The sequence below is a fragment of the Medicago sativa genome, chromosome 4 (genome assembly GCF_051527215.1).
Source record: "Medicago sativa cultivar Bolivia chromosome 4, Bolivia_mono, whole genome shotgun sequence".
Classification (NCBI taxonomy): domain Eukaryota; kingdom Viridiplantae; phylum Streptophyta; class Magnoliopsida; order Fabales; family Fabaceae; genus Medicago; species Medicago sativa.
Window position 1 is genome coordinate 60,333,944 of NC_140752.1, and position 144,179 is coordinate 60,478,122.

General features: G+C 32.9%; 11 protein-coding genes, 4 long non-coding RNA genes, 1 other non-coding gene and 1 pseudogene across 43 annotated transcripts; 10 read left to right on the plus strand and 7 right to left on the minus strand.

Annotated features, from left to right (window-relative positions):
- Nucleotides 1-6,527: 6,527 nt before the first annotated feature.
- On the minus strand, nucleotides 6,528-12,613 carry LOC146930328 (uncharacterized). 8 transcript variants are annotated; one of them, XR_015006330.1, is made up of 12 exons: nucleotides 12,187-12,613; nucleotides 12,020-12,086; nucleotides 11,584-11,616; nucleotides 11,416-11,449; nucleotides 11,208-11,267; nucleotides 10,562-10,645; nucleotides 10,088-10,136; nucleotides 8,624-8,679; nucleotides 8,422-8,486; nucleotides 8,290-8,347; nucleotides 8,132-8,209; nucleotides 6,528-8,040 (listed from the first exon to the last, which is right to left on the minus strand). It is a non-coding gene; the product is annotated as an uncharacterized LOC146930328 (long non-coding RNA). The 8 variants fall into 8 exon arrangements; XR_015006331.1 differs by lacking the exon at nucleotides 8,422-8,486; XR_015006329.1 differs by lacking the exon at nucleotides 8,422-8,486 and having other exon boundaries at nucleotides 6,528-8,029; nucleotides 8,290-8,421.
- A 7,680-nt stretch (nucleotides 12,614-20,293) lies between these two features.
- LOC146930329 (ABC transporter F family member 1) lies at nucleotides 20,294-24,753 on the plus strand. Of its 2 annotated transcripts, XM_085701897.1 has the most exons (6): nucleotides 20,294-20,630; nucleotides 21,290-21,396; nucleotides 21,506-21,579; nucleotides 21,702-21,912; nucleotides 22,000-22,234; nucleotides 23,252-24,753. In XM_085701897.1, exons 4-6 carry the CDS (start codon nucleotides 21,763-21,765, stop codon nucleotides 24,307-24,309), a joined length of 1,443 nt encoding a protein of 480 aa, XP_085558023.1. In that variant the 5' UTR covers nucleotides 20,294-20,630; nucleotides 21,290-21,396; nucleotides 21,506-21,579; nucleotides 21,702-21,762; the 3' UTR covers nucleotides 24,310-24,753. The 2 variants fall into 2 exon arrangements, with proteins under 2 accessions (XP_085558023.1, XP_085558022.1); XM_085701896.1 differs by lacking the exon at nucleotides 21,290-21,396.
- On the minus strand, nucleotides 22,152-22,554 carry LOC146930330 (uncharacterized). The gene is made up of 2 exons (XR_015006352.1): nucleotides 22,346-22,554; nucleotides 22,152-22,290 (listed from the first exon to the last, which is right to left on the minus strand). It is a non-coding gene; the product is annotated as an uncharacterized LOC146930330 (long non-coding RNA).
- A 3,578-nt stretch (nucleotides 24,754-28,331) lies between the features above and the next one.
- LOC146930331 (auxin-responsive protein SAUR21-like) lies at nucleotides 28,332-28,736 on the minus strand. The gene has a single exon (XM_085707530.1). The coding sequence runs from the start codon at nucleotides 28,734-28,736 to the stop codon at nucleotides 28,332-28,334; it is 405 nt and encodes a 134-aa protein (XP_085563656.1).
- Nucleotides 28,737-37,174: 8,438 nt separating this feature from the next.
- Nucleotides 37,175-38,230, plus strand: LOC146930332 (uncharacterized). Its single transcript, XM_085707532.1, has one exon. It carries the CDS (start codon nucleotides 37,175-37,177, stop codon nucleotides 38,228-38,230), a length of 1,056 nt encoding a protein of 351 aa, XP_085563658.1.
- A 7,448-nt stretch (nucleotides 38,231-45,678) lies between these two features.
- On the minus strand, nucleotides 45,679-46,032 carry LOC146930333 (auxin-induced protein 15A-like). The gene has a single exon (XM_085707533.1). The coding sequence runs from the start codon at nucleotides 46,030-46,032 to the stop codon at nucleotides 45,679-45,681; it is 354 nt and encodes a 117-aa protein (XP_085563659.1).
- Nucleotides 46,033-58,968: 12,936 nt separating this feature from the next.
- Nucleotides 58,969-59,075, plus strand: LOC146930334 (small nucleolar RNA R71). The gene has a single exon (XR_015009202.1). It is a non-coding gene; the product is annotated as a small nucleolar RNA R71 (small nucleolar RNA).
- A 6,303-nt stretch (nucleotides 59,076-65,378) lies between these two features.
- Nucleotides 65,379-65,732, minus strand: LOC146930335 (auxin-responsive protein SAUR50-like). Its single transcript, XM_085707534.1, has one exon. The coding sequence runs from the start codon at nucleotides 65,730-65,732 to the stop codon at nucleotides 65,379-65,381; it is 354 nt and encodes a 117-aa protein (XP_085563660.1).
- Nucleotides 65,733-69,008: 3,276 nt separating this feature from the next.
- Nucleotides 69,009-73,927, plus strand: LOC146930336 (uncharacterized). 19 transcript variants are annotated; one of them, XR_015006334.1, is made up of 10 exons: nucleotides 69,009-69,450; nucleotides 69,700-69,739; nucleotides 70,326-70,403; nucleotides 70,726-70,809; nucleotides 71,392-71,503; nucleotides 72,035-72,100; nucleotides 72,228-72,313; nucleotides 72,740-72,873; nucleotides 73,082-73,265; nucleotides 73,669-73,927. XR_015006334.1 is itself a non-coding variant. In XM_085701891.1 (8 exons), exons 3-8 carry the CDS (start codon nucleotides 70,386-70,388, stop codon nucleotides 73,675-73,677), a joined length of 375 nt encoding a protein of 124 aa, XP_085558017.1. In that variant the 5' UTR covers nucleotides 69,009-69,450; nucleotides 69,700-69,739; nucleotides 70,326-70,385; the 3' UTR covers nucleotides 73,678-73,927. The 19 variants fall into 19 exon arrangements, 3 of the variants coding, with proteins under 3 accessions (XP_085558017.1, XP_085558018.1, XP_085558019.1); XR_015006337.1 differs by having other exon boundaries at nucleotides 72,243-72,313; XR_015006346.1 differs by having other exon boundaries at nucleotides 70,743-70,809.
- On the minus strand, nucleotides 72,455-72,754 carry LOC146930337 (uncharacterized). Its single transcript, XR_015006350.1, has 2 exons — nucleotides 72,657-72,754; nucleotides 72,455-72,604 (listed from the first exon to the last, which is right to left on the minus strand). It is a non-coding gene; the product is annotated as an uncharacterized LOC146930337 (long non-coding RNA).
- A 9,909-nt stretch (nucleotides 73,928-83,836) lies between the features above and the next one.
- LOC146930338 (uncharacterized) lies at nucleotides 83,837-84,744 on the plus strand (annotated as a pseudogene). Its single transcript, XR_015007992.1, has 2 exons — nucleotides 83,837-84,058; nucleotides 84,154-84,744. The product of XR_015007992.1 is annotated as an uncharacterized LOC146930338 (transcript).
- Nucleotides 84,745-84,963: 219 nt separating this feature from the next.
- LOC146930339 (uncharacterized) lies at nucleotides 84,964-89,474 on the plus strand. Its single transcript, XM_085707536.1, has 2 exons — nucleotides 84,964-84,994; nucleotides 89,077-89,474. The coding sequence occupies exons 1-2, from the start codon at nucleotides 84,964-84,966 to the stop codon at nucleotides 89,472-89,474; spliced, it is 429 nt and encodes a 142-aa protein (XP_085563662.1).
- Nucleotides 89,475-94,888: 5,414 nt separating this feature from the next.
- LOC146930340 (protein MAINTENANCE OF MERISTEMS-like) lies at nucleotides 94,889-96,128 on the plus strand. Its single transcript, XM_085707537.1, has 3 exons — nucleotides 94,889-95,392; nucleotides 95,469-95,561; nucleotides 95,889-96,128. The coding sequence occupies exons 1-3, from the start codon at nucleotides 94,889-94,891 to the stop codon at nucleotides 96,126-96,128; spliced, it is 837 nt and encodes a 278-aa protein (XP_085563663.1).
- Nucleotides 96,129-96,800: 672 nt separating this feature from the next.
- Nucleotides 96,801-98,591, plus strand: LOC146930341 (F-box/kelch-repeat protein At3g06240-like). Its single transcript, XM_085701895.1, has 2 exons — nucleotides 96,801-96,906; nucleotides 97,008-98,591. Exon 2 carries the CDS (start codon nucleotides 97,226-97,228, stop codon nucleotides 98,435-98,437), a length of 1,212 nt encoding a protein of 403 aa, XP_085558021.1. The 5' UTR covers nucleotides 96,801-96,906; nucleotides 97,008-97,225; the 3' UTR covers nucleotides 98,438-98,591.
- Nucleotides 98,592-105,568: 6,977 nt separating this feature from the next.
- Nucleotides 105,569-106,401, plus strand: LOC146930342 (ribonuclease 1-like). The gene is made up of 2 exons (XM_085708298.1): nucleotides 105,569-105,812; nucleotides 105,941-106,401. The coding sequence occupies exons 1-2, from the start codon at nucleotides 105,585-105,587 to the stop codon at nucleotides 106,337-106,339; spliced, it is 627 nt and encodes a 208-aa protein (XP_085564424.1). The 5' UTR covers nucleotides 105,569-105,584; the 3' UTR covers nucleotides 106,340-106,401.
- An 18,961-nt stretch (nucleotides 106,402-125,362) lies between these two features.
- Nucleotides 125,363-128,989, minus strand: LOC146930343 (uncharacterized). The gene is made up of 7 exons (XR_015006351.1): nucleotides 128,632-128,989; nucleotides 127,940-128,078; nucleotides 127,795-127,857; nucleotides 127,371-127,510; nucleotides 127,228-127,284; nucleotides 126,405-126,481; nucleotides 125,363-125,779 (listed from the first exon to the last, which is right to left on the minus strand). It is a non-coding gene; the product is annotated as an uncharacterized LOC146930343 (long non-coding RNA).
- Nucleotides 128,990-133,216: 4,227 nt separating this feature from the next.
- Nucleotides 133,217-136,466, plus strand: LOC146930344 (uncharacterized). Its single transcript, XM_085701898.1, has 4 exons — nucleotides 133,217-133,378; nucleotides 134,726-134,874; nucleotides 135,852-136,000; nucleotides 136,075-136,466. Exons 1-4 carry the CDS (start codon nucleotides 133,330-133,332, stop codon nucleotides 136,160-136,162), a joined length of 435 nt encoding a protein of 144 aa, XP_085558024.1. The 5' UTR covers nucleotides 133,217-133,329; the 3' UTR covers nucleotides 136,163-136,466.
- The last annotated feature ends 7,713 nt before the right edge of the window (nucleotides 136,467-144,179 follow it).

The window sequence follows — 144,179 nt, forward strand, 5'->3', positions numbered from 1 at the left end:
ATTGGATACATGTTTTTAGGATCAACGGATTTGAGAATCAGACATGACTTTTATCTTAGAAATTAGACGATGGAAAAGAAACACAATTATATAGAGATGGCCCTCTTCCATAAAGTTTTCAAATAATTTAAGAAAAGAAACACCATAAATGTCATGATTTTTTTTATTCTCTTCTTATGATTGTGATTTTAATTAACCAAATAGGCAAGTGCATAAACAAATGTTGGTCCTTTTCTTTAGAGGGTACAATTATTTTTGTGCCAAGGGTACCACGGACTAAATTCAAGCATTCCTCAAGTTGGTTTTTACATGCATCATCACCAATCGAAACCCTGGACCAAATCTCTATTGTTAAATTTATATAATGTTGAAGGAATCTTAGAGTTTGATTAATTAAATGTGATTGTTAGTCTATCTTCTCATATGCTCAAACTTGTCAAAATATTATCGGATTCTTGCTTTCGATAATGTATTCTCGGATAAAATACATTATTGGAAGCAAACTTCTTGCAAAATGCCGCATTTTAGGCTTTGTTTGCGAGTTTGGAGGGGAAGGGAGGGGAAGACTTGGAAAAAAAGGAATAAGTAAGTGGAAGAAATAGAGGAAAATGGGAGAGGAGGGCTTTGGGGGTGTTGTGAAAGTGACTCAAAATTGGAGTTTGGAGGCCAAAATTGATGTTTGCTGAAAGTACAAATCGGTGGCCGATTTGGAAAATCGGTGGCCGATTTTGGCTGCCTTTTGGGAGGCTTTCTGTTCGGGAAAAATCGGTGGCCGATTTGGAAAATCGGTGGCCGATTTCGCGTGCTGTTATTTTTCAGAAACGTATTTTTGGGCCAGATTTGTTACAATTTTATGGGAGTTTCTTTTACTATAAATATAGGCCTTGTATCAGACTATTGAGAGAGAGAGGGGGCTGAAACAAGGGTTTAGAAATCAAACTAGGGTTTGTATAGAGTTTGTCTCTTGGCAACAAACTAGGGTTTGAAGGTTGATTCACCTTGGGAAACACTATTAGGATTGAGTCTCTTGATTACGGGAAGAGGCTGGGATTTGGGTAGAATTAGGCGGGAGACTTATTCTTGTAACCCATTGAAATCTCTTTTGTAACGTTACTCATCATATAGTGGAACGGAGGGCTGCTCTCTCCCCCAGACTAGGTCAATTTGGACCGAACTGGGTAAACAGATTCTTTTGTGTTCTCTCTGCTTTTCTCTCGCTGTTTTTCTACTTTTGCTTGTTTAATTGCAATTCACTTTGATTTTGGTTGCTTAATTATCCCTTGCTCCACACATCAAGTTTGTTATTGGTGTGTTTTCTCATCGAATCCGCAACAATTGGCGCCCACCGTGGGGCAAAGGTCAAAGGATAATCAAGTATCATGGGTTCAAAGTGGGATATTGAGAAGTTTACCGGCGATAACGATTTTGGGTTATGGAAGGTAAAGATGGAAGCGGTGTTAATACAACAGAAGTGTGAGAAAGCTTTGAAGGGTGAAGGTTCGTTACCAGTCACCATGACACGAGCGGAGAAGACCGAGATGGTGGACAAGGCCAGGAGTGCCATTGTCTTGTGCCTCGGAGATAAAGTTTTGAGAGAAGTAGCAAAGGAACCAACCGCGGCATCGATGTGGGCAAAGTTGGAATCTTTGTATATGACAAAGTCTTTGGCTCATCGGCAATTCCTAAAGCAACAACTCTACTCATTCAAGATGGTGGAGTCAAAGGCATCATGGAGCAACTTACGGAGTTCAACAAAATCCTTGATGACTTGGAGAATATTGAGGTGAATCTTGAGGATGAAGATAAAGCTATACTCTTGTTGTGTGCTCTACCTAGATCTTTTGAATCGTTTAAAGATACCATGCTCTATGGAAAAGAAGGCACTGTTACCTTGGAAGAAGTTCAAGCGGCTTTGAGAACCAAGGAGTTGACTAAGTCGAAAGACTTGAGAGTTGATGAAAACGGGGAAGGCCTAAGTGTTTCAAGAGGGAATGGTGGAGGTAGAGGTAACCGGGGAAAGAGTAGTAACAAGACAAAGTTTAAATGCTTTAAGTGTAACAAGATGGGTCACTTCAAGAAGGATTGTCCGGAGATTAATGGTAATTCCGTACAAATTGTCTCTGAGGGTTATGAGGATGCAGGTGCTTTGATGGTGTGTTGTTTAGAGGATGAAGGTGATGTTTCTCACCTTGGGGGTGATGCCTGGTAGAGCGGTGGTCGTCTGGAGAGACGTTAAACACTCAACATCAGCCTGGAGAGGCGGTGGTAAGAATACTCATGATCTACCGGTTGAGGTGGAGGTTCAAGGAAGACATAGTGGGATGTACTCATTTGCTAGTTGAGAGGTTGGAAGCTCAGCTTTAGGTGGAGTTGAACACACCGGGAGTGGTACGACTATGGAGGACCTTGGGTGCTATGCTCTAGTGGTGAGCAAGGGTTTTCTTCATGAAGACGGAAGGCATTCCGGAGGTTGAAGAATGTATAGCACGGCTTGTGGAATTACCCTAAAAGTCCAAGGGTGATTGGATGCAAGGTGATCTTCAAGGAAGCGGGAGATGTCTCGTATTGAAGAGGTATGGTGTAGTCTTGTAGAACTACCTGAAATTCCTAGTGTAGTTTGGATACAAGGATCTTCGAGAAGGCGGAAGACATTCCGATGGCTGAAGAGGTTAAGGTGTGTACTTGTGGAACTACCTAAAATTCCTTGAGTAGTTTGGACACAAGGATCTTCAAAGGGGCGGAAGGCATTCCGATGATTGAAGAGATTAAGGTGTAAACTTGTGGAGCTACTTGGTGTAGTGGGAAGCAAGGGAAAGAGCAGCAAGGTGTTGATGTTAAATGGGCATCATCACTAATTTGGAGTCAAGGTGGAGATTGTTGTGAAAGTGACTCAAAATTGGAGTTTGGAGGCCAAAATTGATGTTTGCTGAAAGTACAAATCGGTGGCCGATTTGGAAAATCGGTGGCCGATTTTGGCTGCCTTTTGGGAGGCTTTCTGTTCGGGAAAAATCGGTGGCCGATTTGGAAAATCGGTGGCCGATTTCGCGTGCTGTTATTTTTCAGAAACGTATTTTTGGGCCAGATTTGTTACAATTTTATGGGAGTTTCTTTTACTATAAATATAGGCCTTGTATCAGACTATTGAGAGAGAGAGAGGGGGCTGAAACAAGGGTTTAGAAATCAAACTAGGGTTTGTATAGAGTTTGTCTCTTGGCAACAAACTAGGGTTTGAAGGTTGATTCACCTTGGGAAACACTATTAGGATTGAGTCTCTTGGTTACGGGAAGAGGCTGGGATTTGGGTAGAATTAGGCGGGAGACTTATTCTTGTAACCCATTGAAATCTCTTTTGTAACGTTACTCATCATATAGTGGAACGGAGGGCTGCTCTCTCCCCCAGACTAGGTCAATTTGGACCGAACTGGGTAAACAGATTCTTTTGTGTTCTCTCTGCTTTTCTCTCGCTGTTTTTCTACTTTTGCTTGTTTAATTGCAATTCACTTTGATTTTGGTTGCTTAATTATCCCTTGCTCCACACATCAAGTTTGTTATTGGTGTGTTTTCTCATCGAATCCGCAACAGGGGGGTTAACTTTTCTTCATAATACAAAACTCTCCTTATTTTGAGGAACTAAAAAATTGTATTGGAGGAGGGTTTTGGGGGGTTTTGGAGGGTTAATAAGAATTCTTCAAATTTAATTTATGTTGTTATAATATTTTTAAAATTAAAAGTAAAGTAATCATATGCATTAATTTATCATTCTCTAAAAAACTACTTTTTAAATTTTTTTGAAAGATTTCTCTATTTTTCCTCGTATTTTGCATCCCTCAAAGCATTTCCTTTCCTTCCCCTCCAAACTCCCAAACAAAGCCTTAGGAGGGTTGGATGAACAATCTCCTTAATTTAATGGTTAATATTCCATTGAGATCAAGTTAAAGAAGGATGGACCAAAACACAATGTGGCCTAAGCCTTTTAAAATGAGGTCTAAACGCAGTATTAATAATGTGAAATTTTGTAAAAAACAAAAGATACATGGAGCTCATTGTATGGAATTTTTATTTTTTTTTTTGAGAAAACTATTGTTATTTATTTGGACACAAAAAAAAAAGATATGGAGAAAAAAAAATTAGATGTTATTTATTTGGAGAAAATCTTAACACTTAGGCTAAATTCTATAATTTAAAAATTTAGCGTCTGAACTAACTTGAAACATTTTTAGATTCGACACAAATGTTTTCAATTACATCAACAAAAATAAAAAATCATGATTTTCTTCCTACATATCAAGTTAAAAATGCACGGGTTTTAAAATCTTAAACTTGGTACCTAAAATATTAAACCAGATATGGATCTTCTTCTTCACTTTTCTCTCCGGACTTTAAATCTCTCTTTAACTCACACCCTCTCTGTTAAAAAATAAAAATATAATTAAGAGAGCGTGAACTTAAAAGAAAGATAAATAATTAGGACAAAGAATAAGAGAATCCGATTTAATCTATATAAGCTACTCTTGGTGAGCCATAACCTTTGAGACTTATTTATCCACTTTAACTATTTTGATTCTTTGACCCAACATAATATTTTGATTCATTTACCCAACAAAAGAAAAGAAAAACTAATTTTGATTGAACAAGTTTATATATTTATTGAGGAAAATGACACAATCATATCACTATTTCACATTACATTAAAATATCCTCACAAATTAAATCCTTAATATCCTAGTGCGTCATTTTAAAAACTTCTCACAGGTTACTGTACATAAAATTAAATCCTTAATGTTTTAGTGCTTCATATTAAAAACCCAACTATTAGTCGAGCTGTGTCACGCCAGCTTGTTACTCAAGTGAGGGCAATAAATTGATGGAGCATTGCTTTAGCTAAGCTGTCATGGGTTACATATGGCGCATCTGCACTAGGGTTAGAATTCTGCTCTTCACCCAACTATTTTTGCTCGCTCCCAACTGAAAAGACGAAATTGTCTCTGCATGAGTTAAGTAAATATTTTTGTTTTTATGCATAGACAACTTTCTCTTGCCTTGATACTCACTTCTTAAGGCAAGAAAAAACAAGTTCTTCACTTTGTAAACAAGTTCTCTTGCCTTGGACGCGGATATAACATAGACAACTTTTGAACCATCACTTTAAAGAAAAAACAGAAAAACCCCACTGTTCATGGTAATGTAATTTTCTCCGAGAGTGAGATGATCTCACTTTTTCAAAGTAAAGGAGAGTTCAATTTATCAAACATAGACACGGGTGGGGTATTGGTCTAACCAATTTTTTTTTTTAAATATCTAAAAAAAATGGGTTTGACCAATACCTTTTTTTTTTTTTAAGGAGGGTTTGACCAATATCTTATTTGTGTCTTCTCTTATCAATTGAGTTCTCCATTTTTTTTAAGAAAGTGAGAGGATATTGACCCGTACACAGTGGCGGAGCCAGGATTTTTATAAAGTCCGAGCGAAAAAAAATTTGCAATACATTTATAGGGGTTTACATAAGAAATTGCAAGCAAATAATAAAAAATTTAAAGAAATTGCTCAATTTATAGGGGGTTTATAAAGAAATTCAAGGGGATTTACATAATAAATTGCAAAAAATTTGGGCCGGAGCCCGGGCTTGCCGGGCCTTAGAACCGCCCCTGCCCGTACAAATATATGCAGTAGGGCTTACATTTGCTAAAACATCAACAATAAAATTCTTTACTTGTCAAAAAAAAAAACAATAAAATTCTTTAAATGTTGTCAACAAAGGTTGGATATAGTTGAAGAGTTTAGACTCTCATAACTTGACGAACCAATGTTTAAATTTCGGTTGAGAGATAAATTCACATTTAATGTTTGATTAGCTTCAAATAAGACCTCTAGTGTAATTTCCCTAATATTTAAGGATATGATCGATCTTGTTTAAAGAAAATTATTTTTTTAAGAGACGGATTGGTATTTCATAACTACTATACCGAAGAATGTTAACTTATTTTCTACTTTAGGATTTAATTGCAATTTTAAATAGGCATTTATAAGTTGAATATTTTTGAAACATACATTTAGTTCTTATTCTAATCATACACACTAAACATGTTTATAAGGTTTGAGCTTAGTGGTAAGAGTTTAAACATATATAATTAGAACAAAAAAAAATCTTCTAAAAACTTATTTATTATGTGTTTATCATTGTTTGTCTTATTTTCTATGTTTTGTTGGTATATCAAGTGTGAGTAAATGTCCTACAACAGATGGAAAAATGAATCTTAAATACTTTATAAATGAGAGTACCTGTAAACCTAATGTCTCAAGGTTTTAGGTTAAAGTGTGGTCTCTCTCACTTGTATGATTGTTCAAGGCCTTTGGTTTGACATGAATGTATATAACACTAGTATTTCCACCCGTGCAACGCACGGGCGAACAAAGATTTTTTATGGCATTAACAAATTATTACTCTGAACGTACCACCAAAATAAAAACATATAATGCACTCGTTAGACAAATCAGATTATGTTGTCATCATCAAAATAAAAGATGTCATCATTTGACATATAGTTCAATTTAATTTAAAGCAATTACATAACCCTGACCAATAATGATTAATGACTACATACATTATAAGTGACACAAAAAAGTAGTCGAAACTTGGAAGAGCAATTAATCAAAAAAAAAATCCTTCTTGAAGATAGATGCATCATCGTTTGATAGCTCGAAAGTAATCTACAAAATAAAACAAAGGTTTTTGCGTGTGATTAATGTATATTGGATAAATAGTAACATAAACTAAATACCTATAGCCCCATGTTTGAAGAATATGAAATTTTGGACTTAAATCACATACTTATAGCCTCCCATATTTAGAGAAATATAAAATTTCGAACTACCATCAAATACTTATAGCCCCCCATGTATAGGAAATATTGATTTGTTTGAGGTTAGCATTGAATATGTTTAGAGAATATTCGATATGATTTGTGTCACATACAGAGAGAGAAGAAGAAGAAAGAAAGAGTGAGAGATTGAAAGTGTAAATATTTGAATTTTGAGTTCGAATTGTGGGTGAAGTTTGTCATGTAATTTAATTGAATTTTGAACTAAAGGCATGTTTACAACTACTATCTTTTTGGATTAATGGACTAAAAAATAAGGAGTAGGAGCAAAATATTGCTTTGTCTTATAAAACTTTAGTCTTAAATCAAATACCTATATCCCGTGTTTAAAGATGTGTTTGACTAATTCTTATAGAATGTATTGTAGATTATCTATATATCCCCGTGTTTAAAGAATAATAATGTTTGACTAATTCTTATAGAATGTATTGTAGATTATCTATATATCCCCGTGTTTAAAGAATAATAATGTGTTTGACTAATTCTTATAAAATGCATTGTAGATTATTGGAACAATTTTAAATTGTTATCGGTTAGTTTTTGAAATATGGTCCAATTTCATTAAAAAGAAAGTAGTGAAAAATTTTAAATTTTCAAATTGTGTGTATGTAGCAGTCTGAACATTTGTAATTGTGATTGCACAGTGATTTCATATACAATAACCTTTCATTTACCTTGCTTCAAAAAAAAAAACTTTTCATTTACCCTTTGTATTACAGTTATTATATAATACCAATAAGTACAATGTGAAAAATGAGCAAAACAAAAAGTAGAAATTAACAGTGTAATGAATCACTTAATAATAATAGTTAAATAAATAAACAAAACACTTCAATTGATGTTTGGTTTGATTATGACATAGCCATATGCATCAATTTTATTGAAAATAAATTTGCGGGTAACTGCCCCTCAACAAAAAAAAAACTTTGAATGTGATAAAAAAAATGTACTCATCCAAAATATCTTTGTGACGGTTCAATTTCTGTTGAGAACATGGAACATGAAATTAAAGTCATACAATTCAACAAAGACATTTTTTGTCACTTGGTAAAAATCAGAACATGAAATTTCAGAATTTGACAAAAATCTTAGACTAACATACTTAAACCCCAATATTAATGCTCCTTTCAGCTCCTTCCAAATTGAATGCTCCTGCCAACGACCTGAAAATTATAGTAGAACGAATAAGTGATCCTCAATAATAGGTCTTCAAAATCAATGCATATAGTCCTCAACATATGAAACTAAAATTACCTCAGAATCTGAAGAATAACATTGCAAACCTGATCCAAGCAGGCCTTCCTGATTCACAGGATTTAAGCTCTAGATATGCTACAGAGAAAGAAAAAGAAATCACCGAGTGTCTCACACATATCTAATAAACCAAAGTGTCAAAGAGATGGTGAACCTACATCCTTGAAGCATAATTAGTTGGGCAAAAGTTGGTGAGAAACCAATGTCATTGCTTTCCTGTCACAAAATTAGTTGGCTAAAGCTTACGCATCACAACCAATATAAAATGCATCAACAATCTCACAACTAACCTGTTTTGGACAAAAACAATTTCAATGTTATTTAAAACCTTCAAACAGTTTCCACTATTAAGCACCTGAACATATACATAGCAAGTTTTAATAATGAACATATACAGAGCAGCTTTTGACAACAACAAAGAATGGTTCTATAAATTGAACACGAACATGGATCAAGAATCAAAAAACGAAAAAATGGATTTGGAATTTTTACCTCCGCCGCATGTTGGGATAGCTTCCTCATTCATTCCCGTCGCTACGTTTGTCTACCTGTATAAGAACACCAATATATAAAAAACAAAGAAAACATAAAGGTATTGATTAACAGAGAGCAAAACGTGACAGAAGAAAAAATTGAGGGAGAGAAACGTTTACCGTTGGAACACGATGGAAAATTTCTATATGATATTTCTATATGATAATCAATACCTAAAGTTTTATGAGATATTCTATATGATAATTTCTTAGAAAAGCAAAAGGGGTAAATTTTGAGTTTCAAAATTCAAATCATCTAACCAATGCAGTCTAGATGAAGTGAGTTATGTCCCTATCCTGATTTAATCTGCAGAAAAATGATGAAAAAATTCATTGAAACTGGTGGCATTCTACAAAAGTTTGTCAGTATTGTTTTGGCATGTATTGTGTGTTGGTTGACTTTAAAAGTTCTAATTTCTCATGATTTAGCAACAAAAGCTAGCTTCTTCTAATACAACTGATTTGAAATTAACAACTTAAGTGTTCGTGGCATAAAATGTGCAGATCAAAAGAAACTATATCGTATAACACAATGTCAAATATGATTGCAAGTTCTTTTTAAACTATTAAAAAGAATTATAAGAAAATATATTCATAATAAGTCCATCTTGTATCTTATCATTCAGTTAGTTCTATTTTCATCAATTACCACACTTCAATTATGAATAATTAGTAATCAGTAACTACACTACACTTGATTAGAAGATATTCTTTATGGTAAATTCATCAAACAAACAAACAAATCTTTTAAGTTCACTCTAATCAATAATAGTGGCATGAGCTAATCAAAACAAAAACACATTAAAATGGCCATATTCAATATTTTTCTTGTCTTCCTATTAATATTGAGTTCCAAACAAAAACACACTGTTTTTTTAAGTTCACTCCCTTTCAATATTTTTTTCTCTTCCTATTAATATTGAGATTTCAGAACTAATTGCTACTTCATATTCATCCCTACTCCCTAAAATGAAGCTAAAAGACTACTTCAATTTTTCTTTTTAGTATTCAGTCTTTGATATAGAGAACAGGAAAGATATATAATTATAAGACTCACTATTAAATCAGTTTTGCAAAAACACTTTGATCTTATGGCTTATACCAACAAAAGAAACCTTTTAACCATCTCAAGAAATAGCATACCAAATTCTTTCTCCTCCTCAAAAGTAAAAACTAAAAGGAAAACAGAAGCAATCCTTTTTTATATAGTTCTAAATTGACAAAACACCCAGAATTGTTTGTTTAAATAATTCAAGACTTCAACAAAATCAAATAAACACTTAAAAAGGATGTTGGCTTCTGACATACTCTTAAAAATTTCAACCCAATACAGATAGTGAAACCTGGAACCTTACGAATAAAAAAAACCAGCCATTCAAATATATCAAATATTCATAAGAGATATAACAGGACAGAGTGAAACCTGAAACTGTTGAGATGTGAGATTCTGAAATTACATCCACATTTGTCTTCTGCAAAAATCAAAACACAAATTGTTTTATATCAATACTAAAACTAACAATATCATTCATTTTCTTATTTAGACGTATTCTCAAACACCTTGAGTGCTCAATTTCACAAAAAAAAAAAATTCAAATTCAGAACAATGTAAAAATAAAACAAATTCAATAAAATTAAAATTTTTGACTTCATTAGATCACAATAACTCAAACAAAAACCATTTCTTTAACAAAAGTCATAAACAAAAAGAAACATAAGTTGGACAAAAGAATAGACCACACCAATTTGAATAACATGAACAAAAGAAACAGAAACATGTGGCCAAATTCATGAAGAAGTTGGACATATTTAACTTATATTTTCTCTACAAATTCATACAAACATAAAGATAAAATCTAACAATGTAAATTTGAGTTCTTAATTCTCTTGGCCTTACCAATCAAACTAAAGCTCTCCTAAAACAAACCTTGAAATCCAGCTTCTGTCTTTTGGCCTTATTCACCTCAATCAAGAAATTTGCCTGCTCATTAAGCAAGCAATTACAATTCATTATCAGTGCATCCAGAAAATGTCACCACTACTATAATTTCTACCAAAACAACAACCAACAAAACTATAGTAGCATTTAGTTTTATTACTCCAAAAAAATCATAAAAGTTACCTTAATAGCATGAAATCCTCATGCAGATTATTGTTGTCCTGGAAAATGATTCTTAGAAAGGGGTTGATTCACAAAGCATAAGAACCAAATGGATAGGGAAATTTTTAGGTCATATACACAATATGACAGCAAAATATATCATTAAGAGACATCAAATTAAGGTTATGAGAATCAAATTAAGGTTATGATCAACTTTCTCATATATAATCCAAAACCCCAAATCAGTCCCTATTATAAACTCAATCCTATGTAACCCAAACCCCAAATCAGTCCCAATTATCATGTAACAAAACATAGTAGCATAAGCATACATGATGACAAAGTCACAAAGAATTGTTTCCATTTCAATAAAGCTAATTCATATGGTCATCAATATATCTATTTTCATAAAACCTATAAAACAAATTAGAGAACAACCTACCTCATTTCATCATTGACTTGAAATCATTTTTGTCAAAACCATCTTCATCATCTTTCTCTCCTAATAAACCAAAAAAACAAATAGTTCAATCAATCAAATTAAAATAGGTAGATAAAAACTCATTGTAATTTAAAAAACAAAAACAATAATCAATTAAAATTTTGCAGTTCGAATAGAAAACTAAATCTGGCATTGTTACATGTCATACCTATTTCTTCAATTTCATCAGTAGCAATTTTTGACTACACATGCAAATAAAAACATGATGTGAGTAGTTTTCCAGATAAATAGAATTTAACTTATAATTTTTTTTTGTCAAATTTCAAAACATAATGGATCTAATGAAATCTGAAAATAAAAATGGATGAATCATTACCTCTGTCATGGAAGTGTGCATTGCTGTCTCATTCTGTAAATTTATGGGAAACAATATCATACATCAGTTAGCAACATATTCAAAATTCAAACTGCAAAACCAAACAATATCAATACTCAGAGATGAATAATATGATAATTAAATAAAAAATGAAAACAAATTTCATCACAGAGATGGGTATTTTCGGATCTGATAAAAAAACAGGTTAAGGTTTTGAAATTCAAATATCAACTTGCTTATTCTTCTTCTTTGATTTCTTCTTGAAAGAAGCTGTACACAAACAAATTAACTCAAAACATCATAAACTAAATGCGAAAAAGGAAGAAGAATAACTATCGATTAAAATCCAAATAAAAAATTGATAGTTGCGAAATTAATAGAACATCTAAAATCATAAATGAAAATCCAGAGAATAATGCAGGAGTGTACGTGGTACCTTATAGACCCAGTTCTGTTGAAGGCAGGCAGAGAAAGAACTATCTATTTGATGTCTCGTTTTCGAACTGTACCAAAAACAAACCAGAGAGTGAGAGTAGTTCTATAATCTTAACATAACATTAGAACAGGAATAGAAAAAACGAAAAAAGGATTTGGAACTCTTACTTCCGCCGCCTGTTATATTGCTTCGTCATTCTTTCCCGGCACGGCCGCGGCGAATTCCGGTACGGTGGTCGACGGTGCTGTTGTTCCGATCAAGGAATAAATGAGTGGGTTTTGTAAAGGATGAGGAGAGGAAGATGATGGTGGTTTTATTTTTTTGTGAGGCGGCCGGAGTTGACCGGAAATGAAGAAAGATGGTAGAGGGAAAAGGGTTTCATGGAGGGAGGGTGAGAGAAACGTGAGTGAGTGTGAGGAAGAAAGAGAAAGTTATGTTGAGTTTGTGTGTGAGATAGAAAGTGAGGAAAAAAAGGAAAGAAGTTTAGAGTGGATGAGAGATAAAGGATATAGAAACTAATGTTTGTTGGGATAAGAGAAAAAGTAGGAGGGAAAGAATGATTTGAAAAATTTTGAAATTTGAATTTTAAATTGGAGAGGGAAAATGTATAATAATGATATTTTATTGTTTGTATTGTGTAAATGCTTAAAATGGCAAAAGTAAAATTATTTTTTAATGATGATGTGACATGTAGTGGATTGAGAATGTGACACATTGGATTGATGCAAAAATTTTTGCTATTTGTTGCTTGACATTTGTATATTATTAAGATGTAGAAACTGAAAGGGATGCACATAAGATGTGGAATAACTTACAAGAGTTGTATGAACCGAAGAACGTGAAAAATAAATTATTTTTTTATTTATTTGAAAGTTACTACCTCCGTCCCGGTATAATTGACCTACTTTGGTTTTTCACACAGATTAAGAAAAGTGTATAAATAAAGGGGAAAGTGGAATATATTGTATTGGGAATGATAAAAGTAGTATTATTTAGTGTTATATTGTATTGGGAATGATGAAAGTTGTATTGAAAATTGAAATGGGTCAGTTATTTTGGGACACTTTTTTTTAGAAAATGAATCAGTTATTCCGGGATGGAGGGAGTAGTTAACATGAAATACAAAGATTGTGGGTCAATGGCAGAGCATATGAGTGTGTTTCAGAACACTGTGAATCAACTGACATCTCTTGATATGAAATTGGATAATGAATTAAAAACGTTATTATTACTTACTTTCTTGCCTGATAACTAGGAAGTTCTTGTTTTTACACTTACTAATTCAGCACCAAATGGGGGTAATGTCAGTAGGTAAAGAGAACATGCTAAATGGAGAGACTAGAAGAAAAGAGTGTGGTTTGATTGTTACTTCTTTCTTCTTTTTTATTTTTTGTCAAGAGTTTGATTGTTACTTCTACTTGGTCAAAAGCTCTAGTTACATTACATAATCACGGGAGAGAAGCCAAATTAGGAATTTTCATAAGTGCGACGAGTCTGAGAATCGCAAAAAGTCTCGAATTAGAAAAAGAAAAAAAAGGCGAAAAGGATTAAAAGTAAAAGAATTATGTGGCATGTATTTTTAGTACTTGGCTAAGCCCGTGTTGCTATGCGAGAATGAAAAGAGATTATTAAATGGTTTTTACTTTACCCACCTGATGCGTTTCTCACGCATTATATTTTTTTCTTCCCAAAATACATTTTGTTTGGATTATAGAATCTGAACCATATTTCAGATTTTATAATCCGAACAATGTGAAAATTGAAGGTAAGACTAGAACTATAGTGATGTTTGTACAATGCTTGTAAATATATGATTCGACACCTATAATTTGAACACCTTTTGGATAATATAATCTAAAATCCGTCAAACCCCCCAACATACCATTTTATAGGCAAATCATAGTATTTAAATTGACACATTTCATATTATAAATCTGAAGTGTGTCAACAAAGGAACATAATAATCACAAAATTTGTGTTGTTTAGCTGACACCTTTATTTATTTATTTTGGCAAAATGACGACTCCGGATTGATTTGAACATGCATACAAGCAAATTATAATAATAAAAAAAAAAACTTAAACCATATGAAACAACTCAAATGAAACATAGATTAAACAGAGTAGTACCAATATCCATAGATTACGTCTAAATTTACAAACACAATTTCAAAACAAAAATTGTTCAAATTCTACATTAACAACATAAAAGTACTTGGTAGCCCTACCACCCCTACCATGCCTACGATGATAAATCTTCCCTTCTTGAACCTCTTGCAGAATCACATTCAAACTCTCCCAAGTTGCACTCCTCTGCTCCCCACACCATCGCCCATGATGCCTAAGACATGGTCTCAGATGCACCCTAATCGTCCGATCATGAACACCTCTAAAATTTCTCAAAGAGCTTCATTATCATTTGTCAGCATAAATCCATAATAGTATAAAATACACTTCCCTCATACCCAGTAACATGAAAACCTTTTAGCACTTGTCAATAAAATATGATACGTTAATTATTAAAAATCACACAAAACCAAATTTGACGTCCCAAACATGAAATTTTCATGATGAAATCGATATTATATTATAAAATCTAAATACAAATTCATGTTAGCTTCAATCTGAAACACCAAAAAGTAGATATTTGGTCTCTAGGAAAGAGTAGATATTCTATGTTTTACATATTCCCTCCGTGATTTACGTTTTACTTCTAAGTTTTGTATTTTGGCTAATGAAATGTTCGGGGTGAAAATGAAAGCGTTGAGTTAGGGGTGTGAAAATGAATTGTTATTGGGTTGTAAAAAAAATGGTGAAACGGTTGATGGCTTGAATTCTAGTAAATCTTCAGGCCCTCTTTGCACTTGTTGCTATATATACCCCATTTTACCCAAATAATGCTACATACGCCCCCTCCATAAAATTATTTACGGGCGCCCTACGGCCATGGACCCTAGGCCGTCGCACCCCAAGCCTATGCTTAGGGCCTGCCCTGATACTAGTTAAGCTGATATGACAAACTCCCACAAAATGGTATACACTTATCTACCATCACAATACAACTTTCAATAAAAGTAGAGGAAAACTGGGACACCAAGGAAAAAACAAATTATGGGAGAAAAAGGGTATAATGACAGTGTGCGAGAGAAGAAAAACCTTGGTGTTGGGAAGTGGGAATAGATGCGGAAATTACACACACGCATGTCTTAGAAAGATAAATGAATGACAATTTTAAAAGAAAACAAGATATCAACCATCGATTCATATCTAATGGTTAACATTTAAAGCTCTCACCCCTCACAATAACACTTCTGCATAGAGAATGGCATACAAGTATTAAACATATTGTCTAAAATAAACTTAAATAATGTCCTATTTGTTATTTTAGTTTCAATTATATATGATATCATGTCTTAATATTAGCTACGTCATATTTATCATATATTGATTTAAGAGTTATGTGGTGACATCAATCAAAGTCCAACTCTTTCTATACTTTCATCAAAAAGTCATTCATCATAAGACGTAGGTAGTGTTATTCTTTAGATCATATTAAAGTGTCATACACATATAGATATTGTTCATTTAAAAATAATTATTCAATTATGTACCAGTATATAGCTAGGTCTTTTATATTATTTTGATTTTCAATGTGCAAAAAAATAAATAATGATGACGTTAAATTTGTAGTTGCCGCAAGCATCAAATTTTTTCTAAGAAATGAAAAAAATGTCTAATGATGATAGAAAGAACATATATAAGACTCTATTGGAAAAACATGTTGGAGTCAAAAAAAAATTTTAAAAAAAAGGATGACTAAAGAATTGAAATCACAATTATTAGTTTCTATAAGTATTGTTCAACACTTCAACATATGTGAAAATAATGGGGAAATGATTGTATATATGTTAATATGTCTCATAAAATGTCAAAAATTTATGTTCACAAAAGAATTGAACTTGGTTTAGATCAAAATCGTGAAATTTCATTGTCTCAAAATACAACTATTAGATCCCTCTTTTGTCCATTAAACACGAGTATATTGCATATGCGTCTTATACAATCGAAAACACTTAAAATAATCTTTAAAGAAAGATACTAAAGAGCCAAATTGAAAATTTGTATGTTAATACTTGGTAGGATTAGCTTTCTGCATGACCCTTTTCTTTTTTTTATGCACACCATTATTCATAACAATGAAAATTGATTTTATATGACAAAGAAGATCGAGAATAACTACTTGCTACAAGATGAGGAATATCCGATAAGCACGTGTAGAAACAAATAATTCATCGGTAAAGTCATATTTTTAATTGCAAAAGCTAGTCCAAAGTTTGATATGCAACCAAAAAAAGTCTTCTTTAAAAAAATTGGTGTATTTCTCTTCATTACATAAGACCCACCTGAAAGGGATAACATGGGTAAAAACATAGAAATATTAGAAACCAAACTCATTACTTTCACGAACAATCAACTTTTAAATACATATTTGTTTGATGAAGTCTTACTTGCCATCAAGTCACAATGATCAAGCGACGATATATGCTTTTAAATGTTTGTTCAACGAGAAATGCAAAAATATAAATTGATTATCATGATCTTGATTTCCTACAAATGTTAATTAACAAAAAAAATATGAATTACACTAGTAATGATTGTGTGTTTTCGTCAATTTGTTTATTTGAATATTATAATATTTTTTGTGATAACTTAGGGCAAATCGTGTTTTTCGTTTCTTTGGTCGTCGTAGTAACATTGTTGTTTTATATATGTCAACCACCATACTCTCTATATTTAAATGTTTTTATCTCAGTTTTTTAGTGCAATTCTATCATTGCAATATAAGCAACCGCCTAATTTAATTGATGATTGTATCACCCTTGAATTTTGATACTAGTTAAGTTGATACGACAAACTTCCACAAAATTATGTACACTTATCCAAAACTACACAAAGTAGTGGGGTGATAGTTTTTAAAAACGATTTTTTACAACCCACCCATATATACATTTGAAAATATCTAAAACTGAAAGATAATATTATTCATTGTTGTTAAAAACAATGTACGGGTACGTACAAAACACAAAATCTAACATACCAAAAATATTCGTACCCACCAAACTAGTTAAATATACCTCCCATCACAAAATTGTTATTGGTTTTTCTATACACTAACTCCTAGTCCAATACGTAACTATAGCAATAGCCCAATACACCATTGCGGCGATGAGAAACCTAAACAAGAATGACATAGGTAGTATAGGTTTGACAACTTCTCAGAAGGAATGAGAATATAATATGTAAAAATTAAAAAACTTTTATAGTAGATGAAAAATATCAAAAGAATTTATTAATTCGATGATATTAACTATCAAAATCAAAACATGAAGAGGAAACAACATTATATCAGTAAGAAAAAGGAAAAAAAATTATATGTAGTTTTTGGCTATTGTACGCGACGTTCCCATTTTTCTTTTCACGTGATTTATATATATGTTGTTAGCTAATTAGGTTATTAGACATATATAATAATGGTAAGACTCAACTTGTATTTGAATTGGATATATACATATATGCTAAGCCCCACCTCCTAACTTACATTCTTCAATTTTATTTTTAAACAATTCTAGCTTTAATTTTCCTTAAAGAAATTAAGTTAACCGATACTTAAATAAATTATTAAAGCAAACACATAAATGAAAACACAGAGAAATCTATCACATAACAATCAACACATTTATAATAATACTTTATCACAATATCAAAAAGATATACTTGAAATTTAGGATGTTACAAAAGAGTGAAAAACTTTTTGCTGTGAATAGATGCAAAAATCAAACGCTTGTTGGAGAAAGATGCATGAATTGCAGTTTTAAAAGAAAACAATATCTCAACTGTTCATTTATATCTAATATATTGGTTAATTATCATTTAAAGCTCTCGTCTCTCACAATAACACCTTCTCTCATTTGATACACACACAAATTTGCTAGAATACACCCATTAATTTTTATAAACGAATATTTTAGCGTCATGTTAATAAAAGTTCAAATCCTCATTATTTCAAAAAGTAAAAGTTCATATTGTTAAAAAAAAAGTTCATATCCTCGTAATTCTTCAACAAACTTATTTTCTTATGACTTAATTAGACAATAATTTCTCTGTGGAAAATGACATACAAATAGAAGACATATTGTCTGAAACATATTTAAATAATGATATATGTTCATTATTTTAGTGTTTATTGTATATTATATCATTACTCAAGATTAATTACGTAATTATCTATCATATTTTAAGAGTTTCATAGTGACATCAATTAAAATCCAACTCATTTTATATGCCAGAATTAATCCAAAAGTCATTTATCATATGACTCGGGTAAGTTGTAATCTTTTGACCATGTTAAAGTGTCACACACACATCTATATATATATATATATATATATATATATATATATATATATATATATATATCATGCATTCAAAAATAGTTATATCATTATGTACCATTATATAACTAGGTCTTTTATATTATTTTGACTTTCAATATGCAGAAAAATGCTACCAATAACATGATAAATTTGTAATTGTTGCAAGCACCAACAAATTTTCTTAGAAATAAAAATATGTCTAATGAAGATAAAGTGGTCATATGCAAGACTCTATTTGGAAAATATGTTGGAGTTAAATTGAAAAAAGAGTAGATTAAATAATTGGAATCACAATTATTAGTTTCCACACATATTGTTCAACACTTCAACACATATGAAAACAAAGTGGAAATGATTGTGTGTGTATGCTAATATATCTCATAAAATGACAAAAGTGTATGGTCACAAAAGAATCGAACTTATTTTGATCAAAATCATGATACTTCTATCTCAAAAAACAACTATTAGATATCTCTTTTGTGCATTGAACATGAGTACAACAATATAATATGTGTCTTATACAACATACAGAGACTCGAAGACATTCAAATGCGATCAAACGTTCTTTAAAGAAAGATAGCAAAGAGTCAAATTGCAATTTTGTACGTTAGTGCATGATCCAATTTTTTCATGGATGTACAACATTATTCATATAGATTTGAAGTAATTTTATTTGACAAAGAAGATTAAGAATGACTACTTGCTACAAGATGAGGAAAAACCAAAACCAACTTGTAGAGGCAAACATTTCATCGACAAAGTCATGTTTTTAATTGAAAAAGCTAGCTGTCCAAAGTTTTGGTATGCAACAAATTGAAGTCTTCTTAGAAAAAAATCGATGCATTTCTCTTCGTCACAAAAGACCTACCTGAAAGGACTAGTATTAATAGAAATATAGGAACATCAGAAACCAAACCCATTACTTTCACGAACAAACAACTTATGAATACATATTTGCTTGATGAAGTTTTACATGCCATCATGTAATAATGACTAAGTAAGGATATATGTTTTTTAAATATTTATTCAACGAGACAATGCAAACATATACATTTATTGCGACAATCTTGAACTTTTTGACTAACTTCACAAGTTGGATATATTTTTTCAACGTGTCAATCACCATACTCTACGTATTTAAATATTTCATATCTTGAATTTTTTAATGCAATTCAATCATTGCAATTTAAGAAACCAACTAAATCAGTTGATGATCGTAATACACCATAATACTAGTTAAACTCATACGACAAACTTCCACACAATAGTAGACTTCTCCAAATTAAGATGAATGAAATAAATGAAATAAGATTTTTCAAAAACCATTTCTACATCTAAATGTACTCCTTAAAAGAATAAAAAACCAACGCCTCTTGCTATAAAAAATGCTTGAATTATAGAACACAAACCCAACTCAAATCATTGAAAATCCATCATAGAAGGCCCATGATAGAAAACCCGTCACTACACCTCCCATCAAATCGACATGAAAATTGCTGTTTCCACATTAAAGGAGTCTAGGAAACACCACAAAAATACTAAAATAACCTCATCAACAGTTAACTGCCAATTGATTTTAACTGCCGATTGATTTTAACCGAAGGTAGTTAACTGCCGATTACAATTGAGGTTAAATTTACCATTTTATAGTGTTTCTTAGCTTTATGCAAAGTGGAAACAGTAATTTTCAACCGACATTACAAAATTATTGACTTTTCCACCCACAAACTCCTAGTCCAATACGTAACCACAACAAAAGCCCAATACAAACAACTTTAACCAAACTTCACTTTTTCTCATTCTCTCTCCATATATATATTCCATACCAAACTTCACCACTCATACTCCATCTTCCTCTTTCAAACCACAACCCTAATCTCAACCCTTCGTTCGGCTCCATCTTTTCATCGGAACCGACTTAGGCCAGATCTATCTTCTCTCTCACTCTTTTCCTCCCTTAGGGTTTGTGTTTGAATTTCGAAGATGGTTTCCGACGCTAGCAAGAAGAAAGCTGCTCAGAAGAAAGCCGCCGCCGCCGCTAAACGTGGTGGTAAGGCCGCAGCCGCTGCTTCTTCCAAAGCAGCTGATAAGGTCGCTGATAAAATCAGTGATATGAAGATTTCGGATCGGACTTGTACTGGTGTTCTTTGTTCTCATCCTCTCTCTAGAGATATTCGGGTTAGTAACAAAATTCAATTTCTTAGTAATTATCGTTTTATTTTTATTATTATTATTATTATTATTATTATTATTTTGTTTATAATCGTTGCTCTGTAGTGAATAATTTATTTGAGCATGTTGTTTAAATCTGAAGTTAATGGTGATTATGTATTGGATTAGATTAGTTTTAATTATAATTTAGTTTGAGTTAGTTATTAGTTATAAATCATTGTAAAATTGTATTGTTTAGCATCGTTTTTCAGTCAAATTAATATTTTGATCAATATGCAGATTTATATGTATAAATTTGGTTTCCAACTTTATAGATCTTAATCATTTTGATTGATGGATTTGTAATATAAGTTGATATATGATTGAATCGGTGGCCTTTGATGATGACGAAATTATAACGAAACCCAAAAGCTTAAGTTTTTTGCTACTGGTTAAATAAGTTGTCAAAGAGCATAATTTTCAGCTTAATGATTTGCCCTTTTGGCCAATTAAGAAAATTTCTACCTTGGTTTTGCGCGGTTCAACCTAAGAAGAAAGAACTCAAGTGTGATAAGTATGTGATTTTTTTTTTTTGGAAATGTTTAGTATTTAGCGGTTTAGTGAGTCTTGCTTCTGGCTTAATGTTGCTGGTTTGGTGAGTCTTACTTTTAGTTTATTGTTGTTAGCATGGGTGCATGTGTTTGAGCGTCTAGCCGAGCTGATGGGTACGTAGCATGGGAATTCTACCATGTTGTGAATGTAACCATTACTCGCCTATTCCAATTTTTTGGAGGTAGGTTGTATCATGCAGTAAACGACAATTATGGCGTATTGATTATAACTAATTGTTGTTAATTCTAAAAATGATTTTGTATTAATTCGTTTTGATGTTTTTATTGCAGATAGAGTCTTTATCGGTTACTTTTCATGGACATGATCTCATTGTTGATTCTGAATTGGAGTTAAATTATGGAAGGTTCGTTGTCGTTACTGAATAAAGTCTATGTCGTTACCGAGTACAGCCAAATTTTATTATGTACTTTTATTTAAACCTGGAACTCTTACCAATGATTGCGATTTGCTTTGATTTTCTTCCAGACGTTATGGTTTACTTGGATTAAATGGTTGTGGAAAGTCTACCCTGCTTACTGCAATAGGAATGCGGGAACTTCCGATTCCTGAGCACATGGATATTCATCACCTTAGCAGGGAAATTGAAGCCTCTGACATGTCTGCATTGGAAGCTGTCATAACCTGTGATGAAGAAAGGTTGCAATTGGAGAAAGAAGCTGAAACTTTGGCTGCTCAGGTTTGTTTAAGTAATAAAACATGTGTTTTTTAGCAGTTTATTTATTTATTTTTATGGTTTGCTAACTTTGAATAAATTTGGTTACAGGATGATGGAGGTGGTGAAGCCCTTGAACGTATTTATGAACGTTTGGACGCCCTAGATGCATCAACCGCAGAAAAGCGTGCTGCTGAAATCTTAGATGGTCTTGGTTTTGACAAGCAGATGCAGGCAAAGAAGACTCGTGATTTTTCTGGAGGATGGAGAATGAGAATTTCATTAGCACGAGCTTTATTTATGAACCCCACCATTCTTCTACTTGATGAACCAACTAATCATCTTGGTAACTTCTCTTCCCTGGAAAGAACTCCTCTTGTTTGTCTGAAATTTATTCATCACCTTGTCCTGTTTTTTGGGCACACATTAGTTTTGGTAGTTTTCTTTGTTGTATCACAGTATCGAAACGAACTGTGTATGCTTTTAGTTGAATTTTAATTACTAAGAGCTCGTTATAGTTTTTTTGCTTTTCATGTTTATGCTTTTGGTAGTTTTTTTTGCTCCTAGTCTTTTTTCTTTGTTTATGCTTGTCATGTTTATGCTTTTAAATGTTTTCATCCATTTGTTACTCTGTTTTTTACTGAGAATCTGAAAAAAAACAAGAAATTGTTTTAAATGAAAGCTGTTTTGAGTAGCTTCTCTAGAACATCATTTTTTGCATAACTATTTTTTTAATGATTTGAGTTATGGTACTAACACAACAGTTTTTGTTTTTTAGTAAAATATCTAAAACTGATTGAATATCAAAGACACCTTTTTTATAATCTGTTACAAATGGCCCTAAATCCTTTTGAACAAAATATTTTGCCATTACTTTGAATAATTTAGTGGGTGCTTCATATCGACATGTTTGATGCTATTATTAATGCCAGACACAATCATTTGCATGTAGTCATTGTATATATGCTTTATTATGTCTTGTTTTGTGAACATGTAGTCATTGTATATGCTTTAACTATGTTTTTTTTTGGTGAAGATGTAGTCATTGTCTCTATGCTTTACTATGTCTTTTTTGGTGAAATATGCTTTATTATTTTTTGTTATATCATTTATGACATTTCTTTATCTTCCCCTTTTATGTCTGTATTATGCACTATCATTTTATTTTATGCGGGGGCATGTTTCTTCTAGCACAATGATGCAATATTTCCATGACTGGTTGGGGATGTTTCTTGTTTCACTTTCAAATTTCTTATGTTTTAAGTTGACTTTTGCAGTTTGTTCTATCATCATCATTATTTCTCTTGTCGACATCTCTCAGATTATCCTATACATTTATCAACTAACTATTGTTTGTTTACAGATTTGGAAGCTTGTGTGTGGCTCGAAGAGAGTTTGAAGAAGTTTGAACGTATTTTGGTTGTGATATCACATTCCCAGGATTTCCTTAATGGTGTCTGCACAAATATTATCCACATGCAAAGTAAGAAGCTGAAGATTTACACTGGCAACTATGATCAATATGTTCAGACTCGTGGTGACTTGGAAGAGAACCAGATGAAGCAGTACAAGTGGGAACAGGAGCAGATTGCCAACATGAAGGAATATATTGCTCGATTTGGTCATGGTTCAGCAAAACTAGCTCGCCAGGCACAGAGCAAGGAAAAAACACTAGCAAAAATGGAACGAGGTGGACTCACAGAGAAGGTAGTCAGAGATCAAGTTTTAGTATTCCGCTTCACTGATGTGGGAAAACTCCCCCCTCCTGTTCTCCAGTTTTCTGAAGTAAGTTTTGGTTACACTCCTGAGAATCTCATCTACAAAAACATCGACTTTGGGGTTGACTTAGACTCTAGGATTGCTCTGGTTGGACCAAATGGTGCTGGAAAGAGTACACTGCTGAAGCTAATGACAGGTGATTTGTTTCCTAGTGATGGCATGGTCAAGCGTCATAACCATCTTCGAATTGCTCAATATCATCAGCACTTGGCTGAGAAATTGGACTTGGATGTGCCTGCCCTTCAGTTTATGATGAGTGAATACCCTGGAAATGAGGAAGAGAAGATGAGGGCTGCTATTGGGAGGTTTGGACTGACAGGTAAAGCCCAGGTGATGCCTATGAAGAATTTGTCTGATGGGCAAAAGAGTCGAGTAATCTTTGCATGGTTAGCTTATAGACAGCCTCAATTGCTACTTCTGGATGAGCCAACTAATCATTTGGATATTGAGACAATTGACTCCTTGGCCGAGGCATTGAATGAGTGGGATGGCGGCATGGTGCTTGTTAGCCATGACTTTAGGCTCATTAATCAGGTGGCGCATGAGATATGGGTGTGTGCTGATCAGAAAGTGACCAAATGGGAGGGTGACATTATGGATTTCAAGAAGCATCTGAAAGCGAAGGCGGGGATATTGGACTGAAGCTGTTAGTGATGAGATATAGGGATAGAACTAGGCCAAACCACCACCCTTTGGAGACTTATGGCCTTGCTTACATCAGGTTTATCTAATAAATCAGGTTTGCTTCGATATTGGCTGTTACCATAATACTAGCTAAGAACTTCAGTACAACCAATATCTTGGTGGGTGCCTCCATTTTTTTCAATGGTGGTGATTGTTGAGTTCAATGGCAGAGTCGGAAGTGCTATCATTTTTGTTTGGATTGAGATAACTTGGTGGACTTAAAACATATATTTTTTTTTTTTACCGTTATTATTTGTTGTGCTTATTATTTAATTGCTTGGTTCTTGACCAGCAAGATGGATAATGGGACATCCTAAACTGAACCTTAAATGATGCTTATTCTATCAATTTGTTGTACCGACAATACTATATTTATGATATTAGTGACTAGTATTATTATCAGTTTCTTTTGGGACTTAATTATTAATCTAGATAAAATATGACCAATAGTACGGTCCCCTATCTATAGACAGAAAAATCAGTGTCTTTTGGGTATAGACACAAACAATGAATCAAGACCAACTGCAAAAAGCTGAACAACATTCCCTTTATTAGCAACGAATAGAAGTTTCTGAAGTGAGAAGATAGAGAAGAGAAATGTCCTCGTCAAGAGGCTGAAGAATATGCTTGGGGAATGCCTCAGCTGTGTTTTTTACTCAAAAGAATACCTAACCTTGTAGACTGGCCTTGTTTCTCTGTTGGCTTGTAGCCTTAATACGGTATCTGTTTAGAAAAAGAATGAGTGAACTTGGGAATCACGATATTACAAATGTGGAATCTCTAACATAATCCAATCAAGAGTTAGGTTCTGAGCCAATTGATTCTCTTGTATATCTTACCATGCGAATCTCTATGTAGACCATCGCAAGCAGAGTTTACCTAAAGCAGTACCAATGTGAGAATGATACAACAACAACCATACTGTTCTATCAAAGATCATATTTGGATCCGATTCATTGACCTCTAAATCTTTTCTAATGGTTTCTCTAATGGTTTTCTTAGGTCTTCCTCTCCCTCTTTTAACCTGACTCTCCTCCATTTGATATTCTCTTCTTACAACGGCATCTACGGGTCTTCTCTCTACATGTCTAAATAAGCATATTTTCTACCAACTTTTCTACTATAGGTGCTACCCCCACTCTCTCTCTAATGGTGTCATTCCTAATCCTATTCTGTCTAGTCTTACCACTCATCCAACGCAACATCCTCATCTCCGCTACGCTTACTTTACTCTCGTGTTGGCTCTTAACTGCCCAACACTCCGTACCATACAACATTGCCGGTCTGAATGTTGTCTGATAGAACTTTCCTTTCAGCTTAAGTGGTACTTTCTTATCGCACAAAACACCTGAGGCTCTTCTCCATTTCAACCACCCGGCTTGAATACGATGATGTACATCAGCTTCTATTTCTCCGTCATTTTGTACTATGGACCCAAGATATCTAAACCGTGTAACTTGGGGTATGATATGATCTCCAACTTTCACCTCCAAGGTAGACCCACTTCTCCTTTTGCTGAAGTTACATTCCATGTACTCCGTCTTGCTTCTACTCAGGCGGAAACCATACGCTTCTAAGGCTTGCCTCCAAGTCTCTAGCTTCCCGTTTAACTCCTCCCTCGACTCACCAAGCAAGACTACATCATCTGCAAAAAGCATACATCTCGGTGCTAACTCTTGGATGTGTTCCGTCAGCACATCCAAAACTAAAGTAAAAAAATAAGGACTTAGGGTTGACCCTTGGTGCAGTCCTATTGTTATGGGAAAATCTACGGTATCCCCATCCTGCGTCCTCACACTAGTCGAAGCCCCCTCATACATATCCTGGATAGCTCTTATATAGGCAATCCTCACCCCTTTCTTCTCCAGGGCTTTCCACAAAATCTCTCTAGGTACTCTATCATACGCCTTCTCCAAATCAATGAAAACTAAGTGTAAGTCTTTTTTATCCGTCCGGTATCACTCGATCACCAATGTGAGAATGATATGATGATTAATATTACTTATTAGGCTGGTTCATTCGATGAACAATGAACTGAACTTGATTTTGAAATATGGTAGAAAAGTTGTCTCAATCATAAAGGAATTTTTTTCTTCTCGGATCTCATAGAAAGCCACATCCATCCAATTATTTTCATCTCAACCAATATTAAGGTATTCCAATCAAGCTTATTATACTAACCCAAATCTTGTTTGCAATTTGACAAGAGTTAATTTCCACGAGGAGTAGGCTACTTCTAGACAGAGACTTCTGATGCTACAATAAATAAGCAGATTTCAAGGAGAAAAACTATCCGCAGCTAGGATGCTTCAGGCCAATTCCAATTAAAGTGGATGTTTTACAGGAAATTTAGTCCATGATTACATTTAAAAACTACACTAACAAAACACTGTCACCGATACTTTATCAAACTCACATTGATTCCAAATATGTTCTTAACTCACATGCTTGAATAAAATTGATTAGGTGATTAGTAAGCATGTCAATACGTGGGAATCATAATCTTCTAAAAAACGAGTATTAGAGCCATTTCTAACAACCAGATGTTTAGGCCTCACTTCATCCTTAGAATGCACATTAGCTCGCCAGCCAAGTACTAGGATAATTGGTCTCTGTGTTTCATTGTTAGGAACAAGGTTTAAGACACAAATACACAATAGAATTAGCCTTTAGGGTAGCACTAATAAATTAAGTTACATTTTCTTCTATTGCTATATAATCTTAGATAAAAAATCTCTCAATCTTTTCTTCAAAAAAAAAAAAAAACTCTCAATTTTTTAGTTACATCTCCAACTGATACATGGATCAAAGATGTTAATTAAAGAGGTGTGAGCGAGGGTGACCCTCGATGTAAAAGAAAGTGTAGTAGCAAACCTGAAAGCTTCATTTTCATTTTATCTAAGAGAAAAGCAAAAACCTGGTGAAATATCTCAATAAGTATAAATTTTTTACATAGAACTATTGATATTTCAACATCTGTATAAACAAATTTTCATTTCGAAAAAAATTGAATTTCTTAAAGATATTAGTTATAATACAATACAATTATAAGTTATAAATTATTTTAATCAATTTATCAAAGATATATTCAAATTATTTGTTTTATTATTTTTTTTAGATTTATTTTTTTGACAAATATTATTGTGGAAGATTTGCCCATTTTATTAAATCCACACTAATCCATAGAGTTTAAGTATAGCACAACGTGGAGAAACCGACACTACTAGAAAACAAATTTAAGGTTTAAGTTCAATTTCGATCTACTAATATTTTTTTTTTTTTCAAATTGGATCTACTAATTATTTTCATTCACAATTTTGAACACTCAAAAAATAAATTTAAGGTTTTTTTTGAGGAAAAAAAATAAATTTAAGAGGAAGTCTTACTAATTTTTTCCAAAGGTTTCGATCTACTAATTATTCCCTTTCACAATTTTGAACACTCATTTTTAAATACACAATTTAAGAGGAACTCTTACTTAGACATAAGCACAAATAATAATAAAAAAATAGGCATATTCACATAATAGAGAAAAATAAATGAAAGAATTTAGTCACATTATACAATTGTTTTCTCTTTTAATTTTTTCATTTATAAATGTGTCTAAATTTTTTTTATTTATATTTGTGACTCCTTTATTTATCAAATTATTACATGATTTTAATTAATCCATTAAAGTGACATCCAATATGTAACAATTATGTATTCAATAGTTCTACTACCACATGCATCAACATCTTCATGTCTGAACCATGTGTAACAGCCACATTAATACATACTAATGCCCACACCCTCCATCCCCACTTCAGGCAATTTGAGAAATAAAGAGGCAAGAGAAATCACATATTTAAAAGAAAAAGGACCAAAACTGCATTTAACTAGCAAGAGAAATTTAGAAAAGAAAAATATAAAACCCTTAAATAAATTTAACCACAAAACTAAGTGACAAAAGAAATATCGAGGAATTTATTTTCTCTAATTTATACAATTTGCTTTAACTTAAAATATCCACTAGGTCGTCTTTGGTAACATTTAAACATGACTTGATCAGAGCAATAGCTTCCTTCTTCCTGCAATTGCTGCACCAATAACATCTGAAGTTCATTAGGTCGACAAGGAACAGTTAGTGCACCATCTCCATTAAATCCATACTTTTCAGCTGCTTGTTCTAATAGCCTCACAAATATTGGATTTGTTAAACAACTCAATGGCACAATAAATCTCTTTGCTTCATCTTCATCCTTAGCAATCACAACAAAATGTCCTTTTTTCACATCCTTTGCCACATACCTTGATTTATAATCATTTCTTCCCATTAATAGGGTTTTTTGGAGTTTTTTGAAGACATTATTCTTGAGCTTCAAAATTCCACCTACAGCAACCATTTTGATTTCGAGTTTTTTTTTAAGATCTATATGAGTATAAATAGATATGTTTTTGATGATTTGATCGATTTAATATGCTTAATATTTATAGTGTGGTTCTTAACAAATTAAGACACAAATAATTTGGGCACTATATCAAGTTAGAACACACCGAACATAAATGAAAGCGAAATATCGAATTGGAGTTCATAATATAGCAATTCATGTATGTGACCGGTGCAATGTTTTCGAACGAACATTTTTGTTGCTGTCTGTAATTTAACATAAAACTGAAATCACAGCTCAATTTTATTAATTCAATATGATTTTGTCAATTTGCATTAACATCATCTTCTGTTTTTATCAAAATAATAATAATTCATCTTCGGATAAAAGCCAAATATACATTGAATAAATCCTATAATATCAATACTACGGAGAACTAATGCAAACATATTGGAAAACAACTAAAGCTGACTATGTAGTATAAGAAGAAAAAAATAAGACCGCGAGAGCGATCTCATATCCAAACTTATATGAAATACAAGTTGATGTGAGGCAATCCACTTAATCATATTAATCCCCCCAACCACTAATACAAAGGTCTCTGTTGACCATCGTTCTACCTCTCACAAATACCGTAAAACAACTTTGAGGATATTATGAATGATTAAGTAACATTGAAACCATGTCATCATAACCCTCCTCAAAGAAAAATAAGTAACAAAATGGAAGAAGAGGTCGGGGGATACTATGAATGACTAACATTGGCACAATTTAGATTATGTAATCCAAACTACTCATTTACATGAATTTTTTGTGCTCCACATTGCACCAACAATTAATGTGATCCATAATGCAAAAAACCTTCTATAAATTTGTCTGTTTGGTTGATTTGCAATTCACGCCGCCACTAAACGATGAACCATTATTCAATATAAATGAACATTAAGCTACCTTTAATGTGTTACAATTAGGAGAAACTGAATCTGTTTAGGGCCTGTGTTGATGTCACACTGTCTCGCTTCAAGGATCAATTGGACAAAATTAATGGTCATCTCAACCACGGAGACACAAAAAGGGTGGACATTGTTGAGTATTGCAGTTCGTTAATCGACTCAGATATTGGAATTATTCAGTTCATCATGCGAAGCTACAAAATGACGATGTTAGAATCATGTTCTCTATATTTCGTCAATATAGTTTGAAGGGACCAATCGAGTTAGACCCTTCCTTGTTGAGCTATTTTCATGATATTTGGGAAAGTTTGATTAGATGGAAAACATACGAAGAAATCAAGGCTTGTATGTATGGATTGACAAGGCTTGTATGGATAGACCTGATGAAGAAATTAATTTGACTTATTCATGATTGTGTTTAATTATGTTGTTGCAATTATTATTGTTATTGTTTTACGTTGTTGGATTATGTTGTTGAAATTGTTGTGATTTAATGACATTTTTTCTCTCTCTCTCTCTCTCTTTCCGTGTTCTAAGACTTGAGATTATATAATCCAAAAACCATTTTAGATTATATAATCCGAACGGGAACAAAATGATCAAATTGAGAGGTGTATGAGAGAAGACTAGGATGAGATAAGAAATGGTCCAAATATTATTCATAGAGAGTTCCCATTAAGCAAAGCATACAAGCCAAGACTAAATAATTTACTCAATTGGTTGGGCTTAATACTGGTAGACAAAATGACATGCAAATATCACATTCTCTATGCATGATGGTTTCAAAGTTGCATAAACATCAAGGGACTAAGAAATTATTATTCTCCCCATATGCCTCTTTCATTACTCATTCTTAAGCATTTGACATTAATTATTTCGATAGGAAAGTCTTAAACCTGTCAAGATTAGGCCACTTGTATTTAACTTTGATTGAGGAACTTCAGACTCAGACTTTTGATGCTTTAACGCTTTAACATTAAATAAGCAAATTTCTAGTTGAAAAATAAGCTATTATTATTACTAGGCTAACAACTTAATTGTGGCTAGCAAGGTTCAAAATAGCAATTATATCACAAATCTCATGCCTCATGCTAAAGATAACGTTAACGTTGGATGACATACCAATTCCAATTGCTTATTAGCTTGGACACTATATTAACATTAATTTTACTTCTTTTGTATATATATATATATATTTTACTTTGGATAACTTTTTTTTTGGGTAGAGTAGCTTATTTAAAAATTCACGTTTTAAGGTGAATAAGTGGAGAATCTAGATTTGGACCTCGTCCCATGTGTATTACAATATAAATACTAACTGAGATATGCTCACGAGGACGATAATTTTTTTTAACATAACTAATATAAAATTTTACATCAACTCAATAATATTTCAACATCTTAACAAACAAATATACATTTAAAAAAGGTTCATTGAAAAAACATACATTTAAAAAAGGCAACTTTTGAAAATTATTTTTATTAATTTACCGTAGAAAGTTACATGTTTGTTTTTTCTCATTTTTTTTTAAATGGATCAATATTAGTAACTAGTTGTTGGATTAATTTTTTCTCCTACAAAATTGAAAATGACCTCAATCCCATTAACCCTTATCTCAAATCAGTTGAGCTATCTAAACTTCCATTGATCTCTTATTTTTAAATATCCAATTAGGTCTCTATTTCATATTGCATGAATTTTATTCATAACTAAATTTGACATCCAATTTTACTACTACCACAATGACCATTGTGTGATGTATGGCATGTCGTATAAACATGATTGACATGTTTTCTTTTGTTGCAGAAAGTTAGAAGCAGTGTGGGAAGCAGAGGGGTTGTGGCATGTCACAAAGAGAATCTGGAAGTTGTGGATGCTTTTGTATCACTGTTCTTTCAACTACTCAAACAAGTACCTCATCAACAAATTTGATGTTTGTAACACTACAAGAAACATTACCTTTTGCCAGGGGCAAAATCCCTGAGAAAAGGACAGAATCCCTGGCAAACTGGACGTTTGTGAAGGAATTTTCCAGGGGCAGAAGCACTCGCAAAAGCAATCGTCGCTAACCTTTTGCCAGGGGTTACACCCCTGGGAAAAAAACGAGGGGCTAAACCCCTGGTATATGGCCTGGCTTTTTCCCTGTCATAACCCCTGGCATATTCCCTCACTTTTTTCTGCAACTGTGCAGTCTGCTCTGACTGCTGATTGACGCACTGACTGACTGATGGAAGGTTAAATCAGATCAGTATATACCAGGGACTTGCGAGGGGTTTAACCCCTGGCAAACGGCATATTATTTTTTTTAAAAAAATGTTTTATTTATTAAACCGTTTTTTATTAATTAATTAGATATTTTAAAAATAATTTTAATTAATAAAATGTATTTATATTAATTATAAAATTGATTTTTTTTTTCAGGAAAAATCGATTTTTTTTTTAAAGTTGTTTTTGAGATGCAATTAAATGTTTCAAATAAAAGGGCTTATTAGTATATTGCTTTTTTATTATTAATTTTAATTAAAAACTCTTTTTAGTTTATTAAAAAACAGATTTTAATTTAACAAAAATAATTGTAACATAGTTTTAATTTAAATAAACAACTTTCTTGTACTATACTATTCTTAAGTCGCTCCTTTTTAAACAATAGGCATTATTATATTATATTGTTTTGAAAGAAATTATTATATTATATTGTTTTATTTTATAAATTGATAAAATATAATAACAGATTTTAATATATTAAAAAAACCGATTTTAACATAGTTTTAATTTTAAAAAAAACTGATTTTTAATACACTATTTTTAAAAATTGTTTTCCAACAATAACCCTTTTTAGCATATTATTTTTTATGAAGTATTTTTTTTAAAACCAGTTTTTAAAATTAGAAAAATTAAAAAAAAAACAAATTTTTAACAAACACATTTTATTTTTTTGACAGAAACAAACACATTTTAAACAAACAGATTTTATTACACAAATTTAAACAGATTTTAAAAAACAGTTTTGTTATACAGATTTTATTAAAAACAGTTTAAACTACTATAACAAAACAATTATTTCTTCTACAAAAAAAAATCGAAATATATTTTAACAAACTAAAAACAGATCTTGCAAAAATTATAACGTCATATATATTCATAAAAAGGAGTAGAGAAGTGAAGAGAAACAGATTAGAAAAATAAGTAGTAAAAAATAAAAACAGAAAAATATAATAAGTGAAGAGAAATTTACCAAAAGTAGAGAAGTGTATTGCTGTTAGTAGAGAAGTGTATTGATGTTTAAGAGTGGAATGCATAGATGAAATAAAGGAGTAGATTTGTACAGCAAAAAAACTATGAAATAAAGGAATGCATAGATGAAATAAAGGAGTAGATTTGTACACGGTAGAGGAATATATAGGCAGAAAAAATGCCACGGCAAAACCGAGGGGTTTACCCCTGTCATGTCAGATTTGTACACTTTTGTGCAGTTGACTAAACAACTAACTGCCAAATGCAGAGATTCTCTGCTGCTTTATGCTATGCGAGGGGCAGACCGTGTTATAAGCCCTGGTTTTTTGCTCTATACACCTCCAGCAACTGCTGTTCCTGTCAGCCAAATTTGAATCCATTTTCCCGCTCAAATGAAGCCAGGGCGTGTGGTTATTTGTGAGGGGTTAACCCCTGTCAAAATGAATGTGGTCCCAGATTCTCCAATGTCCATTTCTCAGGGATTTTCCTTGGCTTAGGCCGTGGGATATTTCCCAAGGGTTTCATGACCCTGTCAAAATCCCTGGCAAAATGTAATGTTTCTTGTAGTGTAATGAATTCACGGTGCATATGGAAGAGAAGAAATGAGAACCTTTTGAGTCATATATATACGAATCTTCGCATGTCTGTACATATGGTGTACGCAACTTTGCAGGAATCATAGCATGTACGTGAACACGCAACCCGTCGGGAAGCAGGAGTGAGTAACTCCAACAAAGCAACAAGCCATAACCATGGCTCTTGTGAATTCGGATAAAAACTCACATCGATACAATGATTGTGAAGAAAATTAGCAACAACTAAAATCAAAGTGATTAAACAAGGACAAAAAATATAATAAGATAAAAGGAGAATGAAAAGAACAACACAACAATATTTGTTTACCCAATTCGGTCTAAATTGACATACTATGGGAGAGAGAACACCTATTTGTTCCACTAATCTAGAGAGTAACTTTACATAAAGATGCAAGGGTTACAAGGAATGAACCATCAACTTACTCTCTGAGAGCAAACCCTAATTACTACCCTTTTCCCGAATCTCTTTCTGTGACCAAGAGACTCAATGATATATCACACCCAAGGTGATTGAATTGTGTTTCCAAACCCTAAAAATTATCTCAAAAGCCATCAACTTTTAGCCTATTATTTTCCAATAGATTCCCTCTTTTGTTCTCTTTAGGTTTGCCTTTTTCCACTCTCTAAAAACCTAAACCCGAGCAACCTATTTTTAGGATTCAATCAGTCCTTAAAACTTGGCGACTAAAAAAAATAGAAAATCGTGCATCCGCACAGGTCCATCATCCGCTTCACGAGCCAGACAGTAGATTGGCTCCCTGCAATCCCTCCAACATCTGCCTCACGGGTTTTTCCAAAGATCGCGAGGTAGATAGAACTCAGACTTGTAATTTTGAACAATGACAGATGGATCAAACCAGATACGAGAGATGTCAAGTGCAATATCGATCCACCAATCCTCAAGGAACATGGTTGCTATTGAATATGAATGTGTATCTGAGGAGTCCCCAGACCCAGACAGTTCATAAAGGAAAAAGAAACTTGGTTTATGGGAGTACCATAACCACATGAAGCAGAGGCAAGGGGACTAAAGGAGGCGATAAAATGGCATGATAATATGGGTATATCTATGCTGTCTATCGAACTTGATAGCAAGCAATTGGCGACATAGCTAGGAGACTCAACACCAGTTTCATGTTTGGCGCTATTGTTGATTTTTATAAAGCTTCACTTAAAATATACCAAAAATTTAAGATAATTTTTTATTGGAAGACGAACAAGTAGCGTTGTCTATCTGCTAGCAAGGGCGTATTAACTTATGTTAGTTTCCACGTTGATGATCATATACCACCTTATATTGAGACTGTCTTATTAATGACATGACTTAAGTTTTGTAAAAAAAAAAAAAAAATAATCCTATACACATCGGCCTCCACATATGCCCCATGTGTATCAACGACGTCAACACATATGTTTACGCCAGCTCCACATGTACCTAACTTAAATGTGATTATTGTTGTATATTTGCAATTATTTCAAAAGTTATTATTATTATTTTTATAATTATTATTATTATTATGATTAGTTATTAAAGAGAAGGAAAAGAAACGTGGCTGTAGTGTGAATTTTCATTCCTAGTTTATCTCAAGGCAAGTTACCACATTGACTACCATTTTTCATATTTAAATTAAATTTGTGTAACAGTCAAAATGATCCGTTACCTACTTACTTGCAGCTGAGATATTACCAAGAGTATTGCCACTTTTTTAGCAACTATTCTTGGTCAATCTCCACTTACCTAATTAATAGCACTGCATTTGAGTGGAACAAAAAACGTGGTTAAAGCTTTCTCTCAATAGTACCTTATAAATGAATCAAAATTTCAGTACGTATAACAAAAAAAGTTACAAACCATTTTCTTCATAACTACTTCTTTCAGTGTTACAAAAATACCAAGAACCTAAGTGATTGAGTTTGTATTTTTTCTCGTGTCTTGATAGCCTCGGTACGCTTACCGCCGAGAAGAACCTGTTGTACTCTGGGGGAGTTGCGCAATTCTGCGGATAATTCCTTAGTTCAGTGACATAGTCACGCCTCAGTTTTTACTTTTTATTTTCTTGTTTTGCAGGTTGTGATCCTTCAGTCATCCGCGAACAACAATTATTTCACTACATCATCATGCAAATTGAAGAGAGTTTTTTCTTCTTCTTCTTCTTCTTATTAAAAAGTATAACCGACACTATTTCTGAAAAATAGAAAATGTATTTATAAAGTATACACATCCTTCTTGACCAAATAAAAAAAAGTAAAACTAACACATCTTTATTATCTGTCTCTAATTTTGATCACTAATTTAATTTTTTCTCTAATAATCTCTAGATGTAATATGCTTTAAATTGAAATATCCACTAGGTCGTCTTTGGTAACATTTAAACATGACTTGATCAGAGAAATAGCTTCCTTCATCCTGCAATTGCTGCACTAATATCATTTGAAGTTCATTAGGTCGACAAGGAACTGTAACTGCACCATTTCCATTAAATCCATATTTTTCAGCTGCTTGTTCTAATAGACTCACAAATATTGGATTTGTTAAACAACTCAATGGCACAATAAATCTTTTTGCTTCATCTTCATCCTTAGCAATCACAACAAAATGTCCCTTTTTCACATCTTGTGCCGCATACCTTGATTTATGAACATTTCTTCCCATTAATAGGGTTTTTTGGAGCTTTTTGAAGACATTATTCTTGAGCTTCAAAATTCCACCTACAATAACCATTTTGATTTCTAGTTGTTTTTAAGATGTATATGTGTACAAGATAGATTTGTTTTTTTTGATGATTTGATCAATTTAATATACTTTATATTTATAGTGTGCTTCTTAACAAAGACACTAATAATTTGGGTACTATATAAAGTTAGAATATACCGAACATAAGTGAAATACTGAATTGCAGTTCATAATATAGCAATTCATGTATGTGTTCGGTACAGTGTTTTCGAACGAACATTTTTTTTGGTTGTACTTTAACTTGAAAGCGAGAACACAACACAATTTTATTAATTTCACATGATTTTATAATCAATTTACAATAATATCATAATTGGATAAAATTTAGACATACATTGAATAAATCCTATAATATCAATGCCATGGAGGACTGCTGCGAAAATATTAAAAAACAATTAAAGTTAAATTTGTAGTATAAGGAGAAAAAGGAAGAAGGTGGCAACAATTTCAAATCCAAACTGATATGACATACAAGTTGGAGCAATTCTTGCATGGTTACAACCACAATTTATTTGGTTTAGACACACATACAATGGAAATAAGTAAAAAGAGAAAAAAAAAATTAATTTATTGTTATTATTATTGAAAATATTGGTTAATGTGTATCGTGTTATGTGTTGTTACTTGCACCCCAAGTTATGTACCTTTGCCTATATATAGGCTAACTCACAGTGGAATAATACAATGAGTATTTTGCAAACTCAACAAGTGGTATCAGGAGCTTAGAAGGGCCCTGTTTTTTACTCTCACTTCAAAAGAAAAACGCAGTTTTGTTTGAAGGGAGAGGGGGAGAGAGAGAGAGAGAGAAAAGAGAAAACAAGTTAGTTATGGTGGTTCTAATTTGTTTCTACGGCAGAGGAAGTTAGTTACGGTGGTTCTACGGTGGCACCGATCGTTTTCTTGCATCAATCTTCATTTTCTTCGCATCTTCAACGATGACAGAGTCTTCATCTTCATTTCTTCAACCTGCAATTCCCAAATTCGACGGTTTCTACGATCATTGGTCCATGTTGATGGAGAATCTTCTTCGCTCCAAAGAATACTGGAATCTCATTGAACATGGAGTCACCATTGCACCTGCAAATGCAACACCAGAACAGAGAAGACTTGCAGAAGAAAGCAAGCTTCGTGATCTCAAAGCCAAGAACTATCTGTTTCAATCCATTGATCGTTCTATTATGGAGACAATTCTTGTTCGTGATACATCAAAGGATATTTGGGATTCCATGCGTAGAAAATACCAGGGCTCAACAAAGGTTAAAAGAGCTCAATTGCAAGCTCTTCGTCGTGAATTTGAAGTTCTTTCCATGAAAGAAGGTGAATCTGTGAATGATTACATTGGAAGAACTCTTGCAATTGCAAATCGCATGGCATCACATGGTGAAAAATTGGAACAAACTGTGATTGTGGAAAAGGTTCTGCGTTCTATGACTTCAAAGTTCAATTACGTAGTGTGCTCTATAGAGGAATCCAATGATGTAACTACTCTGAGTGTAGATGAATTACAGAGTAGCCTTCTTGTTCATGAACAAAGAATGCAAGCACAACAATCAAAAGAGGAAGAACAAGCTTTGAAGATTTCTCAATCTGCAAGAGGCTATGGGAGAGGCAGAGGAGCAAGAACTGGTCAAAGAGGCCGTGGAGGCCGTGGTAGAGGAAGAGTGAACAAAGACCAAATTGAATGCTTCAAGTGCCACAAACTTGGTCATTATCAGAGTGAGTGTCCCACTTGGGAGGAAAATGATGCTAACTATGCTGAATTTGATGATAGTGAAGAGATGTTGCTGATGACAAAGCAAGAATTCACAAATGCAGCTGCAGATGAGGTATGGTTTCTTGATTCTGGCTGTAGCAATCATATGGTAGGAACAAATGAATGGTTGTTTGATTTTGATGATAGTTTTAGATCATCAGTAAAATTAGGAAATGATTCAAAGATGCAAGTTATGGGAAAAGGGAATCTGAAGTTGTTTATTGGAGGAATTACATAAGTTATTACTGATGTTCATTATTTGCCTGGACTTAGTAATAATTTGTTGAGTATAGGGCAACTTCAACAGAAAAATCTCACAATAATGTTTCAGAAAGATATGTGCAAAGTGTTTCATGAAGAAAGATGGTTAATCATGTCAACACAAATGTCTGCTAATAGAATGTACATCATCCATGCTCCTGTGATCATTCCAAAGTGTTTGAAGGTTTCAAGTGAAAGTGAAACTCAATTATGGCATGATAGATATGGGCATTTGAGTTACAAAGGCTTGAAAACTCTTGTAAAGAAAGAAATGGTGAAGGGTCTGCCTGAATTGAAGGAAGTATCTGACATATGCTCAAAGTGTATGGTGGGAAAGCAGCATAGGGAACCAATTTCAAAAATTGCAAAATGGAGGGCCACTATGAAACTGGAACTGATACATAGTGATGTGTGTGGACCTGTCAATCCACAATCCAATGGTGGAAACAGGTATTTCATCACATTTACTGATGATTTTAGTAGAAAAACTTGGGTTTAATTCTTGCAAGATAAGGCAAGTGTCTTTCAAACATTCAAAAAATACAAAGCTGTAGTTGAAAGAGAGTCTGGATGCAAGATTCAATGCTTAAGAACTGATAGAGGAGGTGAATTTACATCTAATGCTTTTAATGAATTCTGCAGCAATGAAGGAATTAAGAGACAATTGACAACTGCCTACACACCCCAGCAAAATGGTGTGTCTGAAAGAAAGAACAGAACCATTATGAACATGGTGAGGTGCCTGCTTGCAGGAAGAAATGTCCCAAAAACTTTTTGGCCTGAAGCTGTTAAATGGGCCACCTATGTACTAAACAGAAGTCCTACCTTATCAGTCAAAGATGTCACTCCTGAGGAAGCATGATGTGATAAAAAACCCTCAGTAAAACACTTCAGAGTGTTTGGATGCATTGCTTATGTACATATCCCATATGTTCATAGGAAAAAGTTGGATGACAAGAGTAAAAAATGTGTTCATCTTGGTATAAGTGAAGAATCCAAGGCTTACAAGCTTTATGATCCTATTGATGACAAAATTATTGTGAGCAGAGATGTTGTTTTTGAAGATAATAAAGGTTGGGAGTGGAGTGAGAAATCCACACCAGAAGTTATAGCAATTGAAGCAGAAGATGGTAATAGTGAACAAAATGAAGATATTGGTGAAATTGCTGAAAATAGCACCAGTGATGCCTCAGATAATGAACATGAAGATGAGGACAATGATGAGTCAGACAATAATGATGAGACACCTCCTGCAAGATTAAGAAGGAAACCCAGCTATCTGGATGATTATGTGACTAGCCAGGAAACAGAAGAAGAAGCTGAGTCACATAGTTTTGTTGTCTTCAGTACCAGCAATGATCCAATTACATATGAAGAGGCCATCAAACATGAAGAGTGGAGAAAGGCTATGGATCAAGAAATTACTGCAATTGAGAAAAACAATACCTGGGAACTCATCATCTTACCTTCAAAAGCTAAGAAGATAGGTGTAAAATGGATTTACAAGACCAAATTGAAGATAATAAAGGTTGGGAGTGGAGTGAGAAATCCACACCAGAAGTTATAGCAATTGAAGCAGAAGATGGTAATAGCGAACAAAATGAAGATATTGGTGAAATTGCTGAAAATAGCACCAATGATGCCTCATATATTGAACATGAAGATGATGACAATGATGAGTCAGACAATAATGATGAGACACCTCCTACAAGATTAAGAAGGAAACCCAGCTATCTGGATGATTATGTGACTGGCCAGGAAACAGAAGAAGAAGCTGAGTCACATAGTTTTGTTGTCTTCAGTACCAGCAATGATCCAATTACATATGAAGAGGCCATCAAACATGAAGAGTGGAGAAAGGCTATGGATCAAGAAATTACTGCAATTGAGAAAAACAATACCTGGGAACTCACCATCTTACCTTCAAAAGCTAAGAAGATAGGTGTAAAATGGATTTACAAGACCAAATTGAATGAAAAAGGAGAAGTAGAGAAATACAAAGCAAGTCTGATAGCTTAAGGGCACTCTCAGCAATATGGTATTGACTATAATGAAGTATTTACCCCTGTAGCAAGATGGGATACTACAAGAACCATTCTATCACTTGCAGCTTGTAAAGGATGGAATGTGTATCAGTTAGATGTGAAGAGTGCTTTCCTGCATGGAGAACTGGTTGAGGATGTCTATATTGAACAACCTATGGGATATCAAATGGGAGACAACAATAGTGTCTACAAACTGAAGAAGGTACTATATGGACTAAAACAGGCACCAAGAGCATGGTATAGTAAAATAGAAGCTTACTTCTACAGAGAAAATTTTGAAAAATGCCCTCGTGAACACACTCTATTTGTGAAGCATGCTGAAAACAAGATCCTAATTGTTAGTTTATATGTGGATGATCTGATATTTACTGGAAATTGTGAAGTATTAATTGATGATTTCAAGTGTTCTATGAAGAAGAACTTTGCCATGACTGATCTGGGAAAAATGAGATACTTTCTTGGTGTGGAAGTTACTCAAGAAACTAGAGGAATTTTCATTGCTAAGCAAAAATATGCTAAAGAAATTCTTTCAAGGTTTGGTATGGAACAATGTAATATGGTATGCAATCCTATTGTTCCTGGTAACAGGCTCTCTAAAGATAAAAGTGGAAAAAGGATTGATACTACCAATTTCAAGCAAATGGTAGGATGCTTGATGTACCTTCTTGCTACAAGACCTGACCTTGCCTATGTTGTATGTCTCATAGCCAGATACATGGAAAGGCCAACAGAAATGCATTTTGCTGCAGCAAAACGCATTTTGAGATACCTGAAAGGTTCCTTGCAGTATGGGATTTTATATAGAAAAGGAGAGTTGAACTGTGAATTAGAAGGATGGTTTGATTCTGATTATGCAGAAGATTTGGATGATAGGAAAAGCACATCAGGTTATGTGTATAGACTTGGCTCTGGAGCTATATCTTGGAGTTGTAAAAAACAAGCTATAATTACACTCTCAACCACTGAAGCAGAGTTTATGGCAGCCTCTTCATGTGTTTGTCAAGGAATTTGGCTCCGAAAGATACTTCATCATCTCTGTCAAACTCGAAGAAGCTGCACCAAAATCTATTGTGACAATAGTTCATCTATTAAGCTGTCCAAGAATCCTATCTTGCTTGGAAGATGCAAACACATAGATGTCAGATTTCATTTTCTGAGGGATCTTACAAAAGATGGAACAATTGAGTTGGTGCATTGTTTTTCAGAAAATCAAATGGCTGACATCTTCACTAAACCTCTGAAGCTTGAAAGTTTCTGCAAGTTGAGGGCAAAGCTTGGGGTTTGTGAAATGAAGAAGACAGACTTTTAATCTTTGTAATTCTGTTCTTTGTTGTTTCTGATTGTTTTTAGTTTTGTTGTTATTCTGAGTTTTGCCTGTTGTATGCTCAGATTAGGGGAGTGTTTGTTATGTGTTGTTACTTGCACTCCAAGTTATGTACCTTTGCCTATATATAGGCTAACTCACAGTGGAATAATACAATGAGTATTTTGCAAACTCAACATATTGTTGTGTGTGCGCCTAAATGATTTGAATTTGTGTTTGTGACACTATCTAAGAATTTCCATACAAATTGATGTGAGATAACACATTTTAGCTTATTATGCTAACCCCACAACCACTCGTACTGCCCCCACAAATACCACGAAGCAGCTTTGGGGATAATATGATGACTAACAGTAAAACTATGTAATCATAACTACCCAAAAAGAAAATAAGAAACAAAACGGAAGAAGGAAAGATGAGTTTTAAACTGTAAAGAATGGAAGAATGTAAGGCTATTTATAGCCACACCACCATCTTAGGCTGTAACTATAGTTAATAGATAGATACATACATGTAAAATGATGAAATCGACCAATATGCATTAAACACACTACCAACCATCCAAATCTTATTGGTAATGCCACCGTTCATAGTTTGAATGTTTTTAGATTATATAATTCCAAAACAATTTATATTGGTTCATATTATATAATCTGAAACATGCACAAACTGTTGAAAAACTTGTGCATTAGGTGTTTGACACAATTAAGATTATGTAATCCGAACAAGTCATATACATTTCGTTGGTCCACATTGCACCGATAATTTCAACACTATTACGAAGTGGAATGTTTGGTTGATTTTCAACCCACACCACACAACCATGACCACTTATACAATATATATAAATGACCATTAAGCTAGCTGCAATCTATTACAACTAGGGGGCCTAATCTTTTTAGGGTCCATGTTGATGTCGCACTGTCTGACTTGAAGAATCACATTGACCAAATTAATGGTCGTTCAAACTACGGAGACACAAGAAGATGAACAATGTTAAGTATCATTGTCTGTCGATCAAGTCGGATGGAAGCATTCCAGTTTATCGATATGAAGTTCTGAAACGATGACGTGAGAGTCATGTTCTCTATATTTGGTCAATATAGTTTGAAGAGACCGATCGAGTTAGATCATTCCTTGTTGACATCTTTACATGGAACTCGATAAAGTTTGATTAGATCCAGAACTTCTGAAGAAATCAGGACTTGTATGGTTAGATCTGATGTAGAGTTTAGTTTGACTGATCCATGATTGTGTTAAATTATGTTGTTGTAACAATTGTTGTTGTTGTTTTATGTTGTTGCATTATGTCATTGAAAATTATGCTTCTGAAATCGTTGTGATTTAATGATAGATTTTTCTCTTCTCTATATTCTAATTTGTTGGGGATTATATAACCTTTTCGACTTATATAATCCAATCAGGGACAAAATAGTCAATTCAAAAGGCATGCGAGAGAATAGTAGGTGGAAATGGAAATTGCCCAAATATTATTTGCAGAGAATTCCCATTAAACAAAGCATATGATAAGCACCGATATCAAAATATAAACTAAATAGTAAATTTATCACAAAACTTACGGGAAACTTGATGCTTGATGACAAGCTAATTCCAATTAAAGTAGATATGGCTTACAGCAACAGGGAAATTTAGCACATGATCTGATTGAAGAAAAATTTGGTGAAATCATGAGAATTTTTTTGAAAAAAAAAATGATATATATTAACAAAAATGATTTACCCTGCATTAGGCGTGCAAAAGGGAAACCACACAAGAGTATTTACAGAAACTAGGGGCTAACCAAATCAAAACACCACCGAAGCAACAAAACAAAGAAAAGATTACAAGTGGACGCCCATACAATACAAAGGAGCGGTTGCTTCCACCAGTCATGATAGCTGTAAGTAAATGTTGTCTGTTTTGACTTTAACCATAAAAAAGATGTCAGTTGAACCTTTTCAATAAGGGCGGTGTCAATGCCATGTTTTTGAACACACATTCATTTCTTTCCTTCCAAAGAACCCAGATAGAGGTAAAACAAACGATTCTGAAAAACATATGTGTGAATCTAGGCAAACCCGCCATAGTAATAAATTGGTTGAAGTGTTGATGAAGATCACCAAACGAAACTGAAGAGATACCCAACCAAAGCCAAACATGAGACCAGAGGGATCCGAAGACGTCACAACCCAAAAATAAATGCGTTGCTGTTTCTCGACTCCCACATCCAGACACGCACACAACATCTTCATGAGAAAGGACATTCCGCCGCACCAAATTATCCTTGGTTGGAAGTCTGTTGCGAAGTAGGCGCCACATGAACACATACACCTTAGAAAGGGATATGCTTGTGCCAAAAGTCGACAACTTGGGAGCTACCCACCAACTCGCCTGATGTAGTAAGACTCTCCCCCCCGCACCGAATATCCATGAATTGGATCTAACAGCCACCTCCAAGTATCTTCAACATTTTCCTGTAAAACATTGGTATGAAGTAACACAGAACACTCCCTCACACTCTCCTCCTCCCACACCACCAAACGACGACACCACAACCTCTCCCACCCCTCAACCGCCCCTAAACCCCTCCCCATCTTCTCCATCGAACACTCCTTATCGACGGACAAATCAAAAAGGCGAGGAAATTTAAGTTTCAACGGAATTTCCCCAACCCAAATGTCATACCAGAAAGAAGTGCCCCTTCCGTTACCAACTACCCTACGAGTGTTATTATCAAGCCAGCTGCCTACTCCCTCTCCAACCCCTTCACGAATCCTACTCAAGGACGGCCACCAAGCCGAACAATGGCTACCACCCTCTTTCAACCGACCTCCCTCCTCGTCGTAACGAGCTTTCAAAACACGGTACCACAATCCCTCCTTATCAACCATCATCCTCCAACACCATTTACCCATTAAAGATAATTTAAAGGCTCCCACCCTCTTAATCCCTAGCCCTCCTTCCTCCTTTGGAGTACATATCGACTCCCAGTTTAATTTGACTTTAATAAAGACTACACTAACAAAATTACAGTGTCATCCTGAATTTATCAAACTCATGGTAATTTTAAACGTGTTCTTAACGCACATACTTGAGAAAAATTCAAAATTTCGAAAAGATTAGTTTTAAATACGAATATTATTATTATAAATTATTTTTAGCAAAGTTTTTCTTCAAATTATTTACTATAATTTTTTAGATTTGTTGTATTGTGAAAGATTTGTCTATTTTTATTAAATCCACACTAATCAATCAACATTGAGTATAACACAATGGGTCAAATTTCTAAGATGTCGAAACCTACACTACTAGAAAACAACTTTAAGGTTTAAATTCATTTTGTTCTCCTATTTATTCTCATTCACGGTTTTAAATACTCATTTCTATTTATCAAACCAAGGACCACAAGATTTGAGGGACAAGCTTTCAACCAAGGGACAACCCATGAAACGGGCCTATACTCAGTTGTTCTATTACCACATCAACATCTTCTTGTCGGGTCTGTATGTAACTAACAACCACATAAACACATAATGATCATGTCAGCTCCACATGTATCAAACTTATATGCAATCACTTCACTACCAAGTCGTGCAATTTGATAAAGAGAGGCAAGAGAAATCGCATTTTTTTTCTGAGGTTTGAACTTCGGACCTTGCATATATTATGCATTGTTTCTACAAACTGAGTTAAGCTTCTGAGAATAGAGAAATCACATATTTAAAAATAGGAAAATGTTTCTCTTAAGAAAATAAAAAATAAATATGAAAATGCTAACAAATGCCCTAGTATAGTTAATGAAATAAATTTAGTGTGAGTATTTTGAAACATGTGTATTCAAATTGTTAAAAGTGTTAAAAATAACATTAGTATGAACTTTCAAAATAAAAAGATCAAAACTACATTTAACTAGCAAGAGAAATTTAGTTAGCATTAAACTTAAAAATAAAAGCATCAAAACTGCATTTGACAAAAGAAATATTTAGAAATTTATATATTTCTCTATGTTTTATCACTAATTTTAATTTTTCTAATAATGTTGAGATACAATTTGCTTTAACTTGAAATATCCACTAGGTCGTCTATGGCTTCATCTTGCATTTTCTGCTCCAATATCATTTGAAATTCATTAGGTCGACAAGGAACAGTAATTGCACCATCTCCATTAAATCCATATTTTTCAGCTGCTTCTTCCAAAAGCCTCACAAATATTGGGTTTGTTAAACAACTCAATGGCACAACAAATCTCTTTGCTTCATCTTCATCCTTAGCAATCACAACAAAATGTCCTTTTTTCACATCTTTTGCAACATACCTTGATTTATTATCATTTCTTCTCATTAATAGGGTTTTTTGGAGTTTTTTGAAGACATTATTCTTGAGCTTCAAAATTCCACCTACAACAACCATTTTGATTTCTAGTTGTTTTGAAGATGTATATGTGTACAAGATAGATTTGTTTTTTGATGATTTGATCAATTTAATATGCTTTATATTTATAGTGTGCTTCTTCTTAACAAAGACACTAATAATTTCGGTACTATATAAAGTTAGAATGTGCCGAACATAAGTGAAATACTGAATTGCAGTTCATAATATAGCAATTCATGTATGTGTTTGGTACAGTGTTTTCGAACGAACATTTTTTTTTTGGTTGTACTTTAACATGAAAGCGAGAACACAACACAATTTTATTAATTCAACATGATTTTATAATCAATTTACAATAATATCATCATCGGATAAAATTTAGACATACATTGAATAAATCCTATAATATGATGACTACAGCTACTGCGAAAATATTAAGAAACAATTAAAGTTAAATCTGTACTATAAGGAGAAAAAGGAAGAAGCTTTGGGATAACACATTTTAGCTAATTATGCTAACCCCACAACACAACCACTTGTACTACCCCACAAATACCACGAAGCAGCATTAGGGATAATATGTTGACTAACAGTGAAACAATGTAATCATAACTGCCCCAAAAAGAAAATAAGAAACAAAACAAAAGAAGGAAAGATGAATTTTAGAATGTAAAGAATTGAAAAATGCAAGACTATTTATAGTCACACCACCATCAATGGTTGTAACTATAGTTAATAGATACGTGTAAAATTATCAAACCGACCAAAATGCATTAAACACACCGCTAGGCATATACATGATTTTTCTTTGGACGTTTTTAGATTATATAATTCCAAAACAATTTATATTGGTTTAGATTAAACTAGTATGGATACCCGTGCCAAGCACGGGCTAGAATTCAACCATACTTAAGTAAAAAAAATGTTGTATGTATTAAGTGTAAGTTACATTTCAACATTGAATAAAAGAGTGGAGGTTGGACAACATATAAGTTGGAAGACTCATATACTTAATACCTTAAATATTCGGTGAAAATGTAATATCATTCTCACTTGGATGATTGCTCTAGCTCCAATGGATCGATCCACACCACCGTGAGTTCCCCCATAAATTCCAATGGTCGTAACAAAACTCGGTTCGACTTTGTAGCGGAAGCGCGAGTGGGAGAGTTGTTATTGTGTCAAATGTGAGTAAAAGTTCAACATTTGAATTCAAGAGTAGATGTTGAGCAACATAATATATCTAATGTCTTAAGATTTAAGGTGAAGATGTGGTGTCAATATCACTTATGTGGTTTCTTTTAGTCTAAAGTGATGATTAAACTAAATGTATGATCCCCGGTAGTAAAAAAATTATGAACTATTTTTTTTAAGTTTTTAGATGTCATGTATTTCTTTCAAACATTAATTTTAAATGAAACATGTATTAAATTTGTATGAATAAAAGCTCTCGCCAATTTGAGATTTTGAATGAGTCGCTTATACACATTACTCATTTATCTTTTAATAATAATACTTAATAAGAATGTAAATTCTTCAACAAATGAGTTCCACAAATAACTATATTGTTATATTCCAACAACGCTTATTTATTTTAAAATAATTTATTTAATTAGATCTGTATAAAAGTGAAGAGAGTCGTTTCATAAACATTATTCTCTATTAGGCCCACCACTGTTTATTATGGTGTTAACCCTATGGCTTTAAAGGTAAAGGGGTCCTATAAATCTTAAATTAAGTCGGGAGGTTAGTAAAGTTTGACCATTAACTGTTCCACCTAGAATCAAACTCATGTTCTCCATAATAATTCGTCGTTGATGGAGCTAATTAACCACATGAACAAAATTTCTTGTTTTATTTATTTAATATTTTAATTTAACATCGTGGTGATTTTGTTTGAATCTACAACAATTAATAATCAACATTTATTTATCCTCTAAAAAAATTAACATTTATTTATTCAATATTGGTATTAGCATCTTCTTTCTATTTTCATAAACTCCTAAAACATACAACACTCATGACATTCATATTTAAAAATGGTTTTTATAATATATCATTTCCATTATTTTTTTGGAGAGAATATCCTTTCCATTTATATAAATTAGAGCAATTAGAAAAATATACTCATGAGATATTTTGTATTTTTTTCTCTCAAGTACTCCAGCGGTTAAATTCACACAATGAGGGGTATAAGTTTGAACATTGACACATGCATATCAATTTCAACGGAGCTTCCAACCGAGTTGCAATTATAGGACTGTAAAATTTATTTGAGCATTAATATGAATTATGAAATTAGAATTATTTGAAATATTTTTACTAAAAAAGCATTGATTGTAATGGGATTGAACTCAAGTGGTTAGTGAATTCCAAATTAATCAGGAAACCCGAGTTTTATTTTTCAGTAGAACAATCTTTCGATCAAACTCCGGTAAAAAATTAATTACTTCACAAATGTTTATAATTTAAATTTAATTTCAATTGAATACTGGTATTAATCATATTTATGTGGTTAAAGGTCACTGCATGAAATATATTAACAATATAAATATAAATTCCATATTAATAAAAAATGGGAATACAATCTTGGTTTAATTTCAAAGTAACTTTTTAAAAATTAGCAACAAATTTGCTTAATTTTTTTTTAGCAATTCTCATGGTCCAAGACAAAAAATTGTAAATTATAATAAGTGATGATGATGCTATGAATAAGAAACATCTATAATAAGCTGAAAAAATTTAATGTAGATAGTATAATATTTAAGGCTTTAGTAAAAAAATTAAGGCATTTTTTTTACCAAAGTTTAAGGCATTGTTGTATACTTAGAAATATTTTATCACAAATAAATTTTAGCATATGTGGTCATATCAATGAACAAAGTTCATTTGATTAAATGTCATAATATTTTCAAATGAAATTCAAGATGATAAAAACAACAATTGGGACAAAGACTATCACTGAAATGAATAGAAAAGACCGTGTTGGCTCTTTTTTTGGATTCGATTTATGTCCCTAATTTTTTATCGGGTTAGATTTACATCCCCTACTTTTTTTTTCTCCATAAATTTTATTTTTATCTTAAAAAAACTTGTTAGTGTAGATCCTTAAAATGTCAATTATTTTCTATTTTTAATTTGCAAAATGTCTTTTTTTAGGGAATTAGCAAAATGTCTTGAATAATATTTAAAATGAAAGACATAAGATTTTATTGATTATCATAGTTTAAAAGTTATATATTTAATTAAGAAAAAAGATATCGTATAAAACAAATGCTTTTTTAATGTCAAATGTTAGTAATTAGTTGTTAGATTTTTTTTCTTTCCCAAAACAAAATTAATTGTTTTCTTCTTCATCCAATTTTGTACCAAAAACCTATAACATCATGGAAAAACACATTTAAACGAAACCAATAAATACATTGAATTAGAAAATTGATATAACATTAAATGCTTGCATGATTTTGCATCTTTTGTAGAAAAATAAAAGAAAAAAATGTCATGTCCACATGCTATGTTATGGTTGAAAGTTGAGTGGAAAAACAAATATTTTGCTTGTTATACGAATTATATTTGTTGGAAAAAAATTATATTTAACTTATTGTTAAAAAATACGTGTATGATTGAAACCTTTCATGATTTTGTTAAATCTAATTGGTCAAAAATTAAGACAAAGGGTGCATGAATCCATTTGATTGGTTGAGAAATCAAACAATGATAATAATTTGATGGTTGTCATTGAAACATGTTTTTTTTTTGAGGAGGCAAAGTGCCATTGAAAGATATTAATAAGAAATCAAAAATTCATTTAGTTTTGTTATTATAAGACTTTTGCAACTTTCCACTTATAAATAAGGTAATTAATAAAAATATTAATGCAGTTTTAAAGCATATGTGATTATTAATTTTAATAATAGAATGAATGATGGATACAAAAATATGACGTTGAATAAAACATAATATTTTTTCATTTAAAAAACATAATAATTTCTAGAAAACTTGATAGACGTTTTCTAGAGAATTAGAGAACAAAAATGAAAGAAATATGAAATTGACATGCAAAATATACACAAAAATGGTGTATTAAAAAAAAAAAAAGAAATTGAATGATGAAAAAGGGACAAAACATTGAAAATCCGAGTAACTTCAAAACTCGATTGTCCCTAAATGTTAAAAATATTCTCTAGTACCTTTGCATTGATTGTTATTTCAAAAGGTGAATGATCGAAGGATTGAATTTTGTGCTTTGATTTCCGTAGGAATGCCTAACTCAAATTTTGTGTAGCCTACTTATCCAAATATATCCCACCTTTCACCTAAGCCCCGTTATAACCCTAAAGACCTCAAAAGTGTGTAATGATATTGACTTTGATTGATATCTAGAAACTTTTCAAGCGTATGGTAATATGTAGACCTGCATGTCGACTGGTAGAACCCTATTTCATATTGTTGCGTGGAGTTGTGAATTGGTGGATGCGAACAAGTCAAACTAGCTCATCTTTAGCTAGAAGGAGAATGAACTTTTGGGTACTATCGTTTTGTCAGGTAACTGTTATTTTACTGTCGTTTGTCACTGTTGCAAGCAAATTCCTTGAGGACAAGGAATGGTTTAAGTTTGGGGTTGTGATGACATCCTGTCATTACGTAATATTAGGGACTTATTGTGACATTTTGATAGAGTTCTCATGCAATTTATACTGTTCTGGAGTGCAAAAAGCTTAAAATTTGAAGTCTGTTCGAAGGAAATCGCGCCACGCCAATTTCAAGCCGTGCTGCGATTTTTGAAGCAAAAATACACACTTCCTGTAAAGGGGAAATCGCGGCACGCCAATTAACAAGGCGCGGCGCGATTTTGATGGGTCAGGCCCATGACTTCTATAAATACTGCACTCAATCTGAAGAACAAGGGTTACGATTTTGGAGAGCAAAGTGCGATTTTGAGACATCAGAGACGGCTAGAAGGGAGATTTCTTCAACCTTTTACCAATTCATGTATGTTTTAATTATTTCATTGATTATGCTATTTGTAAACTCGATTATGAGTAGCTAAATCTCTTAGAGATTAGATCCGAGATGAATCTTTGTAACCCTAATTGACACATGTTGCTGTGAAACTCTATTTTGTTTATGAATTCAATTCTAGTTTATTCAATTCAATTGTTCTTAATGCTTTTTATATCTTGATCACATATAACTTGATTTCGTGAGAACGAATGACCACTGACCATGGCTTTCGACTTAGACCTAATTGAATTGTTCTAATAAACAGGGTTAGTCTAGGAATAGATAATCGTTTGTTAGTGATAATAGGTTAACGTTCGGTAAAACCTTCAAGAATTATTATACCACCTAAGGAATTAGGGGCTGTAGTTTAAGAAGAGGGTCCTAACTCAAGGGATTGATTAGGGCTAATTTGTTAATCATCGTAAACTAGAAGAGGGTTCATAACAAATAGGTGCAGTAGACCAATTAGGGGAACTTAGAGGATTCGACGGATCTGATCTCATCTTTCTCTCATATTTTCTTAATCAAATCTAATTTCTTTTATTTGATTTCATAAAATCAAACCAAATCTTCTGCCTAGTGGCAAACTAAAAATAAACTTTACACATCCTAATTATATAACGAAATTGAATTATTGAAGTTAAAAACAGTCCTCGTGGGATCGATATTTTTACTACTTCGATAGTATTTGGTGCACTTGCCAAACGTCTATCAAGTTTTAAACATAATATTTTTTCAAAAGTGATAATTCTCTGGCAAGTGCACCAAATACTATCGAAGTAGTAAAAATATCGTTCCCACGAGGACTGTTTTTAACTTCAATAATTCAATTTCGTTATAAAAGTAGGATGTATAAAAGTTTATTTTGTTTTGCCACTAGGCAGTAGATTTGGTTTGATTTTAAGAAATCAAATAAAATAGTAAAGATTTGATTAAGAAAATAGGAGAGAGATGAGATCAGGTCTTCGAATCCTCTATGTTTCCCCTAATTGGTTACTGCACCTATTATTACTAATGATTCTCTAGTTTCACGATAGTTAACAAATTAGCCCTAATCAATCCCTTGAGTTAGGACCCTCTTTTTAAACTACAGCCCCTAATTCCTTAGGTGGTCTAATAATCATCAAAGGTTTAAGCACGTTAACCTAATATCACTAACAAACGATTATCCATTCCTAGACTAACCATGTTTATTAGAACAATTCAATTAGGTCTAAGTCGAAAGCTATGGTCAGTAGTCATTCGATCTCACAAAATCATGTTTATATTTGATCAGGATATAAAAAGCAGTAAGAACAATTGAATTGAATGAAAACTAGAATATCATTAATAAGTAATAGAGTTTCACAGCAACATATGATCAATTAGGGTTACATAGGTTCATCTCCGACCTAATCTCTAAGAGATTTAGCTACTCATAATTGAGTTTACAAATAGCATAATCAATGAAAGAATTAAAACATACATAAACTGGGTTAGAGATGATGAAATCCTCTCCGCTGCAGCCTTCTGGGTGTTAAAATCGCACTTTCGTTCTCCAAAATCGTAACCCTTGTTCTTCAGATTGAGTGCAGTATTTATAGAAGTCATGGGCCTGACCCATCAAAATCGCGCCGCGCCTTGTTAATTGGCGTGCCGCGATTTCCCCTTTACAGGAAGTGTGTATTTTTGCTTCAAAAATCGCAGCACGGCTTGAAATTGGCGTGGCGCGATTTCCTTCGAACAGACTTCAAATTTTAAGCTTTTTGCACTCCAGAACAGTATAAATTGCATGAGAACTCTATCAAAATGTCACAATAAGTCCCTAATATTACGTAATGACAGAATGTCATCACAACCCCAAACTTAAACCATTCCTTGTCCTCAAGGAATTTGCTTGCAACAGTGACAAACGACAGTAAAATAACAGTTACCTGACAAAACGATAGTACCCAAAAGTTCATTCTCCTTCTAGCTAAAGATGAGCTAGTTTGACTTGTTCGCATCCACCAATTCACAACTCCACGCAACAATATGAAATAGGGTTCTACCAGTCGACATGTAGGTCTACATATTACCATACGCTTGAAAAGTTTCTAAATATCAATCAAAGTCAATATCATTACACACTTTTGAGGTCTTTAGGGTTATAACGGGGCTTAGGTGAAAGGTGGGATATATTTGGATAAGTAGGCTACACAAAATTTGAGTTAGGCATTCCTACGGAAATTAAAGCACAAAATTCAATCCTTCGATCATTCACCTTTTGAAATAACAATCAATGCAAAGGTACTAGAGAATATTTTTAACATTTAGGGACAATCGAGTTTGAAGTTACTCGGATTTTCAATGTTTTGTCCCTTTTTCATCATTCAATTTCTTTTTTTTTTTTTTAATACACCATTTTTGTGTATATTTTGCATAACAATTTCATATTTCTTTTAATTTTTGTTCTCTTATTCTCTAGTACCCCCACCCCAAACTTAGTTGGTTGCAAATTCCAATAGCAACCCCAAACTTAATCTTTAGCAACATTCTACAATGCCTTAACTCAGAAAATACATTAAGGGACAAGTCCTAAAAGTCTCTAGGCTTGTAATGTAGTTTGTCACCGAACAAAAAGTTCTAATCCTACCGGCTCACAATTGGTTAAGAAAGGATAAATTCAACAAATTAAAACAGGGTAGGCTTCAAAAAGGCTCACAGGACCAAGCACTTTTGCCTCAGTGTGTAATTGACAAAGACCAATCAATAATAGAGAAACAATGCAAGTTCTAGAAATGTAGTTGCATGGAAAACTAATCTAAATATAAGTAAATTGAAAAACAAGATTTGGCAATGAACCTTATGGCTGAGATTTCTGGGAGTATGTGACTACCTAGCAACGCCGTACACTTCGCCTTTGAATCAAGTCACCCCTCCTTGAGAACTTTTGGAATACCGTTTCATCAAACAACTGTTACTAAACTGTAATAGGTCACATGAAACAAAACAAATTCATTAATAATAAACAAGTGCAGGAGCAATTACAATAGGGAAATAAGTTCAATGGACTTCGACATTAAAAAGAAGATAAAAAAAAACTGAATGTATTGAAAAACAAAGTAAATCTAGTGGGTTGCCTCCCACCCAGCGCTTCTTTATCGTCACTAGCTTGACTGCTAAGGATCCTCAAAGGTCCTTCCGAATGAGTGCCACCCTTCCTTTAGGTAGGTCGCCACCTAGGTATGGTTTAACTCTTTGTCCATTTACTTTGAAACTTCGATCTCCTTCAGGTGTCACTAGTTCAACAGCTCCATATGGTGACACACTTTTGACCAAGAATGGTCCGGACCATTTTGACTTGAGCTTCCCAGGAAACAGCTTCAACCTGGAATTATACAACAAAACTAGTTGTCCACAGTTAATATCCCTAGGCACTAAGTTTTTGTCATGATACCTTTTTGTCCTGGCTTTATAGATGAGTGCATTTTCATACGCTCTAAGCCTCATCTCCTCAAGTTCATTAAGTTTCAAAATTCTTTTCTTACCAGCGGCTACTTGATCAAAATTTAAGGCCTTAATGGCCCAATAAGCTTTATGTTCTAGCTCGACTGGAAGATGACATGCCTTCCCATATACTAACTGATAGGGTGAGAACCCAAGATGGGTCTTAAAGGCTGTCCTATATGCCCACAGTGCGTCATCTAACTTCCTGGACCAATCTTTCCTATTTGACGCAACTGTCTTCTCCAGAATCTGTTTCAGCTGTCGGTTTGAAACCTCTGCTTGACCACTAGTTTGTGGGTGATAGGGAGTTGCAACTTTGTGCTTAATGTTATACTTTTTGAGCACATTTTCAAGAAAATTATTGCAAAAATGCTTCCCCCCATCACTGATCAATACTCTAGGGGTTCCAAACCTAGTGAAAATATTCTTTTGAAGGAAATTGACAACCGTTTTGGCATCATTAGCAACACATGGTATCGCTTCAACCCACTTTGTGACATAATCAACACAGACTAGAATATGGAGATAAGAGTAAGAGGAAGGGAATGGTCCCATAAAATCAATACCCCAACAATCAAATGGTTCAACTTCAATGATTCCTTTTAGGGGCATTTCATTCCTCTTTGATATGTTACCTGTCCTTTGGCATCTGTCACATCTTGTGACAAAGTCGTGGCAATCTTTGAAAAGGGTGGGCCACCAGAATCCACTTTGCAAAATTTTTGCAGCTGTTCTTTCACCACTGTGGTGGCCTCCATAAGCTGAGCTATGGCAGTGCCACATGATACTATGTGCTTCCTCACCTGCAACACAACGTCTAATCAAACCGTCAGTACCTACCTTAAACAGATAAGGGTCATCCCACAAGTAGTGGTTCGCATCTTTGAAGAACTTTTTCCTCTGAGGATAGGTCATATCATCAGGAACTATGTTACCGGCCTTAAAGTTTGCCATGTCAGCAAACCAAGGTCTTTCTCCAATAGCAAACAGCTGTTCATCAGGGAACTCGGCCTTGATGGCCTTCTCCTTCTTTGTTACCTCATCATTTTCCAGCCTTGAGAGGTGGTCAGCTACCACGTTCTCGACTCCCTTCTTGTCACGAATTTCAAGATCAAATTCTTGCAATAATAGGATCCACCTCAACAGTCGAGGCTTTGAATCCCCTTTAGTTAAGAGATATTTGAGAGCTGCATGATCTGTAAAAACAATGACTTTGGAGCCTATTAGATAAGAACGAAATTTTTCCAATGCGAAGATTACAGCAAGCAATTCCTTTTCAGTTGTGGAATAGTTAACTTGATTTTCATTTAAAACCTTGCTTGCATAGTAAATTGCATGGAAAAATTTGTTCTTGCGTTGGCCTAGGACTGCACCAACAGCATAATCACTTGCATCACACATAAGTTCAAAAGGTAAATCCCAATTGGGTGCAATGATTATTGGTGCAGTCACCAACTTGTTTTTAATCAAAGAAAAAGCATTTAGACATTCCGAATCAAAATTAAACTCGTTTTCTTTGACCAAGAGGTTACAGAGGGGTTTGGAAATTTTAGAAAAGTCTTTTATGAACCGCCGATAGAACCCGGCATGCCCCAAGAAACTCCTCACTCCTTTAACATTGATTGGTGGAGGAAGTTTCTCTATAACCTCTATCTTAGCTTGGTCCACCTCAATGCCTTTAGCACTTATTTTATGTCCCAAAACTATACCTTCAGTTACCATAAAATGACATTTTTCCCAATTCAAAACAAGGTTAGTTTCGGTGCATCTTTTAAGTACAGCATTTAAATGGAACAAGCATTGATCAAAAGACTTACCAAAAACAGAAAAGTCGTCCATAAATACCTCAATGTTCTTCTCTATCATATCAGAGAAGATGGAAAGCATGCACCTTTGAAAGGTTGCCGGCGCATTACACAGCCCAAAGGGCATCCTTCGATAAGCAAACACACCGAATGGACAAGTGCAGGCAGTCTTTTCTTGATCTTCCGGAGCCACTGCAATTTGATTATACCCTGAATACCCATCCAAGAAGCAATAAAAGGCTTGGCCAGCCAATCTCTCAATCATTTGATCCATGAATGGTAATGGAAAGTGGTCTTTCCTTGTTGCGGTATTCAACCTCCGGTAGTCTATACACATTCTCCAACCAGTGACGGTGCGGGTAGGTATCAATTCATTTTTTTCATTTGCTACCACCGTCATTCCTCCTTTCTTGGGTACCACATGAACTGGACTTACCCATGAGCTATCTGAGATAGGATAGATCATACCTGCATCTAATAACTTCAGCACCTCTTTCTTTACCACTTCCTTCATGGTTGGGTTAAGTCTCCTTTGAGGTTGAACCACCGGTTTGTATTCAGCCTCCATGTGTATTTTATGCATACAATAAGCTGGACTAATACCCTTTAAATCAGAAATGTTCCACCCCAAAGCTCCTTGATTGTCTCTTAACACCCTCATTAATTTTTCTTCTTCCAAGGGTGTCAAGGTATTGCTGATGATTACTGGTTTAGAGGCATCCTTAGTGAGAAAAACATATTTCAAGTGAGAAGGGAGTTCTTTTAATTCTGGATTTTTCTCTCCTTCTCCACTCAAAATAGGAACATCTATGGAGTGCTTACCCATTAATTCTTCTATTTTTACCGGACCAACTCTTGCTTGCTTGCTGCTAGTTGCTTCACACAATCACTTACTTCAAGATCTTCATCATCTTCACCTTTTGCTATAGAATTCACAATTGCACGTTCAAGAGGGTGTGTTGGTTGATGTTCACAAGAGTCATCTTTAACTATTTCTTCAACAATGTCAATCCGGTAACACTTGGGATTTTCATCTTTGTGCTTCATGGCCTCAAATATATTAAACACTACTTGCTCCTTATGGAATCTCAACATTAGCTCTCCTTTCTCAATATCAATCAAAGCACGGCCAGTCGCAAGGAATGGTCTTCCTAGAATGAGTGGCATATCTTCATCTTCAGCCATATCTAAGATCACAAAATCTGCTGGAAATACCAAGTCATTAACCTTGACTAGCACATCTTCAAGTATACCGAAAGGATAAGAGATTGACCGATCAGCTAAAGTAATGGTCATTCTTGTTGGTTTAGGTTCCCCACACTTAAGCTTCTTCATCATTGAAAGTGGCATCAGATTTATACTTGCTCCCAAATCACATAAAGCTCTTCCAATGTCTACCGGTCCAATTGAACAAGGGATAGTAAAAGCACCAGGATCCTTCAGCTTAGGTGGCAGCTTCTTTTGAAGAATAGCACTACAATTTTCAGAAAGTGCTATGTTCTCATCATCCTTAGGCTTCCTTCGTTTAGTCAACAAGTCTTTCATGAACTTAGCATACAACGGCATTTGATCAAGAGCTTCACCGAAAGGAATATTCACCTGAAGTTGTGAGAAAAGTTGCATGAACTTCTTGAATTGGCCTTCATCCTTTTCTTTCTTCTTCGAAAGGTGAGGGTATGGAAGCTTCACATATGATGGAATAACCTGTGGTTTGTCTCCATCTTTCAAAATCTGACTCTTCGTCTTCCTCAAGATTGAATCTTCATCAATTAACTTCTCACTTTTTTCTCCCTCTATTTTTTTCTTCCTTTCGTTTTCAACTTTTCCATGATCATTTTCTTTTTCAACTACACCCTCATCATTTTTTTCAACTACATCATTCTCCTCTACCTCAACTACATCATCAACCTTCTTTGGAGCTTTTGGAACTAAAGGTGTCAAAACCTTTTTGCTCCTCAATTCAATAGCATTACAAGACTCATTCTTAGGGTTATCTTTAGTGTTACCTGAGAATCCGCCTTTGTTTTGTTCAGCCAACTGCTTAGCTAATTGCCCCAGTTGAGTTTCAAGCATCTTCCTAGAAGCTTCATTGTTCTTTCTTTCAGCTTCTTGACTCTTCTTCATCTCTTCAAAGTTGCCTTGAGTCATCTTCATGAAGTTCATCATAGTCTCCTCAAGAGCTGATGGCTTCCTTTGTTGTTGTTGAGGAGGAGTGAGCATCTGAGAGTTCAAAGCATTGTTATTTGAGTAGCTTAGATTTGGATGCTTATTAATGCCTGAATTGTAGTATTGATTCTGCCTTTGATATCCTCCCATGAAGTTAGCTTCTTCACTTGATCCTTCCGGAACACATTCACCGTTGGGATGTTCTTCACCACATAAGTCACACTTGATTGCTGCTACTTGTTGTTGCTTTTGAGCCAAAGTGAAGCCTTGAAACTCCTTAGTTAGAGCTTCGATCTGTTTGTTCATTGCTGCTTGGTTGGCAAGGATAGCAGTTTGTTCACTTACCCCAAACACTCCTCTTTCCTTCTTCTTAGCTTCAGCACGATACTCATTTCCAGCCATGTTTTCTATCAAAGCTTGGACTTCATGATCAGTTTTGCTCTTGAGACTACCTCCCGCGGAAGCATCTAAGAACATTCGAGTGTTTGGTGTTACCCCCTCAGTGAAGATTTGGAGGTATTGCTTCTCGGTGAACTCATGATTAGGGCATCTCTTGAGAAGCAAATTGAATCGCTCCCAAGCATCATACAATGATTCACCTTCTCCTTGCTTGAAGTTAGAGATCTCCATCTTCTTGTCCCAATACTTAGACATAGGGAAGTATTTCTCCAAGAACTTCAGCTCTAACTCTTCCCATGTTTGGACAGTCCCGTTTGGAATTGTTAGCAACCAATCTTTTGCTCTTCCCGTCAAGGTGAAAGGAAATAGCCTTAGCTTCTTTTGTGCTTCAGTCACGGTGGCTGGTTGCACACAAAACTCACAGGTTTCAGCAAAACGGCTCAAGTGTTCATGAGGACTCATAGCTTCAGTCCCATCGAATTGCTTGTCCCTCAAACCATTGAGGACAGTTGTCTTGATGTCGAACGCTACGGGGTTAGCTGGTTGAAAAGTGTGGGTCAGTTGACCGCGATGAGTGGCTAACCCGTAGTCTCCAAGCTTAGGTCTTGGTGGTACAACTCCTTCTCCTTCCATCGTTGCAGATTTAGGAGAAGAGATTGTTTCAGATTCACTTGAGAGTTGCTCCGGTACTTGTTCTCGAACACCCGGTGGAACGGATTGAGCTAACCTTTGCGATCGGACAGCTTTCCGAAGTGCTCTAGCAGTTCTTTCAATCTCCGGATCGTACTCTAAGTCGTCAGAGCTCTGTTTACCTCGCATAAACAGCAAAATACCTTAGTAGCACTGCACAACGCAAAGTAATCAAGTGAATATGAAAACAGAAAAATAAAAATTAAAAAACAGAAAATTAAATTGCAAAAACCCTAAATTATAACGTAATTGCCTTGTTGAAATAATTCAACAGTCCCCGGCAACGGCGCCAAAAACTTGATAATTCTCTGGCAAGTGCACCAAATACTATCGAAGTAGTAAAAATATCGTTCCCACGAGGACTGTTTTTAACTTCAATAATTCAATTTCGTTATAAAAGTAGGATGTATAAAAGTTTATTTTGTTTTGCCACTAGGCAGTAGATTTGGTTTGATTTTAAGAAATCAAATAAAATAGTAAAGATTTGATTAAGAAAATAGGAGAGAGATGAGATCAGGTCTTCGAATCCTCTATGTTTCCCCTAATTGGTTACTGCACCTATTATTACTAATGATTCTCTAGTTTCACGATAGTTAACAAATTAGCCCTAATCAATCCCTTGAGTTAGGACCCTCTTTTTAAACTACAGCCCCTAATTCCTTAGGTGGTCTAATAATCATCAAAGGTTTAAGCACGTTAACCTAATATCACTAACAAACGATTATCCATTCCTAGACTAACCATGTTTATTAGAACAATTCAATTAGGTCTAAGTCGAAAGCTATGGTCAGTAGTCATTCGATCTCACAAAATCATGTTTATATTTGATCAGGATATAAAAAGCAGTAAGAACAATTGAATTGAATGAAAACTAGAATATCATTAATAAGTAATAGAGTTTCACAGCAACATATGATCAATTAGGGTTACATAGGTTCATCTCCGACCTAATCTCTAAGAGATTTAGCTACTCATAATTGAGTTTACAAATAGCATAATCAATGAAAGAATTAAAACATACATAAACTGGGTTAGAGATGATGAAATCCTCTCCGCTGCAGCCTTCTGGGTGTTAAAATCGCACTTTCGTTCTCCAAAATCGTAACCCTTGTTCTTCAGATTGAGTGCAGTATTTATAGAAGTCATGGGCCTGACCCATCAAAATCGCGCCGCGCCTTGTTAATTGGCGTGCCGCGATTTCCCCTTTACAGGAAGTGTGTATTTTTGCTTCAAAAATCGCAGCACGGCTTGAAATTGGCGTGGCGCGATTTCCTTCGAACAGACTTCAAATTTTAAGCTTTTTGCACTCCAGAACAGTATAAATTGCATGAGAACTCTATCAAAATGTCACAATAAGTCCCTAATATTACGTAATGACAGAATGTCATCATTGAATAAAACATAATATTTTTTCATTTAAAAAACATAATAATTTAATAATCTTTAATTAGGATATTAATTTTAAAAATAGTATAAACTCATTTAAATATTTAATTAGGATGAAGGAAATAAAATATAAATGATTGTAAGGTTTACTATTTTTTTGAAAATGCACTTAAAATTTTAGGGTAGCACCTTGCTCCCTTTTAGTTAAAGAAAAAGGAACTTTTTGACTCAAAAAACAAAAATCAAAGGTGCCATAAAATCGATTTTCTAATATGTATTTCTTATTTTTTCACTCCAAAGTTATCGATTCAATCAATTTTTTGAAAATAGGATGTATTTCTTCTTGTCTATTGACTGGTTTCCATCTCAAGCATAAAGTAGCAAAAAAAAAAAAAATCAAAAACCAAAATAACATATAAAAGAGCAAGATATTAAAAGTAAAATAACAACATAAGAAACATAAGAAAAATTAAACAAAATAGAATAGATAGATAAAAAAATTGTGAGTATTGAGGGATTAAAATAAAACAAAAGGGGGATGAAAGTGATTATATTTGAACGTGGTAATAGAAATCCTTCGTATATATTCTAATTTATATGTGATCCATTTCTTCTTTTCTCTTGATTGGCTTCCACGTCCAAAATAAAGATCCGAACAAAAACAATGAACATATAAACACCAAAAGAAAATTGAAAAGAGAATATGAATAAGAAACATCAACCAAAGAAATCACATAAAAAGGAACATAACAATAAGAAATGTTAAATAAACAATAAAACAATAAAAAATAAAAAAATAAAACAAAAAGATAATGAGTTGAAAGCCGTGATTTTTTATGGGAGGAAGAGGTAGATGAAAATAATAAAAAATCAAATTGTCTATATATAGGGGGAAAATCATATCATGATCAATTTTGATTGGTTGGTGAAAAATAAGTGAGTCATGATTCAATTTTGATTGGCTAATAGAAAATGAATGAGTCAAGATCCATTTTGATTGGTTGATGGAAAAACATTCAGTGAAATGGGATGTATGAAGATGCCACGTGTACTTTTGCTCAAAGAAGTAAGCTTTTGTATTATATAAAGATAATCCGAAATATGTACAAATTGTTGAAAAACTTCTATATGTTTGACACAATTCAAATTATGTAATCCAAATCAGGCATATACATGATTTTACTTTGGTCTACATTGCATTGATAATTTCAACACTGCTATGAATTGGAATATTTGGTTGATGTTCAATCCACACCACAAAACCATGACGACATATAAAATATATAAATGAACATTAAGCTAGTTGCAATGTACTAGAACTAGGGGGACCTAATCTGTTTAGGATATGTGTTGATGTCGCACTGCCTGACTCGAAGGATCACGTGGATCAAATTAATGGTTGGCTCAACCACGGAGGCACAAGAAGGTGGACAATGTTAAGTATCACTGTCTGTCGATCGACTCAGATGGAAGCATTTCGGTTTACCCATATGAAGCTTCAGAACGATGACATGAGAGTCATGTTCTCTATATTTGGTCAATATAGTTCGAAGAGCCCGATCGAGTTAGACCATTCCTTGTTGATATGTTTTCATGGCATTCAAGAAGGTTTGATTAGATCCAGAACCTCTGAAGAAATCAGGACTTGCATGGTTAGATCTGATGAATAGTTTAGTTTGACTGATCCATGATTGTGTTTAAGTATGTTGTTGCAACTGTTGTTGTTGTTGTTGTTGTTGTTGCTGCTGCTGCTGCATTAAGTCGTTGAGATTATGTTTCTGAAATTGTTGTGATTTAATGATAGATTTTTCTTTTTCTTTTTTGGTACAAAAAGAGGGCAAAGCTCAAGAGAAAAGAAACTACGAAATTAACTGACATTCCTAGGCATGCAAGCCCCGAAAATATCATCAAACATGAGCTTTTGAAGTTCATTAGGTGGAGTCTCCAAAAGAATCAAATTCAAATGATTCACAGAAATGCTAAAATTAGCAAGCCAATCAGCACTTCTCTTTACTTCGCGCCAAGTATGTTTGATTTGCACATGTCAATCCATTCTTAGTAGCTTCCTGATACGATGAACTAAAATAGGGATATTCCCATTAAACTTGAACTTGTCAGAAATCATGTCGATCAATAGCTTCGAATCACTTTCCACTATAAGATGATCAAAATGCTCCCTCCAAGCCAACTCTATACCCAAATACAACTCCCACATCTCAGCATGTAAGGCATCACAAGCTCCAATCTTTTTAGTGTAGCCTTTAATCCTTTTACCATCTGCATCACGAAAAATACTACCACAACTGAAAATATGACCCAAATCCTTGCAGGCACCGTCGCTATTGAGCTTGATCCAACCTTCCTGAGGTCGTTTCCATCCTATGTAGATAGACTCCTTTACCTTAGGCCCTCTATGAAGGTGCTCCAAGTTGTAGCTTTCAATATCTCTAACGAATCTCTGGATTAATATATTTGGATTGTTCGGCCTTTGGAAATCAGCTTCAAAGATAGTTTTGTTCCTCCATTTCCACAAATACCAGAACATAGTCATGAAGGTGATCTGCCATCTAGATGTGCTCGTCCCAACCATTTTCCTCTTAAGGTTATTGAAAAACCAATCCCTACAGTTAAAGGAAAATAAGTTAGTTATAAAATCGGAGCGAACAATATGAAGCCATACCTGAGTTACATGAATGCAGTCACGAAGCACATGAAGGACAATTTCATCACCATTCCCACAACATGGGAAAGTAGGAGAAATCCCAACACCCCATTTACTTCTTCGCAAATTAGTAAGGATTCGCCCATGAATAGCCAACCAAATAAAAGTTTGAATGTGATGTGGGCCCTACCACTTCCAAAGAATCTTCCCGTCACCCTCCACCTAAACTATTTACCTGATTAAAACCTGTGTGTTGTAAAATTTCCTCGCAATGTTGAGTATCAACATTTTTGGAAAAATACACATGTGTTTTATTCCTATTAATCTTTTGACCAGAAGCTTGAGAAAAAGTATCAAGACAGTGCAAGACACAATAAGCCTGTTCAATAGAAGCTTCAGCAAAAAGAAGAAGATCATCAATAAAAAGTAAATGAGTGATTTGAGGACCATACCTGCATGCACGCATAGGAAGCCAGTAATTAGCTTCTACCTGATCAGCTATCATGTGAGACAATTTATCCATACAAATAACAAAAAGATAAGGGGAAAGAGGGTCCCCTTGCCTAATTCCTTTAGAAGGATAAAATGTATCAGTTTTTCATCGTTCCACATTATTTTGTACAACGGAGAAGAAATGCAATGATGAATGATTCGAAAAAGTATCAAATTTTTCTATTTTCTATATTCTAATGCGTTGTGAGAAGAGTAAGGTGGAAATGGAAATTGTCCAAATATTATTTGCAGAGAATTCCCATTAAACAAAGCATAAGATAGGAACCGATGTCAAAATATAAACAAAATAGTAAATTTATCACGAAACTTACGGGAAACTTGATGACAAGCCAATTCCAATTAAAGTAGACATGGCTTACAGTTACTGGGAAATTTTGTACATGATTGGATTGAAGAAAAATTATAGTAAATTATTTACTATAATTTTTTAGATTTGATGTATTGTGAAAGATTTGTTGTTTTTATTAAATCCACACTACTCAATCAACATTGAGTATATCACAATGGGTCAAATTTCCAAGATGTCGAGATCACACTACTAGAAAACAACTTTTAAGGTTTAAATTCATTTTGTTATTCTATTTCCTCTCATTCATAGTTTTAAATACTCATTTCTATTTATCAAACCAAGGACCACAAGATTTGAGAGACAAACTTTCAACCAAGGGACAACCCATGAAACGGGCCTATACTCAGTTGTTCTATTACCACATCAACATCTTCTTGTCTGTATCATGTGTACCTAACAACCATTTAAACACATAATGATCATGTCAGTTCCACATGTATCTAACTTATATGTCATCACTTCACTACCAAGTCGTGCAATTTGATAAAGAGAGGCAAGAGAAATCACATTTTTTTTGCTGGGGTTTGAACTTCGGACCTTGCATATATTATGTATTGTTTTTACAAACCGAGTTAAGCTCACGAGGACAGAGAAATCACATATTTAAAAATTGAAAAATGTTTCTCTTAAAAAAATAAAAAATAAATATGAAAATGCTAACAAATGCCCTAGTATACTAGTTAATGAAATAAATTTAGTGTGAATATTTTGAAACATGTGTATTCAAATTGTTAAAAGTGTTAAAAAATAACATTAGTATGAACTTTCAAAATAAAAAGATCAAAACTGCATTTAACTAGCAAGAGAAATTTAGTTAGCATTAAACTTAAAAATAAAAGCATCAAAACTGCATTTGACAAAAGAAATATTTAGAAATTTATATATTTCTCTATGTTTTATCACTGATTTTAATTTTTCTAATAATGTTGAGTTACAATTTGCTTTAACTTGAAATATCCACTAGGTCGTCTATGGCTTCATCTTGCATTTTCTGCTCCAATAACATCTGAAATTCATTAGGGCGACAAGGAACTGTAATTGCACCATCTCCATTAAATCCATACTTTTCAGCTGCTTGTTCTAATAGCCTCACAAATATTGGGTTTGTTAAACAACTCAATGGCACAACAAATCTCTTTGCTTCATCTTCATCCTTAGCAATCACAACAAAATGTCCTTTTTTCACATCTTTTGCAACATACCTTGATTTATTATCATTTCTTCCCATTAATAGGGTTTTTTGGAGCTTTTTGAAGATATTATTCTTGAGCTTCAAAATTCCACCTACAACAACCATTTTGATTTCAAGTTGTTTTTAAGATGTTTATGAGTACAAGATAGATTTGTTTTATGATGATTTGATCAATTTAATATGCTTAATATTTATAGTGTGCTTCTTAACAAAGACACAAATAATTTGGCCCCATATCAAATTAGAACATACCGAACATAAGTGAAAGCGAAATATAGCAATTCATGTATGTGATCGGTGCAGTGTTTTCGAACGAACATTTTATTTTCTTGACTCAATTTTTTGAAGGAACTTGCAATTTAGCATGAAACGTATTTTGAATGTGTTTGACTGTGTCATGTCTTGTCATGCCTGTTTTCAAATTATTGATGAAGCTGTTAATAAATCTTTTGCTAATTTTTTAATGCACATTTTTTTTTAGGAATTTTTTTAATGTATATGGTAGTTAATTGCTAACTAGTGTATTCATTTATTGGATTATATATGATCTCATTCATTAGATTTAAATTCTCACTTTTTTAAATATAAAAAAGTTTATGTGAGTTGAGCTTGATAGCTCGCCAAAGTCAATGTAATCTCAAAGTTTAAAGAGTGTTGAACTACTAACAAGCTAAGGTTTGATATTAGTAGTTGAAGTTGAACTTACACATTTACGAGATATGAGCCAACTTCTTCCTAAATTAACCAACCATCCACGGTTGGTCGATTTAAATGATTGCTCTTTCTTGCTTTTCCCTTGTTATTTTTAACTAAAAACAACACTTGAAATTGTTGTGAATTCAAACCCTTGTACAAAAGCAACAAGACAATGCATGCAGTAAATAACAATGATAATCAACAACCAAACAATCCAAGCAACAATAATCAACCAATAGCAAATCTAGTAACATAAATGTATAAAAAAATCCACAATCAAATCAAAGAACAAATATAAACAGTGTAGAGGAACTAATACACCAAAATTGTTTACCCAATTTGACTCAAATTAACTACCGTTTGGAGGAGAGCGTAACTATGCAATCCACTGTATGAATGAGTCTTTAAAAGAGATATATAGAAGTTACAAGAAATTAATATAAAAAATAAACCAATCCAGTTAGGTTGGTCTGGTGGTATTGGTTTGCGACGTTAAAGTATGCTTCTCTCAAAATTTCAACGGGAATTTCTCTAAACAAGACAAAAGAGAGCTTGAATTCATCCTCTAATAAAATCTCCTTATCCAAGGTGTTATGAATATATGTTTCTCAACCCTAGTTTTCCACTCAAAAGCTCTCAACCCTTAATTCTAAGTTTCCTAAAAGTTTCCTCTTTCGATGATGTTGTTGCTCATCCAAAAACCACACAAGAATCACTAAACACAAGAGCATATTCTTCTCTTTGTATTCCCTCTTTGTTTGCCTCTTGTTCTTGAAACCTAGTCACACTCCCAAAAGACCCAAACCCTTAGCCTTTAAGTTTCCTAAGGATTCCCTCTTTCCGGTAGTATCAAAAAGTTTCCTAAGGATTCCCTCTTTTTGGTGGTATCAAAAAGTGAGATATAAAATTCTATTTATAAGCAATTTATAAATAGGTTAAGTGAGTTTATTAGATTAGGATTTTAATAGATAAATCTTATTTAAAAAATCTTGTAGGTTTTAAAAGACTTTGTAAATTTTTAATGACTTTTATGATTTTAAAAGACTATGAAAATTTACAATTTGTATTTTCAAAGATTTATATCAAGAGATTTTAAAGGAAATGACTTTATATCATGAGATTTTAAATTACCTCGGTTTTTGGGTCAATGTTTCACCACAAATATTTTCTAAATGTACTTATTTTAATTGCTAATGTTAAGTAGAATTATTTTTAGTTAAAAGAAAAGAAAGACATAAAAAAAAAAGACTGATTTGGTTCCGTATTCATCTAATCTATTAACTCTGACTATTATTAAAAAAAATAAAAAATCTGACTTGTAGCATCACTCATTAATGTGCAGCTACTAGTGTACGAACCCGTGCAACGCACGGCTGGAATATCCTGTTAATTTTTATTTAAGTTCGAAAACGTGAGCAGACCAAATATATTCGGTTAAGAATAGATATTATCACTCAGCAACAGCAGCAATAATACAAAAACCACCAAAGCACACATACATAATATTAACCATCAAGGGGAAATCCACAGAGAAGAATACAATCTCTTTTTCTGTACTCTGTTGTGCTAAAGATGCATTGATAAAGAGCACATCCTTTCACATTATGTTTTTACTTTCTCTCTTGTTTGGTTTCAATGTCAATAACTAATGGTTGCGTCAAAAATTGTCACACAAATAGTTGTTCAAGCAACACACCTCATTTGAATAATCTCATAATTAATTTATGTAGAAAATCTTATTAATAGGGGTATTCAAAACTGAACCAATCTAAAAGAAAAACCGCAAACCGAACCAATTCAAAGTAAAACCGCAAAAAACCGCATTTGATGCAGATGTATTCGAATCTCATTTTTTTCCTCAACCACATGGTTTGGTTCAGTTTGCGGTTTTGATTTTACCGACCGAACCAAACCAAACCAAACCGCAATATAAGAAAAACACTAATTAAATATATATCATCTAAACAAACACTCATAGAAATTCAATGAAAACTTTAATAAAATGATATATTTTTTTCTCTTGTTAAGTTTCTTCTTTGCTTTTTACATAAAAAATGTATTTATGTGTTACTTGAACTCTTAGAGAATGATTATGATTACTTTTTGCCCACGTTTTAATTTGGTATATGTAGTTGAGAACATTTCTAGATGGAAATAAAATTATAATGTTGGATGAAATCTAAAACATTGCAGAAAATATGTTGCATTTTAGCTTTTTAATTTGATTTTAACGTTGAAAAAAAATGATTGTCTAAAAAAACCGCACTAATCGATCCAATCCAAACCACATTAGTTTGGTTTGGTTTGAATTTTATTTTAAAGGTCAACTGAACCAAACCATACTGCATACCTATTTATGTTATGGTTGAGATGACTTTTATCCTCAAAACCGAACCAAACTGCACAACGAACACAGCTAATAACTAACCATTTTGTCAAAGGGTTTGTAAAAAAAAAAACTATTTTGAGAGGAATGATTTATTATTATTTTTTTGTCAAGATTGAGGGAATGATTTAACTATTTTGTTGTGATAGAGATGCCCTTTAAACTATTTTATTTGTTGTGTAAATAAATTATTTATCTAAATATTTCAGAAAAAATAAAATAACACCCCCCCTATAATTTATCCAATTATTTTTCTGTCTCGATATACTATTTATTTTCTCTGTTTCCTTTACAATATCATTTCAATTTTTTTTTTCTCTCTCATCAATTAATACAGAACACACAGTTCTCTCTTCTTCCTCCTTCAAACCCTAGTTGCCATACATCTTTACGGCATCCCTCCGCCACACTACAACTTCATCTGATCGTGATGTCAGCACCATCTTCCTCCTCTATCCGATCTACATTTCTATCCGATTTGTTTTTCAAAACCATTAAGTTGTTGCCGAGACTCTTCCTGCGATGATCCATTACTGACAACCTTCGATCATCCGTTAAGTACTGGATCTACGATTCTCATCAAAGAAACCGTCTGATGGATTGGTTTATTTCGATATCTGAGTAAATATAGTTATTTTTCCAACCTATTCTTGTTTTATTTCGATTTAAAGTCTAAGTAAATATAGTTATTTTTCCAACCTATTTATCTTGGGCCTTCATGCACGGTCAAAACATTTTGGGGTAAGTGTTAAACCCTAATCGTAGTTTGATTTTGTTATGAAATTAGTCTTTTTGAGCTTTCAACTTAAGAAATTTTCTTTTTTGATCTGAGTTAGTATTTATTTTATTACGAATTTTTTCCTTATTCCTATTTTTTTCTTTTTTTTTCTTTTGTATATTATACCTTTTTTAGGGGTTTTGTAGAACCTACTTGTCTAATGTGAAATACATATGAACTATATTCTGATTTTGTGTTTTCTTATGATGCAGGGAAGTAGTTGGCTTAAATTGTGCAAAAAGCTTAATAATGGTAAAAATGAAATGTGACTGTTTTTTTTTTTTATCTTTAACTTTAATCTCCTTTATTATGTAATCCCCTCTTTTTGGTTAAAAAGAAAGTGGTTATAAAAAAAAACCTGATCTTGTATAGAAAAAAAGTTTTGATATTGCAGGAGTACTGCTTTTTTTTAAAATAAAAAATGTGAAGCTGTCAATTGTAAATATGAACACAAGTGGTATAGATAGATAATGAATTTGTATGATCGCTGTTTTAAAAAACTTGGTTTTTATTGGCTGAAGCTACTTTCCTAGTCTACACATAGCTGCAGGCTGTTTTCGTGACGGAAAATAAATGGATCAAGAAACAAATTTTTCCCACAAAGTTGTGATATACCCAATGCTAACATAGATTGTATTTGTTGCTCTCATTGGATTTGTGTAGACACCTTAACACTTTTTATATAACTATCACTTTTTGATATTTCTTAATTAGGACATTCAAGCAATCATGTCCTGTATGGAATTCATCATAGGATTAGCTACCCTTTATCAATCTTGATCTATAATTCATCATTTTTTTTATATCATATGTTTTTGTTTATTTGTCTGTTTGCTAGCAATGGATATGATTTTGAGTTTGGAGAGCTAGAAGAAGCAATTGTTATGCAAGGATTGAAATGATGAAACAAAAGCATGTGGGTTTTCCTCTTCTATCTATTACCTCTTTTTTATTTTTTTTCTTCTAAGATAAGTATAACCAACTCTTGCTAAAAAGATTTAAAAATGCAAAAGGTAATTGTTAGAGTGAATATGCTGAAAGAATGCATTGGGTGGTTTTTCCCCCTCTCGGATTGGATTGTTTTTCTTAAATCACTTGATAATTATCTATCAAAAAATTGACATATTTTTTTCACCTATGAATAACTTAAGAAAACTTATTGATCTTTTCAAAGTAGCTGAAATAGATAATATGTGCATGTTGTTCATTATTGTTTTTTTCTCATGTAAAGATGACAGTTATTCTTCCTTTTCAGCTATGGTGCACGGGTTACATCTCCGAAGTTTCAAGCCATTGGCAAACATGTTTCTGTTGCATCCATGGTACCTTTTCCACTCTTGCAAATTGTTCTGTTTTTTTTAGGAAATGTTTGTATTTGGTTATGTTTGATTTAAAGATTTAGTTTTGAAATTAATGTTAAATTTTATACTTAACAAATTCATATTCTGATGAATTTTGAATAAATTAGTTATAAATTGCCAATTTCTGTTTTGAACCCTATTATCAGGTATGGGTACCCGCAGGAACGGGTATAAGCAAACCACGTGGATATCCATTTAGCTACCGTGCCCGCGACGAATTTTATTCGTCCTTACCCACGTGCACCGTTTTTTTTTGCCATCCCTAGTCCAAAGAAAAGTTGCGTGCATATATCAAATGTTGAGGGATTAGTCTCTGCAGTTGAACACAAATATACTTAGTCTACACATTTTAACAACATAACGAAGAATAAAATACTTTTACTTTTTTAAAGAAAAAACACAAAGTAAAACATCTGATACATAATACTTTTACTTGGTAGTTTAAGTTCCAAAGCAAAATACTCACATTTTTAGCACTTGGTAAATCCTCTTTAGAAGTGACTTCTGAATGATATATTGCTTAAAATTGATGAAACAATACAGGAGGTCGTGTTGAAGATAATGAAGGATGACATAAAGGAGAGAAGATGGCACCTATTATTTCTGAAAATGGAGCATATCTTCCTGTTTGGAGATCAACTCCTACATAATCAAGGTAATCATACCCACCCAACATATCATATGTTGACCTTTTGTCCAATTCTATTGAATGTTATTGTAAATTGTCTTCAAAGCATCAAATAATGCAACAAAGATGTCTCTCTCCCTTTGGTGTTTGTAGCTTTGTATTATAACTAAGTTGCATTGAAATAAACTGAAGTCATTATCATATAAGTGTTTATTTTGCAAATCATGTCACAAGCTTATGAGAAATCAACTTTGTATTATTAGTTAGTTTTGAATGCAAAATTTGGATGCTGAAAAAGTATTACTTATTATTGGGACCCAAGCAATTATAAAAGAAAATAGAGAGCAAATTGATTAGTGTAAAAAGTATCAAGTGCCTTAGGTAAGTAGCAAGTATCATGCTGAAGTCTAAATGTAAAAAATATGAACATACTCCAAAATATAGAAATATACATATTAGTGTAAGTAAAAATATGATGCTACTTTCTTAATGCTACAACACAATTCCTTGATCTTCTCAATATGTTTCTAATGGCATGCTAATGAAATGAATTATCAGATTTTGTCACCTTAGCCAATGGGGTTCCTTTGGTGCACTCTGCCACTATCCCAATCACTAAAACCGGTATCAACTCTGCTAGGAGTCTTGATTTATATGCATTGATGATCTGTGTCTAGGCTTTTATATTTTTTAGTGCGTTTCCTTTGTCTTCACATTGATTTTTGTAATTTATTGTGCATTCACCTGACAGATTACATGTCTGCAGAAAATATTCAAAAGGAGTTGGAACCGGCACATGGAAGTCCATTGCAATGCCTTTGTACATGCTTAAGGAAGGTCTAGCTCCTCAACTTCTTTTAAGTACTTGTATTATGAACTTGTAGTATTAATTAGAGTTTATGGTATCCTTGGTCATGTGGTTTTTTTAACACTACTTTTATCCTATCGTTTATGATTTTTGTTTTTGTTATTTTTAACATTACTAATACATCTTGCTTTTTCAAAGTTAAGCTGAATTGCAAAGTCGTCAATCTTATAGGACTACTGAGTATATAGTATAACAACATAGACATACACCCCTTCACAGATTTAATTTCCAACTCTGTAACAACTAACAACTAACTCAACCTTACATGCAGATTTAATTTCCAACTCTGTAACAACTAACAACTAACTCAACCTTACATGCATATATGGCGTATATGTTTTAGTATTAAGCTTTTAATAGCTTCTTAATTTTTATTTATTTTGTTCGTTTCACAGCCAAGATAATCAATAGCATCATTCAGACCAAAACAAAGCAGCTATGGATTCGATAATTAGGATTGTGGGTGTTGTCGAAGTGTTGGTGCCAGCAATAGATTCTTACACTTTACTGTGTTCTTCAAATGAAATTGGTATACTTTCTAGAAGTAGTATAAGTTCAAGATTTTACATAAGAGTTACACTTTTTACATTTGTTGTTCTTTAATGAAAATTATTATAATTTCGAGTACTAATTATGGGAAACATTTTGTCATGAATTACATAGATCTTTAATTTAGATGTAAGAGCATGATAAAAATAATATTTCCCCTGGCTTCTCACTTTTTTCCCTCTTTGAAGTATTGATCTGCAAGAAGAGACAAATTCCTCATCAAAACTATGTGATGGATTTGGAGAAAACAACTTTTTAAAGAGACATAGGAGCAAAGGTAGTATAGCATATGTGGGTAGCCTGAAGAACTAACAGATAGAACACATGGACTTCTATTCTTGGAAGAAACATTACCTTACATCAGCCATGCAGGTACTATTATGTGTATTTTAGATTGTTTGTAATCTTTTGGCTAGCCTAAAAACAAATTGATTTATATATTTTTACGACCAAATCAATATATGATTTGATTTTTTTTGAAGAAAAATCAATATTTGATTTGAAAAGATGTTCAGAAAATCAATGTATTGGTTACATTTAATTGATGAATTGATAATATTTTTTTAACTCTGGATTCAACACTGTGATTATCTTTTACAAATTTTAAATTAAAAAAAATAATATCTTGTTTTAAAAAAAGCTTAGTTTTAGACAGATTGCCTAGAAACTTTAAATTCCAAACCTTCATTGCATAATCTTGAAAAGATGCATCTAATATTTACTTTCCTCTCTCCTGTTAATTGTCTCTGATTGTGATACACAATTATCTTTGTAGAAGGAATGATGGCTAAACTGAGCATTGTCATGGCATTTGGAGTAGCTTCTTCACAATTCATTCAAGATTCTTGAGAAATGCATAAACAACATGAAGGAAAAATAAACTATGGAGTCACTTGCGCCTGATAGAGAATATGAGAGATTTTATTAAATATGAAAGTGTCAAATACATGAGTAATGCAGGGTATAAATAGATGTTTTCCTTAGTAATACATCTTCATCCAATGCCAAATAAAGAAAGATATATTGCTATTAAATTATAAAGTTATGCACTAAATGCCAAAAAACAGCTAATCATATAGTATTAGTAGCCCTTAGCTCTTCAAAAAAAAAAAAAAAAAAAAAAAAAATATATATATATATATATATATATATAGAGTAGCCCTTTGTACTTTTATAGCATTGATAGTTTAACATCTACTATATTCAAAAAGGCTGCATCGAGTGTAGTGCCACATTGGTTGCTGTTAAAACTTTAATGGAAACCGTAATCAATTTGCTACCTAGGATAGGACTTTTACTAATTTTTAATTAACCTATAAATAGCTACCATTCCTACTAACTCCATTGGGCCATCCCCTATTAAAATGATTTTCCAACTAAAATAAATCAAAATTCTGAGAAAATCCCATTCTTGATGAACAGTATGAAACCAACAGTTGGATAGACAAGGGTTTTGATTATATGCAGATACTCTACGCAAATAATATTCTGTTATTGACTCAAGGGACTGCGTTCAATATGGTTATGGTTGGTAAGCAGGTTTGGAAGTTGGTTTCTTCTTCAGAGTCTCTAATCACTCGTTTACTCAAAGCTAAATATTTTCCTCGAAGTGACTATTTTGGAGTTAGTATAGGCCGTAATCCTAGTTATGTTTGGCGTAGTATTTGGAGTGCTAAAGATGTGATTCAGCGCGGTTTTCAGTGGAGTATAGGTACAGGTGAACACATATCAGTTTGGGATCACCCTTGGATCAATAATGTTGCACGAATTTTACCATCAACTAATTATCACTTGGAGTGGCCATCTATCACTGCTTTTGACTTGTTGGTTACACCCCAAAAACATTGGAATATGAAGCTAATTAATGTTTTTTTTTTGACAATGTTATTGCTAGAAATATTTTTAATACTCCGTTACTTCCTTCGGTAACTCATGATGTGCCTGTTTGGAAGTTCGAGAGGGATGGTATTTATTCAGTTAAAAGTGCTCATAAGGATATTTTGAATCATGATGTGGCAGTTGTACAACACCGTGTGCCGGGTAACTTGAATTGTATCTGGAGTTTAAAATTGCCCCCAAAAGTTAAGAATTTCCTTTGGCGAGCTTGCCGTAATTGTTTGCCCCCGAGAATCCGATTGCAATCGAAAGCAGTTCATTGTACTGATAGGTGTGCAATGTGTGATGACTTTGGTGAGGATAGTACTCATATGTTCTTTCTGTGTAGTAAAATTATGCTTTATTGGCAACATATTGGCTTATGGAGTCCTTTGATGGCTGTTTTTGATATTGATGCCAACTTTCCAACCAATGTGTTTGCTATCCTACAACACATGGATCAGCAACAAAAACAAATTTTCAGTGTGACTCTTTGGAGTATATGGAAGCATCGAAACAATAAGGAATGGAACAACGTTACTAAAACAACTCAAGCTATTTGTGCTCGTGCAGGTTCTCTTCTTACTAACTGGAAAAAAGCTCAAACTATTCGGCATCTTATCCATCAGAATCCTGATACCCCGAATGATTTGAAGTGGATTAAACCAAGTCCCGGTAGGTTCACTTGTAATGTTGATGCGTCCTTCTCTCAAGCTCGGAATCGGGTCAGTATTTGTGTTTGCATTCGAGATGATGAAAGTCGCTTTGTTTTAGTCAAGACTGAATGGATCCATGACTTCGCTCCTTGATGTGGATTTGGGTGAGGCTTTGGGTTTATTATCAGCAATGTACTGGGTTCGCGATCTGCAACTGGGTATTGTGGACTTTGAGCTTGACTCCAAAACTGTGGTAGATAGACTTTATGGTAGTAAAAGTGGCGTCTCTAATTTAGCGCAGTAATTAATGATTGTAGACGCCTGTTAGCTTCTGATTTAGTAACCTCTGATGTTAAGTTCATTCGGAAACAAGCCAACGAAGTCGCTCATAGCTTTGCTAGAGTGGCTTTGCATCATGCTAGTTTCCATATTCATATTAGGATTCCATCTTGCATCTCTACTATTATTATGAATGAAATGCAATAAGTTTATTCTTGTCCAAAAAAAAATTATGTTTATTGAGGTATTCAATTTTTTTTTTAAGGATCTATTATTATTTTTTAAATTCACAAAACAATCAGTTTTCTAAAAGAATGACGTAGAGATATTTAGCCTCACATAAAAAGTTATAGGTTAAATATGTTTTTGGTCTTTATAAATATACCAACTTTTCGTTTTAGTCCCTCTAAAAATTTCCTTAATTCAACTTTTAGTCCCTGTAAAATTTTCAAGGGAGATTAGTCACTTTAGTCCCTGAATAGGAAAAGAATCGTTACTTTAGTCCCTGAATGCAGATAAATTGCAAATTAGTCCCTGAATGTAGACTTTGTTAGTAAATTTAGTCCCTGAATGCAAACTCCCTTAGTCAATTTAGTCCCTGAATGTGGACTCCGTTAGTCACTTTAATTTCTCTGCATTCAGGGACTAAAGTGACTACTCCTTTCCGATTCAGGGACTAAAGTGATTAATTCCCTAATTTTCAATCACTACTTTTGGTCCATATTTTTAAGTTAATTTTTGTATTTATTTAATGAAATTGTGCAGAAATGTGTAGAATATTGTAAAAAAAATTCTCCCAAAAAATTAGAATTTTTTAACAAAACATATATTAATTATGAACTTTTAACCGTCAAACATATAAAAATTCATATTAAATTCATGTTTTGTATCATCCGTCGTAAGCTTTTCAAATTTTGAGAATACAAAAATGGTTCCGACAAACTTAAGAACCGAGTTTTTCAAAATTTCGACAAACTTAAAATTTGAAGTTTCCCAAACACATTTATATTTGTGCATATTCAAAATATTAGTCTGTCGGATCGATTTTTTATTTTAAAAAAGGGTAGTGTTAACTTGTGCCCTTAGGACACATGTTAAGAAACCCAAAAGAAGAAATGTTTTCTTAAATTTTGTGCATTCAATGCATTTAAAAGTTAAAGATTAAATAAAATGCACACATTCCAATAATTTATTTCTATGTTTGAATCATTAACTTGTGTCTTAAGGACACAAGTTAACATTTCCCTTTAAAAAATTGTTATTCTGACAAACTTAAGTTCAATTTTTCTAAACCTATTTCTATTTTGAAACACTTGAATTTTGAGCTTTTCAAAATATGAAAGTGTTTCGACTTTCGATAATTCAAAACTTGAATTTGTTGGAAAATTATTTTATCTCAAAGAAACTCAAATTAAAATTTGCAAGAACCTATTTTATTCAAGAAAACTTAAGTTTGAGTTAGCCGGCTATCAATGTATTTCGGAAAATTCAATATTTGTACTTTTCAAACAGATTTTTTATGTTACATTTTGTCCAAAAGAAAAAAAATCCTAGAACACTCAAATTTCACTTTGTCAAAATCTATCTCCATTATTACGATAAACTTGGATCTTGAATTTGTTGGAAAAAAAACAAGTTTTGATAATTAAAATTTGTAAAACATTTATGAACTGATGCGTTACTTTTTTTTTTGTTGGAAAATAGATATGTTTTCCCTACACTAATGTATAATTTTTCTTTGTAATCAAATTTTTTTTTTCGATAAGCAAGAAAAAAGAACATACATCAAGGGGAGACTCAGACATTCCAACTAGATAACCCCTCCAAGAAACCCCAATCTTATGGTGCCTGAAAAAAAAAATGGCCCTAAAGAAAAATGTGCTGCTTAATCACCCTTGGAATGAATGTTGTAGGTACTACCTTTATTGAATTGTTTTTTCTTCTTCTTAAGCATCTTTTTTCCATAGCTCTTGTTCGAAAAATGAGATAGATCGATCATTGTTTAAGAAATTGTTACTATATATTGGATGTGATGCAAAGTGTTATTTAATTTTTTTTAAGGAAGCAAAATGTTAATTGGTTTTTCTAAAATTGAATAAATAATACTGAGTTAGTAAGACATATATGAAAAAATGTTTTGGGTCAATCTTAAAAGACCACTTTTGCCCTCATTGATGGGTTATTTTTGTTTGTAATGTAAAAAATTGGACCATTATTGTCATAAAATTCTATCAGCAAAGAGGGAGATACACACTGATTTGTATACATTTATTTAATTATGTTATCTATTTTTTTTTATTGTGATAAAATGCAAATTAGCAAAAAGGAATTGTTATATATAATTTTAAATTAGGTCTCACAACGTATAATAAGAATATGTTTTTAAAAATAGGATTAAAAATATAACATCGAAAATCAAGTTGTGTGTGTGTGTGTATGTGTGAGTGTGGCGTGCGTGCGTGCATGCATGGCTGCGAGATAAAGATAAATGAAAATAAAAAATGAAGTGGATCGATCATATTTAAGAAATGAAGCAAAGTATTAGCTGGTCTTCCTAAAATTGAATAACTAGAGTTAGTAAGACATATATGAATAAAAGTTGATCATTTAAAGTGTAATAATAACAAAACACCCCTTTTAAAACTTGTTGATGTATTTATCTTTATGTGTGTGGAGAGCTGTTTAGAAAGTCCTAATAGAATAAAACTTGATAGGTTTAGGCCAAAACACTCCCCTTTTTTAGCATGATCATTTAATGATAAAGCTAGTACAGTAGTTAAGTAGCTCCTATAAATTCAGCATTTCGAAATGTAATAACACAATTAAGTCTTTTTATACAAAATGAATTTCCTTATGTTATTTTTTACTTCTTTGGTACAAATTTTCTTTATGTTATTGTTCTCTTTGTTCCTGGACTTGCACTCATCTACTGCCAAAATAAACTTTGACTACTACATGCTAGCAGAAACATGGCCACCAACTTTTTGTCTAAGCAATCCATGTGTTCCTAATATCACAAAAAACAAAATATTTTCCATATTTGCATTTTCTTGTGTTACTATACTATACTATACCAAGTTTGATTGCTTAAGAAAATAATAACTTTGACACTTAACATAGGTTAATTCTCCTTTGTAAATTTCCCAAAGTTTTTACCAGTTCTTTATATTTTTTATTCGTATAATACTGTGTGAGTAGATGCATTTGAGAGGTATAGAACAGAGCAAGCAAAGAAGAAAAAAACAGAGCAAGCAAAAGTGAAGAAGAAAAATGAAATTGTGGTTATTTCTTGCTGTGATTGTTGTTTGTTTCAACCAATTATCATCAACGATTCCATGCCAATCAAGTATTCCAGGCGATTGTCCAAGCATTCCTACTCAACCAAAACCAGAAGAAACCTCTAAATGCAATCATTTACTTTATTTTATTTTAAATAACTCTGGCTTTTGGACTCATGAGTGGAAGAAATATCGAAACTTGCTCCACAATGTTACCATACGATTATGTTGAAGAAATTGTTACACATTTTGGTTTTAGTATATTTACATTTATTTAATTATGTTGTCGATTTTTTTAATAAATGTCTTTTGAACTTCAAATATATATAATTTTAAATGAGGTCTCACAACGTACAATAAGAATATTTTTATAAAAAATAAGACTAAAAATATAACATCGAAAATCAAGTTGTGTGTATGTGAGTCTGTGGCGCGAGCGCGTGCGTGCGTGGGTGGAAGATAAAGATAAAGATAAATGAGCATTAAAAATGAAGTGGATCAATCATGTTTGAATGAAGCAAAGTATTAACTGGTCTTTCTAAAATTGAATAAATACAGAGTTAGTAAGACATATATGAATAAAAGTTATGAGCAGTTAAAGTGTCGTAAGAACCAAGCTTCTTCTCTGATCTTCAAACCGCTCCAACAGTGGAGGCATGTTGAAGCGCGAGATTGTACGATCTCAAGATCTAACTCTCGATCTTAGGGGTTAAGCTGAAGCTTTGGTTTCTTCTCTAAACTTTTATGGCAATTTTTGTCGTACAATAAGCAAACAATATAACCCATAGCTTAGCTAATGCGAAAACATTTCCCAGCTAGTCCCGATGTTTTTTTTATCAAGCTCCCGCTTGTATTGCGTCATCGGTTATCGATGAAATGTAATGATTCTCTTTTTCTTATTTAAATAAGGGGGGAAAATAGTACATATGGATAAAACCTAATGTTAATATGTCGAATACGAACATAAGATAATTCACAATTTAAGTCATAAATCCAAAATGAAAAAAGTGGTTTGCTACAACCAAAATGTTTATGGGCAACTTGCAAGTCCAAAAAAGATATACGTAGCGATTTATATTGATAGTGTTTAATTTGTTTTGAATCAAGATAAGGCTCATGTAATATTTTTATGTTGATTTTAAGATGATAATAACCATGCTTGACGCTGTTTATCAACAATACGCATTTTCCATAGTTTAACACTCAGTCATTAGCACATTCCTTCATGTTATCACTATCCAACACCACATAGGTTTAATTTAAAGGACAATTGAAATAACATTTTATGACGATCATTTGATCATGAGTAAATGTTGAATGTGAAAGATTGGGTTTTTCTTCTTCTTCTAGTTATCGGTATTTAATTTCTATTCAAATTCAAAACATGACTTTTACAATAGTTCTTTACTACTCTAGATTTCTACATAAACTGGCTGATATCAAATTGAATATTTTGTATTAGAGAATAAAGGGAAGAATGGTGAGTTAGTTAGTGAAGTTACTTGATACACAAGTAACTATATGTTTAGCTATTTAATAATTGAGATTAACATGTCATTTGGTGCTATGTACTCCTATATATACTTCATGTACTTGTTAATTCATCTATGAGAAATAAGAGTTTATCATTTTTACACATTCCATAACATTTTGTGTATATAAGCTTCATTATTAATTTACTAATTTAATATAACTAGCAAATAGTATGTGACGGTTGAGATTCTATCTGAAATATTTCATAGATTCTATCTGAAATAATTTTTAAATATTAGAAATATTGTTGCATACAATTTAAACTTAGTAGTTAAGATGTTGAAAGAGGTTATTAGTTTGGTTATAAAAATGTTTGATTAATCACCTATGTATCATTTTTTATTTTATTTTTAGGGAAGAGCATATTATGCGGTCATAACTCTGAGAACTCATCACATAAATTATAAGAGGCATATGTTTTGAAATAAGATGACCACAATTATATCTAAAATTGTTTGAAAGAAAATAAATTGTGAGATTGATTAATAATTGGTTCTTTTCTAAATCATTATATATATCGACAAAAAAAACTAATTGATTGTTTTCTAAATCATTAGATTTGATAAAAATTAATCAATAATAATTTGTTTTGTTTGATTTCGATTTTTGATTTTTGATTTTTCTTAATCAGTATTCGTTGTTTATTATTTGATTGGCCTGGAAGTTTAATTGTCAAAAACACTTGTAGACTTCAAATACCTATTAATTTGAAAGATCAATATCACATTCATCCAAAGAGTGACCCAATTAAAGCTAGTGTAAAGTTATTTATTTATCTAACACATAAACCGTTGGCATTTAGAAGATTTAAACTTAAGATTTAGATCCCTCAAAAAGAAAAAAAAAACTTAAGATCTAGAGAAGAACCCACTTTTAAGTCCCAAACCAACACAATTTGCTTCAACTTCATAGTATATAATAGCAATTCACAAATTGAAGAAAATTTTCATCTACAAAAGGAATAGATCACTAACCAGTTACATTCACAAATTAAGAATGCTAATTGGACTAATTAATTTTTTAAATGCTGAGAGAAATTATAGGGGAATAGTCACTTTAGTCCCTGAACGAGGAACAAATAGTCACAATAGTCCCTCAATGTATCGAAATTTCAAAATAATCCCTGATTATGTATTTTGTTAGTCAAAATAGTCCTTGATATTAAAATATTTCGTTAATATTGTCATATTAGTCCTTCAATAGATTTACTTATGATCATATTTGTCCTTATACGTACTTACTTATTGTCATTTTAGTCCCTATATAAAACGAGTTATTGTGAGTATTAAGAGATTATTTAAGCGTTAGAAACTATTTTGACTAACAAAGTGGAAAATCAAGAACTATTTTAGAATTTTGATATATTGAAGGACTAGTATGATACATGCTACACATTCAAGGATCAAATGACTATTACCCCGAAATTATATTAAGAGGAAAATTAGAATACAAAATATGTCCAATAAAAGTCCGTATAAAAGACTGTTTAAGTAGAAACATGCCATGTTAAGTCTTTGAAAAAGGCTTCTCCATGGGTCCACACCATACGGTTTTCACACCATAGTCCTAAAAGGAAACCACGTGTTAAAATATTTAATAGCATGGCTCCACACCATACGGTTTTCACACCAAGTTAGACCATAATTTTGTGAAAATCATTTTCCTCACCCAACTACAAATTTAATTGATTCACATTGCATTTAAGGTAATTATTTTATACCATAATTCTGTGCAAATCATTTTTCTCACGCAATTGCAAATTTAACTTTTTTTTAATTTTATATATATAATATTGTTAGCCTGTATTTTCGACAGGTTATAATAAATGCAGTCAATGAAGTTTGACTTAAACTTTGAAGAAAAGTTAATATGTTCGACGCACCGGTCTAGTCGAAGATATGGACTTGGAAAGATATGGCTGTGGATATGGACTTTTCAAGCAATTTACTTTATTTCTCTGAAGATAACTTCAAGGATTCAACCTTTGTTGAATTCGACAGTTATATGCATTTTTACACAACAATATCAAGAATATTCATCATTTTCTGGAAAATAACAAACACAATATGTCTTAAAGATTTACTTGTTGATCTTGCAAGTAATTAATAATAAATCAGCGATTGTTTATTAAAAATCAAGGTAAACAAATATATGTCTTGAATTTAAATTTAAATTAATATTTCTCATAAAAGTAACTCAATAATTTTTATTTAATTTTTTATATATATAACGTAGAATTAACCTTACAAATATTAGACCTCACAACATATAGTAAGAATCCCCTTAAAAAAACATATAATCAGATTTTTTTTACGAGATATAATAAGAATATTATTATAAACAATATTAGTTAATATCTTCTAAGGATTATAAAAATTAGGCCTAACAACATATAATAAGAGTATTATTATGAACAATAATAGTTTAAATCTTTGTGTGTGTGCATTAATTAATTAAAACTTCTGAAGCATTTTTCTTCATATCCCTTATTTGAAAAATGAGATATAGATCGATCATGTTTAAGAAATTGTTACTATAATATTAGCTATGATGCAAAGTGTTAATATTTTTTTTGGAAGGAAGCAAAGTGTTTAGTTGGTTTTTCTAAAATTGAATAAATAATACAGAGTTAGTAAGACTTATATGAAAAAAATGTTTTGGGTCAATCTTAAAAGACCTGGACCATTATTGTGATAAGATGCAATCAGCAAAAAGGTGGTTACAGACTGGTTGTAGTATATTTACATTTATTTACTTATACTATCGATTTTTTCTTCATTATTGTGATAAAATGTAAATCAGCATAAAGGGATTGTTACACACTTGTTGCAGTATATTTACATTTACTTAATTATGTTGGTGATTTTTTAATAAATTTCTATTGAACTTTTGATATAGTTTTGATTTAATTATGTGTCTATAAAATATCGTATGGCCTCACAATAAATAATAAGCATATTTTATAAAATAAAAAAAAAAAGACTAAAAATATAGAATCCAAATTCAAGTGTTGACATGTATTTATCTTAATGTGTGTGAAAGAGCAGTTTAGAAAGTCCTAATCCTAACCCTAACCCTAATCCTAATCCTAATAGAATAAAACTTGATAGGTTTAGTAAGTCTAATCAGAGAAGAATCAATGTAGCATGTAGTGTAGCAAAACACTCCCCTTTTGTCATGATCATTTAATGATAAAGCTGGTACAGTAGTTGAGTAGCTCCTATAAATTCAGCATTTCGAAATGTAATAACACAATTAAGTCATTTTATACGAAATGAATTTCCTTTTGTTATTTTTTATTTCTTTGGTACAAATTTTCCTTATGTCGTTATTGTTCTCTTTGTTCCTGGACTTGCAATCATCTACTGCCAAAATAAACTTTGACTACTAGATGCTAGCAGAAACATGGCCACCAACTTTTTGTCTAAACAAATCATGTGTCCCTAATATACCTCAAAATTTCAGCATCCACGGATTGTGGCCGCAGAACAAGAGGAAGCCTAACCCATATCATTGCACAAATGAGACACTGGAGCCGCATGTGGTATGCTATCTCGACCAATTATCTTTGATTTTACTATTTTTATCTTATGGTGTTGGAGATATAATCATTTACTTTATTTTATTTTATTTTACCAGCTTGATCCATTGCCCGGGATTGATAAGATTTGGCCGAATCTAACGGGAAACAACTCTGACTTTTGGGCTTACGAGTGGAAGATACATGGTACTTGCTCCAATATGTCACCATACGATTACTTCGAGCTTGCCCTAGATTTGTATGCCCTAAATGACATCAAAGATCTTCTTAATAAAACTTTAACACCTGGTGGATCGGCGACGAAAGCTGCCATCGAGAGTGCTATAAAGTTAGGCACCGGATCTAACCCTAAGCTTCATTGTGATAATAAAAACTCTAGTAATTTGATGGAAGTTAGACTCTGCTTCAATACCACCAACAGGTATATAAGTTGTCCTAATACTGGTACAAATTGTGGAGCTACAATACATTTACCAGAAGTTATTAAATAAAGTTAATAAAATTATATATGATGGTTGGTTATTACTATTGTGTGGGTGCATGGTTGTTATAGTAAGTCTCAGTGTATTGAGATAGATATGTTTTCTAAATAAATATGGAGGAGACGGAGGGGCATTGATTTATGCATAACTCCATTTTATGTAATACTTGAATATCTTCAAAAAAATTATTTGGTAATTTAGCGTTGAGTCTTTTGGTGGCATTCGTACTATATATATATATATCAATGATTCAATATCTCTGCTTCATGTAATTTCTCATTAACAAGTTATAATTTTTGTATACCATATATCACACAGAATTCTGATATATATCATATGTGGGTGCCATTTAGCCTGGACCCTTATAAGTATGGCTCCTTCTACAGTACACCCATATATTTGAATGTACCAATACTCCAAACTAAAATGGCCAATAGTTTTTTGACAGATGGAACAAGTAAGTTTGACTGGATTATAGAATTAGCACCACCAAACTTGTGAATTTTGCACTTTGGGCTTTTATTTTATGATATAATTAATTTTCATTTAATTTAACAGAAAACAAATTTAAAATCGTTACTTCTTCTCCTTCATGGCAGTTCTTCTTCTTAATCTTCTTCATTGCAATAATTTGAGCATTTTCATCAAGTTTTATTTGGACGTTTTGCCAAACGATAAAAATCTTTTATTTTTCTGGTCTCCAAGAGAGGTATTATCATGAAGGAATGCTACTGATATGGACTAATTTGCTTATATGTGGGAAACTACAAAAACTAATTTGACAGATTTTAATTAAACTTTGCAGTTATTTTTTATTGCAAAAAAAGGGATAGCTACCAAAAACACTCACAACCAAAAAAGGGGAACAACAAGAAAAAATAACAGTAATTTGCAGTTAATGATTTGCAGCAAGAAAAAGGGGAACACTCAGGCACTCACGGCACTAATTTGCAGTTTTGTGTTCCCAGCAAGAAAAAGAGGAGGTTAGGTTACAGATGATGAATGTTGGAGAGAAAATTGTGATGGTGGTTAATGATTTGGTTTTGTTTTGATTAAAAAAATTAATTAATTAATTTACTGGAATAATAATTTGTACAATTTTTAAGGGTTAAATTGAATAAAGAAGTGTATCTAAACTCTTTCCCTTAAGTCAATCTCTAATAACGCTGGCATGGACCATTTAATTGAAATGACACTTTTCTATTGGTTAAACATTTGAGAGTACCAAAACACTCAATTTTGTTTGGAGTACCGTAGAAATTGCCTATAAGTATTGGTCCATTCTGGACAAATGGTGTGAGAATCATTGGATAAAGTAGACTTATAGATCTTGTGATGTTCTCTCTACACCAAAACATATTCTCTTATTTTGCCCTCTCATTTGTATTCTCTCTCACCTGTTTTCCAGCAACATAAAAATTCAACCTTCTGCTTATGTGTGGCTATGGAAATCTATCCTTCAACAAACAACGTTGAAATTCTACAATTGAATTTATTTAGGATATAAAGGGAGAAAAGTTAACTTCCACAATAGAAAATATATGAATCTTTCAAGTTTCATCTCTAAAATAAAACTAAAAAAGGGGGAATAGAATCACACTAAAAATCTGGAAAAAATACAAAACAAAGGGAAAATCAGTCGAAATAAAAAAAATATATCATTTTTCAGATTTGTAAATTTAGAAGAAGGCAAAAAAAAAAAAAAAAAATCACGAATACCTCAATGCATATCTAGCTACTTAGAATTAAGTTAATTAAATTATTATTTTACCATTTTTTTTCTTTCAACTTCACCATGTTATTCTAGAATTAAGTTAATTAAATTGTTATTTCACCATTTTTTTTCTTCTTTCAACTTCACCATGTTATTCTTAATGATAAGTTATTGATTTAATAATATATATTGATAGCAAAATCAATCCATGGTTGAGATTGGAGATCTTAAATCTTAATGCATCAATTTATCTCCACAATTTGCATGGATATATATCTACCATGAAATAGCTAACAAAACCTTCAAGAAACCATTATCAAACAATTCACAGAGACTTCTCCTTGCAGAAGACACCGATATATAAAAAAAATGGGGTCATTGAAAATAAAAAAGAAACCGCAAAGAGATGGAACAAAAAAGGGAACAAAAGCTTCCTGGGTACGAAGAAAGCCAGCCACACTAGGGGAGAGAGAGAGAGAGAGAGTAATGAGATGGGAGACATAGGGTTTATGAATTAGATCTAATATGGTATGGGTAGACCATGATAAGTTTTGATAAAATAATCTAATCTAACAGTGGACAAAAGTGGTCTAACATGGACCGATATTTTAACAGGTCCATTTTATACAGAACCTCATATGTGATAATAATTTTTCAAAGGCATAGCCCTCTCAAATGACCAAACTACATATGTATCATATACTAGTGCATTCCCACACTTGTACTTATTTATGAGATCTGTTAGCAGTTCAGATTTATTTGGTCAGTTTTCACATAGTTTAATCATAGCCACCGATTAAAGATCAGACGACTGAGATCTGTTAGCACCAAATCCTGGTCCAAATATAACACACAAGAAATGAACATTTCATGCAATTACTTCTCAAGGATAATCCAAATTATTAATTTTCTTTTTTTAGGTGAATAGGTGAATCCAAATTATTAATGTTACTTCTAAATTGGTCGGTCATTCTCACATAGTTTAAAAACAGAGCTAGCAAGCCAGTTTCATTCTCATGATCAAAACAAAGATTATTTTTAGAGCAACCACGGCACACGCGCCATAAAAAATTCTTAACTTTGAGAGGCACCTTTAACTTGCATATTAAATTCCATCGGTCTGGGACATGCAAATGAGAATTATCTACAATTTCAGACACACATATACGGTATGCACTTCAAACAAAATACTTACCACTCTTTCCCCTTTCCAGATTAGCTTATCTTTCGTAACAAGATGTTGTATGGGTGTGTTAAGGATAACTTGTGCAGTGGGCGCATCAATTAAATTAAGAATTAAGGGAGCTTTCCAAACCTTCAAATCCTAGTCAATAAAATCACACAATTTCACCTGCAACAAAAGCTCAAATATCATATTAGTCATGGACAAGGACAAATGTCTTTAAGCCAAGGAACACCTAAAAATGGGATATTAGTTCTTGAGCCTATACTCCACCGCGCGTCTTGTTTTACCACAATTTTAACACTAAAAATACTCCGTCAAACATAACTTGGATTATGTCCAATACTAAACCCAATAAAATCAGTGTTAGGAAAATATCGTGGCTTAAACAGACGAGAAACAATAAGCATTATGTGGTCATAACTCTGAGAACTCATCACATAAATTATAAGAGGCGTATTTATTTATTTATTTTTTGAGGAAAAGAGACGTATGTTTTGAAATGCGATGACCTCAATCATATCTAAAATTTGTTTGAACGAAAATAAATTGTGAGATTGATTAACAATTGGTTGTTTTCTAAATCATTATATTTGATAAAAACTAATTGGTTGTTTTTCTAAATCATTGGATTTGATAAAAATTAATCAATAAGAATTGGTTTTGTTTGATTTTTATTTTTTATTTTTTATCTTTTTTTGATTGGCCTGGAAGTTTAATTCAAAAACACTTGTAGACTCCAAAGACCAATTAATTTGAAAAATCAATATTACATTTATCTAAGGAGTGATCCAATTAAAGCTAGTGCAAAGTTATGTATTTATCTAACACATAAATTGTTGGCATTTAGTATATAATAATAATTCACAAATTGTATAAAATTTTCATCTAAAAAGGAATAGATCACTAACCCGTTGTTACGTTCACACGCATACGCTCAACAAAATATAAATGCAAATTGGACTTATTTTTTTATTTTTTATTTTTGAAAGAAAATTGAACTAATTTTTTAAAGGCAGGGAGAAGTTTTATTCAGAAGATTAGAATACAACATATGTTCAGTAAATATCCGTACAAAAGTCTGTTTAAGAAACATGCCATGTAAAGTCTTTGGAAAAGACTTCTCATTTTTTTCCATTTTACAAGTGAAGACATCAATTATTTTTTTCCATTTTCTCATTTTTTTCCAGTTTATTTAGACAATTTAGACAACAATTGTGATGTGTCATGTGTTTATGTGTTCTTCGTTGTGGGGAAATTCGAGTCATGCTTTCTCCTTCCGTCCTTCTGTAGGGGCGTTGGGGGGTGGGTTGTTGACAGTGTGGGATAGTTATGAGGTGGAAGTGTCCTTAAATTTTATAATTTCAGTTTATTTAGACACATGTGTTATTTGTGGGGAAATTCGAGTCATGCTTTCTCCTTCCGTCCTTCTGTAAGGGCGTCGAGGGTTGGGGGGTTGTTGACAGTGTGGGATAGTTCTGAGGTGGAAGTGTGGTCTACAGTTAGTCGGCAACATGTTCTTTTGATTCATGGAAGGTTTATCAAGACGGATGAGGCGTTTTAATTGTTTAATGTGTCTGCACTCTGTGACAACAGAGCGAAACAAGATTTGTGGGTTTCTTTATCTGATCGATTATCTCAGTGAGAGGTCAGAATGTTTGTGTGTGTGGGGATTTTAATGCAGTCAGAAATGCGGAGGAAATACGTTCGGCTCGGGGTGGTGTTGTTTCTCAGGATGCCACTTCGTTTAACCTCTTCATTGATGAAAATATGTTGATAGATTTATCGTTATGTGGTCGCAGATACACGTGGTTTAAAGGTGATGGTATTTCAATGAGCAGGTTAGACCGGTTCTTGTTATCAGAAGAATGGTGTTTGAATTGGCCTAATTGTCTCCAAATTGTTCTTCTTCGTGGAGTCTCCGACCATTGTCCTATTCAGTTGTCCGTTGATGAGGAAATCTGGGGTCCTCGTCCATCTCGAATGTTGAAGTGCTGGCAAGATATGCCGGGTTACAAACAGTTTGTGTCTGAAAAATAGAATTTTTTTAAAATTGAAGGATGGGGCAGCTTTGTTCTTAAGGTGAAGTTTAAATTGATAAAGGCGGCTTTGAAGGAGTGGCATTTATCTCATTCTAATAATATCCCTTCAAAGCTCGACACCCTAAAGGCTCGGTTATCCTGTTTAGATGGCAAAGGGGAAGATGAATTGTTGTCTTCTGATGAAATAGAGGAAATGTGTGGTATTACTCATGAGATTCACTAACTATCTCGGAATAGTACTAGCATTTGAAGGAAAATCGAATAGAAGAAAGGAGTAGAAGCAGCGGAATAATTTTGATTTTCTTTCCTTGGATCATTACGAAATTCAAACATGAATCAGTGATTCGATTTTTACCTCGAAGTTTGGAATATGAACGTTGGAAACTGGAAACTGGAATCTCGATCACAGCCAAGCAAGCAGCAAGCAGCAAAGCCCCTAGCAAGTCCACACGAACAGTGCTCCTCCAAAACTCGGTGCTAGCCAAGAAATCAGAAGTGCAGAGAAGAAGGGTTGGTCCAAAACGTGTAACCAAAAACTTCAGCACTAGAGTTCTATTTATAGAACTTCTAGTGTGCTCTGCAAGTCAGAAGTCACTATTGGGCTTCACTAAGCCCAACAACGAGTTTAGTAATTTTGTTAACTAATTATCGTTATTTACTAAACGCACCCTTATATAAGTCATACTTATATATTTCTCTTTTGACTGTTCTTTGTGTGTGACCCTATAGGTTCTAGTCACGTTGGCATTAATATTAAATATAATATTTAATATTATAAACAATGAGCGGTATCTAGCAACACATCATTGCTACCCAAGTGACAAGAATGTCAAGTGATCTGACAAAACCTTTCCATGATAATACTCATGTGTACAATTACTCCTTTGTCTCGATATCTTTATTGATCCCAAGGCATAGATATTGTCACCCTTGTATAGATCAATATTTATATTTCTTGATTCCGAAATATACTGAATAACGAATAAGTCCAATATCTTATATTGACTTAGTTCGGCATGGCCATGCAGTTTTACAGTCATATTTCATCAAGAGGCCTAAAGATATATCTCCCGTTTATGAGGAGGGACAAATCTCATCTAGGACACTCATGTCCCTCAGCATGCTTCATCAAGTACCCATCAACCAACATTATGGTTATCCTTTTACAGACAACGTTAGAATGGCAACAAAACACTTGAGTCCACATCTAGGGATCATAGTGGTTTCAGGTCTAAGAGCGATATACATTATTATCATTGTGAGAATATCTTATGACAATTGCATAACTTACTATGTAGTATTCTCACGGTGGGTCAATCCAGTATAAATATTACTCGTAATATTTATACCTATGTATAGACTTAATATCTCATATCTATGACCCATGAGATGCGGTCATCAGTCTACATACATAATAGTCTCGACGTTTTATTATTATCCTTTATTCATATTAAAGCTTTGACTACGGATACACTTAGGAATAGCGTTCTTTATGATAATGTAATCTCATGATTAAGTCACACTTAATATATTATTACACGAACTGTCTATTAATTCTAAGGACTTTATTAACATTACACAAATATAATAAAGAGTGCCATATTATTCAATAATAAAAGTCATGATACATAAGATAATGTTTAACATAAACTATTGGCCTCTAGGGCTTACACCAACAACATTTGCCCTCAATTTTCAATACAAATAACACATGTAACAAATACTACCTTCATCCCTAATTATAAGACCATTTTGAGAATTTTTGTTGTCCCTTTTTATAAGACCTATTTGCTATTTCCAACTACATTAATTATTTCTTTACATACATGCCCTTATTTATTATACATCTTTTTCTTCAATCAACAATAAATATCATATGGAAAACATAAACCAACTCTCTCTCTCTCTCTTAAGGATAAAATTATAAAAACAATAGTGATTACAAACAACTTTAATACAAATATCTACTTTCTTAATTCCCGTGATTTTAGCATAAGTGTCTTATATATAGGGACGGAGGTAGTAGATAACGATAAATTTAAATATTAAAAAATGTAACAAACATAATTTTAAATAAAAAAAATACAATTACTTCTCAACTAAGTATTCTTTTTGAAGGATAATCCAAATCATTATTTTTCTTGAGGTGAATCCAATTTATTAATGATACTTCTAAATTGATCATTCTCACAAATCTTATCAATCGTCAGTATCATAGTTTAGCTTGGCTTGATAGGACAAACTCATTATACTATATATATATATATATATATATATATATGATATAAACTTCAGTTTTGGTTTTCTGTTTGGCTTTAGTGCCATTATACTATATATATATATATATATATATATATATATATATATATATATATATATATATATATATATATATATATATATATATAAGTTCAGCTTGCTCAATTTGAATGTGAACTTGGTTGCCTTTTTTTTACTGAGATCTTTTTCTCTTGGTGAAAAGAGATTGAAAATCTGGGTATGTTGTTAATGTTTATGTTGCATACACAATGATAATTCAATTATTATCAGTATTCTCTAATCAAACTAGTACAAATACGCCAATACCAATGAATTTAATGGGTTATGGGTGTGACATAGTTAGTTAAGCTTTTGTGATGTTATAGTTTAAGTTTAATTCTCGTCTTTTTTTAATTAATTCTTTGTCTTTTTTTATTCAGCGGTTCGGTGCAGAGGATGAGGTGGCAAGATTATACGCATAGGACAAAAGGAACGATAATATGAGGGGCTTCGGTGCAGAGGTCGAGGTGGCAAGATTATACGCATAGGAGGAAACAAACGACAACATGAGGTGGTTCGGGATCAACCAGCTGTATATCAAGCGGAGGAGCAACTCATAAATCAAGAGGTAGAGCAGTATGAAATCCACATTTTACCTCAACTTTCCACCCGAGACCATCTTTCAACGGTGTTGATCTAGTTTTGAATGACAACCGCATTTTTTCGAAGCACTTTGTGTTGAACTTTCAACTCGCTTGTATCTTCTACCCTTGTCACAACCCAAGATTATTTTATTACTTATTCCTCTCTTTCCGGTCTCCGTATCTGATCTAGTAATGGTCACAGTCACTTTATTTCTAATTTCTAATTCCTATCTCCCTAGCCCAGCTTACAACAGCTTCTCTTGTATCAAACATTTGTGTAGTTGTGAATGCAGCAGTAGTGTCTACATATGGTATGTATGAAACTGTTTAAAAATGATATAAAAAAAAATAGAACTTTAGAAAAAGTGAAAAACTATAATATAATTTTTTTAATAAGAAACTATTGCTAAAATGAGGATTAACAGAAAAATTATACGCAAGTAATATCAAGAATTAAGACAATTATTTGGTATTGTAGTAACTAGCATAAAAGTTTATTAGGAATCAAGAATAAAAAACTATTAAATTATTCGTCAAAAAAAAAAAATTTAAATTAAGTGCACCGGATAACAAGTATAAAACGTTGTTTGTTTTCGACATACAAAATTATTTGCCAACACACGTTGGCTCAGTTGGTAAGGAACGGGCCATTTCCCCTCAGAAGGTTGTGTGTTCGATTCCCGCTGCCGATGTGAGGACGGTGTTGGTGGGTGATCTGTAAGTACCTCTGTAAGTGCCCTTTGGGCCCGGAGGCCTGCCCTGACCCTGGTGGTGACCGGAGCCAAATCCACCTAAATTTTATATTTATCGAAGACATACAAAATTATTTGGTATTAACTAACACGCACCGGAAATCTAAGCATACTAGTCTTCCGGATTTTTTTTGGTAAATATATATGAGTATTCCGATAAAAATTCGGGAACGTATATATGAGTCTTCCGAAATATTTTCGGAAACTTTTTTACAGTGAAAAGAAAAAGGAAATACGTACCTGAACAAATATCATGTGGGGGTGAACTCATCTTGAATTAGGAGATGTTGAAAATGAGGGTAAAAAAATTATGTGTAAAAGATTACATAGTAAAAGGGGTAAAATTGAAATTTGAAGAGGTGAAGGTACATGTGTCGGGGTATAGGGTAAAATTTCATCTTGGCGGACCTGGCCTGGGCCTAGTGTGGCAAGTGCCACACCAGCCCAGGCCCAAATTTTTTTGAATTCTGCTCTTTACCCAAATGGTTTCGCTCATTCCCAAGTGAAATTCCATTTTTACCCTTACGCATGTTAACTCACGCAGCGTGAGTTAAGTCACGCTACGTTACTTAAGTCAGTTATCAGCAACACAGAACACAAAACCCCTCATTTCTAGACTTCCTAAAACACGAAAATTTCATCCCCAAATCCAAATTTCTCCGTTCTTGCGCCATTCAAAGCCAAATTCGTCCACAACATCAAGTAAGTGATGTTTATCCTACTTCTTTGCAATATTTTGGTTGAAATTTTCGAATTTTTGTAGAAATTTAACATTTTTAGTTTTTTTAAATTTTGCTTGCATGTTAGTTTTGATGATTGTTGGTGACGAATTAACTTAGGAATTGTTGTTTAGATGTTGTTTAGGGTACAATGTGTTAGTTTAGGGATTAGAAATTCTTAGATTACATAGTTGTTTGAAAATTGCACACTACGTGTTCGGTAAAATACCTCAATGATATTTTTTTTTGTTTTTTTGGATTGTTAATGATGTAATTAGTTAGAATTATGTTTGTTAATGTTGATTATAGTTAATTTGACTGCAATGTGGTAGTTTATGGATTCAAATGACATTGTCGACATTATAGTGTTGTTGTATTATTAAAGATGACACGTGTGTTGCTGTCGAAATTATGTGCAAATGTGTTAAAGATTTTTTGCTTTTTGTGGAGATATATCTGCGCAGGAGAGGCCTAACAGACTTAGGTTAGGGAGGCTTGCCCCTACTAGTAGTGCACGTAGGGAGAAGCAAGCACTACAGCCTCCGGATGGTCGAGGTCGAGGAAGAGTGGGGGACACAGTACCAGCATGAGCACCATTATCAGGAGCAGTCGTATCAGGAGCAGCATTATCAGGAATAGCCTGTATTTCAGCCATGTTATTTAATTTAATGATATTTTACTATTATGTCAAGTTTACATTACGTAGAATATGTTATGTTTATTTAATTTAAGTATAACGACATAGAATATGTCATGCTTATTTTACGTATTTAAGTATAATTGATTTATTTTTTACGTAGAATATTTATAGTTTATTATTATGTCAAGTTTATTTTACGTAGAATATTTTATGTTTATTTTACTTATTTAATTTTTTTTTTGTATTTCAGTAGCAAACAGATTGTAAGATGACTTGCGTCTCGCACGGGAGAAAATTTAAGCTTTCTGCCTTGTCACTTTCGTTGCCGGTAGAAGATAACCCTTAGGGCTGAGAGATGGCATCAGGAGACCAACAGCTTCCATCTGTATGTTGGGGAGATGACCATCACACTGGATGATGTGGCTTGTCTTCTAGACATCCCCGTCGCTGGACGGCTCATTCAGGAGGATGAGTTAGATCATGACCATCGTGTAGAGCTGATGGTGAACCACCTATTGTTTCCGGTAGAGGATGCAGTGGAGCTGGCGAGTAATAATTTAGGTGCCTTTGTCACTTACACGGCCCTGAAAGAGCGTTATGAGCAGTTGTTGAATAGGTGTAACCATTTGTTGGGGGAGGATTTATCAGAGGAAGAGGAGGAGCTGAGTCATATTAGGCCCGCCTGTGTCAAGGCGTTCTTGTTACTCTTGCTTGGCTACACCCTTTTTGCCGGCAAGAACAGCAAAACAATTAATCTGTTGTGGATGCTTATGATTCGGGATTTGGCTAACATAGGCATGTGGTCATGGGGCGCGATGGGACTTGCTTTCTTGTATGAGCAGTTGAATCTTACCTCCAGCTCAAATGTTGGCTCCGTTGGTGGTTACATGAGCTTGCTTGTGGTAATATATGTTTTTTTATTTTTTAAGTGAAACGTAAATGTATAGTTTCTTGTATGACACTTGTGTGCTGATATAGATTTGTCTCTTTGTGTTTGCATGGTTGGGTTATTGCTCACTTAAGACATGTGGTTCCGAGGTCGAGATATCTAGACTACGAATGGGAGAACCCGTATGTGGATTGATGGAGACCTCAAAGGGGGTTTAAATATGTTGATCACTTTAGAGGCTTGTTGGATTCGATAGAGCATTGTCATGTCACTTGGAGGTCGTACGAGCACCGACGAGGCGTGACGCCTTTTCAGGACGTGTGCTGGTACTTCGGATGGATCATGGCCGGTAAACAAAAGATGGTGCGTCCCTTGCCCGAGCGGGTTCTGAGGCAGTACGGATATGTTCAGACCGTTCCCCGACCTCCTACTACGATTATGCCTTTTGCCCCAGCAGATGTGGCTGATGCCTCTTGTAGTTTGCTCTGCATGTCGTTCCCCAGTAGCAGAGGGGTGCCCAGGTCCCGGACGACGAGCCTTGGAAGAATTCAGATAGGTACATTAGGTGGTTCTACCGTGTATCCCATCCTCTTATCGTCAACCCTGCTCCAGATCCTGGCATTGTCATGCCGAGATCTGTCTACCAGGATATTCTTGTTGACCAGGAGTGGGCCAGACATCCTCCCGATCCATTGCAGGTCATTAGCAGCATGCGAGGCAGAGTGGAGCATGCGATGCAAATTCCATAGGTGGTTTCAAATCCACTCTTCTTCGGCATTTTGGAGGGCCTCCGGACCGATTATAGCGTGTTTGACCAGCATCCGGTTTCACGAAGGAGGTCTAGGAGTCCACATGAGCAGCAATAGTGTCTTATTTTATGATTAGTTTTTATGACTTTTTGGATATTTGTAGTATTTTCCTAACATTTGGGTTGTATTATATTAACAGTTGCGCGGTTGCGCTTATTTATGACATTTACGTTATTTTTCGTTAATATTGTGTATCTAAATTATGAATGAATGAATGCATGTGTTCTAAATTATGGGTTTTGGTTGAATGAATGAATGGTTGTTCCTATGTATGAACGAACGAAGGAACGATGCTAAACAAGGAACAAGGCAGTTACTGTCTCACTAGTCTTGTGCGCACAGAACCAGCGTGAGTTAACTCACGCAATGTTAATACCAACGTGAGTTAACTCAAGCAAAGTTAACACTAGCATGACTTAAGTCACGCTGCGTGTGTTAACTTACGTTACCATTGAGTTAACATGCGTAAGAGTATTTTTGTCTTTTCACTTTGGTAGGAGCAAAACTGTTTGGGTAAAGAGCATAATTCAATTTTTTTTTTTTTAAACTATGCAGAAAAGTGCACGTTGCTTTTCTTTTCTTTCCATCGTTCTTCCCCTTTCTACCCACTCAGAACACAGGAAAACACCCAAGACCACAATTCTCCAAATTGAGCACTACCACCCACCCACCGCTGGCAACCAACAGCCCACAACCATCCGGCGACGAAATCTTGATTGTATAATTCTTCCCTTAGTTTTTTAGGCTTTATGCTTCATATCATCTTTATGTTTGGATTTATGATTAATTTTACAAAGCTTAAATTGAATGCTTAGGCAGGATGAAGAAATGAAGTAATCTAATATACTTTAGGTGAATCCAAATTATTAATTTTACTTCTAAACTGATCATTCTCACATAGTTTAAAAACACGGCAAGCAAGCTAGATTCATTCTCATTATCAAATCAAAGATTACTGTCGGGATTACAAATCCAATATAGAAGAGGTTTCCACACTTGCACGTTCTGGTAACAATTGCTTGCAAAAGTCTTCGGAGATGGCAAAATCTGTAACTGAAAAGGTAAGGAATCACATACCTAATGATCTTGCATTCTCTATTCTTTTAAAACTTCCTTTAAAATCTTTGAAGCGATTTGGATGCGTAAACAAAACATGGTCTCTATTATTCGAAAACCCTTATTTCATGAACAAGTTTCGCACAAATTTCATATCTATTCCTCACTCTTACTACAATAATACAACTCTCCTCCTGCATCAGACTGTGTATTCTCACGATCATACTCAAGTTTATTTATTTTTGCATTCACTTTCTGGTGAGAGGTTTGAGAATAGAGTCAAATTAGACTTTCCAAATCCATTTCAAGAGGATGACCCTGAATTTAATGTTTTGGATTCGGGTGGTAATACTGGAATTCTTTGCCTTCAACAACATAGCAAGATTGTATTGTGGAACCCAACTACCAATGAGTTCAAAGTCATTCCTCCCAGTTCTGCTGAGTCTGTGCCACTTTATCAGGACGTTTCTTTCGGTATTTATGGATCAGGCTATGATCATGTTCATGATGACTATAAGATTATTAGGCATGTAAGTTTTTATGAAATAACTGATCAAAATCGTCTTCCTTCTGATGTGCAATGGGAAGATGTGTGGCCGAGTGAAATATCCTATGAACCCTTATGGGAGATTTATAGCCTAAGATGTAACTCTTGGAGGAAAATTGATGTTGACATTCCTAGATGTTGTTGGGGTGGCGTTTCACATGAAGGATTGTTGTACAAGGATGGAATATGTCATTGGTGTTCTAGTTGTGAAAATAACGCTGAACATTACTTGGTGTCATTTGACTTGACCAATGATGCGTGTTTTACAATACTCATACCCTTAGACATAGATGCCAATGAAAAATGTAATTTGGTGGAGCGAGAGTTGGTGATGTTAAATGGGTCAATCGCTTCAATCTCATGGTATTTACATTCAACTACTTTTCACATATCAATTTTGGGCGAATTTGGTGTGAAAGAATCTTGGACTAAACTTTTTGTTGTTGGACCCTTGCCCTACATTAAATATCCAATTGGTGCAGGGAAAAATGGTGATATATTCTTCCAAAAAGAAGATGGAGGAATAGTTTACTATGATTTGAGTACCCAATTGATTGAAGAACTTGATGGTGTTAAAGGAGCCTATTCTTCTGATATAATAGTTTATAAGGAAAGCTTTGTTTCGATTGGGGGAGTAAATTATTAGTCGGTTTTCTTGTTTTCACATAAGGGATTTATGATTGCCTTAATTAGAGGATTTTTTTACCTTGTATGATAAAAAAAGGGGTTTGGCAATCACCCTTGTCATAATTAAGAATAATATTGCTTTATCAATTCTATTTTGAAAGCCTATTCTCTTATGTTGTTATTCTTTTAGTCTTGCCATGCTTAATCTTACTCTTTTTTGCAACTTGAAGAAGTTGCTTTGGCAAAAATGCTTGGTATTTGGTGTTTAATTCAGAAAAGATAAATGAATGATAATGTGCTATCATGAAAATATGAGATAGTTATAAATGCCTTAACCTATTGTGTTTGCAGTCTATTTGTGTTATTTGAAATGCTTTGAAGCTAGACGATTGATTGATTGCTTTGTAGGATACAAATGAATGATCCAATTTTAGGAAACATATTGCAAAGAAGAAGTCTCTGTAAGTCCATGTATGCTTGAGATGTCACATTTTCATCCAAAATCTAACCGGAAACATACCGAGCCAGATAAAATTACTGACTGTTCGCATCATATTTTGGGGAGGTGCTCTAACTTTTTTTTTTCTTCCATTTTTTTGGCTCTGTTTCCAGTCAGCTTCTGATCTTAAGCACATTTTTAAAGTTGTCATTTTTTTAGCTACATAACCTCATAACGTTTCTTATTTCATAACCATTATGTTGGCCTAAAACTTGGTATGTTAGCCTAAAACCTTATCTAAACAAACTTGTTGAATTTATTCTACTTGGTATGCTGTCCTAAAAACATAGACTGTGTTCACTGCTTGCCAATATCAGCTTCCCAGAAGCATCAAACATTTCACTATTTTTTTCAAACTGCTTCTAAAAAAAGAGAATTCAAAATGGTAGTGCTCACTCAGTCTTAGGTCATAGGGAAGAAACATGAATTACTATACGTATAATTGAACTTACAAGTTACAACGTTTTCGTTTTGCCTTTCATTGACAAATGACCCGTTGGATATCTGATTTTTGGCTACATACTATGGCTGCACATCTGATTTTTCTGTAGAGACAATGAATTCCCTTGAAGCAGAGTTCCTTTTGCATCCTTTCATCTAGTTGAATTGAAGATTGAAAAGTTTAGCTTCTTCGTTGCACAATAGGTATAAATAATAAATATATAGCAAATATTTGATAATATAGTAGGCCAAACATAATAGCTCCTTAACTACTGTTAATTTATCAAGCCCCATCACTTCAAAATACATTCAAAATCTCAATCTAACCTAAACTAATCCTTGTACAGTTTACAAATTAAAATCATAATAACGTCATTGCTATCCAAGCCTAAAATAAAGTAAGTTTGAGCTACACAAAGTCTACTACACACTCAATTTTTATGTGTTAGTAATTCTACTATATTAGCTCAAAAGTTTTTTTTGGTGGTGGTTGGGTTTGAACCTCAGACCTTGCATGTATTTGCTCAAAAGTTTATTGTAAAGTCTTCTGGTTCTACTCCAAATTGGTTGGAATGATCTCCATACTATAATATATTTATATAGCCATTAAACTTGGCTTTGAAAAACAACCTGCAATAAAATTAAATCGGGGTGCTAGAAAAGCCCAGACACCGATGGTGAAGCCTAAAAAAATTCTACAAAGGAGTCTTCTACGACAAGCCTAAAATGGAACAAAGATTCGATGACCGGGTAGGCTGAGGAGGGACGACTTCTAGAATTCTTGCAAAGAATTGAGGACCCTTCCAGGAGACTCCCACTCTTCTCTACAAGGGCAAGCTACCTTGATGGGGCTCAAAGCCGACGTTGAGCACCTTTCCAAAAAATACGAGCTCCACTCACCATGGTAACAACCTTGGGTGGATAAGGATATGTACAAGGATGGATAGATCGAAGGAGAGCTAGGGTCGGGAAGCTTCATGAAGCATATTAGGAATGAAGAATACAACCATAGAAAAAACGGCCTCTCACCAGCCTACCCGGGGTCCAACCTAGGTGTTTGTCAACAACCGTACACCAAACCCACAAAGTTCCTTCCCTGTCGCTCCAACGACCAAAGACTTCCCAACATTATCCGCTAAAGGATAAACAATCGTCTTCGTTCAACCGCACATAATTTTCCCATGAGAAGCGGAGTTCCACTGTCAACCACCATACTCTTCTTTAACATAAAGAAACTTTCGAATGATGAAGAAAAGAAGAAAGGAACTCTTGAATCAAACTCGCAGAGAAAGGGTATGAAAATAAGACGAGGCTTCAAAGAAAAAATAAAAGGCTTGAAAAGAAAGAGTAATGTGGGTGAAATAAAAGATTCAAACATATGTGAAATTGTATGATTTAGGAAAGAAACATAATTACATGACTCGATTGAAAACAATACAAATGTCTCTTAATTCATGATCAACTTCTATAAGACTCTTCTATAACGACTCTATTGTCTACTAAACTGACTCTAAAACATACTAAAAATAATGTAGGATGGCCTGTTATCATTCATCTTGTTCTTCCGTGTTCTTATGATAAGGATTATTGCAAGTGCTCAGCTGGTGTTTAATTCACAATCTCCATATTTCTCAGCTTAAACAACAAAATACCAAGGTGAAATTTCACTACGTATAACGATAGCAGATGGGGATTACCTATCTTTTAAGGAACAACTTTTTATTGTTAGAACAAAAAAAAAATTGAGAAAACGATACTACTAAAAGTGCGAAACCGTAAAAAGTAATAAAATAATAAGTCTATCATCTTGACATTAATTGTCGGGAATTTGACAATTTACAAATATTATTTGAAGTAACAACAATAAAAGGCGTCTAAGGGGTTGCAAGTTGAATTGCTTGCACAATGTGAGTAGTAGTTTGATTGTAGAAAAGAAAAGGTTTCCTTCATCATCAGTATGGCAACGATATTTTTCGATTCCCCTCTATCTCTTTGTTTGACTACTGCAAATATGTCTATCAATTATGAACTAAGGACTACTATATAAAAAAGGTTAACTCTGTGGGACAAAATCCCTCCATGCGTCATGTTGCTCCTCATAACCCTAAATATTATATGTGCAATACGCTAAAGTGTCGTCACTCCTCTAGACCTCCATACACTTTGATATTGTTCTAAAAGTAGGCCTTTTCCCCAAATACGGGAAGGTTAACTCACACAAAAATGTTCCCTAAATACCATAAGGCTTTGTTTGCGAGTTTGGAGGGGAAAGGAGGGGAAGGCTTGGGAAAAAATGAATAAGTAAGTGGAAGAAATAGAGGAAAATGGGAGAGGAGGATTTTGGGGGGTTAACTTTTCTTCATAATACAAAACCCTCCTCATTTGGAGGAACTAAAAAATTGTATTAGAGGAGGGTTTTGGGGGGTTTTGGAGGGTTAATAAGAATTCTTCAAATTTAATTTATGTTGTTATAATATTTTTAAAATTAAAAATAAAGTAATCATATGCATTAATTTATCATTCTCTAAAAAAACTACTTTTTTAATTTTTTTGAAAGATTTCTCTATTTTTCCTCATATTTTGCATCCCTCAAAGCCTTTCATTTCCTTCCCCTCCAAACTCCCAAACAAAGCCTAAGGTTACCACACACAAAAATGTCACTGATTGACAAGAGTTATTAAATTAAATTTACAACCTTAACAATTCTAATAAGATATCCATTACATATACATGATATTATCTTCAACATTGAAAGTTTTTTTTGGTGGTGGTCGGGATTTGAACCCAGACCTTGCATATATAATGCACTGTCCTTACCAGCTAAGCTCACGAGGACTCAACATTGAAAGTTTAAAAAAATCCGTAACAATTCTAAAAACGTTTCATGGTATATAAAAAAAATACGTATCAATAATGTATAAAAAATAAAATACAAGAAGAATGCTAGTACTCATTTTAACACATTATTTCTAACGTTCATTCTCTTATCGAAACTTTAACAGAACCATGTTGATGTTTGCCTTGTTGGTGCCCGGGCTCTCAGCACAGCACCACCATCAAACCCTGTCGGAATCTTTTTCCTATCGGGCCACCTTAACCTCTGCCATTGGCAATGATTTTCATCACGTAGCCTTATGATTTGGGGTGCTTCTTCTTATATTTGTAAGGGTCGAAGACTGATTTTTTGAGTTTTGAATATGAGTGTGCCATCACTTTTAGGTGGTTGTTCGATTTGGACTGTTTCAATCTAGATCTCTGCGTTGATTTTCATTGTCATGTGTCGGTAATGATCTGATTCCGCTCGTTGTAATCAAGGGAAGATCAAACATTAATTTTTTGGCATGACAAAAATAATAGTGTCAAAAAATTTGCAAAAAAAAATTTAATATTACACACTATTTCATCCAAAATTATAGTTTTAATAGATTTATTTGCGCTATTTTTATTAGCCCAAGTCCATTTGTAACCATAAAAATTGCTAGTTGAAGAAAAAAAAGCCACCAAATTCTTCTAACATCTTATAGACATGTAAGAAAATTTTGGGAAAAAATTGGTGTGGTTAATGGATCTTCCCATGGTTGTACCAGGGCCGGCCCTAGGCCTAGGTCGGGACTGAGACGGCATAGGGCCATGCTGGTAAAGGGCCCAATTTTTTTTTATTTTTTATGGTGGTGGTGTATATAGCCGGCTATCGAAATCGAACCGATGACCATCACATTACAAATGCAATGTTCTAACCTCTGAGCTAAGTGGGCGCTCATAACACAAATTGTGGATTTATCGGAATTATTTTCTAAACCACTGGGATCTTAGTTATTAATACCCTGTATATTAGTTCTTCATAACCAAATTACTATATCATAATCAAATAAATACAAACATAGAAAAAATAGAAAATATCCAATAGTTATTATTTATTTGATATTTTAGTATATATCATATCATAAAAATCAGAATAATTTTAAGATAAGAATTTTAATTTTTTTTGACACAAGATAAGAATTTTAATTAATAGTTAGTTAAGTAATAGTTAAATAGAATACTATTTTGATCGATTTATCAAATCTTTTTTATCAATAAAACAATATCGTCCTTTTAATTCGTATAGTCAAATTCTCTTTTTTGTTTTGAATTCCATTTCATTCATTTTTTGAACATTTTGCTTCTTTATTTCGATTATATTAATATTTTTTGAATATTCGGTTTATATGGAATGTATATAGTAAAGTTCACATAAATGCCCTAAATATTGACAATGATGAAAGGCTGGGCTGAAACATGTTAATATTTTTTGGCCCTTTTTGCGCAATTTGCTATATATATCCCCGTTTAACACAAAGGTTTCTATATGCACCCTCCCTATAAAAAAATTTGGTTGTTATTAATAGTATACCAAAAAAATTATTAACGACGAAATTGGTGATATTTTTTTGGGCCTTTGTTCCTAATAATGTGTCTCACTAATATGAAATATATTAGTGATATCTATTATCCAAGAAATTAGGATAATTTTATAACAAAACAAATTATATTTTATTTGAAAATGGGCTTACTAAAGAAATTAATCTTAATCTTATCTTTCAAAGGTTCCAAAAAATTAAATTATATCAATATAGTAATGTCAACTTTCTTGAATTGATTGAAAGGATTGAAAAAAATTCAATCAATATAGTTAAAATTTCTTAGGTGCTAGAATTTCAGTCTCTATTTTTCAATATAGCAATGTCAACTTTCTTAGGTGCTAAAATTTCAGTCTACTTCGCAGGTCCTATTGTTCTCTACTTCTCTAATATTTTATTTTATTTTGGTGTCAATGAAGTATTTGATTTATTTTCAGATTTGCCTAAAAAAATATTTATTTGGTGGTGAAAAGCGGAAAAAAATGAAATGAAGAGCTAAATGAACTAAAAAAAAAAAAATATAACGTATTATGTAAATGACCTTTTTCTCATATTATGTATAAGGCCTGGAAAACTCTAGGAACGACCCTGCTTGGCACCAGAGCTGCTACGTAGGCCTCAGTCCGTTTTGTTTTGTGCTCTCTCTGTTGAGTTGTTATGAGCTCCGGCTCCGTCCACGACGGTGGCAATTGGCTCGAAAGCTAGGGTTCGTCTGGATATGGTCTCAGTAACTTGGTCTTATAATGACTAGCTTCTGAGCTCGAGCTAGTTTTTCTTTATCCAACGTGTCTTTGATGTATTGGAAAAATATGTTAGAACTGGTCGTGGCTAGAAATGGTCGTGGCTAGAAATGGCTATGAAATTGTTGTTGTTTGGCAATATATTGTAGGTTCTTGGATTCGTTACTTTGTTGGTGGTCAGATTCACTTGCCATAATCAACATTTGGACCTGATTCTCATCAAGTCACACACCTCATTTTTTTTATTGCAATTTGGTTTGTCATTTGTCCATGGATGTTCTGGATTGTGCTAGTAGTGTGTGTCTGGTTGCTTTGGATTTAAATTGTGCTTCAATATACCCTCTAAGTTGTTTTGTTTACCCATTTGAGTGTTTTTTTTTCTATAATGGGTCAGGTTAATGTCACCCAATCTTGTGTACTCCTTTTGTTTAATTTTATTCTAATTAGGGTGTCGCGGATCCATCTACTTCCCATTTGTTGAAAAAAAAAATCATTCTTTTTCTAATTGGACAAGATAGTGAGTATTTAAAAGAATATATTAAAATAAGTGTTGTTAGCGTTATTCCCAATTACAATTACATATCTATGCGAATGTAGGTTTGCTTGAAATCTAAAGATAAAATAGAACAAAAAGGGGTGATCCAATCGTAAAGGACTTATGTGTAACCAAAATAACTTAAAGGATCAATTTGTTATAAACCTCAAACTTAAAGGACTTATGTGTGAGCACAATAACTTAAAGATCAATATGTTACAAACCTCAAAATTAAAGGACCCTTGATGTATTTTAGCCAACAAATTATTTAGATACGTTTTCTTTTGAATGGGTCAAATTTTCTCCTTTGAATTATTGTAAGGGATTGGATCATCTCATTTTATTTATTTATTGCTACGGACGTGGGTATTATTTTTTAATTTTTCAGTATTTTAAGTATATTTATTGCTAAGGACGTGGGTATTATTTTTTTATATTTTAGAATTTTAAGTATAGATAAGTTGTCCCTACTGTTGAATGGAGCCTATAAATACATGAAGTAATTTGTATTGTAATCAAACACAAGTCTTTGGTATTCACCTTTCTTCAAAATGAATTCCCTTTTGTTCTTGTTCTTGTGCTTTTTCTTCCTACATTCATCTTTGGCAAATTTTGATTTCTACATGTTAACTCATACATGGCCACCATCTTTCTGTGTGAAAAAAAATTGTAAAGGCGTATTACTTGGAAAATTTACTATCCATGGCCTCTGGCCACAAAACGATTCATTGCCTCAGCCGGTTGGATGCTCCTCAAATTATACATTCAAAGATGAAGATGTATGTTTCATTTCGATAGAAAGCTTTATTTTTTCTTTTTTTGGTTATATTGTATTATTTTTTATGACCGAATGTTACATAGTATTCTTATTTATTTATTTATTTGTTTGTTTGTTTATTTTTTTCAGCTTCCTGCTAAACTTAAAACTAATTGGCCAGCTATAGTCGGAAGTGATAAGGACTTGTGGAAGCATGAGTGGGAGGAGCATGGCACTTGCTCCATGTTGACACCAAAGGGCTACTTTCAGCACTCATTAGATCTTTTTGGAAAACCGAGGAAGAATATCAAAGATATTCTTGTCAAGGCAAAAATAAAACCGGGAGAAGAACTCGTTAAGAGAGATGACATTGAGGATGCTATAAAGAATCATATCAAAAAAAAGCCACAAATTGTTTGTGACCCTACAAAAGAGTATTTGCTTGAAATAAGAATTTGCTTCGATAAAAGCGATAACTACAAAGATTGTGCTAATTATACAACAAGCTGTAATGAGGAAGTACGCTACCCATATCGTATAAAGTTATAATATAGTAAATAAGATAAAAAAATAAATAAAGTTAATAAAATTCTTCAGTTTGCACTATTCTTATCAAATGCTAGATGATTGATATATATCTTTTGTTCATTCTAATCAACTTGGGATCTTTAGTTTAACAGAATGGAGGTCGTTTCTATTTCATTTAACTAACATAATTATTCGTGTCCTGTACATGTTCGCTAAAATTATACAAATAATAACTGATCGAAAAAATAATGTCATATATTACTAAGGTAATTTAAATCGGACGGGACATTAAATAGGCGTAGGTATGAGTTCAAAGTTCAACCGAGAGGTGGAATCAGGATCCGACGTGTAGTAATTAAAATACATTTTAATCTTTTTAGTATATATACTTTTTAATCAATCGAATGACTCACAATTAAACTTAAAAAACAAATCAATAGCAATGCACCAACGATTAGCTCTTCTTTCCTATATGGCAGAGGGTTCATTGAATGAGATGCACGATGTTTCCCAAAATTGGAGAAGACCATCGCTGAAATCTAAAGTCCAAGTTGTGTCAAGATCTCAATTGTAACTACCCAGATTTTTGGACGTTAAATAGCAACTTCTTAGTGAAAAGACGAATAATTTTTTCTTTAAAATAATAACAATAACTTAAAACTCCTTGGCTTCAAAATAAAAATAAATAAATTTCTCTTAAATTTTCCAAAATAGCATATCAGAGTTCTTACATTAAAAGTATAAATTCCTAAGAGCAAGACTTTTGGCCTTTTCCTACCTAAGACAAATCCTAGCTGGTCATAGTTGTGGATGCTTGTGAAAAGTTTTCTCAACAAGACTAATACCACCATCAGAATATAGCAAGCCTCCAAATGTGCACCGCTGTTTTACTTGTGTCTTCTCCTACTAGCTCACTTTGCCTCCCTGACGTCACCGCCAAGGAGGAAAACGGATTGGCGGTTATCTGTCTAAAAGTAAGGGTCATCTCCAACTAACAAACATGGTGCAAATAGGCATGCAACATAGATTTCATGACAATAAAATTAAACGAAATGTACATCACAAATTACTCCAGTTTCATAATCACCATCCCTAGCACCAAGTTACAATCTGACTAAAATGTGTTAGTTCCTATTGGTCAAACTATATGCAAATGCTCATGATCCGGATTTCACCTCTAAACGGAGCCAAATGTCCCACCATTGGACAATATACCCCACCATTGGGCAATACCCCACCATTGGGTAATAACTCCTAAAAATTCGATGTTCAGTACCCCACCGTTGGGCATTATTCTGAATCACCTAATGCATATGAATCGTCACTATCCCACCGTTCGGTAATAACTCCTAAAACTCGATGGTCAATGCCCCACCATTGGGCATTTGTCTGAGTCATCTAATGCATGAATGTCTCCATAAATATCCCACCGTTGGGTAATCTCCTAAAATCAAAAGTCTATATCCCACCTTTGGATATAGTTTTTTTTTTCTTTTTTGGTCTTAGCTTTGGATATAGTTTTGAATCACCATTTTAGTTACTTAAGGTTATTCACTCATAAACAAATAGTATTTACATTAAAACAACACCACATAAATAATAACACATAATATTCATGCCAAAACAAAAACACTAAGATATCAATGGTGTCCTTGCGCCGCTCTGCTCTGCTAGGGTTTCACCCTAGTATAGCAATCAATGAATAGTGTTTTCAATCTCTCCTCGTTGGTGCTCTCTTGCCTCACCTATGTGGTTGATCTGTTAGATCCTCTTGCTGAGTGTGCTTTTCTTCCATGCCTTTTGTTTCTCCTCTCATGTTTGGTGGTTGTTTTCCTCAATCGACACGACTTTTACCCTGTCATTGTTGTGTTGTTTCCTCTCCCTGTGTCGATCGGTACTTGCTTCCAAGGAAACAGATCTCGGTAACTGATCCTTCCCAATGTGTCTGCACCCATGTTTCCGCTTCACCTCTCGTCAACCACCATCCACCCCAGTGGCCAAAGCTCCCCTTTGTCTTTTCGCAGACAACTACCACGACCCTTTACCCTTCTGTCCAAATTGACCCACGATTTTGTTCCCTTGACAAGCGTGATTTTCCTTCTGCAGGGAGGTCTATGTTCCTTCCGCCCCCACTATAAGTTTCATGACAGAATGGGTCTCAATTTCATCACTGGCAGTCTGCCCACCTCCTAAACCGCCCCCACGTCACAAATTAACCAATTTTCTGAACCCGAGACGGCCCCCTCGAAAGCCACCATGGAAAAGTTTTATTTGGGCTTCTTTGTTACCTTCCCGTTTGAGAGTGTGTTTTGGCTCCATGTTTTTGTTTCTCTGTTATTTTATTTACTGTTTTGTTTGTTTTTTGTTATTGTTGGTTTATTTCAAGTTTGCATGCCATGTGTTTGTTGAAATGCTAGTGAAGGATTCATCTTATTGGTACTTTGTTACGAGTAAGGAATTCATGGCGACTATCATCAAACTCAGCATCCTCTCAGCCTCACATAGGACTTTTCAACGTATGGTTGTATTGGTTATCCCAGAGATCAATTATAGTCGATATGCGCGAACAACAACACAATCTTTTTTGCGGAGTTGGATGATATCAAAGACTGCGGATCTCAAAAGTTTGGTGATCTTGGACCATAGGTGGAAGGAATTAGTCGGGTTGTTAGGGTATTGTTTTTGGAGCATTGTTGCCCTTTTGTTTTCCGAACTTTATATATGTATCGTTAGGATGTATCCTACTATCTTGATTGTTAGGTCTGATCTCAATTTGTGGGTGTGGGAAATGTCCCAACTCTCAATCGATTGTATTAATTTTGCCTTTGAATGAATGAAGTTTTTTTACTGTCAAAAAAAAAAAAAAAACAAAAACACTAAGATAATCACCACAACACCAATATATAACACATAGCATTCATTTCAAAACAACAACACTATGATAATCATCATAACACAAACATATACGCATATACACGTACGGAAGCGCGTGGAGTAATGCCATTACCTTTGCAATAGTAGCTCTTAAAGTTTCCACACAATCATGTTTGTTCCACTACATATACCTTCACAATTAAATAAACACTAACTTAGCGTAACTACTAACCATCACTATTCCTATGCAAAGTTTGGGGTTTGGCCGAGGGTTCTTAACACAAAGTATTTCACTCAAAACATTTAAACTTCATATTCCAATTATGTCTGCAAGAGGATAATCTTTTAAGAAATCAATGTATGTTGTTGCCAGCAAAAGAAAATGAACAAAATTTGCCAAATTTTATGTTTTTCTCAAAGATTCACTTTCACACACTGTTATCAAAATAAATTAATAAATAAATCTCAATACTTACATTATGATCAAGACCCCCTTTTTTTTATAAAATTTTCAGACTTTAAACTTTCAAAAGAAAACCACAGTACAGTTATTTTCTATTGATTCTAGTACTATATTTTTTTATGTCTGACATTCTAACAAAAAAAAATCTTTGTAAAGCCTATAGATGATGTTCAAAAGTTCATTTCTACAATCACCTTGCTACATTAATAACATTTTGCACCACAAGAATTTCTTCTCTACAAATTACAAGATCCTAAATAAAATAACTTCTAGACTTAACAGTTAACACTTTATAAGGTCAATAAGGTTTGCTTCTAAACAACTTAAATTCGTCAAGCTTAACATTTTAATCGATCAACGGTTTAACTTTTCTCCAGCCCAATATTTTTCTAGTGAAAGAAGGAAAAAGAATCTAGACTTGGAATTGAATTGTAAAGATTGAGAAAAGAGTTGAATGGTTCTTACTTGAGGATGATGAATTTCTTAAAGTAGACTCTAATCTCTATTGGCCCTTTTTCCATCTTCCAAATTGTTCTCCCTTTTTCACTCCCTTCTCTCTATCTTTCTCTATTTATTTCTTTTTAAAAGGTGAACTCAATTTAGTTATTTAAAGAGGAATGAATGATTAATTTAAAAGGTGAACTCAATTTAGTTACTTAAAGTACATGTAGACTCTAATGAATGATTAATTTAGAGAGGAAACCGATGCTTACTAATAGGTAGTTATTCTCCACTAACTTCCTTCCTATAAATGGGATTTGAGATCATGTGGAACGAGGCTACTAGTTGTATAACTACGAGTGAGAAGTTACCATTTGAATTTTCAAAATATAAATCTATTATTTATTCATTTATTTAAACCAATTTTTGCTAGATATCCTTATTTATTAATTTTGTTACTTCTGCAGCAACTTAACCTAATTTTTTCCCGCTCATTTGCTTTATTAGGTTTGCAATTATTTAACCTAACAAATTCCATCTAAAAAAAATGCAATGCACACCAATTTCATTCCTATCCGCTTGCCTTTTTTTTTTCGAAGAAAATATTTTCTACCATATCAATGATCTTACGGGTTAAAGATTATTTATTGGTCTCTATTATAGTCGAGAAAACTCGTGTGACGCACGGGTCAAAAGTCTAGTTAATTTTGTTAAGTCTGCAGCAACTTAACCTAATTTTTTCCCTCCATTAATCCCTTATTAGGTTTGTAACAACTCTATCCTAAAATTTTGGCTCTAAATTTGCATCATATATGTTTTTCATTTCTCTCTCTAATAACCATTTTTCCCTCCACTAATCCTTATAAGGTTTGCAACAACTCTATCCTAAAATTTTGGCTCTAAATTTGCATCATATATGTTTTTCATTTCTCTCTTTAATAACCGTGAATATTTTTCAAAGCAAAAATTTAATAGATATCTTAATCCTTATCCTTATTATTTATTAATTTTATTAGGTCTGCAACAACTTAACCTATTGTTTCTGTAGATTTTTTTAACAAGTTTATTTAATACGTTTACAAACAGAATACCTTAATTTTCATGCAAACTCGGCTACCCTAAATAATTTGTTAGGAACCATGAACTGCATTAATTTTTTATGTTTAACTAAAAGTAATAAATAAAATTGACCCTTGTCAAAAAAAAAAAATGACCCGTGCAACAATATAATTTTGTATTCTTTTTATCTTTTTTCTTTATAATTTTTTTTTATTATCATTTGATTGTAATATTGTATCTCTAATAATCTAATTTGCGTTTATTGATCGACCCATGATCTTACGGGTTAAAGATTATTTATTGGTTTCTCTTATAATCGAGAAGACCCGTGCGTCGCACGGGTCAAAAGTCTAGTAAGGAGGGGTTACCACATGAACTTTAAAAAGTATACGTAAGTGCAGTATGAATCCCTTCTCTTTTCTATTCTATTTCCTTTTTAGTTATTTAAAATTAATGTCAAAATGTTGGATACTCCATTCCTTTTTAGAAGAAATTATAATTATTATGAATAAAATAACTATGTTTATTCATTGCTAAGGTAAAATAAAATAAGGCCTCAATTAAATAATTAGCAGCATAAACTTGGTGATATAATCATAAAATTATAAAGTAATATTGTCACACAATAAATCTTAAAGATAATATGATTTCATGTCTAAGTTATAATGAAATTATAAAATAGAAGAAGAATAAAATATCCGAGTAAAATATCCGGATCTTACATCAATAGACACAACATAGACTTTAGATTTTGATGCATATATTAAGAGTTAATTCATATTAATTTGTGGTTTGTTCGAACATGCAATCATTGAGATAAAAATTAGACTATAAACCAATATTCAAATTTGGCTTGAAAGAAACAACAAGCTATTTAATAATTCTCACATATCCATCTCAAATCTTATGGATGGACCGTCAATATATTCTTAAAGACCTAAAAGATCACCAGAAGGGCTTTTAGACCCTCTCAGAATCTTCAGCGCTCTCTAGAAGAGCCATAAGGCTCAAGGCGCGTCCTCCCCAAGGCACCGCCTCTACCTGCTTCTAGAAGCATCTAGAATGCGCCCTAAATACCTAAATACCCTTGTTACTTATTGTCTAAGTAACCATAAATCAGGCCCATAGAAGGCTATAAATACAACCCTTGAAAACCTTCTCAAGGCATGACCAATACAATACTAAACCCTAATATGATTATTGTACTCCTGCAAGTACAATGGATAAAACACCTTCATAGTGATTGGGGGAGAAAGGGTATGGATGAGAAATTTTCCTTTCTTGTACTTAATAATGTCTTTGATTGGGGGAGAAAGTGTTGGGTATTTGTGTTAGGCTGCGTTATTTCTAAAACAAATATCCTTGTTCTGTAAGTTGGAACCAATGTTTCAACATGTGGTTAGGCAACTCTATAAGATGTTGCATACAATGTTCCAACATCCTGGCACGGTTCAGTGTGCATGGGTTCATGCCTATATGTACGCGCGCCCTTTATTGTTTAAGGAAACAATATTTCCTTAAATTTTTAATCAAGCAACGCGCATATCATCTAAGAATCAAATGTGGAATATTTATAAAGTAGATATTATATTTAGGAAATATTTATTATTGTTTGGAATGATCCGATAAATGTTCCAACATTTTAGGAGTTTCCAGATTTGTTTATGATTCTTCTTTTGCAGATTAGCTGAACCGATCTGCAGTGTACTGAAGCCCAATGATTTATTTAGCCCAAGCTGCTTCAATATAAAAGGAAGACTTCAAGACCTAATTGTTCATTCAAGCCGTCATTCTAAAAGTTAGATTTTTAGGGTTTGAGTCTTCATGTATTCTGCTCTTGTATTGTTTGTGATGCAAGTTTAGAATCTCTTACTGTGTGCCTTTCTTGTATCACCTGTGATACTTGTTTAGGACTGTGTGTGTGAGTTTGATACTCTTGTGCACTACACCGAAGTTGTGAAACAAGGTGCTAGTTGTTTGTGTTGGAAGGTAACTTCTACTTTTGTTTTGGTTGAGGTCTGATAAGGTCATTGGGGCAGTGACTGAACATTAGGATAGTGAGATGGGATCTCAGATCTAGGAGTTCCTAGGTTGAAGTCTAGACGGGTAGGTCCTAGGTCATATAGTGTAAACGAGGAGTTTGCTGAGAGCTATTGAATAAGGACTACACTAGTGGATTTCCTTCCTGGCTTGGTAGCCCCCAAATGTAGGTGTGTTGTGCCGAACTGGGTGAACAAACTTATTGTGTTCTTTACTTTTCTGTCCTTTATTTTCTTGTTTTTATTTCTGTTTATCACGTGATGTTGAAACATTAAACGGAACATTGCAAACGTTAAAATATCTGACAGAACATATTAAAACATGTGCGCTAGAATTTCAGAAAGTTTTTTTGTCTTACGAGAAGGAAGAGAAGATCCGAAAGAAAGAAAAATATTAGGCTTAATAGTAGTTTTGGCCCCGTAAGTATTAAGAAGTGATTTGGGCCCCCTAACAAAATAAAATTCAATGCTGACGTGGACACCAAAACTGCTATTAAGCCAAAATATTAATAATAACTTTTAAATTACATATTTGCCCTTCTACTTGTCTTTGTTTTCAAAAAGGAATGTTAGGGTTTGTGGTCTAAACAAAAAAGGTGTTTAATGCTAAGTCACACCTTCATAGATGATTTATAGCAATACCATATATATATATATATATATATATATATATATATATATATATATATATATATATATATATATATATATATATATATATGGGTTATGATAGAAGACACCTTTTATGAAGGTGTCTTTTATCAAGTTACTCTATGAGCATTTGCGAAAAGACACCAACTTACTTTTATGAAGGTGTTTTTTAGCAAAGTTATAACTAAAAAGTGAAAATCACACCTTAAGGTGTGACTTGTTAAAAGACACCACCAAAGGGTGACTTGTAACAAAACCCTATATATATATATACGGGCTGCTAATTTGCATCCACCTAAAAATATTAAGGTGTAAATTAACAAGTTTAATAGGCAAGTGTCATTTTGGAGTTTGTCTTTTTTTTTTGTTAAGTAGTTTATTGGCCAAAAATTCGATGAATAAATGGATTGCGTAGAGTTTGAACTCCGATCTCTGCATATATTATGCAATGTCTCTACCGAACTGAACTAAGTTCACGGGATATTGTCCTTTTTTTCCTTCTATTGAGCAGCAAGCATAATATATGTCTAATGTCATTTTTTTTTGTGGAAGTACATCTAATTTTGCTGTGGAAGTACTGCTAAGTCGCGAAGATCGATATTACAGGTTATCTATCTGGTTTGCAACAGCGTGGGAAATATGGAAAGAGAGAAATAATAGAATTTTTAATGTTCAGGAATGCCCTATTATACATGTGGTGGACAAGATTAAGTTGTTAACCTTTAGGTGGTTGAAGGTGAAATTCCCTTTACTCCCCTTCAATTACCATGGTTGGTGTCTTAATCTGTTTACTATCCTAGGCATAGGCTAATTGTTGTTTTTCTCTCTTGTTTTGCTTTTGGTGGGTTCAGGTTGTTGCCTTGTAAATTTTGTAAATATTGCTAACACTCTGGTTTCGTTTCTTGGTGTTTGCTCCTTCGCACATCTTGTGTTAGGAGGGCCTTTTGTCGTGGTAATATAATTCATTTTAACCTCTTCAAAAAAAATTGGTGGAATCGATTACCTATTTTTATTAATTTTTAAAAAAAAAATAATAGTTTTTTGCAAAAGAAATAAATAACTATTACTCAACTAAAAAGCTTTTTCCTCTCAAAAAAAAAAAAAAAAAAACTACAACGCTTTTAGACATTCTTTAATCTAAATTATGTTTTTTCTTCCAAACATGCCCAACAAACACCCCAAACAGAGTTCTCACAAATTTATTGACTAAAAAATTCCCAAAACATAGCAAGAAACCAAATACAATCATTAGAACGAAAAACCTAATAAATAAACATAAGGCTCTTCATTACTGATTAATCTTTAGCTCATATAATCCACATGGTATGCATGTATTACATGATTGACCATAGCTTAATGCTAGAAATCTATGCCTGGCACATATGCTGATGCCTTCTTGGTAAAGTTAAACGATCACCTCTCACTCGATTGTTTGGTCGATCAACTCTCCCAACAGATATAGTCATCGACAAAGCTGGTGGATATTTGACATAAATAATATGATAATCCCAAAATAAATAAAAAATACACACATGCAAATAGAAAAGTACTTGTCTATACACATCCCTCAAAATTGTAGGTAATAATATATCAAATCAAAATAAGCAGAACAAAAGTAAAAATAATTGATTTTCTTATCTTCCAACAAGTAAAGCACTCTCTCCCATATTTCAGAATAAAATCTTTCATGGTTTATCTGAATGAATTCCAGAACAACCACCTAATGTATCATAGTTAACATATCTGCTTGGAGCTGAGTTATGCCTATACCCTTTTGGTAAACAATTCTTCACTTGTCTCCCTTGGAAGAATTTTTGTTTGTGATCCAAATGTGGCTTCAAATAATTAGTTTCACCTTCAGATGAAAAAAGAGGTCTTGTAACTGTACTAGGAGCACTACTAGGAATGATCCTTGCAGCCATGTTTGTGTCCAAAGAATTTAGTAAAAGAACAAGGTAAAGTACAAGAAGAGTGATGAAATGTGAAGAAGACATCAAAAATATTTTTCAAACTTCTAAATTTGGTCTTTGATTTTGAGTTTGTATGTGTGAGAGTGAAAGGAGAGGTTTTATGGTAGATTGGTGTAAAAGGGTTGAAAATAAGTGTCTTAAATAGGCTCGTGAATAGCTGAAGAATGCAGATATTTTTACAGCTCATTGGTGTATAGTACATCATAAAATAGAGGTTGTGTGATGATAATGAGTTGGCGAGGTGGGTGCTTTCTTTTTATTTGTGCAGCAGTGAGGATGCTCGTGAGTTCTTGTTAGTGTTATTGCTCTTGGAAAAATTTGTCCTCTTTTTTGCCCCTAAATCTAAGTAATATCTTTCTTTTGTATATGATATGATTAGTACATACTCCCTCCGTCCCTATATCTAACCACCCATTTGATTTTATTTTTGTCCCTAAATCTAATCCCCTTTTCAAATTACTAGATGCATTTATTATTATTTTCCTAAACATACCCCTAATTAATACTACTAACTTATCTTGAAATTTAAAAAGTCAAATTTAATACATATACAAACAAAGGACAATATGATAATATTAACACACAAAACAGACATAATAATTACACTGACAGCTTTTCTTAAGAAATGTGAAAAAAACAAGGGTTAATTATGTTTTTGGTCCCTACAAAATTGCGACCTTGTAAGTTTAGTCCTTACTTAATTTTAATAGCATTTTTAATCCCTACAAAAAAAAATTTACTTATAATTTTAGTCCCTGCTAAAATAAATTTTGTTTAATTATCCTTAAACTCTTAAATTTTTTAACGATTCTTTTTATACAAGTTTAGAACACTATGAAAGGTTCATTTACTAAAATTTATAATTTTTTAACATGAAATAAATTAAATATGAATTTTTTAAAACTACAAAAGTTTAAGATATAAGTAACAAAAATATGGACGTAGAAATCAAATTTTTGCGATATTTTTTTCGGAGGACCTTTTAATAACGTTCTTAACACGCCTGTAAAAAATTGTTGAAAAACTTAAGAGTTTAAGCATAAATTAAACAAATTTGGATTGAGTAAGGACTAATATTGAGTGTAGAAATTTTTTGTAGGAATTAAAAATGCTATTAAAATTAAGTAAGGACTAAACTTACAAGGTCGCAATTTTGTAGGGACCAAAAACATAATTAACCCAAAAAACAAAGGGATATTACATTAAGGGACGGAGGGAGTAATTAACTTGAAGTCTTGAGTTTAAATTCAGTTTTAAGAATGGAAAAGGAAGCGACATTAAAACTCTTGAAAAAGAGTATTGTTTTTTATTGTGGTTCTATCTGATTCAAGATATTAGACATTAAAGTTGTGCGTGGAAAATACCTAGTTTCCATGCATTTGTTTTTTTCAACGGGTCTTGCTAACGAGTGCTCCCGGGGCATCCTTTAAGCATTCCTAATGAAGAAATTTTTCTTTAAAAAAAGTAATGATTTCAATTTCCAATGCAATAAATGCACAAACTTTCATGAAACCTTACTACTTTAGGTGCTTAAAGAGTGTCCCGGAGGCACTCGTTAACATTTCCCTTTTTTAATATATGAAAGAAAAAAAAAATTATGAAAGTCATAATCGCCACTTGAGTCTTTTGTGGAAAATAAATGGGATATTGTCTATAAAGTCATAGTCTAGTTATGACTTGTGAGTATCTACACCTATTTAGCTTATATTTTTATCATTGAAAGAAACAAAGGACTCCTAATGGAAGGAATAGCAATTATTGTTTAAAAACTTTGAAAAAAAGTGATTTTAAAATATTTAAGAGATAGTTTATCTTTTGATAATTCAAAGTAAAAATTACATTTATTTTATTCAAATTATAATAATACTTTTTATTTTGAAAAGTAGTTATTGTTTCAACTTTATGTACAAGTTAATTAAAATAAATTATTATAGTTAGAAATTAAAAAAATTTAAAACCTTGCTAACTTGTATTAAATTGGTTGGTAACCTATAAATCAAGCCTCATCAAGCTTGTTTTGGTATGGTAGCTTTAATCCCCGTCCACAAATTATGAAAAGGCTCCTCTCCTTCAGCCACAAAGTTGCTATTTAATTAATTCCTCATTATTTATAGGGAGCATGAGTCATAAAATAAATTTATAGGGAGCCAATACTTGTTTTGATGGGTTATAGGGGAGCCAATACCTTAAGTTGGTTACTATAGATTAGTTATGACATTCATTTAAACGATTCAACTGCAAGCCGATACCAATAATAACTTGTGACGTTTTAAAGGGTTAGGAAAAGAACATCAACCACACTGTCTCCATCTTCTTTTCACCACCTCCCTTGATATTTTACAGTGTTTGGGTGGAATTGGTTATGTTGGTCTAAAATTTAATATACATTGGTTGTAGCATGTTTCGTAACTACTGACATTCAACACAACTTATTAACCCCCTCTATATCTTGTTCTAAATTAGGTGACATTTAATTTTTTTTAATCAAAATTAAAGTAATATTATGTAATCCCTCCATTCCTTTTCTTTTGATGTTTTAGGTGATTGCACAAATATTAAGGAATCATTAATTATAGGAATAATTGTATGGTTTATACTAAAATACCCTTACTTACTCCTTGATTTTTTTTCTCAAAATTCTAATCTCCTTAATTATTGAAACTCACCACACAAATTGCATTTATTATTTATACTTCCAATTTTCAAAGTGTGTTTTTCAACAAGGGTAAAATTGGATAACAAGTATTAAAAATTCTAAAACATCAAAAGTTTTGGAATAAAGTTTAAGCTCTAAAACATCAAAAGAAAAGGAATGGAGGGAGTAGTACATATCTATATTAATTAAGGGTCATGTTAACTTGTGCCCTTGGGACACATGTTAAGCAACCCAAATGTAGAAATTATTTCTTAAATTTTGTGCATTCAATTAGTTAAAAGTCAAAAAGTTAAATTCAAATGTCTTAATTACAATAAAACATTTTTACTTTTACTTCTTAACTTATGCCTTGATGGCACAAGTTAACATTAGCAATTAATTAATGGGTGTAACAATTTTATTAAAGTATATCTATATTAAGTGTTATAACCACTACTATAAATATGTAATGATGTAAATTGACTCTAGAGTCATAGGGGGGTGGAATAAGCTGAACCATTTTAGGCTTTCATATCTCAAATCTGATTTGATTAAAAAGACTCAAGGTTTAGACATGCTCTTTTTTTTTTATGCTCTTCTTCCAACTATTTTTCCTCGCTTTCAACTTAAAAGACAAAATTGATCCTGCGTGAGTTAACTCACGCAGATTACTGTTTTTGTTTAAAACACAGCAGTCCATATTCCAAACACCATTTTCTTTCCCTCCACCTCCAAAAACCCTAAAAGTGCGATTTTTTTGGTCAAAATCTTCATTCCAAATCATTGCAAATCGTCAGGAAGCAAGTTCCTACGCTCATCAAGCATCAAATATCAGGTAATGTATCACGGATTCTCATTCGTTTTTGCTGGTTTTTATGATTGGTTGGTCATTTTTTGAAGAAGACGCAAGGGCTAGCGTGAGTTAACTCACGCAGTTGTCAAGTCTGCGTGGCTTAACTCAAGCAAAAGATTAACACTAGCGTGGCTTAAGTCACGCAGATGTAATGCTCATTTTTTCAAATTTTGCGCCACTTTTTTTTGCTCTTAGCTTGTTGCACAAGTTATTTATTTACTTTTTCGTTGTTATTTTGTTAGTCAATAGACATAAAGTGATATGGTTGAAAATATGGTGGATGATGGCGTTGAACCGAAACCGGCCAAAATTGAAGCTTCCGATGAAGCTTCCGGCGTAGGTGTAGGTTCTGGCGTAGCTTCTGACGTTGTCAAACCAAACGTAAATGTGAAGTTAAAAGTCAAAATTCCCTTTCAAGCTCACATTGGTCACATTGAAGAAAAACATAAACAGGTACCTACCGGTCACATTGAAGAAAAACCTAAACCTAAACTGGTACCTACCGGTGTTCGTGGTATTGAAGTATATACCGGCTCATTTTTAACAACAAATGAAAGATGGAGAGAGTGAGAATATTTACTTGGTTGGGTTCGTCGACAAGTGGCAAGGGCCGGATTTACTATTTCTATAGATAAATCTAGTTTAAAAAGGTCACACTTAACGATGCAATGTGAAAGGAGTGATGAATACAAGCCACATAAGACGAGGAAGAAACCTAACCTTGAAGGCACGATCTCAAAAAAATGTGAATGTCCGTTTAGGTTGAAATGTTTCTTTGATAAGGATACACAAGATTTGTGGAATTCACAACCATGAGTTGGCGCCAAAGTTAGCTGGCCACCTTCTTGCGGGTCGACTAAAAGCGGAGGAGAAAAAAAGAGTTATCGTCATGACAAAGAGCTTGGCGCCGCCTAGGAATATTCTCACAGATTTGAAGGAAAAAAACAAAGAAAGTGTGACAATCATCAAGCAAGTGTACAATATGCGAACTAGATGGCGCAAGGGGCAAAGAGGTGACAAAACGGAGATGCAATGCTTGATTTCAAAGTTGGAGAAGCATAAATACGTCTATTTCACAAGATCAAATAGTGACGAAACCACTCTTGAAAACATATTTTTTGTTCATCCGGAGTCAATTAATATGCTTAACACTTTTCCGACGGTTTTGGTCATGGACTCCACTTACAAAACCAATACCTACCGAATATCGTTATTTGAGATTGTTGGTGTCACCTCTACCAAAATGACGTATTCCGTTGCTTTTTCTTTTCTTTCCTTTGAACAAGAGAATAACTTTACTTGGGCACTTGAGATGTTGGTTGGTCTTTTGACCTCAAAACTCAACATGCCTAAGTTGGTTGTCACCGATAGCGACAACGCTTTGATGAATGTCGTTGCCAAAGTTCTCCCTAAAACAAACCATATACATTTTTATTTTCATATTGAGAAGAATGTCAAAGCTAAGTGCATAACGGATTGTAGAGTCAAAGCAAAGCATACAGATGCAAAAGTTGTTAAGAAAGAGGTAAAGGAAGAGAATGAGGAGAAGCATTGTGATCTTGTTAAGAAAATAGTGAGGGTTTGGAGATAGGTGGTTGACTCTCCTACGGAGGATTCATATGCAAATGCATTGTTGAAATTCAAAGAGGTATGCAAACCATTTCCAAAGTTCGTTGAATATGTTGAAACCACAATTTTGCCCGTTAAGAAGCAATTTGTGAGGGCATGGATGAATAAATTTTTGCATCTAGGGTGTAAAACCACCAACATTGTTGAATCGACTCATGGAAAGTTGAAAAAAAAATTCGAGGAGTAGTGTGGGAGATTTGACATCATGTTGGGATGAAATTGACAAAATGTTGAAAAACCAATTAGGTGAAATAGAAGGAAGTTTTGGGAGGAGCATCATTGCCATGAAACACAAATACAAAAGACACAAATTATTCTCTGTGTTGGAGGGGTATGTATCTAGAGCCGCATTGAGTTTTATCGATGACGAATTACATAGATACTTGTGACCAATATGTAACTAATATTATATATATTATATAAATATATGAAGTGAATTTTTTTTTTGTAGCTGGTTATTATCAAAGAACATCTGATGTAGTAGTAAATGTGTCAGGCGTGGACTTGGGGGACGATAAGAAAGAGGACTTTTGAAAGATCTTGTATTTTCCACAACTTGTCGAAAATGATAGCGAAGTTGCTTATATTTTTAGCATGATGGTTGAAAATAACATTTTACAACTTTATGTCTGATCCGTTGAAGTGTAATGTTTATTAACATGTAATAGTATAATGTGTTCGAATTTGTGTCTGTAATGTTTAATTTTAATGAATTTGTGTTATGTGTAATTTAACGATTAATTTGTGTAATTTGGATCGTTTATATGAGATTAAGTGATTTTGGGAATTTAAGGATGAACTGGTGTAATTTGGATCGTTTATGTGTCATTAAGTGTGATTAGTGATTATACGTCGTTAACGATGAATTTGTGTAATTTGTATCGTTTATGCGTGATTATGTGATTATGTGATAAACAATGAATTTGTGTAATTTGGATCGTTTATGTGTGATTATGTGATTATGTTGTCAAACTAGCGTAATTCGGTTCAATTATGAGTGTGTCAAGATTACGGGTCATTAATGACTTGGTTGCATTGCATTAAATGTTGTCTGCTGATATATCAGTATGTAGCTGCGTGAGTTAACTCACATAGACCTATATCCAACGTGAGTTAACTCACACAGAGATTAACACTAGCGTGTGTTAACTCACGCAGCGTGAGTTAAGTCACGCAGGATTAAAACTAGCGTGAGTTAACTCGCGTAGGGGCATTTTCGAAAGTTTGGTTGGCAATGAGCAAAACGAGTTGTGAGAAGAGCAGAATTCTTTTTTTTTTTTTTGTACAAAAGAGGACCAAAGTCCCATACATGCTCTTTTATTTGGCATGACATATTATGTCAGAATTTGGGGTAGCACTTGGATGACATTGTGGTTGGTGATATATGTGACATTGATCAACCACAATATTACAAATTGCTTTCTTCTTTCTCTCTCAGAAGGATATTTTGCTTTTTTGTACACTTGTGACATTGTGATTGACCAATGTCACGAACCACAATATCACCCAAATGTTATCCCAGAATTTGACATTTTCAAAAGTATGGTATGATATATTAGCCTCGTCAAACAAGATTGATGAGACTCTAACATGATATTTTGGAGAATTTGATTATTTTATACAATTGGTGCAAAATGATATATACCGTTTACAAATCACAACCATTCATGTGTATGACTTTAAAAGTACTCCCTCCGTTCCTTTTTAATTGTCACTTTTAGAGAAAAAATTTGTTCATATTTAACTGTCACTTTCAAAATTCAATGCAACATTGAATGTTGTTTTACCAATATTACCCTTGGATATTTATTACGGAGAGAGAAACATATGAAATGAAATATTAAATTAATAAGGTCATTATAGTAAAAGTAAAAACAATTGTATCAAAAGTAAACATTTATTGATTGTCTTGGTTTGTGTAAAATGTCAAAAAGTGACAATTAAGAAGGAACAGAGGTAGTAATTATAATTAAAGTGAAATACTCTCTCCGTCTGACAATAATTGTCTCTTTAAAATTTTTTCTTTTTTCATATAATTAAAGTGAAATACTCTCTCCGTCCGACAATAATTGTCTCTTTAAAATTTTTTCTTTTTTCAAAATAATTGTCATTTTAGAATATCAGTGCAATATTTATTATTCTTTTCTATTAATATATCCTTATTTATTGAATTTCATCCAACTTAACTACTCCACTAACTATAATTAATAAGGTGTTTTAGTAAATGATACTAATTTTATCATCAAAATCAACTCAATTAATCATTTCCTTAATAACCGTGCACAAACTTTAAATGACTATAATTTAGAGATGGAGGGAGTATATTTTATCATCCCACACTCATTAATATGACCGCCGATTGCATGAATGTTGGAAACCTGCCACGGCAGGAAAGGAAACCATGATTCGAAATTTTCTTTCCGTACATGCGCTATTTTTTCAAACAAGTAGGCTCCATTATATTTCTTCTTCATTATACTTATAATACTCCATTCGTCCCGGAATATCTGACCCATTTTCTAAAAAAAAGTGTCCTAAAATAACTGAGCAATTTCAATTTTCAATACAACTTTCATCATTCCCAATACAATATAACTCTAATTAATACTACTTTCATCATTCTCAATACAATATATTCCACTTTTCCCTTTTTTTATATATTTTTCTTAATCTGTGTGAAAAACTAAACTGGCTCAGATAAAACGGGACGGAGGGAGTTTTGGGGGACAAATTTGGGTCAAAGGGGATCAAAATCGGGGTTTTGGGGTGAAAATTGGATGGGTTCCCGAGAGGAAACCCAAAATCTGGGTTGCCCTTACCGGTGCAGCTCGCCTGCCGAGCTGGAGCTTGCCATGGCGAGTTGCTCAGTGCAGCACCCATGATTTTGGGTGTTCCGGTCAGTTGGGGGTCGATTCGGACTTTTCTAAATTCTTCTTTTGATGTGTTTGATTGTTGTTTTCAAATCTAAATCTACTGGAACATCAATTGGATTGGATTGGATTGAAATGATTTTTTGTGAATCGAATTGAAATTTATTTGAAAATGTTCAAGAACCTACCTGTAATTTTCCGGAACTCGTTTCTCTAAAGGAAAATGGTAGGGTTAGAGTTTGTTTTCGGTAACAATGATTTTAAAATGATTACACATGGTGTATGTGAGCTTAAACTTGGTTTTACTTTGAAAATGACTTTCTTTTTGAAAAAGGGAAAAATGAGACGAACTTAGTAAATTTTTGGAATTTAACGGAATCAAGCTATGATTTGGGTATGCATGAACTACTATGATGATATGTTGTATATGCTTTGTTGATGTGTTTGAATATGAATGTCTTGTTTTCGAAGAATTATTTGGAAAATGTTAGTTTTTGTGTAAATAGACGAACTGTGTTAAAATGAGGTTTAATGATCGAATAACTTGCAAACAACTTTCTGGACATAATAGTATGGTGAAATAAGAGTGAATTAAGGTTTGTTGGTTGTTTGTTAAGTTGGTTATCATGATGTGGTGATTGGTCCGTCTATTATGTGAACTATGCTATATGTAGCAATGATGTTTATTTGTCGTGATATATATACTTGACAATTGTTTATGATTGTTGATTATGAATATGTGGAGTTAAACGTTGATGATGAATATGGATAGATGACTTATTATTTGAAAATATTGATGTGTGGATGTATTGTTTGATAATGCAATATGTGGAGATATGTGGAGAATATGTAGAGTAAATTGTTGTTATGCATTATCGAGTCAATACTTGGCATCTATGCATTCATAAGTCATATATGTAGAGATACTAGTAGTATTTCCGCCCGTGCAACGCACGGGCGAACAAAGATTTTTTGTGGTGTTAACAAATTATCACTCTGAACGTACCACCAAAATAAAAACATATAATGCACTTTTTTTTTTTTGAAAGAACATATAATGCACTTATTAAACAAATCAAATGTTATTGTCTTCATGAAAATAAGGAAAAAATAGACAATAATTTAAATATAAATATCATGTTACAAATAAGAAGGTCTACAATTAAATCTACTTTACCTTCATTACACAATATTGTTGAATAATCATCAAATCACCAAATGAGTTTAACTCAAAAAATAAATAGTAAACTTATATCATATAAACCATATAAAACTTAAGATGAATAGACAAATTACTGAAATACATATAGCCTATAGGTGTTTGAGAAATACAAAGCCTTCCATATAAAGAAATATATTTAGCCTAAAATATAAAACTTTGAACTAAAATAGATACATGTAGCCTCCCGTGTTTGTTTGAAATATAAAACTTTGAATTTAAATCAAATACATATTAAAATCCCATGTTTATGTTAGGTGTGAATAGTAGACACCTAAGTATTAATATTATGTTTGGAGTTAACACGGAAATAAATTAATACTTTTTTTAGAGAAAAGAAATAATAAATTAATACTCATAAACCATAAAATAGAGTAGTTAATAGTTCATACACACGATCCTTGTAAAACAGTTCAACATGATAATAAAATACCTAGATAAAGCATGAATTCTGAAAACTACATAAGTTCCAAAGTATCAACCAAAAAGGCCAAGCCAAGCCAAGTAACAATAGTCTAACATTGGTTGCCAATACAATACATGCCACAAATTATATATATAACCAAACTCTTAGCTAAAACTGCAGAGTGGTTTTGAATAGATTGAGACATAAGTTGATGTCTTCAGATTCCTTCTCATCATTGAGAGCCAATTTTTGATGATGAACCAACATCATCAAGTCCAGCTGTCTTTCCAATAGCAACATCATCAAGTCCAGCTCCCTTTTCAATAGTAACATCTCCCTCAGTGGTCAACTCCTACATAGTATTTTGTCGAAACTGGTTAGTAATGTTGCAACAAATTCATCATTTGAATAGATAGGTCACCAAGAAAGAACCAAACAACAAACTACAGAATATATTTGTCCAATTAAAACCTGTTTAAGGCAAATTATTTACTTACGTATCATATTCAACAGTGATTTTTGTAAATACTTCAATAGTCCAAACTACATTTTTGGGTTTTCAAATATGCAACCTTAGGTAAATCTTAAGAGATAACAAAGCTTCACAAATGAAATAGTAGAAATTGGAGAACCAAACCTCAACCTAAAAACACAATATAAGAAAAGTAGGCTTAAGTTAAATGGAGTCTAATCTTGTTCAAGATTTCCTTTGTCCCCATGTGGTATATAAAATTTTGTTATCACCAATTATTTCCCTCGTTTTTATACAACACCAATCAAATAGGGTACATCTAAACTTCCACAAATCAATTTTTGAATATGAAATGTCAGAAGATGGCATGAACAAAACCATCTCTTGCCTTTTTCTATCTCTTCAATATTGGGCCGCATGCTTAATTAATATGATATCATAAAATTAATGAAAAGAAACTAAATTGAATTCAATTGATATAAAGGAGAATTAGACTACTACTTACTCGGCACACTCGCTAAGCTTGCCTGAATTCTGACTCTCTACTATCTTCAGAATCAAAGACTTGTTCTCATCCAAGTACTGCTTGTGTAAAATAAGTAAAAGGTTAGAAGAATGATATGATGATATCATATAAACATCTCATAATTAAATGAGGAAAACTGTTAATTCATAATTTATGGATTGTTTTACTAATTAAAAACAGACAGCTTCCACACTATGATAACATTTCAGAATCATAACATGAGTATTCTTTCTACTACTTTAAATAGTTTATTTCAAATTAAGTGGAAACAAAAGTGAGAAGGAAATGATTCAAACACATATGAAAACTTTATAACCAACAAAATTGTAACTTTTAAATAACAAAATCACTATTAGTCTATAAGTTTGAAGACAAAGAGCTCATTAGGATAAATCTGAAATATGTGACTATATCTTCATCCCCAAAATTTGAAGTTTTTTTATTTGAGATATTTCCTCAAACACTTTGTGAGTGCTCAATTTCACAATAAAAATAAAATAAAATAAAATGATAAGCAAAAAATTTAGTTAATCTAAACACTAAAATAAGACAGATTCAACACCAATTCAAGACCAAATGACCAAAACAACAAAATTTGTATTTCATCAAAATTTGATAAAATCAACAAAATACTAATTATAAAAATTTCATCAACTCACAATTTATAACCTACAATAAAAAAGTTGCATTTCAAATTTATAATGATTAAGGTTATTAATGATTATTATCATCACGAAAGTAAAAGTATTGAGACTGAGAAAAAGAAGAAAAGAATCGATGAAACAAATTCAAAAAACATCACCTGAGTTATAGACCATCCATTCATTTGGAGCTGCCTCATTTTTTCAGTGGTATCGATCTGAAAAACAAACCATAGAGAGTGTAAGAGAATAGTTCTATAGTCTGCAAAAACAAAACCAAAAATGGAATTGTAAAATAAATTACCTCCGCCGTTGTCGTGTGCTTCTTTGCAAAGTCGAATATGTTCTGCTCCATTATAAGAAATGAATTTGGTTTGACTCATTATTGTCCCTTTTGCTTTTTGTGTAGCATGTGTGATGTAAGCATTGTGTGTGTTATCATATCTATGTTTGAATTTCAAATTGATAATGAAGAGAAAATTTGAATGTGTTAGAACAATCATCCAAAAATCCAAATCAGATAATTAAAATAATCATCATTTCATAAGCTAATAACCAAGTAACAATTCAAAAGCACATAATTATGCAAATAAAGCTTAGTGAAGTGAATCTGAGTGTTTACAAACATGTGAATTACAAAAAAATAAACTAAAATCCAATATTAAAATTACAAACGATTAAAAAAACAAATATTATGAATAAAAAACTAATAATAATCAAAGATTTACCTTCAAACAACTAAAGCTAGGTTGATTCTCAAAACCCTTTTGGTCATCTTCTTCAATGTGTTGCTGCTACACCAAGTTTTCAAAAATCAAAACACCATTTGAAGTGATTGTGATGAAATAAATTTACGAATTTCAATGTAGTTACCTTTCGATGTGTTTTGAATGATTGGACGATGATAGCTTGAGCAGTGAAACCACCGGAAAGTGGGATTTGACGTATGTTTTGAGGTCGGCGAATTCGGATTCAGCGGTGATATCGATTGTCTCAAAACAATACACTTCAACTACCACAAAACAAAATGAGAACTAACAAAATGAGACACAGACAAACTTAGAACAAAACAATCCAAACAATCATGACTGATATTTTTATCCAAATTATAACAAATCAAATTAAACTAAAACAAAACACATTATTAACAAACTTCAGTCCCATGCAAAACTAACAATATAGTCATTTTTTTATTGAGACGTTTTCTCAAACACTTTGTGGGTGATAAAATTCACAACAAAATAATCAATAATCTAAAATATAAAATCATAAAAACAATCTCTTGTTTGAAGTTAACAAAAAGCCTCGACATTTCAATGAAGGATAGTCAGTTGGAATCATTACCTTTTAGAAGTTAATCAAAAACAAAACAAACAAAAAAATCATAGGAAAATTAAGGAGTATTTATAGTTCGACATTTCAATGAAGCCAAATTCAAATTTTTGATTGTATGTTGCTGTTTTTCACCTATAAGAATAACAACAAAGCAGAGGGAGAGAGTGAACAAATACACTTCTGAATATGGATCAGGAACTTAAAACAATAATAGTATTTAGAATCATTACCTTAGAAGTCGTCTTGCAATTTTCAGAGCAGTACAGGATTTTGACACATAGGATTGACACATAGAAAATGTGATGATTTTTTGAAGGTGGCTTAGAATTTTGACACATAGGATTGACACATAAGATGTTTTGTGATGATTTTTTACTATAAGTGATGATTTTTTACAGGATTTGTCCCAGTTCCGATTCATTTGATTGAAAGGAAGATGAAAAAGAGAGAGCAGGAGATTAATTCGTAGAGAGAGAAGAAGAAAGAGAAAGTGAGAGATTGAGTTTGAAGATTTGAATTTTGAATTTGAATTTGAATGAGGTGGGTGTAATGAGATTGGGAGATGAAAATTTTTCACTATCAGAAATTGAAGCGTGAGGTCTCAGGAGTGGCAGAAAAAAACATTCCCTTTTGCATTCAATGGTTCTGAAAAGAAGAGGGTTTGAGTGTTGGACTTAACATAATTGGGCCTCATTTCAAATTGAGTCTTTGTTTTTTTCTTAATACTACACTTGAAAATGACATTTCTTAGAGGGAAATGAACACATTTAAATTTTTATGATCTAAATTGAATTTTGATGTTTTTTTATTGTGTAAATTTGAAATTGATATGATTTTGTGGTCCCTATTACTATAAGTGATGATAAATTGTACTTAGAAAATGTGATGATTTTTTGAAGGTGGCTTAGAATTTTGACACATAGGATTGGTGCAAGATTTTTTGCTATTTGTTGTTCCTGGTTTGTATATTATTAAGATTAAGATTAAGATTAAGATGCAGAGATATGTAGAGGGGTCAATCGGTAAAATTACCTCCGACATCCAATGGTACCACATGCATGTAGAGTCGTGTCTAGAGAATGACATACACATGAGTTATGTGAAGTATGTGCCTTGGTGAAATTATGTGTTGGTGAATTTTGTCTAACTTGTGAAGTTGTGTACTTGAACTTGAATGATCGAAGATGTTTGTGAATGAAGTGATGATTTGATTACGTTAATTATTCACATGTTGATAGCTTTATAGGATGATATGAGTGCTTATGCCTATGTGTATAATGAAATCCTTTAATATTATTCATTTGATTATGTGTACAATATCTAACCCCGGTGGTCGTTCGGTTGACCATCACGTCATTGTTTGAATGACGTATGTGATTTGCAGGATTGAGGTGACTACTATCTTTGATGCTTGAGGATTAACATGAATGCTTACTCGTTTATTTTCCGCTTAGAGTCTAGTTAGGCTCTGATGTTGGGTTGTCGTCTTGAGTCTTTATTTTGATACCTTGAGACTTATTGTTATTTATGCTGAGAATATATTTAATTGTATTCTGGAGATGTATTTATGAGATGTGATACATGGCATGTTGAGATTATTATTTTGAGGTCTAAAACTTGGTGATGAGATTTTATGTATGTTGAATGTCTTCTGTTGCAAATTTTTAAAGAAACCAAGTTATGCATGTATTGCAAAATGTAGAAGTAGCATCTAGATCTTTGAATTATTGCATGATTATTACTTTCGAAGTTTAGAGTGGTACAATGACTATGAATATCATTATGATGCTTGAATCTGAGCCATGTTAAATGAATATGAGGAAGCCATTTTTCAATTTTTGTAGTACCACGATTAGGAATGTGAAGATTCGATTTTGTTTAGTTTTCAATAAAAAATGTTTAAACCAATCAAATCTTCATCGGTTCCGATTTCATTCAGTTTTCAACATTTAAAAAAAATGCAACAAAATCAAATTAAATTGATGACCCATTAAATTAAAAGATCAAAATACATTCTGAGCAAATGATTAGAAAAACATATGTATCCTTCCATAATGGCATTGTAGTTCCAATAAAAAGAAACAAACTACCATGCAACTTCTGCACATTGAAAACCTAACAAACTTTTTCATCAACAAAAGTCAAAGAAACTTACTCCCTTGGGTCACATTTATAAGCAAAAAACAATTTTTTAGGTACATTGAATAACTAATGTATCTAACATATAAATGTGACCGGATACATTAATTAATCAATGAACCTAAAAAAGTGTTTTTTGCTTATAAATGTGACCGGATGAAGTATAAAAATAAAGAGTCATGTTTACTTATGTCCTTAGGGCACAAGTTAAGGAGCTTAAAATGGAAATTAAAAATATAACTTTTGAAACATTTAAGAGATTGAATGCACAATTTCTAAAAAAAAATCTTTTACATTTGACTTCTTAACTTATGCCTCAAGGACATATTTTAACATTTCCCAAAAATAAATAGTAGTAAGTCAATATAATACTAAAAGTATAAGGGAAATGTTAACTTGTGCCCTCAAGGCACAAGTTTAGAAGCCAAATGTAGAAACTTAATTTTGGAAATCGTGCATTCAATGTCTTGAAAGTTTAAAAACTTATTTTTTCAATACAAAACTTATGTTTTAATTACTTTTTTAGATTCTTAACTTGTGCCCTTAGGGCACAAGTTAACATGACCCAAAGTATAAATGAGGCTGTTGACTCCTGTTGTTTGGATTATGATGTTAGCAAAATGTCAGGTTTGCGCTAATCAAAGTAGATTTAGTAAACTTAGTAAATCTATCGGTCTAGTACATCAGTTTATTGAATTTCAAAATAAAAATCATGAAACGAACCAATCTAGTTACATAATCTAACCACATTTGTATTTGTAGCATTTTTTAGAAAAACTAATTTACATAAGGTCAAGAATTTCTTATGGAGAGCATGTTGCAATTGTTTGCCTACAAAGTTCGGTTGCAATCAAAAGATGGATGTTCAGTGTCCTGATTAGTGTGCGGTGTGTGAAGTGAGTGTTGAAGATAATACTCATTTGTTTTTTATGTGTAGTAAAAGTGTGCTTTGTTGGTAGTGCACCGAATTATGGAGTGTCTTGATGGTTGTCTTTGATTCTGCTGCAAGTTTTTCCGATAAATGTGTTTGCTATTTTACAACATCTAGATCAACAGCAAAAACAAGTTTTTGGTGTGACCCTATGGAGTATCTAGAAGCATTGAAATAACACGGTTTGAAACAATATCATTGATTCAGCTCAAACTATATGTGAACGTGCATGGCCTTTTCTTACTAGCTGGATGAATGCCCAACATATTCAAAATCATACTACTAGGCATCCCACTTGTCAAGGAGCTTTGCAATGGCATAAACCAAGTCTCGACAGGCATACATGTAATGTTGATGCTTCCTTTTCCCATTCTTTGAATCGGGTTGGCATGGCATGTGTATTCGGGATGATGGGGGTCATTTTGTGCTGGATAAAATTGAATGGTTGGCTTCACTCCTTGACGTAGACTTTGGGGGGGGGGGGGGGGGGGGGGGGGGGGGTTAGTTTTATTATCAGCGTTCATTGGGTGTGTGATCTGTGTTTGGGTATTGTGGATTTTAAGCTTGATTCACGCCTGTTACCATATGATTTGGTAACCTCTAATGTTAGATTTATTAGGAGACAAATCAACAAAGTTGCTTATAGTTTCGCTAGAGTGGCTCTGTGTCATGTTAGTCTCGATACTCATATTAAAATTCCATCTTATATATCTCCTATTATTTTAAATTAAATGCAATAAGTTTCTTCGTGTAAAAAAAAAAAAAACTAATTTACATAATTTATCATCTAGTACGAAGAGTTTTTATGTCCACCCTCTATTAACAAATAAAATAAAATAATTTTACAGATTTAATAAACAAAAAATTGTTAAAGATTTTAAGTACATTTTTACAGATTTGTCATATTAAAAAAATAATTAAAATACTAGTGCATTTTTAATGAGGAGTTTTTTCTGAAGTTAAATTAAAATATATTAACAAACCAAGCAAGTCATTTCAACACAAGATGTGTCAGCAAACAAAAAAAAAGTTAAATTAAAATCGAAATACATAATGAAATTAAGAAAAGAAAAAAACTAAGAAAATGTTGACAATCACAGTAAAGGATTAAGCCACTAATAATCGTAGTCGAAAACGAAAATCAGATAATTGACTTTAACCAAAAAAATAAAACGAAGCTTAATTTTATCACATAAAATTTTCAATGGAGGGTTATTTACAAAATAAAGACTTAACCCACATACGACGTTGAAATAAGTGATTTTCACATCTATTTCGTTTTTCTTTCCTGATTTCGTCTTCTTAGTGCGACGTTGTTTTGTTTGTCGTCTTTGTGCGGCTTTATTTGTCTTTCTTCTTTCGTTCATGTATTTGTTCAGTTCAGATTGTCAAATCAGCTTAGATCCAGTGCAAATCCAATAAATGACTATGACATCGTCAACGTTGCAGATCGGAGACATGGTATTCCGGAGACTTGAATATAGTCATATGCGTAGGCTTTTGTACTTTACCGTTTTATGCTATTAACATGGATGCTGTGAGTTTGTTCACAGATTCATCCTTTTTGTTTTTAACGAATTTACATTATATTGTATTTGAATGAATATCATTTATTTTTGTAAAAAAAAAAAAAACACTCAACCCACCTCTATTTTTGGAGAAAAATGAGTATCAATTAATTACCATCATCCGTATATAAACTCTCTCCAATGAGATGTGTGTCCCACAGTTAAAATAAGAAGAAAAGGGAAAATGTTTTTTTTTTTTAGAGATACTCTTGCAACAATTTTAAAGGATAAGAAAGCAGAAAGGGTACCAGTTGGTGGAGAGAACAGAACATAACAAGACAGTTATCTAAATGGATGTAGTTGTACAGCGCCCAATATCACTTCGCTGCTTACCTCAAAGTGAGATTTCAATTTATACCTAACCAATCATGCTTCTTGTATTGTACTTGCAGATATTATCTTTATATGCTAACTAAAATTTCATAAAGCTTAGTGGTTAGTTTTGGTGTGCATGCAATGTGGTTTTTACTTTTTACTGGGTGGTTCTTCAGTTTGGTGGAACCACCGTGCCAATTCATTCCTATGTTAAAAATCATCATAGTCACGTTAGGTATAATTCACCTTCATTGATTTTCAGCACAAAAAGATTGGTGTTAAGTGTTAACTCCAAGAAATGCCAAAATTAAGTTACCATAATTAATGCTGCTGGAAAATAGGTTCTTCAATGAGTCTTAATTTAACTCTTGTGTGGTTTCTATATGGTGGTGAAGTTGCTTTCAATTGTTCTGTATTTCTTTTCAAGTGTGTGTTTGGATTAAATGAGTTTGGTAGGTTATTGTTCACTTTCTTCATATTATACAATGATTCGTTCAGTAGTTTTAGGTGCTAAATAAATTGGAATAATATGCTGTTTCCATCTCAAATGTGGTTTGTGTACTTGGGAGTTGACTTAATTGTTGGATTATTGCCTGAAAATGTGTTTTAAGTGGGAGGCATCCAAACTCAAATTTTAAGATGGTATTAGAGCCTGTCTAGGTTCCGTTGAGCCACCCGTTGTCGAGTCACTCAGGTCACGCTCCAAATGTCTAGTCATAAATCATAAATAGATTAGTGTTTCATCACGCTCCAAATGTCTAGTCATAAACATAACTAGATTAGTGTTTCTTCAATAATGCTAGATTCACTAGTATTAAAATAGTGGATTAGAAACTAAATCTCCTACGGTAAAACTTAATCATTGGAGTTCTTAAACCCACTTGGGTTGGCCTGATGGTGTTGGCTTGGGACCTTGGAGTGTGTTTTTCCCAAGGTCTCAGGTTTCATTCTCCCCGGTGTCAATTTAGGTGGGCTAGTTTACCTTAAAAAAAAATCATTAGAGTTCCTAATTGCTATATTGCTGCTCTAGGCCTCTAGCATAAAAAATTAGTAATTTAGAAACAAACACAACTTAATAATTTTAAAAGATTTTGTAGAATTTGAGGAAATTAATGCTTTGATGATAAGTTTCAAAAGGAAGAATGTATAAAATGATTTAATTTATATAGTATTTGATGATTCTGATAACTATTAAGTATCCCTCAGTTTAAATTATGAAGTAATTACCGACTATTCTCACTTGAAGTTGTTTTATAGTCACCCTAAGCAAATGATCCACTGATAAGAACTTATGGCTAACTTACTGTTGATGTCGTAAAATGAAAAGGGAATGCTGTATTTGCTGCTCTCATTTTTTTTTTTTGTGATTAGATGTGAAGTCACAATTGCAAACAAGGAGATCATTCGCAGTCTCATCTGCACTGCCTGAGACTGCAGTTTCAGTGGCAGTAGCAGCAACTTTGGTTGGGGCAGCAGCCACTCTTCTTGTAAAGAGATCCAAAACTTCCGAGTCCACACAGGTCAGTAACCCATCTCTATTGTTAGTATTAATCTTTGAAGCACATATATTCCTCGGATTAGGCGTGTCCAGTGTCGGATAAGTATCGTGTCCGACACTGGCACAAATGATTACATTGAATTATGTCATTTTCTCAATTTATTATCGTCGACATGTCCGTGTTTGAGACTGTGCTTCATAGGTAGCAATAAAATAACTATTTGTACTAGCAAACTCAGCAATATCCCACTTATGTAGAAAGAGACACTTTAGATTGAAAGCATGTCAAGTGTACCACACCAGCACACATGGTTACATTATATCACTTTCATTTCTCAAATTATTAACAATGTCGGCATGTCAATGTTGGTGTCATGAATGATATTCGTGTATGTGTCAATGCTTTATAATAAAACCACCTTACTTTTCCAAAGAACATGAAAATCTTTTGAATGCAACTTCTAATTCAAATGTTTGATAATTGTTGTTAAAATATATTATGATTCTCCATTTATTGTCATTATTTTGTAATTATGTTAGGAGTAATCAGTCATTATGTGTAATTAGTTTTTGTGTTTCTTTGTCTACAATCATATAATATAAATATGATCACCTACTTGTACTTGAAAACACACAATGAATATACAAATATTTCTTATATCTTCCTGAGTTTCTACAATTGTTGTAGTTTTTTTTTATGTTACTTGTTCTGTTTCACTGTATTTGTGTCTATGTGGATACTTCATACATAGATCATTCATTCATGTCAATTTCACTAAAATTAAGCACAAACTAGCGACATATAGGATCTATATTCAGCACGAGTGCGATAAAACCAACTGCTACACGTGACACAACACGGATAAAAAAAAAAATTGTTTTATTAATAGTATGATGTGATATGATAAAGATGAAGAGAAAAGCTTCTTGTTAACATGAAAAATCCATTCATAATATGATTGAATTGTGTGCCAAATTTTTCATGTGAAACTATTAAAGATTGAATTTAAAGAATGCGAAGCTTGTGGAGGTTCTGGTATATGTCCAGCCTGCAAAGGTGAAGGATACGTGCTTAAAAAACGTTCTGAAGAAAGTGCTGAGAAGGCAAGAAAACTATCTAAAAACATGGCAACTCGATTCACCGATGGGTACAATCTTCTTACTTTCCTCTAAAAAATTTAATTTTAATTTTAGCATTCGACTGAATTACTACATACACCAGGCTTCCAAAGAAGTGGAGCTACTGCACAAAATGCTCTTCTGGCAGAAACTGTTCAACATGTGGTGGAAGTGGAAAGCTAAACTTGTAGTTTTGCTCTTATATATGGATATGGTCTTGTTAAAATCAAGATTCAAAATGAGATAGCATTATGAACTAAATCTAGTGATTGATTAGGATTTAGTACTTGTATTCTTGATCCATTCCACTTGAAGGAAAATTTTATGTATCTGTATTCTGTGGCAATGTATAGTATGATTTTGGTACATTTGCAGAACTACATAATATAGGTGTTAGGTTCAAATGGACCATTTCAGGATTTGAGAGAATAGGATTTAAATTTTGTGTTACTTCTTATGAATAGTAATGATATTTGCACAAATTTACACTCTTCATATACTCCAATTCAGATTATGCTTATAGTTTATTTATTCTATTTATCTTTTCCTTATTTGAAGTTGTTTATTCAAGTTGAGTCTATCATTACATTCTTGTCTTTATTTTTCTTTACATTCCTTACATTTTTTGCCTTTATAGTATCCTGCACTCCTACGAGTTACTCTGTATCCGATTACACATTTTTTGTTTGAAAATTCACTATCCGACACAAGGATAGACTAATTTGGGAGTCCAATCCAACCCGTTTATCAAGAAAGGGATTTTTCAGTCTTTATTAATATCACAAGAAAGGGGGGTTTGAATTGTGATATAATAAAAATTACCAAATAAAAATTCTCAAGTATATACTTGGATTGGATTAGTGCGTTAGTTAATAAAATAATAATATTGTGAAGTGTGTGATATTGTTTAAAATAAAAGAGATAGGGAAGGAGAAAATCACACATAAGAAGTTATCATGGTTCCCCCAATGTGGGTTAGTCCAGTCCTCACAATACTGTGAGATTATCCACTAGGTAGTTGAGTTATAACTTAACTTCAACTCCTCTTTTCTTTTAGATCACTTCCTTGATCTATACAATTTCTTTCTTTTCACCCCTTGGGCTTTACATTAGTTTCACTCACTAGCTTGTTTAGTGATTCTTTTCAATATCTTTGCTTTTGATGTACAATGTTTTTACCTTTCTAAGGAACTCAAGTAAAAAGAGTTGCTGCTGGAATTTTGCTATTTCTCATAATGAAAGAATCTTTGAAGTATTCTTGATGCTTTGAAAATCAAGTATGATTGTATTTGCTTAATGACTCAATGCCTTTCCTCTTTGCAAGCCCTTGTATTTATAGATGAATGGAGTCCCTTGCTATTGTAATAAACACACGCTCTTGTGGGTAAAATGGGGAGAGGTAAGTTTGCCAACTCATCAAAGTGAGAAACTCTTGTGAAAATTTGCCTGGCAGATTGTTCTCGAAATTCTGAGAACGTTCTGAAAAATCTGCTTGGACAGCTTGCAATAAAGTGAATAGTACTCTGCAGAAATATGTTTGCTAGTTGGCCCACAAGCTTGCTTTTGTTTGATGTAAACACTTCACACGCCTTGGAGAGAAAGAAAGCAAGTACAAGGGGATTTGACATTATCCCATACTTTTAACTTGATGTGTTGTCTCTTTCTTATTGGCTTGGAACTTCATTCTTAATGTGTTGTCTAATGCTCATGGGTTCCTTTTTGTTTTCTCATAGGATCTATATTTATTTATTTCTTTTCATTCCCTTGAAGGTATATCATAATAAATATGTTCCTTTTGTAGCATAAAATTCTTGATCCTTTTGTTCCATATTTCCACAAAGATCTTTGACACATAAATTCTTCTTAAACGCCAAGATCTTCTATTTTGTCATGCTTGAGCTGACTTTGGCGTGACATATAGTGATGAGCTTTGTTCTGAGAATGTTCTTGAAAATGTTTGCTTGCTTTGCAACCTATCTTTAAAATCACTCAAGAACACATGTTAAATAACAAATAATCTCAGAATTCATTTAAAATAATTTAAATGTTTTGTTATCATTAAAACAATTTTAAAAGAGATTTTTGGAATTTATCTCAACTATGGATTCAAACCCGATAGAAATCGAAAGTGAAAAGAAATAATTTTATAGGTTCCATGTGCACTCTATACAAAATAAGTGTTAAAATAATTATTTGCAGACCTTCCTCATTAATCTGCTGAGGGAGTTGGATAATTAATGAGAAATAATTATTTTAAAAATTATTATTTTAAAATAATTATTTTCTAGGTACTTTTTACTCCTAGAAATATAATTCACTTTTTTGTTTGAGAAAGACAAAACGATACTCATTCATTCAAATTGAAAGATTACATCATTCAAGATCACTAAAAATGTAAAGGATGAGTTTGTGAACAAACTCACGACATCCAAGTTAATATCATACAACGAGAAAATGTTGACAAATAATATGATAAAATTAAAATGATCGGAATACTCATGCCTCCAAATCTACAACGTGCAAATCATTGATTGAATAATTGGTCTTTCAATATGAACCAAATGAACACCACAACAAGACGAGGTATCTAACAATGCCGCACAAGACGACAAACAACACAACACCGCATTTAGACGACGAAATCACGAAGAAAAAAACTAGATATATGTGAAAACCACTTATTTATATTAAAACAGAGAGAAAAAGATAAAGAAAGATAACTTCATATCAAAAATTGACCCAAAACCACCACCTAATAAAGAAAATGAAATAGAGAGCATTGAATGAAAAAACTATGACTGACTTATTATTTTTACACATAACTTTCCCACTCTTTATTCTCGTGTCAAAGGATGAGAATCTTTTATTCTCAAAGAAAAAAGTAGATAACCACTCATAACTTCTCACTCCACGTTATTTTAACCCCTTTGTTTTTCCATCATTTTAAATTTAATATATTAGTTTCAACTTTTATTTATCTACTGTATGACTATAACTGCATCCACTCTATCATTGAACGCAGTTCTTCCATAGTCACAAACACAAATGCATAGTGTTTGGTCACACACACATAAAAGTGTAATTTTTTGAAATACTAGATCACTTTATTATCAATTTTTTTTTCATTATTTAAAAAAATCTTGTAATGTGTGTGCCCAAACACTATACATTTGTGTTTGTGAATATAATAGAATTTCTCCATTGAACTTATCCACAACTTTTAGACTAAAAAAATCACAATCATTGATTGACTTGAAACTTGCTTTGATTTGTATGCCAAGGCTGAAATTATTAACAAAATTGAAACAATGTCAAAGCCACGTAATTATTTATACGAATACCCATTAATTTGCAGAAAGTATAATTTATTTTGAGTAATGTTTGAAATTTGAATTTTATTAATAGAAAAGAAATAGTCTTAGACAAAAAAAAAAGGTTAATTATGTTTTTGGTCCATACAAAATTGCGACCTTGTAAGTTTAGTCCTTACTTAATTTTAATAGCATTTTAATCCCTACAAAAAATTTCTGCACTCAATATTAGTCCTTACTCAATCCAAATTTGTTTAATTTATGCTTAAACTCTTAAGTTTTTCAACAATTTTTTACAGGCGTGTTAAGAACGTTATTAAAAGGTCCTCCGAAAAAAATATCGCAAAAATTTGATTTCTACGTCCATATCTTTGTTACTTATATCTTAAACTTTTGTCGTTTTAAAAAATTCATATTTAATTTATTTCATGTTAAAAAATTATAGATTTTAGTAAATGAACTTTTCATAGTGTTCTAAACTTGTATAAAAAGAATCGTTAAAAAATTTAAGAGTTTAAGGATAATTAAACAAAATTTATTTTAACAGGGACTAAAATTATAAGTAATTTTTTTTTTGTAGGGATTAAAAATGCTATTAAAATTAAGTAAGGACTAAACTTACAAGGTCGCAATTTTGTAGGGACCAAAAACATAATTAACCCAAAAAAAAATCTAGCAATAGTCGTTGAATTTAAAGTTTTCATCTATAGATTTTTTTATTGTGTTAAGCTGCTTGTTAGATAAAAACTTCCTTTAGAGCGGTTTCATTCCAATTTTCTTGTAGAACAATGTTATTTGAACATCTAAGAATCAACAACTATTTAACAATATATATAAAAATATATAATTTATAACTGTTGATGTAACTACGAGAAAGAGAAACAACTAATTAAAAAATGAAATAGTACATATATGGTATATGTATACGGTGTTGGACAACCAAGTTTTCAATATAACATTTCTCTTTCTTGTATGAAGACTAGTTCATCTCCGACCAGTTGGACATTCTCCTCGATGTTAGGAGGCAAAGTAATTCTCGTGTGATCGTGTGTGGAGTTGTACGATGCGGGATAGCTCGTCAACCCAGTTTCCTTTTCCTTCATCTTACCGTTGTTTTAGTCTTCGAATAAGAACTCGATTGTGGGCTTCAACTTCTCTTGTTTGGAGATGTTCAATGCTGAGAAATGTTGTTTGACCATCAATGCCCTAAAATTTCTTGAATTTTGCTCTTCACCCTGCACATTTTGCTCGCGCCCTGCAAGCATGCCAAAAATGCCCTTGCGCATGTTAACTAGCGCAAGTGTTAATCACTGCGCCACTTAACTAACACTGCGTGAGTTAACATGCGCAGCGTTAGTTAACTCACGCTACGTGCTGTCTTAAACAAGGCAGAACACCTCATTTCCTCATTTCTCATCTAAAATCTCAAAAAATCTCAAAAATCTCTCTCAAATCACCCAAATCCAAAATTCCTTCAAGTTCAAATCAAACAACACTCCAATAGCTTCAGGATCAAACACCATTAACCTTTTACATTTGCATGTTTAAATGTTTAGATGTTTGCATGTTTATGTTGTAGTTTTGAGATTTTTTTAGAGAATTTTTTTAGAATTAGGGTTTGTTTAAATTTTGATTTTTTTTGCAAGATATGATACAATGTTACATGTAAATGAGTAATATTGCTTAATTATTTAGATGTTTGCATGTTGATGTTTAATGTATAATTTTTAGGGTTTATGTATAATTTGCACTCCAAGTGTTTGATGAAATGTTTGAATAAGTTTTTTCATTGATTGTGTTTAATTTCTTATTGTGTAGATTTGAAGCAATGGCCGGGTGGATCGACGTTCATGCAGAATTCAACGGCGGAGAACCTCAGAGGTTGAAGGTTCGGTGCCTTGATGTAACGTTAAGACGTCTCAAGGATCAACTGAATGAATTCAACCAAGGAGTCAACCCCAGAGACACAATGAGCATGTTTTGGGAGCACAACATGTTCAAGTGGATCGATATGCGGGTGACGTTGCTGAGATCAACTGAAGATATCATCAACAGCTTGATTCCGCCAGAAGATCGTCATTAGTTAGGGTAAGGTGTATTCCAACTACAACATTTGTCTCACCTCTGAAATGGGGTAATTCAAACTTGCCAAACGGCGAGGACTCAAGCATTTCGCTCGGCATTCATGTTTTTCCTTTGAAAAGATTAAATTCTTGTTAGGCTGGTTTAGATGAAGGTATTAAGTGTCAAGGAATGGACCTCATTTCGGTGGCACTTGAATACCTTCAACTAAATCAAGCCTAATAAAAATTTATTCTTTTCAAAGGAAAGCATGAATGTCGAGCGAAATGTTTGAGTCCTGTTGTTTGGCTAGTTTGAACTTACCCCATTTCAGAGGTAAGACAATTGTTGTAGTTGGAATGCACATTCCAACTGCAACAATTGTCTTACACTGGATGGGGCAATTCAAACTTGTTAATCGGCATGACTCCAACATTCGATGAGCATCTTGAACGATGGTATTCAAGTGTCAAGGAATGAACCTCATTTCGTTGGCACTTGAATACCATCATTCAAGATGCTGATCGTATGCTGGAGTCCTGCTGCTTAGCAAGTTTGAATTTGCCCCATTCAGTGGTAAGATAATTATTGCAGTTGGAAGGTACATTTCGGAATGTAATGTAATTGTTTACATACATGGCGTTTATGTAATGTAACGAAACCTTAATTCGAATTTTTATTTGAATTCACGCTATCGCAATTTTTATTCGAATTCATGTTATCGCAATATTTAATCAAATTCACGGTATCTCAATATTTATTCGAATTCACGCTATCGCAATATTTATTCGAATTCATGCTATCGCATTTTTATTTTATTGACTTTATTCTAAAATTTTATTTACTTTATTCTAATTTATTTTATTCTAATTTAATTTATTTACTTTATTATCAAAAATTTATTGTGTTAGTTAAGTTACGCTGCATGACTTAACTAACGCACCATATAAGCTATGTGTGACTTAAGTCACGCGCCTCATAAGATGTGCGCAAGTTAACTTGCGCAAGGTGGTCGGTGCTAAAAACTGAAGCACAAACGTTTCTTGAACAGTAGTCAATGGTCTTGACTCGTTTTTGCACGTTTTCCTTCACATTTGACCACGTTTTTGGACCACATTAAGTGCTACATACCTTATACTACCTATAAAAACCCTCACATACTTCCTCTTTTCCTCACATTTTCTCCTCCCACACTCTCCCCCTCTTTCTCTTCTCCTTCTCTGTTTCTATAGTTTCTAGGGTGTTTATACCTCTTTAGGTAAATACCGGTGACTTTTGGGGGAAATAGTGGTCCATTAGGTTGGGGAAAAGGGCATCATCCCTTGAGGTAAATTTTGATTTTCTTCCTTTTACTCTCAAAATCTTTTTACCGTGGGTAAAAAGAATCATCATGGGGGTATAAAAGGAACCAAATATAAATTTACCTCAAGGGGTCTTGATGTCGTTTTCCCCAACACGATGGATCACTATTTTCCCCAAGAGCTATTGGCATATACCGAAGAGGGTAAAAATAAATATTAAGTAGATTAGTTAATTGGAATAAAAGATATGTATTGCTTATTGTAATCTTTGAATAATATTAATAAAATGAGAGTTCTATGTTCTATTTACTATTTGTATCTATTTTTGCATCTATTTTATAATTTTGAATTTATTTATTTTTGCATTTATTTTATAATTTCGAATAAAAATGAATTAGTATAGAATAAAATTTATTTTATAATTTCGAATAAAATTGAATTAGTATAAAATCGGATTTATTTTATAATTTCGAATAAAAATGAATTAGTATAGAATAAAATCGGTTTTTACACAAGTTGCGCAAGTTAACTTGCGCATAGACCATGGGTGCGTGGCTTAAGTCACGCATAGGTTATAACGTGCGTTAGTTAAGTCACGCTGCGTGACTTAACTAACGCAAGGGCATATTTGAAAGGCTTGCAGGGCGCGAGCAAAATGTGCAGGGTGAAGAGCAAAATTCAAATTTCTTAACCTTGAATAAAGTATTGATGTTCTAGGATATTTGTTTTGAAGAAAGTATAAGATTTTTTTTTTTTTTTTTTACAAAATGAAACATATGATGTTCTTGACAATTATTTTGGAAAGTTATTTCGTCTCAATTCATTATTTCATTTAGTGAAATAATCTACTATCGTTATTTTATTTTTGCTAAAAGAAAAATATAGAAATGATTGATTGACTTCGGAATTTATTATTAATTTATTCTGCCAAGTCCCAAATAATACTACATCTCATTATCTCAAGTCTGAACATGTTGCGAGGAGGCAACAACTACTATCCAACTTGTCAACTCTCTGGACTAAATAGAACAATAAAATCCATTAAATTCAATTATTTTATATTTGGGGTTAACAAATTGGGTTGCCTTAAAAATATAATTTGGGTCAAATGCTGTCACACTTAGAATGATAAGTACGACACTTGTACCTGAAGAAAAAAAATAATTCAACTGTCCCCAACACATATCCGTCATTTTTAATCATCATTTATTAATATATTTCCAATTAATTGAGTTATTATTACAAATTGTATGATTAATGCTAAAAAAAAAAAACAAATTGTATGATTAAGTATAAAAAACGAACAAATTGCATGAGTTTTTCCATAATTGCAATTTGCGTGTGCATAGTGGATCAAGTAATAAAGCTGGCTCTCATAAGAAAAACGTAATAAAGTTGGGTTGGTTTTGTTATAAAAGTTTTTTTTATGGAAATAATCTCTATGTCTATAGTGTTGGGAACTAGGTGCGTGGACTATTTAGGAACTAATGTATCAATATACATAAGCAAAAATTGGTCAGGAAAAGTTAATGTAT

Excerpts from the sequence above, each read along its gene's own strand:
- LOC146930329 (XM_085701896.1), top strand. The coding sequence starts at position 20,436 with ATGGTTTCCGACGCTAGCAAGAAGAAAGCTGCTCAGAAGAAAGCCGCC. Across the intron at positions 20,631-21,505 it reads CTCTCTCTAGAGATATTCGG|ATAGAGTCTTTATCGGTTAC; the intron begins GTTAGTAACAAA and ends TTTTTATTGCAG. Across the intron at positions 21,580-21,701 it reads TTGGAGTTAAATTATGGAAG|ACGTTATGGTTTACTTGGAT; the intron begins GTTCGTTGTCGT and ends ATTTTCTTCCAG.
- LOC146930331 (XM_085707530.1), bottom strand. The coding sequence starts at position 28,736 with ATGGTTGCTGTAGGTGGAATTTTGAAGCTCAAGAATAATGTCTTCAAA.
- LOC146930332 (XM_085707532.1), top strand. The coding sequence starts at position 37,175 with ATGACAGAGTCTTCATCTTCATTTCTTCAACCTGCAATTCCCAAATTC.
- LOC146930333 (XM_085707533.1), bottom strand. The coding sequence starts at position 46,032 with ATGGTTGTTGTAGGTGGAATTTTGAAGCTCAAGAATAATGTCTTCAAA.
- LOC146930335 (XM_085707534.1), bottom strand. The coding sequence starts at position 65,732 with ATGGTTGTTGTAGGTGGAATTTTGAAGCTCAAGAATAATATCTTCAAA.
- LOC146930336 (XM_085701891.1), top strand. Across the intron at positions 70,810-71,391 it reads ATGTTTCTGTTGCATCCATG|GAGGTCGTGTTGAAGATAAT; the intron begins GTACCTTTTCCA and ends GAAACAATACAG. Across the intron at positions 71,504-72,034 it reads TCAACTCCTACATAATCAAG|ATTTTGTCACCTTAGCCAAT; the intron begins GTAATCATACCC and ends ATGAATTATCAG.
- LOC146930339 (XM_085707536.1), top strand. The coding sequence starts at position 84,964 with ATGGCCAATAGTTTTTTGACAGATGGAACAA. Across the intron at positions 84,995-89,076 it reads TTTTTTGACAGATGGAACAA|TGAGAGGTCAGAATGTTTGT; the intron begins GTAAGTTTGACT and ends CGATTATCTCAG.
- LOC146930340 (XM_085707537.1), top strand. The coding sequence starts at position 94,889 with ATGACCATCACACTGGATGATGTGGCTTGTCTTCTAGACATCCCCGTC. Across the intron at positions 95,393-95,468 it reads GTTACATGAGCTTGCTTGTG|ATTTGTCTCTTTGTGTTTGC; the intron begins GTAATATATGTT and ends GTGCTGATATAG. Across the intron at positions 95,562-95,888 it reads GACTACGAATGGGAGAACCC|AGGGGTGCCCAGGTCCCGGA; the intron begins GTATGTGGATTG and ends CCCCAGTAGCAG.
- LOC146930341 (XM_085701895.1), top strand. The coding sequence starts at position 97,226 with ATGGCAAAATCTGTAACTGAAAAGGTAAGGAATCACATACCTAATGAT.
- LOC146930342 (XM_085708298.1), top strand. The coding sequence starts at position 105,585 with ATGAATTCCCTTTTGTTCTTGTTCTTGTGCTTTTTCTTCCTACATTCA. Across the intron at positions 105,813-105,940 it reads ATACATTCAAAGATGAAGAT|CTTCCTGCTAAACTTAAAAC; the intron begins GTATGTTTCATT and ends TATTTTTTTCAG.
- LOC146930344 (XM_085701898.1), top strand. The coding sequence starts at position 133,330 with ATGGATGTAGTTGTACAGCGCCCAATATCACTTCGCTGCTTACCTCAA. Across the intron at positions 133,379-134,725 it reads ACTTCGCTGCTTACCTCAAA|ATGTGAAGTCACAATTGCAA; the intron begins GTGAGATTTCAA and ends TTTTGTGATTAG. Across the intron at positions 136,001-136,074 it reads GCAACTCGATTCACCGATGG|GCTTCCAAAGAAGTGGAGCT; the intron begins GTACAATCTTCT and ends TACATACACCAG.